This window comes from Magnolia sinica, chromosome 4, assembly GCF_029962835.1.
Source record: "Magnolia sinica isolate HGM2019 chromosome 4, MsV1, whole genome shotgun sequence".
In the NCBI taxonomy this organism is placed as follows: domain Eukaryota; kingdom Viridiplantae; phylum Streptophyta; class Magnoliopsida; order Magnoliales; family Magnoliaceae; genus Magnolia; species Magnolia sinica.
Window position 1 is genome coordinate 29,005,011 of NC_080576.1, and position 127,211 is coordinate 29,132,221.

The 127,211-nt window shown below is 40.6% G+C and overlaps 3 protein-coding genes and 1 non-coding gene across 4 annotated transcripts; 2 read left to right on the forward strand and 2 right to left on the reverse strand.

Annotated features, from left to right (window-relative positions):
* Nucleotides 1-25,396: 25,396 nt before the first annotated feature.
* LOC131242920 (pentatricopeptide repeat-containing protein At5g08305-like) lies at nucleotides 25,397-27,294 on the forward strand. Its single transcript, XM_058241899.1, has one exon. It carries the CDS (start codon nucleotides 25,610-25,612, stop codon nucleotides 27,227-27,229), a length of 1,620 nt encoding a protein of 539 aa, XP_058097882.1. The 5' UTR covers nucleotides 25,397-25,609; the 3' UTR covers nucleotides 27,230-27,294.
* Nucleotides 27,295-43,346: 16,052 nt separating this feature from the next.
* LOC131242921 (succinate--CoA ligase [ADP-forming] subunit alpha-2, mitochondrial) lies at nucleotides 43,347-80,946 on the forward strand. The gene is made up of 7 exons (XM_058241900.1): nucleotides 43,347-43,674; nucleotides 64,389-64,598; nucleotides 66,737-66,907; nucleotides 67,009-67,132; nucleotides 77,475-77,536; nucleotides 78,477-78,558; nucleotides 80,580-80,946. Exons 1-7 carry the CDS (start codon nucleotides 43,462-43,464, stop codon nucleotides 80,717-80,719), a joined length of 1,002 nt encoding a protein of 333 aa, XP_058097883.1. The 5' UTR covers nucleotides 43,347-43,461; the 3' UTR covers nucleotides 80,720-80,946.
* A 1,408-nt stretch (nucleotides 80,947-82,354) lies between these two features.
* LOC131242922 (thioredoxin-like protein YLS8) lies at nucleotides 82,355-94,536 on the reverse strand. Its single transcript, XM_058241901.1, has 2 exons — nucleotides 94,327-94,536; nucleotides 82,355-82,852 (listed from the first exon to the last, which is right to left on the reverse strand). Exons 1-2 carry the CDS (start codon nucleotides 94,534-94,536, stop codon nucleotides 82,544-82,546), a joined length of 519 nt encoding a protein of 172 aa, XP_058097884.1. The 3' UTR covers nucleotides 82,355-82,543.
* A 3,918-nt stretch (nucleotides 94,537-98,454) lies between these two features.
* On the reverse strand, nucleotides 98,455-98,561 carry LOC131244830 (small nucleolar RNA R71). The gene has a single exon (XR_009170603.1). It is a non-coding gene; the product is annotated as a small nucleolar RNA R71 (small nucleolar RNA).
* Between the last annotated feature and the right edge of the window lie 28,650 nt (nucleotides 98,562-127,211).

Genomic DNA, 127,211 nt, shown 5'->3' on the forward strand with positions numbered 1-127,211 from the left:
CCAACTCGCACTGTTGATAGACCATACACTGCACCCTAATGTACATAAAAAACTTACCCAAGTGATTTATTCCGGATGATCTTGATACCTCTATCATGCGAACCGCGTCGTCGTTACGATCGCAATGGTGAAAACCGCGCATCAATCCGACGCTGCGTTAGTGAGATATGACTTGTCGAATCGACGGTCTAAATTACGTATACTATAAAACAAGCAACCTTTATTGTATTAGGCCCATTTGACTTGAACCCATTGGGCCTAAAGCCTACTTTTAGAACATGAAAATTACCACAAGATAAGACAATCACTACATGACAAAATACGAAGCTAGTACATATAAGACAAGTATATAAGACAAATTTAGATTATATTCCAAAACCCATCATTAGCTCTCTTCCCATGCCTTAGAAACTAATCATGGCTCATATCCACCTCATCCTATACATGCATCCAATGCATGTTTTGATTTGTGCCACATCACTTCAAGCAACCAATTGTAACACTCCACTTTATCATCCACCATGCATCACCTATAACCCATAATCTTTATCATCCATTAGCCAATACATGTCTAGATTTCTTCCACTTTGGCCAATACATGCTTAGCACCATCCACCTCATCCATCCACTACCTATACCATACATCACCTTTCACCTTACTTTTAGCACCAATAAGATCCCATAAACTTGCCACATCATCTTGTCACCCCAACCATCAATTCTCTATATAAGAGTAAGAGTTCTCTTACACTTATTCTTTTCCTATACTTAGAAAAATTCTGAGATTTTAAGAGAGAGTGAGAGAGAGTAGAGCTAAGGTGTGACCCATCATCAAACCTAGAAGGAGTGGACCACACATCATCATCCAACCATCCATCCATTGAGGTGAGTCTACACCCCTCCTTCCACCTTCCTCATCCTCTTCTTTCTTCTTCCTTTTATTTTTTTGATATGTATGGGCCCCACTAGTGTGAAGTTCTTGTGTGCATGTATTTATGGCTGTGGTGGTCAACAAGATGTCCCACATGTAGTAAGGTCCACTATGATGAACAACATATCTACACCCTTCACATGTAATCCTATTTTTGTATCTAGATAGCAAGTACTAAAAATCATATAAAATCGACCATGCTAAGATCAGAGTTAAAACTTAGGAAAAATATTAACTTTAATATGAGCTAACTTTGAGACAAATTTCGTAGCCATCCAACGGTCTAATCATCTGTAGCATCAAGTTTACTTGGTTGCGGTCCAGCTGCACATGCAGGATTCCGATTTGCCTAAAACGAAATCATTTTTTAATTCCTTTAATGAATGTATTAAAAATATATGTTCCGTTGAATTTGTAGAAAATCGAACTAGCTTTCCAACGGTATATAATAAGCCTCAATCGGAGTTTGGACGGCCAAGATTTTTGCCTTATACGAAAGATGCAATTGGGGGGCTTGTTATGACCATTCTTGTATGGGCCATATCTGTGATTCTAACGGTCAGATGTAATTGATATTTTTTTTAACTCACTTAAGATAGTTATTGATAATATGTATGGTCCCTATGGTCAGATTCTTTTATGATAAAATTTAAAAAATTCTGGAGTGATAGATACTTCCGTAAGGATAAACCTTAAATTGTTTTGTATGGTCCAGATGGATCGAAGGCTCTATATTGTTGAAAACTTATAAACGGCCTGAATGATGTATTCCTAAACCATCCATTGGCTCTGATTTTTCAACATAGAATCTAATCATAGATATTTAATCAAGACATTTCATGCGCTACTTGTATGTTGTATGTATGTTGACCACAACATTCATCTTCTTATTATGGACTCACTTGGTAGTGAGACCACTTTTGATTTATGTACTTTATTAGTTCATTTAATCTGGATAGCCATGTGTATTGATGTGTGTCTCTTATCTATGCTTTGCTAGCGTGTGGGCCCCACTTGTCATTCTATCTATTTCCTTTCTTATGCATTTTCTGTTTGCTGGAATATTTTCAAGTACCTAATTATATTACATGTAGACCTCTTTGACACCATGTAGTGGGCCCCACACTCTATAGTTAAGGGTCCCACTTTGGGGGATGTGTAATTCTTATAGAAGTGAGCTGGGATGTCCCACCTTTTTGTCAGAAATGATCCCTAAGTATTTGGAAATTGGGCCCTAAGTTGTGACAGACCCCATTGCTGAAAACCATTTGATTATTTGTGTTTTGTACCAACTTTGGGCCTCTGTAGTGGACTACACGCTGGAGATATGAGTAGACCACCACTTGGAACCTTTAACCTACACCAATGAATAGATAAATGATATTTTAATTAGGCTAAATAAGACCTCACATGATCAAGGAGTGGATCCCAAAAAGAGGCCAGGTATGGTTGTGCAGAAAATTAAAGTGTCTATGTTTGGCCCTATACCAAATATTATGTGTGCACAACCAATTGGTCCTAGCTTACAATTTTTGAAGTACATATATAGTTCAACCAAGGGCACTTGACGGCACACTGAAATGTGGTCCCTTATGATTATGGGATATACTCAAAATTGGGCCAAAGCTAATTCTGCACTATATTTCCTGCACAGTTTCTCCAAGTACATTTGTTTAGGCAATCACCGTAAATTGTACTCACCCAGCCAATGAGGCTTGCCTTATAATTTGTAAAACTCATACATAGAGCTATCAGGTGGTTATTTTCTTTCACCATATGTAGGCCTCACGTGATTATGAATCTGACTCTAAAATGACCCAGAGCCAACCTTGTGCCAAAAGTCCGTTTGATATAGAATTTATGTGGGGCCACGTTAATGGGGTACCACCTTCCCAAAGCATTTAATGCAGCATATGAACTCTGAAAAATAACTCCCAGGTGTTGTTGGGCTGAAAACCTTAAGTGGGCCATCTAGTATGGGCTATCTTGTATGGGCCTTACCTTTCATGTAATGAGGACCACCTAGCGAGTTTTGTAAATGAGTGTTATATAACTTGTAATATATTTAGTGGAGAGATCTTGCTATCTAAATGTTCTCTTAAGATATAGGTGGCCTTGGGTCCATCTAAATGATGCAACCCTAAAGCCCAAGCGGGCCCGACACTAAGAGAAAACGTTGGGGAGTGAGAAGCCCGCAATTGTAACCTTCCTTGAGCCCGTTGGGCAGACCCATTGCCTACTGGGCAGCGTGCCTTGAATACTATCTCTAGTCAAGTGGACCACGCTTAGAGAGGCCTATTTTACAATGCATAAATTGGATAATTGGGCTTTTTGTTGGTTTGTAATGTATTTGGCTAGTGGTCCCAATATGATGTATGACATGAAAGATGTTAGCATGTTGTCCTTGTGTTTAAGATTGCACATTGTTTCTAGTTAATGGTGGAATGTGTGGGGCCCAGTTAGTTGTGGAATTAGATCCACACCATTGAAAGCGTTGTGGTGGGACATTTATGCCTTTGAGTTGGCTTCTTGATTCACCAAGTGGGACTCACACTTGACATACACGACCCCATGCATTGCATGTAGTTCAAGTTCAATGTGGAACTCACACTAGGTGGGACGCACCTATTGATGGATGAGATGATGATACATGTATGGTAACATAATAATGATGATTATGAGTTGTTGGTTGAAATAATAAATGTGAATTAATGAATAGTGAATTATGGCTATGCATTGATGATGGATGAGTAATTATGTGCAATACTTATGACATTTCTTATGTTAATCATGAAGTGGAAATGATCCTCATAGTAATGATGATGATATTATGTATGTATATGCATGATGACAAAACATGCTAGTTGACTACCATGCTTGATATCTAAGTGATAATAATGCACATATTGATTGTTGTGATGATAACGTCGATGAGCTAACCATGTTTTACTTGATGCATGGATGATGATAAATGAATGATGTTGGTGAACGTAAGGATAACCTCTTGCATGACAGACAACTAATGCCTAGGGCATGTATGATAGTGATGGATGATGGCCATGATATTGATGATGCATATGAATCCTTACATGTTGTGTACTCCATGCACATGCTTTCATGATGTAGGTTGTGACGATGAATTTGATGTTGAATGATGTTTATGATAACGATGATGCATGCGAGAACTTGTGTACCACCATAACCTATGCACCTTATGTATGTACATGCAGTGTTCGAGTTGTCGGTGTCGCTACAAGTTTCGCTGGCCGGAGATAAAGATATAATATCGTTATCGCCGATAACCGGAAATGCAGGAAAAAAGGGGAAAACATGGAGAAAATGGTGAAATTTTTCAATGAAACTTCAGGACATGCCTAAACACATATATTTACATATTTAGGAATAAAAACTTTACAAAAAGAATATATTAAATTAAAAGTTTTCATTTAATGGGGGTCAAAAAGCATGCGCTGACCCAATCAGCAAAATATCATTTTTGGAGCTTTCTATTTTTTGCCCAAAAATAGGAGTTGAGTAGAAATTTAAAGAAATTATCCCCATTCAACTGAACCAGGGCCTGCCTGGATGTTATTTTCTGTAGAATGATTTCTTTCTAGCAAAAGTGTCACAATTGTACAAAATCGCTTACGTGCCAAAGGTGGACCACACCATGATGATCAACTGGAATGAAAATCATAGCAATCCACTCTTTTGGCTGGCACACATGTACACTAAGTATTCCATGGGCTGCCCATTGATTTTGAAGTTGTGGCCCACCCAAAAATCGGTTCATCTTGATCATCATGGTGTGTCCCACCATTTTCATGGATCTGATATACTATCAAAGACATGTTTATAGTAAAAAAAGAGGCGAGATGTTCATTGGATGGCCCCAAAAAGTTTTATGGGCCCCAAAAAGTTTTAAATGGTCAATGTTCATTCAACACTGTTTCCTGTAATGTGGTCCACTTAAGATTGGGATATACCTCATTTTTGGTCTCATACCGTAAAATTATCTATAAAAATAGATGAACGGCATGGATGAAACATATACATCATTGTGGGACCCACAGTGCAATGGCTGGTGGCAGGGGAATAGCCAATCCGTTTCCAATCCGCACGGACGCGGCTTAGATACTAACAGGTTGAGTAGCGGTCGGCTACTGAGGTGACGTCACCATGTTCTGTAGGCCCCACTACGATGTATGTGTTGTATCCACACTGTCCATCGATTTTGAGATATCATTTTAGGCCATGAGCGAAAGGATGAGGTAGATAAAAATCTGCACTGGACCCCACCACAGAAAACAGTTCAAGAGTGATTCCTACAATTGAAACTATCCTAAGGCTGGCCATAACGTTATTTGAAATCCAACCCGTTCAAAAGTTAAAAATGACACGAAAGAAGGGAAAACATGAATATTAGCTTGATCCAAAACTTACGTGGCCCTCCAAATATTTTTCAACGGTAGACATTCAATTCAACTATTTCTTATGGTGTGGTCCATTTGAACATTGGATATGCCTCAAATTTTTTTATATAAAGGCCTGAAATTATCTTTTAACGTGTATGGGCGGAGTGGATAAAATAAATAAATCATGGTGGGCCTTACATGCGGTGGCCGGGTTGCCTTTATACACGCGCGGATTATTTTCCGCGTAATGCGTTGATATATGCTGACTGCGTTTGTACGTAACTGGTGCGAACTTTTTGGTGGGCCATCATACATGATGGTAGTATAAAATCTGAACGGTCCACGTGATGCAGAACCCCATGAAACCTGTACGGCCCAACTTTTACTTTGATCCAAAACTTTGGTGGGCCATGAAAGAAGAAAAATGTTTCATCTATTGATTTGCATTTCTCTTTTCTATAGCCTACCAGAGTTTTAGATCGGTATGAAATTTGCCCCTACAAGGTTTCATGTGATTCCGCATCACATGGACCGTCCGGATTACACTCCACTGACACGTGTACAAAGGTGCGCATGTGCGTAGGTGCGCATGCCTCATTAGGCTGGTAAGAAAAGAAAAGAAAAAAAAAACCCGATATCTATTACGGGTTCTTCTTTACGAAAAGAAAAAAAAAACCCCAAAATTTCGTCTCCGCCGAAGAAATGAGATATTAAACCCCAAAATCTCGTCTCCGCCGAAGAAATGAGATATTTGAAAGAGGGTTGATGCAGAAAGGGGATTTTCAAACCTGAAAATCCGAACGGAATGGCACCGGGTGCTGTTGATCGATGCGTTCTTCCGAGCTCCAACTTCCGATCCGATCAACAAGTAGGCAATCTTCTCGATTCCGATATTTTTTCCGAAAGAGGGGTTTTCTTATTTCCGATATTTTTTTCGATTTTTTCAAAGAGGGGTTTTCTCACGGATTTATGGGTTGTTGGCCACAGTTTTCCCGTGATAGGGATCGTGGTTGGTAGCGACAGTGCGAAAATCTCGATATTATCGGCGATAATCCAGGATTTTCGCCGATATCTCCGATTTTTCACCGATATCTGCGATATTTCGCCGATAATCCAAAGAGAAACGAAATAAGGGGGTTTCGGTATCGCAAGACTAGCGATACCGATATTATCGGCGATATTTCGATAATATCGCCGACAACTTGAACACTGTGTACATGCTATGTGAGCCCGGGTGGCCATTTGTTAAGTATTCATAAGAGATATAGGGCCTCAGTGTGCTATTGAAGACACTTAAATATATGGACCTTTGCGTCACATTGGTTATTCTTATGTTGGGCCTAGTGCCTTGGGCTTATGAAAGCCTACTTGCGCATAGAACTTGGGAAGTAAACTGGTTACAAGTAACCATTAGATGAGAGGCCAAGTGAGCCCACTTCCATGGTTAAGGGAATGATGTTTCGATTATTATTAGCTTGCTGGTCTATTTGGCCAATTGGCACTATTGTTAAGTGAAGCCCATGAGGGCATGAGATGATTAAGGTATGTGATGCGTTGTGATATGTGGGTGATGTGTGATGTGTACCTCACACAATGTTTATGGCATGTGTTATGTAGCCAATATGTGATGGACATGGCATGCATTGTGTAGCCTATACACGTGGTTGGGTCTTGTAAGACCGGATTATGAATTGCTGATTAAATCTTAGTTAGGCCCAAGTTAAGGCCCATTGCTTATGGGTACTAAGGCCGTGATCCGGCCCGTATTGAGAAGGGATTATGGGTGTAGATGAATATTCTCATAAACAATGGGCTATGACTTGAAGGTCTATTGTTGAGTTTCTATGTGTCATACCTTGGCAATTTAATTTATCCTGTCATAGTTATGTTGGTATCAACCTGATAGTTTGATACACATGGTTGAATTGTGAGCATTCATTTTATATGCATGCATGAACACATCATGAAATTGAAGCCCTTGTGTTATTCCATATGCTTGGACATGATCCAAAGGAGTTGATAGATTTTTTAATATTGTTTTGATTTGGGCCCTAGTGCTGGTCCGTATGAGAATGAGATGCATCAATGTACTATGCTTGAGCCCTCGTGTTGGTCCGCATGGTTATTTGGGGCCCTCGTTTGCTTCGTATGTTAGTATTTGGGTCCTCGTGTTAGTCCATGTGCCTAGATGGAAGTTTAGAGGAGTTGGGGCATGTACATGCCATTGTGATTATACACTTGATTTTGTGGGCTTTCATGGATGACATATTTCATGAGCGGATGTTTTATATGGTGGTCACATGACAACTTGTTGGTGAGATGATTGTGTTGAGGCCTTGTGATGGCTCAAGTATTGATATTGTTGGGAAGCTTTGAGAAGGGAGCACTATGGCCACCCCGGGCTTAGATCCCAATATTGGAGACGCCTATCCTCTAGTGAACCCATTAAGATTGGCCAATTGGGTCCTCTTTCGTCGTGTGTCGAGTGGGGGTGAGCATAGTATGATGGGTGCAAAAGTCCTTTCCACCGTCAGGATTGGGAAGGGAAGAGGTGTGACGAGCCTACCTACCATCGTGTGCCGGGTCGAGGTGGGTGGTATTCCGACTGTTGAGGCCGGTTAGGGCGAAACAAATCAGGGTTCCCCATTGTTAAGCCGATGGGTAGATGGGTAGGGGTTGACACGCCCAATACTTTGTTTTTTGAAAATGTTGTCCCACTCTTATGTATGGATGGTGGATTACCCATGTGTGGTACATTGGTAATTTCTGATGGAAATGTATTATGTGTTGTGGAGATGTACTAGCAGATGATGACAGATGTTGTCTCACTCTTATGTGAGGATGGTGGATTACCCATGCATGGTATGTTCGTGATTCCTAGTGGAGACGTATCATGTGTTGTGGAGATGTACTCGCGGAAATGAGGGATGTTCAGTATTTGACTCATGCATTCATTCATCCACTATTTACTCGGGCTGGTGGTGCGCAAATAAATCATTATGTGCACTTTCGCAATGGTCACGATTTCAGTTAGGAATGAGACTAACCTGAGATCAGGAGTTTACCACATTGAGTCTAGCTATCCAAAACAGTTATGAGACTGGTTTAGATAGAAGTTCCTTGTGATAAACCCCATGGTTTGCGATACAGCGTACTATCATCCCAACTCCACACGCCAGTTCTATCATTGCCTTTCCATTGTATGTCATATAGTAGAAAATGGAATTGGATTATCTTGTTCATGATGATTGGATATTCTAATGATTCATGGTCGCTTGTCGAGTGGCATGCCTATTATTGATGTCATGTTCATGATAACCTATGTAGTTATACGACATGCTTGATTGATAACCTACTCAACTATGATAATATGCTCGGTTAATAACATACCTATGGTTGTTTTGGATGTCTTTACGGGAGCACCCTAATAAATTGTGTTTTACTCCCGGCACGCAGTAGACTCACGAGTTGTGGTTTGCTCATACAGATGGCTTACACTTTTTTAGGATGCACGAAAGAGCTGTTAGAGTTTTCTATTGTTTCCTTCATTAGTGTTGAGTTGGTGCACCATATTATGTGTGATATGTCGAACAGGTTCGTCTCTTTGATATGCGTTGATACCATGTACAAAATGTATAAGTGCCTAAACAGATTAACCGTTTAAAAAAAATTCTTCCACCATGGGCTGGGTTTAGTGTACGAGATGTTAGCTAACCGTTCACCAAGTCTGGTGAGTGGCGAGGAAGTTGCTCTGACCCGAGTTCAGAACTTGGGAAGTAGTAGTTCCCGGGTTCTGAATTTAGGGCATGACAGTAGGTTAGGTCGGCCATAGACCTCGGCCTTGGCCATTTGCCTCAACTTTCTCAAGGTTCGACCACTTGATCTTATCTTCATCGGAGATCACGTGAAACGGTTGAGAGACGTCCGCTGAATGCACGCCTATAATTCAGGGAACATCTCCACCCACGTAATCAACTCCTACATTATAAATAAGGGATCCATCTACATAAAAAGGTACGCAAAATCTCACACCCAAAACCCATCAATACTACTAGACCCGGATTCCTAGCCTGACTTTGGCATCGGAGGGTCTCCTGCTCTAGCCAAGGTTTCCTTTGTCTTTTTCATATGTAGGTACTCGAAGGTCTAAAAAGGGTGGACCGGATTTTTGCATCAATAGTTTGACGCCGTTTATGGGAAGCGACATCAAAGTCGTTCCCAGTTCTCCATAGAAAACCAAAATGGCGAAAGGAAAAAAGAAAGCTCTTCCTGAATCATCTGTTGCAGCCATCCTAGCTCTTCCTAAATCATCTGCTGTAGTCATCTCAGCTCTTCTTGAATCATCATTCGAGCAGGGTGCCCAGCCCTACCAGCAGCTGGCGGTGCCCAACACTACCAGCAGCTGGCCAACTCTAATCCCACTGCACCCGCTCCTTGATCCCACACCTGGGGCGGTCGATTAGTCTCCTTAGAAAACTGGGTCGAAACCCTAAATAAAAACATGAATCGACTCATACAACTCTTAGAGAGACAGAATCCACCCCTCAGTCGTAATGCAGAGGAGGGTGTTATTGTTGAGGCACAAAAAACATTTCATTGCATGCCCATTGCATTGGTCAGAGAATTCCATGATGCAGATCCTTCCCAGGGTTGTGCACTCCTTATTTCGGTAGAAATTAGGGCGAAAGGGTATTTTGGTAAAAAGCAGTGACTGGGGATATTTTGGTGAAAAACAATGAATGAGTGTATTTTAGTAAAAAGCAGTGAATGGGGGTATTTTGGTAAAAAGAAGTGAAGATGGTATTTTGGTTAAAAGGGGTGCATGGGTGTCATTTTAATGAAGAAGTGGTTGTACACAACTATTTAAGGAAGAGGTTGGTGAACACTACTGTGTAAGGAAGGAGGGTGGAAGTTGTATGACGAAAGAAGTGGTGGTGATCACCAATATGTAAGAGAGGGATGCCTATAAATACCCCTCCCCATGCTACATTTGAGGGGTTGTTGTTGGTTGGAAGACAAGAAGGAAGGGGGACAAGAAGGAAGGAAGACAAGAAAGAGAGAGGAAAAAGAGGGTTTGCACAAATCCGTACAACTGAAATGGGTTGCGCAAACTCGCGTAACTGAAATAGGACGAAAAAATCCATGCGCCACTTCTCTCTCTACTTGTCCTGAAGACAAGCTTTTCTTATTCGGATAGAAGGCCTCTTTGCAGAAACACTCATGAAGAAATCCATTGCGCGGGGTCGCACAACCACTCCTGTAAAAAGCCCCATGCGCCACTCCATGTGGACCTTGTCCTACCACAAGGCTTTTATTGTCTTAACGGATAATCCATGCGCCACTTCATGTGAACTTTGTCCTAATGCCAAGCTTTTGTTGTCTTAATGGATACTCCATGCGCCACTTCTCTCTCCACTTTGTCCTAATGTCAGGCTTTCCTTGTCCTAACAAATGCTCCCTACATCACCTAATGTAAGAGAAGCTTGTGCGCTCCACATTTCAGGGTTTTTTTTATACACACGCACACACACCCCACACACTCACGCTAGTGGAATTTCACCACCTATGGGTACTCGAACCCTTGACCGGGAGTTAAAACTCATGAGAGTCTACCACCCGAGCAAGAGTAAGGACCCCTTGTGATGACATTTCAAGGGTTGAGCGCTCCATATTTCAAGGGGTTGTGCACTCCACATTTCAAGGGTTTGCGCTCCACATTTCAAAGGTTGTGCGCTCCACATTTCAAGGATTGTGTGCTCTACATTTCAAGGGTTTGTGCTCCACATTTCATGGGTTGTGCACTCCACATTTCAAGGGTTCTGCGCTCCACATTTCAAAGGTTGTGTGCTCAACATTTCAGGGGTTGTGCGCTCCATATTTCAAGGGTTCTGCTCCACATTTCAAGGGTTTGCGCTCCACATTTCAAGAGTTGTGTGCTCCACATTTCAAGGATTTTGCGCTCCACATTTCAAGGGTTGTGCGCTTCACATTTCATGGGTTGTGCGCTCTACATTTCAAAGGTTTTGCGCTCCACATTTCAAGGGTTGTGCGCTCCACATTTTAAGGGTTTGCGCTCCACATTTCAAGGGTTTACGCTCCACATTTCAAGGGAAATGAAGGAAATGTGAAGTACAAAAAGAGAATTATAGAAGGAAGAAGAATCTGTCCGTGCGACTGGAAGGATGAATGGAAAGATGATCAGAACCTATTGCACGATCAAATCGAGGGCTTCAAGTCCGCACAACCCATCCACCTTTGCGATAAACATCAAAAGCGTCGAAATACTGCCGAAATTGTTATCAGATTGTTTTATCTTTCATTCATTGTGTTACATTGATTGTACTCTGTTTTAAGAATAAAGGGAATCCAAGGATGTAAATGAACTCAGAATAAATAAATATTTTGTGATCATTGTTCTCTCATCGAATTCTTTGTTATCATTGAATAATTCTCCCAAATCAAATGCATTCGTTTCTTATCGAAATAAAAGGGTGACTCTGCTGGGGATTCTTTTCAATGATAACTTAGAAAATATTCAGAGAACATTTATCACTTTTTGGCGTCCGTATAGACGTCAAAATGGCAACTCTTAGTGGGAACATCCTCCCCTTCATCTCTAAAAATAAAGTACAATTTTGTTTAATCAAAATAACTAACACTTTGTTCCAAATGACAGATATACCGCAACGGCCTTTCTCCCGACTAACGTGGTTGTCTACTTCACATCCAACGGATTTCCACCAGAAAGTATCAGAGAAGATCAAATCAGTTGCGATTAAGGACAGACAATGCCAAGTAATGTTTGGAATAATTTCTGCTTCACCGGTAGCGTAGCAAGATGATAAAGGACGGATGATGGTAACATCCAAAAGACGAAGGGTTCAATCTTCTCTCACAAAGAATATCATCTTACCGAGTATGGATAACGGGTCGATCATGCACAATACTATGAGGCACAGTTTTACCTCAGTTCATCCTCTTCAATGGCGTTAGCAACGCATTTTTCACTTTCTCTTTTGATATCAGTACATTCAAAGTATGCAGAAAATAGAAAATTTGCCAGCAGATGTTAATCAGCCTTCACCAGATGAACATGTTACGAATCAATTAACGAATTCATCAGTCAATAGAGAACCCTGGGGGCATCGTCACGACTTGACAGTGTAGAAGAGTAAGTTAAATTTGCAATTTGAAAGGAGTTAAAGTGAAGCTACTCAACTCTCATATGAATCGGCTACTTCAAAGTCTTAAGAAAACAGTAGCAAATATTGCTGAAGAAAGAAAGCAAAACGAAGGATCGTCAAAAGTAAAGAATCAAATCATTCAATAAAGAAAACATGGGTGATTTTACAATTAAGAAATTAAAGAAAGGGCTCGGACAATTCAAGGACTACGGGAAACATACAGTCGAAGAAGAACGATATACTTCCTATGAGGGATCAATGGCTAGCTGCAGAGAAAATCAAAGGAAATAAAGCAAAGAAGAAAAATGTATTTTGTCGAAGATGATCGACGGTAGTAGAAATTGTCATAAAGAAGATATATGAAATAAGCGAGAAAGTAACGACATATGGCCTTGATTGAAGATATTCACTCTATAGAAGAACAATTAAGAAGAAAGCAAGATAAGTATATTTATCATGGGGGAAAACTTTCATCACTATACCTGCCAGTTCAGCAAAATATATCATCCCTAAATACTCAAAAGATTCACTGCGTTTTGACTTAGAAGATTTACAGCATAATTATTCAGGGGGCAGACAAAAGCGTATAAAATACGTTATCCTTGAAGATAATTATAGTTTTGATTTTGAAGATTATTAGCATAATACTTCCAAATCAAAAGGGGGCAAGATAAGCAGAATACCAAGAAGGCCAAAGTTTCAGATAACCAAAGTCTCAGAATTCAAAGTTTTAGATAACCAAAGTTTCAGATAACCAAAGTCTCAGAATCCAAAGTTTCAGATAACCAAAGTCTCATAAGGCCAAAGTTTTAGAATACAAAGTCTCAGAATACAAAGTCTCAGAATGCCAATGTCATACATGAATAAGAGGCAGATTCCCAAGCATATCAAGTTGAAGTATATTATTATTGTCGAGCATTGACGATGGTTGCCGGATTAGATTAGTAAAACTATCATTGTCATCGTCATATCGCTGACACGAAGATTATTCTATTATCAAAGTTTATCGGAATTGATATTATTACCAAGCTGAAGTTATCGCTGACGTGAAGATTATTCTATTATCAAAGTTTGTCAGAATTGATATTATTGCCAAGTTAAAGCTCCATTTGGACCAAATTTTATATTATCATCAACATCAGCAGGGGCGATATATCAATCATTGATCTGTTATCTTCAGTTATCGATTTGTTATCTTCAGGAAAGCCTGTACAATTAACTATCACGTCAACAAAAACAGTTTATCATTCAAGGCATCCTAGTCAAGTCCTATGCTGCCAGCTACACATAAGGCCTATCACCATCGTCATTCGAGTAGCAGTGAGAAGTCAATGGCCCTAAAAAGGTCGTGAAGGCTATCATATGCATCCCCATGCAGGCACCGGACGGAGCTAGCGACTAAAAGCTCTAAAAGGCCAAAAAGTCCACAACAGCCAGTCACGCGTAACACCAATGCTATCTGTATAGCTTTCCAACAGTGTCACGGGGAATGGATGAACTACCCTCCCATGAATGGGTTCGACCTTGCAGGCAAAGAAAACGCGAGCTACAGTGTGCGCTCTTTGGCGATGTCCATAGATATGCCAACCATGCATAAGACCCCCCAGATCTCTAACTTGATTTCAGTAGTAACTTATGAAAAAGGACCTAAACCTACTTATTGATGGACTGATGCCCTTGGATTTGGTACCTGAAAGGTAGCCTTGTGCGCCTTGTGAATTATAGAGAGTTACTGCAGCCAACCCCGTACGTAAATCCAACCAAGTTCACGACCCCGGTAGCTTCACTGAGCTCCTTTGATGGATCGCGGTTTGTGAACTCATAAGAGTTACAGAGACCGTCATGTGAGACCCGACTCCACTACTCAAGAGTCTAAAAAACTGCGTTGCTCCACCACTCAAGAGCTTAAATTGTGTGCTGCTCCACTACTTAAGAGTCTAAACTGTGTGTGTAAGTGTCAGTCCAGTAGTGTCAGTCTATTCCAGTCCAGTCCAGTCAAGTTCAATCTAGAATAGTCAAGTCAAGACATGTTCAGTCTTGTCCAGTTAAAGTATAGTCAGTCAAAAGTACATTAGCTCCACTGCTCAAAAAGCATAAACTAAGTGTAGCACCAAAATGCTATAAATATATATATTTCACTTTAGATATGCTCAAATATGCAATTGCTTGATGAAAATTTTAAATATCGAGTAAACAACATACAAAAATGCGTTTCTCTTGAATCAGGTTCAAATTACAGCAACAGCAAATGCCTTCAAAATATTGGCAATTATCTATTCAAAAGTTTAAATCTTCAAGATCTATTAATATATGGACAAGAGCCGTGAAGTCTTTTTGTCTCTCGCCTTCTTGATGATAGAGAAATATTATCACACAAGATTCTCAAAGGCAGCAGAGAATAAACTAGCGAAGAATCATCATTCTCTCCCGAACAATTTAAAGATTCAAATATATTCTTTCGATTCGTTAAAGGAGCAGCAAAGATTATCCATCCTTCAAGGGTATCAGCAGGCTTCACTTCGGAAGTATTATCTTCTGAAGAAATCTTTATGCAAAGTTGACATGGAAATGGGGAATGATCTACATCTTCAAAGCAATTCATGTCTTGGTCTTTTAAATAATCTCTTATGCGCGACGGAGGAATTCGTATGCTAAGAATTATGAAGCATGGTTCAGTGTGAAAGTTCAAGAGTTGTTTTTATATCAAGGCCCAGTTATATGGCCCAATGTCGTAACTTCTCATTACTCTAGTAATGATATCGCAAGACTCCGAGTATCAGATCTGATGGAGACAAAGAACAAACGAACTCATCATCAGTAACTTCTGTCCTTTGGAAAGCTATTAAATGAAAATTGAAAGAAGTCTTATCTATTTTTCAGAATCAGCAAAGATCCAAGGAAAATTCTATGAAGAAATGCCAAGGAGCACAAGCTAGAAAAGACTCAGCGGTTGAACCTTTGGAGCTGGAAATGACATCTCCAAAAGCACGAGTAAAGAATACAAAAAATACAATGCGAAGCACGATGACAAACATAAAGATGAAATAATTAAATCATTATCATATTGCGAATATCACAATCAGCCTTTAAAAAAAAGAAGAAACTTTCAATATATTTTAAAAAAATCAATACTTCATAAAGCTAAATTGAAAAATTATAATGTCTTGAGATACTAATTCCAATTAAATTGGCAGGAAAGACTATCATTCGAAAGCTTGGGTTATACAGATCATGAATAAAGAAGACAATCGAAAAAGTTATTGCAGTAGGAGCAACATTAAATAACAACTCCCTAGACACAGAGTTGAAGGAAAGAGTCTCCAGAGTTGATTAAAGAGACCGTTACAGCAGCAGCGGTGTTGAAAAATAGTTCTCTGGTCAAGTTATTCAAAGATAAAGTGGCCACAACTGTTACAATGGTAAGTTTCGATGAAAAGAGAATTTTATCCTTTCTAGTGAAGCATCCACTTGACGCTGCTAGCAGCGCGATCATTTAAGTCTTCCGTTTGAGCGCCATCATTTAAGTTTTCCATTCGAGCGCGATCATTCAAATCTTCCATTTAAGCGTGATCAGTCAAGTCTTTCGTTCGAGCGCGATCATTCAAATCTTCCGTTTGAGCGCGATCATTCAAGTCTTCCATTCAAACATGATCATTCAAGTCTTTCATCTGAACGCGATCATTCAAGTCTTTTGTTCGAGCGCGATCATTCGATCTTCTGGTCAAGTATGATCATTCAGTCTTCCATGCAAGCATGATCCTCCGGTCATCCTTCAGTTGCAAGTCATTGAGTTCTTCGGTCGGAGGAAGATCGATCCTCCATTTGATTTCAGGAATCAATTACTGAGGGTCAAATATTGCATATTAGACCCCAGTTATTACCTGATTTTATGAGCATAATACTGTTTAATGCCCTGTTTTAATCGTGTTTGTGATGCAAGGTGTATTTAGGAGCCTGGACTGAAAAAGGGTACTAAAAGCGTGGATTTGAGGCTCTGAAGTCACCAAGGCAAGGGAAGGACCCCAGGGGACCGAGATCGAAAAATTTACATGTCAAAGATCCGAGAAAATCACGCCACTCATGTTAAACGGGCCTGAAAACCGTCTAGAATGCAAGATCACAGAGTTCCCACCATCTGTTTGGCTCGAAACTTCATATATGACCTGAGGACCATAAATTAATCATGCACATCAAATTTTAGCCATTGGATCCTTGTGAAAGTGACCCAACAGATAGATCAACCCCTAAAATCCTGATTTGGGGCCTGCTTGATATCTGGATATATTTCAATTTTGGTATCAACTTCATAAATTGGATGAGAAGGTGGTTTGGCGGAGAAGATTTCGTATATATGTCACTAGTGGACCCCACTGGCAGTGCCAGTGCACAGTGTACAAGTGCACTCGGCATGCATTGGACAGGTACCACCAGTCAAAGGGCTCTGACCCACCCTCTCTAGCGGAAGAAGGCCAGCGACGGACGCTGGCTGATTGGGTTTCAATTGTGGGCCCTAAAATCGCACATTTTGATTATCCGAGCCGTCCATTGCATCCAGGTGATGGCTATGACCCTCGCCTAGGTGGCCTTTTATCCCTATACGCACGTACACACGTGGATCGCCGCAAAACGCAGGATGAACGGCGAGTTGATTTTATATAGTGGACCGCACCAAAACTCAACCAAAACTACTCCTTTCCGACTTATTTTTCGCCAGGAATCCGATGGACGAGGTGGAGTTCACTTTAAACATCACTGTGGGACCCACCAAGCATTCCAGCGCAGTTCTGTACGCACGGCCGTGCGTCCGACAGATCCGGCCACTATGGGCCATTCCATGATCATAATCATGGTCGGATTCATGATCCAGACAATTCAAATGATGGAGAAGGGGGTCTTGACCCTTCCTATGAGGTCGGATTTCCGAGCTGAGGCTTTCAGCATCCTAAAAATGTATCCAAACGCAAGACTCTCTCGCGGTTTGTGTTTTCTGGATGTGTAAGTGCTACGCACGTAAGCTCCCACCGACCCCCTGCTCTTATAAAATGGAGAGAGAGAGAGAGAGAGAGAGAGAGAGATGCAGCCATGATCAGATCCAGGTAGACGGGCAGCCGTGGAGGCATCTTTGGGGACGTGGAGCACAAGAGAAAGGCGAGATCGTGGCCGGCTTCAACGAGTTTTCTCCTTCATCTCTATTTTTCTTCTTTCCCTTCATATTTTTTTCCTGGTTTTAGCATGACCATGTCAAGCTAAACCTCTTAGCTAAGGTTAAGAGGCGAAGCTTGTAGTGTGATGGGTTGGTTTCTAAGACTTTGATTCATGTGTTGAACTCGCTTTGATTGTAGTTTGATTTTAAGATATACTTTCAGTTTTTAATGGTTTATTGTGACTCAAATTATAGTAGATTTGTAATAGCTTTGAGTATGTTCTTTTCATTATGAGAATGTGAATTTAGGAAGCCCTGTTGTTCACCATCGTCTCCTGGGCATGGTTGGATGATGGAACCCTTCCTAACGTTCATAATTACCTTAGATTGGTTGTGGATTAGTTATATTCTGTTGTTTGCCATTGTCTCATGGGCATGGCCTTGTGATAAAATCCATTCTAATTCACATCCTTCTCATCTCTTGAAAACTAAATCAAAGGAAGTTCAGATTTGATTTTTAATATTATATCTTCCAACTGATTCAAATGGGACTCTAAATCCAGTTGCGCTTATGAATCAAGTATAGATTTCCCTGATCTCTACAAGTGGATCCTTGGCACCCTAGTTTCTCACTTTTAGATTTTTCAAATTTTAGTTAATTAAATTCACAATTATTCCCTAAATTTTACCTGATTTAGATTACATCTTTGCCTAGTTCTAGTTCTAGCTACTTTCAGATTACGTACAAGGTTCAGTCCCTGTGGATTTGACATCGGTCTTATCGAGATTATTACTACATCACAACCCTATACTTGGGGTGTAAACATCAATCAAAGAAGGATCGAGGGGGCATCTGTTGAGGTACAAAAAATATTCTATTGCATGTTCATTGCATTGGTCAGAGAATTCCATGGTGCAGATCCTTCCTAGGGTTGTGCGCTCCTTATTATGGTAGAAATGAGTGAGAGAGGATATTTTGATAAAAAGCAGGGAATGAGGGTATTTTAGTAAAAAGCAGTGAATGGGGGTATTTTGGTAAAAAGAAGTGAAGAGGGTATTTTGGTAAAAAGGGGTACATGGGTGTCATTTTAATGAAGAAGTGGTTGTACACCACTATTTAAGGAAGAGGTTGGTGAACACTAGTATGTAAGGAAGGAGAGTGGAAGTTGTATGAAGAAAGAAGTGGTGGTGATTACTACTATGTAAGAGAGGGATGCCTATAAATACCCCTCCCTATACCACATTTGAGGGGTTGTTGTTGGTTGGAAGACAAGAAGGAAGGGGGACAAGAAGGAAAGAAGACGAGAGAGAGAGAGGAAAGAGAGGGTTTGCGCAAATCCGCACAATTGAAATGGGTTGTACGAACCCACGCAACTGAAATAGGAGGAAAAAAATCTATGCACCACTTCTCTCTGCGTGTCCTGAAGACAGGCTTTTCTTGTCCACATAGAAGGCCTCTTTGTAGAAACACTCATGAAGAAATCCTTTGTGCGGGGTCGCACAACCACTTTTGCAAAGGAATCCATTGCGTGGGGTTGCGTAACCACTTTTGCAAAAAAACCCATTGCGCGGGGTCACGCAACCACTCCTGCAAAAAGCCCCATGTGCCACTCCATGTGGACCTTGTCCTAACACAAGGCTTTTGGTGTCTTAACAGATAATCCATGCGCCACTTCATGTGGACTTTGTCCTAATGCAACACAAGGCTTTTGTTGTCTTAATAGATACTCCATGTGCTACTTCTCTCTCCACTTTGTCCTAATGCCAGACTTTCCTTGTCCTAATAAATGCTCCATACGTCACCTCATGTAAAAGAAGCTTATGCGTTCCACATTTCAGGGGTTGTATGCTCCACATTTCAAGGGGTTATGTGCTCCACATTTCAAGGGTTGTGTGTTCCATATTTCAAGGGTTTGCGCTCCACATTTCATGGGTTTGCGCTCCACATTTCAAGGGTTGTACACTCCACATTTCAAAGGTTTTGCGCTCCACATTTCAAGGGTTGTGCGCTCCACTTTTTATGAGTTGTGCACTCCACATTTCAAGGATTGTGCGCTCCACATTTCAAGGGTTTGCGCTCCACATTTCAAGAGTTGTGCACTCCACATTTCAAGGGTTTGCGCTCCACATTTCAAGGGAAATGAAGGAAATGTGAAGTATAGAAAGAAAATTACAGAAGGAAGAAGAATCTATCCGTGCGACTGAAAGGATGAATGGAAAGATGATCAAAACGTATTGCACGACCAAATCGAGGGCTTCAAGTCCGTACAACCCATCCGCCTTTGGGATGAACATCAAAAGCGTCAAAATGCTGCCGAAATTGCCATCAGACTGTTTTACCTTTCATTCATTGTGTTGCATTGATTGTACTCTGTTTTCAGAATCAAGGGAATCTAAGGATATAAATGAACTTAGAATAAATAAATATTTTATGATCAGTGTTCTATCATCGAATTCTTTATTATCATTGAATAATTCCCCCAAATCAATTGCATTCATTTCTTGTCGAAACAGTTATCACTGCATCACTTCAAGCACATGTTAACTCACAGAGAAACAAGCATCCTCCTGAGCTGTTAGCCCACGCTCTTTCCCATTCTTCAGGAGCAACCACGCTCGCAGACTCCGACCTGCAGCCCGCGTCAGAGAGGAAGAGCTGTGAAAAAGCCCCTGAAGTAGTGGCTGAGAACGAGAGCCCTTGTAAGGCAGAGCTCAGGAAAATTCGAGGATAGATCGACGACATCAAACAAGCCTACCATGTCTGAGTGCCGACCTCAGTAGAGGCCATGTTAGGAGAAACCGAACCACCATTCACCGATGACATTATGGCACCTCTGCTTCCACCCAAGTTCCGGATGCCGCAGATGACCCCTTATTCTGGAACCACCGATCCGGTTGAGCACCTCGAGTCCTTCAAAGCCTGGATGGAGCTTCATGGCACCTCGGGCCCCGTAATATGCTGAGCATTCTCCCTGACCTTATTAGGAGCTACTCGACGGTGGTTCAGGCAGATGAAGCTGAGGTCCATCAGTTCCTTCTTGCGGCTCAGCAAAGCCTTCCTCACACAGTTCATCGGTGAGAGAGACAGAAGAAAACTATCAGCTCATCTTCTCACAATCAAGAAGAGGGAGGACGAGCTATTAAGAGACTACCTCATCCATTTCAATGCTGAAGCTGTCCAGGTCGACAATTATTCTGACCAGATAGCTCTGACCACCAGGTAGCCGACCTCAAATAAGGAAAGTTCTTCTTCTTTATTGGTAAGAACCCCTAAACTACCATCGCTGACCTACTTAACCGAGCTAAAAAATATTCCAATGTCAAAGAACTCTTTAGTTCACGAAGAGCTACTCAAAGAGAAAATAACTCGACCGAGGATAGGAAGCAAAGGGAAAAAGGGGAGCCCTCTAACGTTAACGCCAAAAGACAAAAAGAAGACGACCAAGACCGAAACCATCGTACCAACCGACATCCGGAAAGTCGCTTTCATCAGTACACTCCTTTGAACACCAAGCCAAAACAGGTACTGAAAGTAGCCGAGCTAAGCAAGGAAACTTGACGACCGATCTGAACCAATTAACCAAGCTCGGTAATTAGACTCGTCGGCTAACTCCGACCTACTCGACTAAGAGCGACCTCCATTTTTAAAAAGGGAAAAGGCGCTCATGATTCTACTATTGTGTTTTCTACTATTCGACAATTTCTATGATTAAAGAACTTCTCCTAGTTAGAAGAATAGAATTTCTTTTAAATGTACTAATGATCCAAGTTACTAGGACTTCCCTTAATTAAAGGAAAGAAAGTCTCTCTTAATAAAACTATACGATCGACTGGGAGGACTTCCCTTAGTACAAGGGAAAAACAGTCCTCAACCAATCATCCGACCCTTAAAGAAGACTCGGATCGCACGATCTACAATGAGAATCTCCTAGTGCAAGAGAAAATAATCCTTCAAAAAAAACTATTCGACCCCTCATGAAGGGGTCATTGCAGCTAACCTATCTGTTCGACAAAAGTAATTAAAAAAAACCCTAATAAAAGGAAGAGCTCACCCCAATGCTCTTATTTGGCTAAAATGTCTAACCTCACCAAAACTAACTTCTCAAGCCCGCTGCGGGCTTACTGTTATGGGTAAAAATGGATTGGCTAAAGAGAATAGGTTAGCTCAGACATATCTGTGGGACATGAAGTCGGCCAACGCCGGTCACGACCAATGAGCTCCTCAATGGAAGAGAGGTTAGTCACCTACTACATATGAAGGCAAGTCGGCAAGTCGGCATACTCCTCAATGGCCAATGCTAAGGGAGGCTCAAAGCTGATCTGAGTACCCAGATCAGGTCGGCATACTACCCCCAGGTTAGGTCGCCCAAGACCACCTCAACAGGTCAGCCAAGACCACCTCGGCCTCGGTAGGTTGGCCATAGACCTCATCCTCGGCCATCTCCCTTAACTTTCTCAGGGTTTGACCACTTGATCTTATCTTCACCAGAGATCACATGAAACGGTTGAGAGACGTCCGCTGAATGCATGCCTATAATTCAAGGAACGTCTCCACCCATGTAATCAACTCCTATATTATAAATAAGGGGCCTATCTACATGAAAATGTATGCAAAATCTCTCACCCAAAATCCCTTAATACTATTAGACCCAGATTCCTAGCCTAACTTTGGCATCGAAGGGTCCCCTGCTCTAGCCAGGGTCTCCTTTGTCTTCTTCTAGTGCAGGTACTCGAAGGTCTAAAAAGGTTGGACCAGATTTTTGCATTAACACTATAGGTGGATTAATGTCTTCCCATCTGGCAGATTTTCAGAGCCTTCTCCCATCTTTTTGAGGGCGTAAGATTAATGATTCTTGCAATTGAAACGCGGCACATGTAAAGCCCCGCCCTAACCAAAGTAGACATTTCTTCAGAAGAGCCTACATATTCGTGGCACTATTAAATGCTATGAAGGTTCACGTTGAATACAGTTGCCTTTTTGAGCTGTTAGGGTCGGACATGGGGTGATGGGACTGTTGATTCTGCTTTCACCTATTTTTGGCTCCTAACATGGATTAATAAAAAGATGCCATGTGGAGATACTAGATGTTTGATATAATCATAATCGCACTTGCACACGGAGAAAATTTGTGTTTGATCTTTCTTCGATGTTATGCATTTTATCATTATTATGACGATATACACTCTTATCAAGCCCTCTGAGTGGATGAATCATCGCATACCACATGACCACGATTAACATGGCTATTAAATAAGAGATGTGCCTAGTAAGGCTATAAAAAACCCGTTGGACGAGCATATTTTATCTTACAACTAGATATAATTTCATCCACGAGGCTATCCCTTATAGTTATTTCAAAATGGAAGATTTTTCCAGAGACGTTCGGAGAATCATCAACAATCTAGAAGATTTCAAAAATCCACATATTGAACCAATCTCCAAATGAATCTAAAAACGGATTTGGCCACGATTGAGAGGAAGAGAAATATCATCTGGGTTGGATCCCTGACCATGACCTATTTGGGATCAAGAGAATGGGATGAATTGGAGAATATATTCAACCCAGTCTGATAACAGATCGAAATCGGGTGTCAAATCTCATCTTACTCCAGATCATCACCTCAGGGACAGTCAAGAATAAGTAGCAGTTTGATATGGACCATCTAACATCTTAAGGTTGATAAGGTGGGCCATTAGAAGAAATGTTGACTGGTCATGATCAGTCCAAACATCCCTGGGGGCATCGAACCAGATCTTTAATGGGCTATAAACATCTCCGCAAAGGATTAGCCATGGAAAAAAGAACCGAAAAGCCAATGAGTCCAAAATCCTTTCTTTCCAAGGCAAGTCTTGGTTTGCTAGGGAAGAAATTACGTGTCCAGAAAGCCCGCACGAAGAATCCAAAAGCCCAACGATGGTCTTTCACCACCTCGAGAAAGCTATAAAAGGAATACCTGAAGAAGAGCTCGAGGACCCACGCCAAACACATCTATCTACATGTATACTTTACATTAATGCCTATTTTACTTTTCCTAGTATAGTTTACTATTGCCCAGTGGCTCTCGTTGTAGTACGTTTATCTTAAGAGTATATTAAATATCTGCAATCTTAAGTTGTTTGATCCCAATGTCCATCTTAGTTCCAATTCAATTATTCATATCCCGATCATATCATGCTGACAATTTGCCTCGATCGTCTGTTCTGATAGGCACATCAAGCATTTATCTTACTTTTTGCTTCAATAAGAGTGTAAAGCACGACTGTTGTAACATGGCTAATACATTAATAAAGATCAATTATATTTATGCTAATCTTGTTATGTGCAAATCTTCTACTCTGATTGAGGACTACCACATTAAAGTGTTGGTGAAATAGAAAGTTCTTAAACCGGCCGATTCTATAATCATTAGTTCAAGGCAAAAAGAACTCATTTGTGATGGGCGAACACATTCCATTGTTCAAATCGCTTGAGTACGACATGCATTAAATCAATTAGTCATTGGTCTCAAGGACTCTGGGTCAAGGGTTGTCAATGAGCCAGGTTAGGATTTGGCCAAGGTCTGTCCAAGCCTAGCCTGCATTTTTCCTAATAAGCCCAAATTTGACTCGAGCCTGATACGAGCCAAAATAGTTCAACGCGAGCCTGAGCCTGAAATTTTATACCAAACCCAGTCTCAGATTGGCTCAAGCCCGAGCTGATTCCTGAAAAGGGATAGCGGGAGAGAAACCGAATTCTTAAAACCTGAAAAGGGAGAGCTCAAGTGGTAGACTGAGTGAAAGATACCTCATTTCAACTCTGAGGTCTTCGTATCGATTCCCTACTAAAGGTGGCTAAGTGTGAACTGACAGTGGGCACCCCACTTGGGGAGGGGGGAATATCATTGAAAATTTAAAAGTTATGAAAAACCCAAGTCGAAGTCCCGCCCATTTGATAAAGTGGACTATAGGTTCAAGCCTGAAACTAAGCCTCAGGCATGAAACTCTAGCCCAAGTCCAACCCAAGGTGGGCCAAGCCAAAACGTCCATCAAGCTAACTCAGCCCATTAACAGCCTTATCTAGAGCCAGATTCAATCTCCGATCTGTCAATCAATTGCCTCACAAGAGTACTCATCAATTCAGTTAATATCCTTAAGTTGAACCGGCTCTGGCATGCCCACACAATCATACACATGTACTTTCGATTCAGGCTCTCTGTCACATAAGTAGACCTTGACTAGCTGCATTAAGAGGAAATTTCAGTGGTACATTGAATTTAAATAAAAAACAACTAGTAGTTAGACTATTGACCATCCAGTTGCAAGTTTAATGCGGACAGCTGCTTCAACTATTCCTCTTGAAGAGACGGAGGCAGAGGCAGCTATTGGATAATGATCTATGGGCCATCCCATGATGTATGTGTTTTATCTACGCTGTTTATCTACTTTTTGTTTTTTATTTTTCATATCATTTTAGGCTACAGCCTAAAACTGAGACAGATCCAAATCTTGAGTTGTGATTTAATGTGCACCATTAAAAACTTCATAGGACCAACTGTAATGTTTATTTGCCATCCAACCTGTCGGTTAGGTGACACTGAAATTGGATCTACCTCATTTTTGAGCTCATTCTATGAAATTATTTGGAAATTTTGATGGATGGAGTGGATAAAATACATACATTATGGTGCGCCTACGGAGCCCTGTCCAGTAGCTACTGGCTACTGACAGCGTCAATAGGCAGCCCGCGTCCGTTTACAGGATGGTGATTCTCCTTGATTTATGGGGTATGGTCTATCCGATGGTCGACCACAATAACGGTTTTGATCACGACAATTTTATCACGTAGAGTGTCGCTCGCTTGCCAATGGTATAAAAGTGCAGTGATTGGCCGTTGGTGATGCGGGTAAAATTTTCAAAAGCCATGTGAAGCTCTCCTTCTCTTCCTACCATTGCTAAATGATAATTAGAAATCCCCATCGACGTCACTCTTTAATCTGCCTCCTCGATCGATGCAAGTCAATGCGAGAATTGAAACGAATCCACGCCCAAATCGTCGTCTCCGGCCTCTCTGACGAAAACTACTTGGCCTCAAAAATCCTATCCTTCTCCGCCATCTCAGAATCAGGCGACATTGACTATTCTGGTAGAGTTTTTAATCAGCTCCAGAACCCAAACATCTTCATTTGGAATACCATCATTAGAGGCCACTCAATAAGCAAGAATCCCAATCTTGCGATCTCGATTTTCACCCACATGCTGCGTGTCGGGATTTCTCCAGACTACCTGACATTTCCGTTTCTGGCGAAATCTTGCGCACGTTTGACATCATCGCGTCTTGGATCGGCTGTGCATTGCCACATTGCTAAGAGTGGGATTGAAATCGACATCTTTATTCAGAATTCTTTGGTTCACATGTATTCCTCTTGCAGCGATATTAAAGCCGCGCAGAAAGTGTTTGATGAAATTTCTCGACCGAGCTTGGTTTCGTGGAATGCCATAGTCGATGGGCATGCGAAGTGCGGCGACCTGATAGCTGCGCGCAGACTGTTTGAATTGATGCCTGAGAGGGATGTAGTATCTTGGAGCGCTTTGATTGCAGGGTATGTTAAGGGTGGGGACCACAGGGAGGCTTTGGCAACTTTTGAGAGGATGCAAGCTGTGGGGGCCAGGGCGAATGAGGTGACCATGGTGAGCGTGTTGTGTGCTTGCGCCCACCTGGGTGCACTCGAGCAAGGAAGGAGGATCCATGATTACATCAAAGACAATAGCTTGAAACTGACTTTGGTGTTGTCCACATCCCTAGTGGACATGTATGCCAAGTGCGGATCGATCAAGGAGGCTTGGCGAGTGTTCCACGCAGTCCCACTTGCCCAAACAGATGTGCTGATTTGGAATGCTATGATAGGTGGTCTCGCAACAAATGGGTTGAGCAAAGAAGCTCTCGATTTGTTCGATGAGATGCAGTCCACGGGCATTGCCCCAGATGAGATCACTTATCTAGGCTTGCTATGTGCTTGTGCCCATGGTGGACTAGTAGAGGATGCATGGCGCTTCTTCAAATCTCTAGATGCGAATGGCATGACACCTAAAACAGAGCATTATGCTTGTATGATCGACACCCTTGGCCGTGCGGGCTGCTTAGATGCGGCGTATGAGTTTGTAAACACAATGCCGGTTGAACCGACTGCTTCGATGCTAGGTGCTCTACTAAGTGGGTGTAGAACGCATGGGAGGGCAGATCTCGGTGAAGTCATTGGCAAGAAACTAATCGAATTGGAGCCCGATCATGACGGTCGGTACATTGGATTATCAAATGTGTATGCGGCCGCCTGCCGGTGGGACGACGCCAAGACGATGAGGGAAGCTATGGAGAAGAGGGGAGTCAAGAAGGTGCCAGGATTTAGCTCTCTAGAGGTGGATGGGACCCTTCATAGATTCATAGCTCATGATAGAGCACACCCTCAATCACTAGGGATATATTCCATGTTGAATGATTTGGGAAAACAAATGAAATTGGAGGGTGCTTGCCAAACGCAACCAGATAATCATTTGTATGATATAGGAGAGGATGGATGAGTTGCTTTTCTCCACTCTTCTCATTTGCATCAATTTTCTGAGCCCTGTATCAAATAGGATTATAGGACCATTCGTGCAGATCATTTAACCAAAAGCTCAAGTTGTTCAACTATCAGGTAGGCCAAACTTACAAGAGCAATGGATGGCCGATTGGGGTTTGTCTTGTGGAATATTAACACAAATAATCCAAAAATGATCAGTGGGCTCACCCTGAAGGAGTTGAGATTTCTGACCTGAAAATCACGCTCGTCTGCTCATTTGATTCAGTTCAAGGAAATTGCCGCCTTATTCAAATTTCCTTTGATTTTGTTATTAACTTAGCCAATATGCCAAAAGCTTTAGAACTGATAGACTGCGTCAAGTTAGGCTCTTTAAATCATTGGAATCATAAGGTTCCACCATGCTGTGCACCCAACATCTAGGACAGCCCACTTTGTGGTGCCACTCACTTTGGCCTTTTTTTCAGGTAGCCCTTTTCAAGGCAAGGTGTGTGTGCTCTGGTTATCCAAGTAGCCCTTTCCACTTTGCGGCTGTACTTTGGCTGCACTTGGTTACTCAGGCTTCTACTACCAATTATTAAGAACCTAACTAATTCACCAAAAGCCCCAGCACCGATGGAATACATTAGAGACAAAAGATGGATCATATGGAGGAATATGCATATCTATGCCCAAGCAAAAATCCACTGTCCATGTGCCATCTCTACCACATGCAAGGAACAAGGACATTTTTTTCTCATGCAATCAGTTTTATGAGATTCATGGTCTTTGAGATTAAACATGACATTAAAGTAGATTTTCAATATAAATTAGTGGCATTCCAGATTTACTTATAAATGGAAGTTTTGATTTAAGCAATTCCTGATGTTCAATCTGGTCATATGGCCATACGTGTTACGAGCGATCTGAATTCGGTCAAACATTTGTAATTAGAAATGGTGTTAGGCGTGCTAGAGATGTGCTCAACTCAAATCAATTGAATGCTTGTGACCTCGGGTGCCAAGCTAATTAGATTATGATTAAACATATGAAAGTTGATCTAACTATTCAACCACAAATGATCAAAACAGTGATTAGGCAATTTAAGAAGGGAGGGTTAATGTGACAGCTTCTTAGGTTTCTTAGTGAATTAATAATGGATGACCGCGATAAAAATAAAATTGATCGTTGATTCTTTATATGTGTGTGTGTGTGTGTGTATGTAAGAGTGGTACAATCAATGGAAAAGAAAAATAAACTAAGCAAAAAATAAAATAAACACCAACGATTGGTTATATTAGAAAAGCGATCATAGAAAATATTAGACGGTCGTGATGTGAAGTCAGTAGAATGTGACTAGTAATCTACTAAGGACTCGGTGATCGGGGATCCGATGAAAGTGGTTGTGAATATTTAACATACTCATAAGACATACTCCAACAATGACGTTGGGCATAAGCGGATTTAAACTAGAAGGTTCTGGACTTGAAGTAGAATATTTAAGCTAAGAAATTAAATTAAGGATACACAGTGTTGCATTGTAAAGGGATTGATTGTGTCATTATCCGCATAAGCATAGTTCACTATCTTTTATTATTCCAGCCATGTATATAAAGGTTCAATGGAGTCTTATATTATATATGCAGATATTGTTTTTGGTGAGACTCTAGCACTTAATGCTTACAAATAAATTTATTTTAATGAGATCTAGTATTTAGAGCCTGTTTGGTTTGATGTATTTCAGGAGAATTAAAGTGTATTTTACACTATTTAAGCATTAAAACCAGAAGAATTTGTGATGTAAAGGATGTTGTATCATTGTATGAGATTGACAACAATGAGTTTTAGGTATGAAAAAATGAGATACGCTCTATGGGTCCCATCATGTTGTATATGTTTTATCCACGCCGTCCATTCATTTGGCTAAATCATTCTAGGGCATGCCTCCAAAAATGAGACAGATGGAAGGCTCAAGTGGACTACACTATGGGAAGAACATTTAAATGATTCATCTTCAATCTCTAGTATTTTATGTGGTGTGGTCCATTTGATTTTTTAAACTGGCTCATTTTTAGGCCTATGACCTAAAATGATATATACTAATGAATGAATGGAGTGGATATAACACATATCATGGTGGGCCCACCCAACTTTGGCTTCAAATTATCATGAAATTTGAACTGGGCATTCTTCTTCACTTTCAGGACCTGTTTGATCTTTATCGTTTCACCTGGAAACGGTAAATACCCTGGAAATGGGTGATTATTACCGTTTCACCTGTTCAAATATTCATGGGAATTTCATTTCTTTGAAACCGGTTCAAAAATAGTAGTGGCCATTTTAGCACTCCATCTTGATGTATATGATATATTTATTTCGTCCATCCATTTTATCACAACATTTTGAGATATGAGAAGAAAAATGAGTTAGATCCAACACTTAACTAGCCCATACCAAAAGAAATAATGGCCCCATGATGTTTTTAACAGTAAGTATTTAATTCACATTTTTCTATTGTGTGGTCCACTTGAGCTTCGGATATGCCTCCTTTTTTAGCTTATATCATAAATTCATCTGATATAATGGATGAACGGTGTAGATATATGATATGCATCATGATGGGACCCCTAAATATTTAACAATATTTGCCATTTTTACACCTAAAAAGTAAGCCGTCAAATCAATTATGGGGAAGAGTGCGGCAATTAAGGAGGGAAATATTTATTACCATTCACGGAGCATTTCCCTGGGAATTGGAAAATCAAACACGCCCTCAAATGCATGGGCGTTGTTTGATGTATGCATTTAATGCTTATTTGAGAGAAATTATATGAAATACAAATAATTGTAGGATTTTAATGTTTCTACATGCCCATGTATGTAGCTCCTATTTAAATCTCATCCGCACCACATGTGGCATGATTAGCATGTGACTTCTTTCGAATCATTTAATTTGATCATGATATGTAAAGTGTGAACACCTACAATGTGAGGGGAACTTGTGTAAAATAATAATAATAATAATGTTGTTGGGCCTATCATAAATTTATAATGTCTATTCGATCCATCATTCTCACTAATTAACATTAGGGCATGACGGAAAAAGAAAAAGAAGTGACAGTTGTGATATAACAGTTGAGATAGAATTTCTGTTATTGAAACCTTTTTATGGCCGACTGTGATGTTTTACGTCATCTAGCCAGTTTATAAGGTGACTTTCACGTGGATAAAGAGTAACTCAAATATGACACTTTTTCTAAACTTCTGTCAGATCTAATAAGATATCAACGGTGGCCGTTTTGGAAAATAATAGAAATCTAATGAAAGGTCAGAGAAAAAATATAAAAAACCCCGAGATTTTATGATTTTTGTGTGTATGATATTCTCTTTTCAGCCCAGTTCTCTGTTGATGATGTTGGACGTAGGCTAGTGGGGCCCACTTGTGAGCAATCACTAGTGGGTACGTCCCATGTTTTCTCCGGTCTCTTCCTTTGAATTAAATTTTAAATTCAAATATGAATTTGATTTTTAATTGAAGATAAGCATTTGATCGGATTATTTGGCCTTATTCAATCCCACCCAAACTCTCCTTCCTCTGTTATGAAAAGGAATGCGCTTCTTTCGTGTAAGGCAATTGAGTCATACGATAAACCGAGAGTATACAGAGAGATATTGTATGCGCTATAGTCTGTCCATTTTAGCTTGTCCTTGGGACGATCTGATCCATAGATCGCAATCTGGGGCTACTATATACCGTAGGATCAGATGTGTGAATAGTTTCATCTGTTCCAGTAGTAGATAGACGGGCCGTTGGAGCGTCAATCTTCTGCTTTGTAAAGGTTCCAAACATTGTGTAGACCGTCAGATCTTGAGGGCTCACCTTCCGCGCTTCCCTACAGATAACTGACTATATATGGAAACTTCCCTGCTCCACATGAAATTAATGAACCCCCCGTTGGTATATCCAAGCTATTTATTTCATGTTTCTCGTCATTGCTCGGCCTCCAAGTTTTTAGGAAACGGATTGGCCACTTCCCCTGCCACTAGCCCGTGGCTGGTGGTCGATGCTCTATGGGCCCCACCATGATGTTTATGTTTCATCCATTATGTTCATCTGTTTTTACTTATCATTTTAGACCTTGATCCCAAAAATAAGAGGGATATAAATTTCAAGTGGACCACACCACAGGAAAACAATAGTGATTGGATATCCACCATTAAAATCCGCCTAAGGCCCAATGTACTGTTTATTTGACATCCAATTTGTTGATTAGGTCATACAGACCCAGATGAAGGGAAAAAACATAGATCAACTTAATCCAAAACTTTTATGGCCCCCAAAAAGGTTTTAATGGTCTCTGTTCATTCAACACTGTTTCTTGTAATGTGGTCCAGTTGAGATTGGGATATAACTCATTTTTGGTCTCATACTGTAAAATGATCTAGAAAAATGGATGAACGGAATGGATGAAACACATACATTATAATGGGGCCCACAGAGCACTAGCCATCGGCCATTGGCTGGTGGTAGGGGAGTAGCATGAAGTTCCAAGTTTTTAACTGAAACCGGACGCGGATTTCCAGCGAAAGGCTATGCATGAAGTTCCAGCGCTGGAAACCTAGGTTGGACCCCGTGAGAAATTCACTCCGTCTTTTCATTCTGTGAGATCATTTGAAGAATTTGAGACAAAAATGAACAGGAACTGATACTCAAGTAGGCGGAAAATGTGAGGATTGAACTTCTATAGTTAAAATATTCACGGGACACAAGTTTTGAATAAGGCTAATATTTATGTTCTCAGTTCATCGTAGTAGGAATGACGTTATCAACGGTGTGGATGACATGTAAACATCACTGTACACCCCAAGAGGTTTCAATGGTAGGAATTTCCCTACCCACCTTTTCCTTTAGTGCGGCCCACTCAAGTCTTTAATCCTGCTCACTTTTGAACTAAGTCCTAAAATAATCTCACAAAACGAATGAACGGGATGGATTTCTCACAAACATCATGTTTGATCAACCTATGTTTTCAGCACGCAGGAAGTTCCTGCCGGGAATCCGCGTCCGCATTTGAATGGTATGGCAAGTCCGGTTCACGTGGATTCCTGCTAAAGGCTTTCGTAGTAAGTTCCTGCCAAGGAATCTGGCCATCTGGGTGGGGCCACTGCAATGTTTGTTAGAAAGCCACTCCATCTATCCATTTTTAGAGTTCATTTTAGGACATGCGACTAAAAATAAGGTACATTCAAAACTTGAATGGGCCACACGAGAGGAAACAGTGGGGATTTAGTGACCACTGTTGAAATATTTATATGGCCAGAAGGTTTTGTATCAGTCTAATTTTTGGTATTTTCACTTCATCACAGTGAAAATGACCTTGTAAACGGTTTGGATGGAATATAAACATCACGGTGGAGTTTAGGAAGGTTTCAACGGTAAGCATTCCTTTCCCCATTGTTTCATCTGGTATGACCCACTTGAAGCTTGGATCCTCCTCATTTTTGGTTACACGTCCTAAAATGAGCTCGAAAAGTGGATAGACGGATTAGACTTCTCATAAATATCACAGTGGACCCCACCTTGCATCCCAATTCTGGAACTTCCTACAAAAGTCTTTGCAGGAAATCAGTGTCCTTCAAATACAATCCGTTTACCTAAAGGGACGCAGATTACGTCCTATTAGAGATGGGCATTGCTAACCTGATCCGGTGGATCTGACCCAATCCGAATAGAACCGAAGGCCTAAATCAGTGCGATTCGAGTAGGATCAAGTAGATCCGATCGTTCATTGAATCGAGTTCGGATTAATATCAATCCGGACTAATCTGATCCGAAATCCGATCCGATTGGATCCGATCCGGACCAGATTTAAATAAGTCTATATATATATATATATATAAACTATTTTACTTTTTACCCTACCCTCTTTACCTGCACCCGAACGCCCGCTGTGTCGAACCCTAAATCCCCAAACCCTCTTAGCCTCTCTACCCGAACACTCTTAAGGCCACTCACTCCCGATCCCAATCCTAATCCGGCCAGGCGGCCACTTCTGTAACACCTCGTACTTTTTAGTACTCAGGTGTTATAATGGAAGCCTAATCTAGTATAAACATCAATCAAGCTGTCTATCTTCAAGATAGATTATCGAGTCATCAGAGAAACCTGATTTAGGACTTTAATAACTTTGCTAGATAATTGAATTTCACGTTAGTTATCGTAGGCTTTAGACCACACGATCTACTAATTGTTCAACTTATACCATGATCATTAATAATCCAACCATACGATTATAAGATCAATCATAGGTTTAGATTATACACCTGTTCAACCGCAAGATCGACCATCCAATCATTCATTGTGGATCAAGGAACGTCTTGATCAGCCCACTGGCACTAAAGTCCACTTAGATGGGTCTCAAGGGTTCGAATCGTTGAGATCACCATTGACTTCCACACGAGCAGTCTCCAAGGCCACTAGTGTATGAAGTAGATCTGATTCGATCATTGGTCTCAGTTTTCGAAGCACTAGCTAGCTGACCCACTGATTTATCATGTTCCAAACAACCTAATGATATACCAGCTCCCGAACCATACTACATAGCGTAATCATGAACCTAAGTAGTGGTTCTAGTCCAAATTAAGGCAGTAGGAATAGCCTTCAGCTGTCTAACGAATTGTCTAGCCATCCATCAATGCCTGGAAGAATCATTAAAACAGACCGAACCATTCATTAACAACCTCGGTCCTTGGATCACCAACATCAAATCCACACCGCTATCAAGCCTACAACACTCAAACCCACAACCCCAAATAGGCAATCATCCTCAACCCATCTCCTAGTAGCAAGATGCACCGTTAGAAACCCACTTGAATAGTCCCTAGGACCTTTCTGACCGTTGGTGTTCAAGAACAGTGCGATCTGGCCATCAGATCAATGAATTCCACGGCCGAGAGCTAAAAACAGAGGAGAACAGCCCACTTGAGCTTTGGATCTACCTGATTCTTGGCCAAAGGGCTTGATGGGGACCTCCAAAGAAAATGGATGGGGTACATTTTGTCCAGCATTAATGTGGACCCCACTTCTAGTGTTGTGAGTGCACCGAGGGGCATGCACCGGCTATGCACTGTAAGTGAAATCGGGTCAAACTGAGTTTGACCCGATGATTTCCAAAGAAGGAAACATTCCTTCTTCCTTTTCCCGCTAACATCCGTTTCAAACGGACATGCGTTTTTTCTACGCTCGGTGGCCCATCGTCGTGCCCACGTGCATGATCTAAGCCGTCCATCGTGTCGGGGCGCCAAAACCAATCAGAACCATGTCATCCTTGCAACTCCATGCGTGCGTAGGATTTCATAGGGACGGATGTAAAGATGCAAGCGTGATGTGTTTCCTGCCATTCCAAAACCATATCATTGTGATCAAGGTGGGCCACCTTGAGAGGATCTAAACTGTTCATCACGTGTGCAATGTGGGTCTGACCGAAACCATGTCACTCGTGCTAGTTCATGTACATGTGCATGCGCATAAGCGTGGGCCCAAGCAAGGTTGTGTGCAGCCGTATTTTTGAAAATGTACTTGCTGCCAACTGTTGTGATCCACGTGCTCGCTCCCTTCTCCATCTCAGCCATCCCTTCAGCGATCATCCCCACCCCTCGATTGGTGCCGAAAAAGGAGGGACAACCGACTGCTAGACGAAAAGCATGCTGGGAGTTTTTCCTCTTTGGGTCGTGTAAAGCTGGCGCGATCCGGACTCTCGGTTGTGTCGAAAGACCAATTCGGTGTGTTGGATGTAGGGCAACGATGGTATTAGCTGTTAGGGTAGCAAGGTTTCTGAAAGGACTTTCCATCTCGCGAGAAGAAAGCTGCGACGTGATATCTCGCGAGTCACTGCACTCGGGTGAAATGGGATACGGAAAGTGGACCCCACGCTGATCAAGGGTCCCATCCGACGCATCCAAATGGTCCAGATCATCCTGATAAGTCGTCAATTAGAAATTACCATTGGTGGCGACATCATCTTCTCCATTAAAGCAGAAAACCTGCCAAGATGAGATGGGCCCCACTTCCTGATCTATAATGTCCGTTCGGTTGGCCATGTTAACGGGAGATACATCCCATAGACGGATTACTCCCATGCAAAGTGGGAAGTGGAGAAAAGAGTGAGCGAAGTAACTGCAAATCCTGGTAGTTTGCTATGACAGCTAAGGGTGGTCGTGAGCACGCCTTAGGCCTATAAAAGGGTCACATTTTCCTCGGGATTCCCATCGAAAAATCCTGAGGGAGGAAAAGAAAGAGCGGGTGAGGAATAGAAAGAAGATCGACCATTGGTTGCACTCGCTGCCTTACTACAACGAGTCTATCCAGCTGACTAGGGGTGTACACGAACCGAGCTAGCTCGGTTAGCTCGCTCGATTTGACTCGGTTCGAAGCTGAGTTCGAGCCGAGTCGAGCTAATTTTTTGAGCTCGAAAATGAGTTCAAGCCGAGTTCGAGCAAGCCCCAACTCAACTCGACTCAGATCAAATCCAGCTCGAATCGAACCAGTTTGGTGACTCAGCTACTTTGCCATTAATGTTGCTCACCAACTATTTGATAAAATGACTCAACGAAATGTGGATGACAGCAATGAAGGTTTGGCTGGTGGCAAGCAAGGTATGTACATTAAACAAATACCTTTTTTTTTTTTGGTTTTTATGTTACTTAAAAGGTGTTTGATAAAACAACTGTAAAGCCATTGCCTCTGTTTGTAAAACAGTGGGTTTTTGAAGTTGCAGTTCAAGTGTTTGTGGAAATGCCTCAATGGCGAACTCGGCTCAATCTTGGCTAGAACTCGGCCCGAGCTGGCCCAAGCTACTGACCGAACTGAGCCGAGCTGGCCAGTCAGGCTCGAGGACCGAGCCAAGCCGAGTTCGAGCTGAGGCCAGCTCGACTCGGATCGACTCGATGTACACCCCTACAGTCGACTCGAGTCGAGTTGGAGCATGACTAGGAGTCTAAGAGGGAGAGAAAGCGAGAAGAGAAAAAGAGGAGCAGGAAACGTTACCTCATTTCAGACAGAGTAGTAAGCTATCGGAAGAGCTGAGTTAAGCCTACTGAATTGGGTTGCAACAGACGTTATCTCCGCCAACTTCCGAGTTCGCCCTAATCAGTTGGGACCGAACTTCACCGAGTTGGATGACTCAAAACGTTCCCAGACACCCGCTCGGAACAGGTTAGTGACTCAGTGCAGATCGAGTGAGGACGTTGCCACTGCACTCGCAGTCCTGTTGCATCGATTCGACACAATTGACCTCAGGCTGACTCAGAGCGAGTGGGGGTCTTGTACTAGGAGCTGGAAGGAGGGAAAAAGAAGGAGAAAATGAAAGAGAAAAGAAAAACATAAGAAGGAGGAGAAGAAAATCGGAAGAGAGAGCGAGTAGTTGCGGGTTGCTCGGTTCAATACCGAGTTGACTCATCTCAGCTCGTTTGAGTCGCTGTCTCTTTCACTTCCTGCTTGTGTCGGCCATCACTGTGGGTCCAACAGGTTGCTAGCCGTGTTTGGACACTACACTTTAAAAGGAAGTAGGGAAGAAGAAATGGGGAAAGGGTAAGAAAGAATAAGAAGGAGAAAGGAGGGGGACGTTTGTGATAGCCAAGTTGCTGTCGAGTTGGCCTGCTGACTCAGTTGAGTCACTAACTTATTTAGAACTCAGTCAAGTGGGGTTGACCCGTTGGGCTGAGAATAGCCTAAGTTAGACATGGGCTTGGTCACATTCAGGCTGTGTATGGGCTAGAGAAGAAGAGAGGAGAGAAGGAAGAAGAGGCTAGGTGTGGTGGTCGCTTACCACACCAACACGACTCAATTGAGTTAATGAGCTGAGTCGGGACCAAGTCAGGGTTGGTTGGTCCAGCATGCTGCGGCAGTTCAGGCCTCTCCACTAGATCGGGTTGAGTCCTGCGAACCAGTCAACTTAGGTATGCCAACTTCCCATCTTTGTACATTTGAATTGTTAAAATTAAGTTATCTTTATTTTGTTATTCTTAGGAATTATTAATAGACATTATTAATTCTACTACCCGATTTTTAGTATTAGATATTAACATTATCACTATTAATGTTGTTCTTATGTTGTCATTAGTGGATTATTATTATAAGATTAGTGTTGATAATATTAACTAATAATTATTACTTATCATTACTTCGCTTCTATATTATTCTAAATTAATTATAGGAATTAGATTTCAAACTGTAAGGCGAAGCCTAAAATTAGATTAGTGGATAAAATTCAAAATCTAAGTAATCTAAACCATAAGTCATGATCCTAACCATAGATAGTGTATAAAACTTCAATCTGACCGTGCAAAATTTATAATTCATGGTAGGATTCGGTTCTAAGGGCGCGAGCACTTAGCAACACTAGAAGGTGATTTGGTTCATCAGGTGATGATTTTTTCCCCTTAAGCTTTTCATTTCTGAATTAGTTTCAAGTAATAGTCATTATTAGAATTACAGACGTTATCTCATAGCATACGATCTTTTATAAATTCTTAAAGCATAACTTATACTTGAATTATAGTTAGCAGTTACGAACTTTGATTTCGTACAATAACTACTTACATAATGGTTTCCATTTAAATTTCAATTGATGGTTCTTATCATGAATTATTGCAATTGTTATAAATCAACTTATGTCTGACATGCATAACTATATGTTTTCTCATGGATTGTTATGAGTCGCTTATAGATATCTATTCACTACACTTACTAGTGGGCAAGCACTCTTATGTATGTGAACCTATACTTAGGATGTAACAAGATAGAGTGTGGTAATGGACCCTCGATTTGGAGATTATATGGGATATGGAACATTAATGTGAGATTTACCATCCATAGGTCATATGACTTGAGTGGCTTAGAAATGACATGTTTAATCTCTCTGATTTAACCTTACCTGACTCCTTTGCCGTCTCGATTTAATGTTCTGAGCATCCTTTTACCGCTGTGATTTAATATTTGTCTCATGTTTTGAGAGTTGTCTTGCGTGGCTTGGATGGCCTACACCATGCGATGGAAATTCCTATTCATTGAATTTGATTGGCCACTGGTCGACGGACATCCATTAAACATCTTAAGATGGGATAATCTCATGAGTCAGAGATGGTGGAAATGAGACACTATGCCCGAGCTGTCGGCCTACTCTCGGTGACGAGCCCCCCGTAGTGACCATTGAGTTACTTGAACAGGCTGATTGTAATTGGAATAATAATGGTTTGGCTAATCATGCATTCATAGCATATTGGTGATGATGGGTAGCTAATTCTGGATGCTGTAGCAAGTGCCCTTGGGTTTAGTGGGGTATCGTTTCGCTAGCTCCCAAACCATCAACTATCGACCTACATGATGACTTGGTCACTATGGTATACGAGATATGCTACGCTAGTAACTGGTTACTATGTGATGACTTAGTCACTATGTTGTATGAGATATGCTACGCTAGTGATCGGTCTTATGCATGGGCGACGAGCCCAAGTTCGACTGGATGAGCATCCTCAGGTTGATGTGCATTCACGTATCCATGCATTTAAAAAGACTGCATCATATATTGTTTTGATTGTCTTATTGTTTTTAACTATGCTTAGCTAAGGCGACGATGTGTAATCTTGAGGGGAATTCACACTGAGCTGACCACTCATCCATCAAATATATAACCGTACAAGTAGAATAGGTGGCTTAGGTGATATGCATGTTCAGACTTGATGAGGAGCAAAGTACAAGTGTTAGGGATGCATGATTGTATTTGCCAAGAAGAGCTGCGCGATCTTGCGGCTCAAATTTATATACATTTTATTATTTCTCTTGTGTAAATTATATAATTCTTGTAATTGTTATTGTGGAGACATTGGTTTGTATAAGTCATTACGGGTAGCTTCTTGTACATTTTAAATGTAAATAAAATCTTCCTTTATGTTTGATTTGTCCAATTGTCACTAAACTTCTTATTCTGAAATATATATATATATATATATATATATATATATATATATATATCTCTCTCTCTCTCTCTCTCTCTCTCTCTCTCTCTCTCTCTCTGAATTTGACTATCTTTAACGGTTAACACTTGAGTCTTTGGAGAACGAGTCATATAATCGGGTTTTGAAAACACGTAGCGTTACAATTCCAGACTCTACTCCGCAACCCGTCATGCTCATCAGGCCACTCCCGATCCCGATCCGGCCGCTTGAGTCTCTCCATTCATCGGGTAGGACCCACTCGGCCACTCGATCAGTTTATTTTTTTATTTTTTATTTTTATTATTTTAGGCGTGCAATAGGCCAAAGGCTCGCTATGGTAGACGGTGGACCATTATGCAGTCATGGCTCGTCAGCCAGCCATGGGCCGTTGCCCGCTGGTGGTCCAATTGACAGCAGGTCCACTTAGTTTTGGAATGGCCAGATTTTTGAGTTTGAATGGCATATGAACGTATCATTTTAAGTCCCAGGAAGAATTTCAATGCAGATGTTCCTTTCTCCATTGTTTTGGCGTGGGCCACTTTGGGTATTTAATCTAGTTCACCTTTGGGTTCTCATCTAACATGAGTTGATGAAACTGATCATGGAAATGGTGAATTTTGCATCGACATGACCGCGGGCACCCATGGCTCTTCATGTTGCAGTCACCACCCCTAAGAGGTGTACGGACACCTGTTTTACCCACCTCGCCAAATGCAGGTGAATGAGGCTGACTGTATTTTTAAGTCTTGGGCGAGCGTGGGATACGAATCATAGGTTTATGTGTGGGCCACCACATTGTGTTACTAATAGTAGCTTTATGTGTGGCCATGACATGTTGTTACTAATAGTAGCTTTATGTGTGGGCCAACACATGTTGTTTCTTTCTTCAAACTCGATGGTTAGGTCTAAATCACCGCCATGAGAGAACATATAAATATCAGCATGATAAAAGAAAAAACTGTTAAGCCACACTCCGTGAACACAGTTTCGAAATTAATTTTATATCGTTCACAATAATATCCTTGTGATTTTATTTTTGTTTGGTCTTTTGTATGTATGGTTTAAATAATGATTTTCATTTGGGTGAATGGCATGCACAAAGTGTCAGACAGTCTTTTCTTCATGGTGTGCTTCCGTAGAAATGAGAAGTCAACTATTGACAACAACATTAGAAGAAGCAGTGGAAGTGTGTCCCATTTAAACTATTTAGCCTGCTTTAATCTCAATTGTGAGGCACATTGTGGATGGAGAATATCTCTAAAATCAGGCTGATCTTGAAATCCTGGCCATCCAATTGACAGCAATCAAATGGATGGTAAAAAGTAAAATAGTGAGAAAGAAGTCCAATTTTCATATGGAAACAGCCAAGGCTAATTAAATTGTAAGTGGCTTACCACATAAATTTATAGGTTTTTTAGTGGGTATAGTATAGCTAATGTTTATATTAGCTTGATCCTACAATGAGTGTGGTTTATTATTTGGAATCTTGTATTTGAAATGCATTGAAATCTAAATCACAATCATTTCTTAGGTGGGCCACATTAGAGCAAAATTGTATATCATACACTTTTATTAACAAAATGCTAATTTGACGACATTTTTGTAAATTTTTTATATGCAATCCTATTAAGATTATAGCATTAAAAAGCTATTAATGGTGATTTTTGTTTGCAAGATCTCAATCTATAATGGACCAAACGGAAGGCTCAGATTGAATCTCATTGCTCAAAATGGATAGCCATTCATCCCCTGGCCACCGTTCAAACATACATCTCCAGACCTTTGCCTGGAAACCCTCAGTTGCCTATTTAATCTGATTCTATGAACCAGGAAAAGAAATAAGTAAGAAGACATCTGCAAACCTTGAACTGTTAGTTCGATCAAAGAGTGATCTGATTGCAATGTTGGTTTACATCCATGATTGTATGCATATCTGACGGGTCCAATCAAAGCTCTCGTTCTCTTGAAATCTCAGTCTCAATGTAACCATTTTGTAAAGCCGGCTTCATCAACCTTTATTATTATCTTTTTCAACGATTATCTTAAATTTTTTTTTAAAAAAAATAAAAAATGGACCGATCCGAACCTTGCCTAATCTAATCCGACTCGGTTTTCCTAATTGAATTGGACTCGGCTTGGTTCAGGTTAGCAGTGGTTCGGATTGGTTTGAGTCAGATGACCCGGACTCAGTCTCAGATCGGATCGAGTTCGGGTCAGGCCATGTAGATTTCGGACCGAGTCGAGTTGGACTCAATCTGATCTGACTCGGTCCGATGCCCAGCTTTACGTCCTACCCCTGCCCAGATGGTAATCCGTCCGGGCAGAGCTCTGTGGCGCCCACTGTAATATAAGTATTTTATCCACACCATTCATCACTTTTCTCAAATCATTTTAAGGTATTATACAAAAAATGAAGCAGATACACAACTCCAGTGGACCACATCAAAGGAAGCCGCGGTGATAATGACACCCACTGTTGAAGCCTTTCTAAGGGCTACCATGATGTTTTTTTACCACCCAACCCATTAATAAGGTCATTCAGACTTGGATGAAGTGCAAACACAAATTTCATCTTCATCTGACACTTCTCCAACTCCCAGGAAGTTTTTAATGGTGGACGTTCAATCCCCACTTTGTGGTCCACTTAAGACCTGAAACTACCTCAAATTTTGGCTCATATATTAAAATAATCATATAAAAACGATTAACGCTGTGGATAAAATACTTACACCACGATGGGCCCCACAGAGCCCTGCCCGGATGGATTACCGTCCGGGCGAGGGTAGGACGCAATCCGCATCCTACCTAAAGGTAGGGGTGTACATCGAGTTGAACTGAGTCGAGCTGGCCTCAGCTCGAATAGTGGTTGACCTCAGCTCGAAGATTGGCTAGCTCAGTCCTTGAGTCTGATTGGCTAGCTCGGCTCGGTTCGATCAGCAGCTCGGGCCGAGTTCGAGCCAAGATCGAGCCGAGTTCACCATTGAGGCATTTTCACAAATACCTAAACTGCAACTTCAAAATACCACTGTTTTAAAGACAGAGGCAATGGTTTTATAGGTGTTTTATCAAACACTTTCTAAGTAACATTTAAATTTTTTTATTTTTTATTTTTTTAAAAAAAGGAAAAAAATATATTTGTTTAATGTACATACCTTGCTCGCCACCTGCCAAACCTTCCTTGCCACTGGCCACATTTCGTTGAGTCATTTTATCAAACAGTTGATGAGCAACATCAATGGCAAAGTAACCGAGTCACCAACCTAGTTCAATCCGAGTTGAAATGGAGTAATAGAGGCCAGAAGAAGGATTTTTTCCTTTTATGCTTTTACCACAGCAAGCAACAGTGAGAGAGATAGAGAGAGCATAGAAGAATGCATTGCGGCTCCAGTGAGTTTACAAAAGTCAGGTGCGGCCACTGCAGCATCTCTCTGCCACTATTTATTAGCTTATGGGGTTTTAGGTAATTTCACCAACAACAATACACCCTTCTCTTTCAAATTATTTACCATCAGGCCCTGCATACCTATAGCGACCTCTGAAGTGACTGCTCCACTACATCCGTCCGTGCTGTAAAAGATGTTTATGTCCCACTTCGAGCTGGTTTCGATCCGAGTTGAGTCGAGCAGGGGCTGCTCGAGCTCATTTTCGAGCTCAAAAAACCAGCCCGGCTGACTCAGCTTCGAACTGAGTTGAATAAGCTTTTCCGAGCCGAGTCGAGCCGAGACAAGAGAGCTAACCGAGCTAGCTCGGTTTAGGTACATCCGTACCTAAAGGGCCCAAATCATGGGTGGGCATGAGAGAGCTGCTCATCAGGTGAATCACACGAGTAAATCCGATGGCTCAAAATCAGCTTCGCTTGCTTATCAAGCGGAGCAGTGGGCCACACGTGCACCAATCTTATGACGATCTTTTCACTCATTTTTAAGCTTTCAGACTACTCCATGAGGATTGACCGAGCCGACGGATCTTTCACACGTGTTCTTAGATTCCACGTGAGAGCCAAGTGCACCTTCGAAGTGGCATCTCCACGAGAGAAGGAACGACTTTTTGAAAGCAGCCCTTCTGAATACGTCAAGTCCATTTTCTTTCCTTTCTCGCCATTTTATTTCAATTCAAACCCAACCACCCCCCCCGGGGCGCTCTCTCTCTCTCTCTCTCTCGCCATTCCCAGAGCCGAAGAAAAGAGTTCAAAAGCATCAAAGCAAGCACACACACACAGAGAGAGAGAGAGAGAGAGAGAGCTGAGAAAGGGTGCAACCTATGGCTCGGCAAGCAAGCAGACTGGTGGGTTCCATAGCTTCAAAGCTCTGCCCACAAGCCCACCTTTCTTCTCATTCTCGCCATTTTGCAGCGGCGACCGCTCCTCCTCCCGCCGTCTTCGTTGACAAGAACACGAGAGTCATCTGCCAAGGAATCACCGGCAAGAACGGCACCTTCCACACCGAGCAAGGCATCGAATATGGCACGAAAATGGTAAAGAAAACGTTAAACTTCTCCTCATCGATCTTCTTCTTCTTTTTCCCCCCTTTTGATATTTAATTGATGGGGTTTTATTCTATTCACGGATCTATTAAATGGGTCTTTTTTTGTTAGCTCGATTTTTTTTCTTAACGGTAAATGCACTTGAATGATGTGGTTCTTGAGTACTTTGATCTCCCTTTCTCGATCCATTCTCATGTTTTCCCTTTTTCTAGATGGGTTTATTCATGGATCTGGATGTGGGTTCTTTGTAATTTTTCACTACGACCATGGGATCGATGACCTTGGCGGAATCAAGTGTGGAAATGGATTTTCACCCCTTTTCCTGATTTACTATTTTAATTGATGGAATTGGGGTCTTTTTGCAAAAGTTGGCATTTTTGGTCTGTTTGATCTGTTGCAGATTGTTCATTTGGGTGTGTCACTGTCTGGAGAATTACCAAATCCTGATTGTCTATTCCTTTTCTGGGGTTGTGATATTTTGAATGATTTGATATGTTGTATCATACTTTAAGTATAATTTTTTGTTTAATAAAATTTTTGTTCTTACACGTGTTACTTGATTTTTTCTTCTTCATGATTTGATACTTATTTGCTCATATAGCTTGAATTCTGAGATTTTAATATTGGGAGGAGATCCAGTCCACCTGGGGGGACAGAAATTTCGTCCTTCCAGTTTTATACAATATACATGGCATATGTGTATGATGATCTCCAGGACAAGTGTTGGTCGGAAAGGATGTCTAAAATAGAGTTAGGCTTGATGTAATTAGTTGGGCATCTTGCCTTTTGGACTTTGGCTAAGATGATTAGCTTTTGCTATCTAGGCTGTAGTTATTTGTAATTCTTTGAGCTTTGGCTCCTTTTTGAATAAAATTTTGTACCTTTCAAGAAAAAAGTTTATCGGCTCCTTTTTGAATAAAATTTCATACCTTTCAAGAAAAAATTGTATGATGATCAGATTTGCCTCTTCCTCATAGGGTTCCATAAAAGGAAGGCAGATAAATAACAATGATCGGAGAATCCTAACCACATAGAAGATGTCACACAGAAACCACTGACCAAGTTTAATGATTTCTGTACACCATTCATGGTTGTCCTGAATGAATTTTATGGTTTGGATCATCATACACCTGCCACGTGCATGCCTCCCAGTAGGACCCGGTGTCCTCCACAGTGATGCAAGTAGATCGCAATGCCCATATACCCCACTTGATTGCGTGTGGGTCCCACATGGTCACACAACATGGGGTCCACGTGGAGCATGTGTTTATTTGATTTTTAGTTTCATGCCTTAAAATAAATCTAAAAAGTCTAGACTACCCTCATTTAAGGGCTGATTAGACTAATGATTAAATTAGGGGTATTTTTAATCATTGCTAGGTTATAAATAAATCTCTTATTCCCCATGTAACTTTTTTTAGAGCTTGTAATTGGGTACTGAGGGAAGTTGAGAAGTTTATTCTCTTTGCATTAATTGCAATGACAACATGTGTTGCCTCTTGAATCTTTGCATTTGTTGCTTATGTGGGTGGATCTGCCTACTAGGGTATTAAAAAAGGGTAATGGTAGGAACCATTACGCATTACACGGCCTTATTGGCCGTTACAGAAAAATGGCCATAACAGCCATTATGGCCTGTATTGTAATGGCAACGGTGGTGGCTGTCACAGCCACCACTACCATTATCAAGCACCTTGCCTCCCACACTCTTGATTTTGATGTTTCAATCTGGCAAGCAGACCTCTATTTTGGCACTCGGTTCTGTTCTTTGGATTTAAATGCATTTGGGGATATATGTCTTTTTAGTTCTAACATCTACATGCAATCATGTAAGCTATATGGGTGTGCTGTGCCTGGGATTTAACAGAATTATTATGGAAGTTTTAGGGTATGTTCAAGGTTACCTTTTTTGAGTCAAACATTACACATTATGCAAGCTACATGGTATAGAAGCACCAACCAATTTGTTGGTCATGTAAAGTAGTTATCACTTTTTACACTTCAAAAGTGGAGTGGTCTTCAAAGATAATGTGAATCAGTCTACATGTCATAGGAAAGGAATGATATTTGAATATCCATAAGTTGGAGAAACTATTCTTTAATTGTGGGCTGTCACAGGTGAATCCAAGCCATAGAATAGAATAGACATGTGTTTGTTTTTTTGTTTTTAACTTTCTATAGGAACAAAATGATTTTGGACAAGCATTCTAATGTTGTGGAGAGATCATTTCTTTGTATTGGGAACTTATTCATCGTAATTTCATGTATTTCCTCTTATGATTTAATGAATTCTTTTTCACCATCAATATCATCATCGCCATCATCATAGCCTTATCGTAGTTATTTGGGTTGGGTCTATGAATCCTATTTTACCAATGGATATTCCTAGCTAAGGCTCTATTCTTGGTAAGTTTAGAAACATTCAGATCCCTTCATGTCTTTAGCCTGAGTTTGCAGGGAGGTTCGCTGGTATTCGGGCCTTGCGGAGTGAGAGGAACAACCATTCGTTCGAGATCAGCATGGTTCAATAATGGAAGTATTTAGGAAAGCTAGTTTTGATGTGATGGGGGTGGGCTTCTTGTATTGATTCTTTGGCTGGTTGTAAGTTATTCTTTTAGCCTGTTTTTTGGCTCCTTTTAATAAAATTTTCATCACCTTTAGAAAAAGGAGCAATTCACATGTCATTGTTGGGTGGTGACGTGGCAAATAATGACCAACATATGCGAAATGGTCAAGGGATGGTTCAAGAGGTTTGGCCCGTCTGATTACCAGCTCATAAATCTGCCCGTGTTTTCTATAAGCTGTCCAACCCTTTGAAATAGACTCTGCTAAATCTACAAAATTCTGATTAACAATATATATGATCCATGGTTACTTGGATCATGTCTCGCATTGGTATGTGATAGGAAATGGGTATGCAGGACGCTATTTCCTATAATGCATGGTATGCTAGGGGTAGGATCATGTGCATCACTCCAATACATACAATGTGTACGCAATATAAATATTATTATTATTATTATGAGAGAGAACAAACATTAGGCGCTGACAAATTACAGGCTAAAAAGGGACAAGTAAAAAAATAATCCTTGAGCTTCTCTAAGCTTGAAGCCCAATCAACAGCAAAACCCAGTGCCCTAAAAAACATTCGCTCCATGCTATTGCTAGAATTTCTGAAACACCTCCCATTCCTTCTCACATAGACCAAAGAACCGCCAAATGATTGAGTCTCCAAATAGCCCTATCTTGCTTCATATGAGCCACACATGCCAAGCCAAGAGGAGGCCTCCAACTTACTTCGGCATAGCCCAAATCGCATTCTAGCTTTTAAAGAAACCGCACCAAACCTGATGCATGAACGGGCAGTGAACGAAGAGGTGATTGACAGATTCAACATTTGCCATACACATAAGGCAAATGTTGGGATCACCATAGTCTGCTTCTAAAGATTATCAATGGTTAGAACCCATCCTCTCCCTTACTAGCCACCCAAAAGTCATCGTCCTCTGGGAGCTCCATAGAACCACAGATATCGCGAATACTTTGATACGCCATTCCTACATTGCTTAAAGAGCTCATGATATAAAAATTTAATGGAAAAACACCCTGTTGCCTCCTTCCACCAAATCATCATATTTTGATCCCCACTCGTTCGATTACCTAACTTGATGTGATCAGGCAACTGCACGAACTCCGATATCTTTTCCTCGGTCAAGAAGATTTGGCATTGGAAGACCACACCACGGTATCCCAACAGATGGAGAAACATCACACCACTGAAATTTTATGTGTCATAGACAGATGATTTGTTCTCAGAAATAAGGATTGCAACCACACTTCACCTACCGATATGTCCTCCCCAAAGTGGATCCTTTCTCCATTCCTAAGAGCAAAACTAATCCCTTCGAAGAATTATGGAATCCCTATCCAAATTACCGAGACTATGCATAGAAGAGTCCTTGGTGCATTACCCTTAAAACATACATATTGTTAGCAATTATGTCCCTCCACATGGGATTCTCATCCGTCTTGAATCTCCATAACCACTTTACTAATAATGCACTATTCATCAAACCTAAGTCTCTAATTCTTGTTCATCCCTAGTCATAAGGTTTGCAGACCTCTTCCCAACTTAACAAATGGAATTTTTTCTTCTTATCTGAACCTTGCCATAAAAAGTCTCCTCTCAATCTTTCCAACCTATCTAACACTGCCTTTGAGCATCTGATAGGGACATAAAATATAACGAGAGATTTAACAAAGTTGCTTTAATGAGAGTTATTCGGCCTCCTAGTGAAAGGTATTGACTCCTCCATCTAGCTAAGTTCCTTTCGAGCCTTTCTATAACAACATCCCATAAGTGTTTAGCTGGCTTCCCTATGTAGAGAGGTAAGCCTAGATAGGTAGAGGGGAAAGAACCTGCCCTACACTAAAAAATGTTGGCCGAGTGCTCGGTTTCTTCTCTAGCCAATCAAACCCCTTAACATTACACATTTAGCTTCAACCTAGAAATGACTTCAAAGCAAATAATCACCATTCTCATCTTTTCCACCATGAATTCCTCCGCATTATAGAAGAGAAGTGTATCGTCTAGGAACTGAAGATGATAAATCGGAAGACTCGCCCTACCAATGGAAAAGTCCCAATTGATATGATCGTAAGCTTTCTCAATGTCCAATTTACACACAACACCCTTCTTACCATCTCGATATTTGGGATTGATACACTCATGAGCTATGAGGGCACCATCCAAAATGTGTTGAACTTCGATAAAAGCTTGTTGAAATTTAGATATCGCTCTAGATAGAGGCCTAAAATCTGGATGCCAACACTTAAGCTAGAATCTTATACGAGCTTTCAATATGACTAATGGGCCTATAGTCTTTCAAGCTCTACACTCCCATCACCTTTGGAATTATAGCTATAAATGATGCACCAATGTCCTTGGATATTTTGCCTCGCTAGAAAAACTCCTTCATGAAGCACATCACGTCTTCGTAAAGTACCTCTCAGAAAAACAGGAAGAACACCAAAGGGAAGGGAAGCAATTTGGTCTGGGAGCTTTACCCCTCCCTAACAAGTCCACCACTTTTTGGAATCCATCTTCTGAGAATGGCTTTTCAAGTAATTCCACTTCTTCTCGGGAAAGCCTAATAAAGAACAGGTTCTCTAATTTAGGTCTCCTCCATCCTTCATTGGAGAGCAGCTTTTTGTAGAATTGGACCACCACATTACACACAGTCTTTTCTTCAAATCTCTCACCCCCACCAATGATGTTAATAATCTTGTTGCATCTAGCCCGGGCACTTGTTACGTTGTTGAAAGAGCTTGTGTTTTTATCACCTTCCTTGAGCCATGTGGCCCATGACCGTTGTCTCCACTTGTTCTTCTCTTCCTTTAGGCACTCGAGTAATCTTGCCCTAACTTTTGGCAATTCAAATTTCTTCTTCCATTAATTCTCGCTCTTCCGCCAATGAGCCAAGCTCTTAATTCTCGCTCTTCCGCCAATAAGCCAAGCTCTTGAATCCTACCAAGGATATTTTCATATTCCAATTCCCTTTTCCTGAGCACCTCCCTTTTCCAAACTAAGATTTTAGCTTTCAACCGCTTTAATGTTTTTACTTCAAACCTATGAATCTCCCTACCTCAAAAGACCTCCACATTCTTTTATCAAATCTCCAAAACCTTCAACCTCTAGCCACAATAATTTGAATTTGAACGGCGTTGGACTTCAATTTTCCTCATCAACCTCTATTAATATGAAACAATGATTCAAAACAGGTTTTGGGAGCCCACATTAAGTAACCAAAGGAAATTTATCCAACCATTGCCGGAATTAGGAATCTGCCGATCCTGGTCACCACTGCCTTCGCCTGATCGTTAGACCACGTATATTTCTCACCCCCCATTAGGTGGTCAACCATCTCATGTAACTCTAGCCATTCGGAAAAGGCTTTCATGCTCCTCATAATTTTCCCACCGAAGGACTTTTTGTAAGAGAACCTGCTAATGTTAAAGTCACCTTCCAACAAACCAAGGATATCCACTCCAGCTTCTAGCCATACTTAACCCAAAAAGCCTCCCTGAAAGTGCCCTGGTTTGTCAATTAGCGTGTGTGTTGGGTCAGTCAGATTACAGAGCCTCATAGGAAGATCAATTCAAGCGTCTGCCTCAACCGGATGTGTGCAAGCTTGCCATAGGTAAATCTAAAGCCTCATATCCCATATCCCAAAACACCAGGTGAATAAAACCCTTAAAACAAGTTAGAACATTATAGGGTTTTCAAGTAGGAAAACTTTTTCGAAAATTAGAAAATCTCTAAGTTTTCTTGCTTTGTCGATTTTATCGATACACATCTCGATATGATCGACCTTCTCTATCGATGTCCTCGATGCCTAAAACGATATCATCGAAAAGAGGACAAAAGGTGTCCAGCAATCGCATACATCTCTGGACTGATTTATCGATGTATCGATCCACATATCGATATCATCGACATTTGAATCTCGAGTCCATCGAAGGTGACTCGATAATATCGATAGACAGATTTCCGGCGGCCCTGTTTTTCCTTAAGAATATCATATATGCATCGATATATCGAAGCCTCCTCGATACCATCGAAATTCAAATCTCGATAATATCGGAAGGCTCTCGATGAGATCGGTCTAGGGCGCCAAGTTCTTCCAGCAAAATTTTTCAGGATGGTTTATCTATGATCGGGGGTCTCTCAATAAAATCGATATTCAAATATCGATGATATCGGTACCAGGTTGATTGCATCGAACAAAGACATAAACTGTCCAGCAAGCTTAATGAGAAATCCTCTGGATTTATCAATGCCTCGACTCTGATATCGATATCATCGATATTCAAATTCCGATGATCTCGATGGTCCCTCGATCATTCTTGAAAACCTGAAATATTTCATGGCAAGTCTCTCTCGCTTTCAAGTATCAATGAATCAAACCTCTCATCGATAAAATCAGAGTTCGAAATCTGATGACATCGACAAGTGTTTCAATTCCATCGACTAGGTGACTAAAGGTTTCAAAAGCGTATGACATTGAGTTTGTGTCATCGAGCGGACCATCGATGCTATCGAGAGTATACGCTCGATGATATCGAACCCGCTCGATGATATCGAACTCCGTCATAAATGTGACCGTTTTATATCCGTTGGAACCTTTTGCCTATTTAAAGAGAGCTTGTCTATTGTTGCTGGTAGAGAAAGAAGAGAGTGCTTTTGTGTGTTTCAAGCCTTAGATCATTTACCTAAAGCTCTTTCTCTCAAGGGAGTTCATCCTCCAATCCACCCTCATCATTGATATTCAATAGAGTGGATTGGGGAATGAACTTCCTCATTCAAGGATCCTTCAGCAACTATCTTAATGGCAAATCATTGAGCTGGGATGCCTTGAATGTATAATCGGAACCACTCTATCTTCTTTATAGGAAAATATTTTATAGGGTAGGATTCCGTTCTAACCTTGACCCAACCCGAAGCCTCGTATTGATACATTATCTGTGTTGCGGATCAAGGAAGTCGAAGACTCTTCATCAACAAGGAGGAGATCTTCGTCAACGTGCTGAATGAGACTCATCCACTTATTTGTAAGTTATTAGAGTCCAGAGGACACTTGTGATCATTCCTTTTTAGGATTGGGTCCTAGGTGTTTCTCACTCCTTCAAGCCCTCGTAGGAGGCCTCTGGCAGGAGTGTACTTGGTGGGTGCGTTATGTGGACCCTTGCTCTGTGGAGAGCATAAACATCTGGTTGAAGGTTAATCTGTCTAAAACCTTAGGTTAGAGGTGAACCGAGTGAAACCTCAGGGTCTTGTGGAAGACCCTTGGACAGTGTGCCTAAAAGTGGGTGCGTTGTGTTGACCCTTGCTCGTGAGAGCATAAACAATCGATCTCAGTGTAGGTTGTAAAGGTTGAAGGTGAACCTGATTTAAAACCTTAGGTTTGAGGTGAACCGCTGTGAAACCTCATTAGTGAATTCCGGTACACTCAAGGGTTGAGTGCGGTTACCGGGAGTGGAGTAGACAAGTAGTCGAATCACTATAAAAATGACTGTGTTTGAGATTGCTATTCTTTTGTTTGTGTGACTTGCGTTAATATTTTCATATCTGAATATCTGTGATCACACCTCATACACTCAAGGTGTGCCAAAATGGTTACGTATCGGCCGTTACGGTCGATACGTAACTGTAACGGTGGGAACCGTTACGCGTTTCGGGGTCGTATCGGCCAATACCCGATTTTGTACCCGTAACGGCTAGCCCATAACGGTTATATAACGGTAACCTTTTTTTTTTTTTTTTCATTTAAAGCTCTATTTTTGCTATTTTTTTGAAACCTCTTGCTTCCAAACTATTTCTCACTCCTTCTACTACTAATTTCGACCAATCTTGGCTAGGTATTTGAGATAAAAACATATTATATTACAGATTTTTTTGAATCAAAGCTCGGTGGGCCATTTTTCAGAAATTCGTCAAAAATAGGTATTTATACTTTTTTTAATATGTTTTGCTGTTTTAATCATGTCATATGATGTGTTAATCATAGTAGAACATGTTAATGTGCATTTTACAGATTTGGGGTGCCATTTAATAAATTTTTTATATTTTTTTCTATTTACGCATGAATTTTGGCCCCTTTTTTTAAAATTCGAAAAATCAATTTTTTAATGGTTGTTTTGCTGTTTTAATCATGCCATTTGATGTGTTAATCATAGTAAAAGATATTAATGTGCATTTTATAGATTTGGGGTGCCATTTTATATTTTTTTAATATTTTTTTTTCTATTTACGCATTTATTTTGGCCATTTTTTTGAAAATTCGAAAAATCATTTTTTAATGATTCTTTTGCTGTTTTAATGATGTCATATGATGTGTTAATCATAGTAGAACATGTTAATGTGCATTTTACAGATTTGGGGTGCTATTATATATATTTTTTTTCTATTTACGCATTTATTTTCGCCCTTTTTTTGAAAATTCGAAAAATTATTTTTTAATGATTCTTTTGCTGTTTTAATGATGCCATATGATGTGTTAATCATAGTAGAACATGTTAATGTGCATTTTACAGATTTGGGGTGCCATTTTATATTTTTTTTATATTTTTTTCTATTTACGCATTTATTTCGGCCCCTTTTTTGAAAATTCGAAAAATCATTTTTTAATGATTCTTTTGCTGTTTTAATGATGTCATATGATATGTTAATCATAGTAGAACATGTTAATGTGCATTTTACATATTTAGGGTGTCATTTTATATTTTTTTTTATTTACGCATTTATTTCGGCCATTTTTTTGAAAATTCGAAAAATCATTTTTTAATGATTCTTTTGCTGTTTTAATGATGCCATATGATGTGTTAATCATAGTAGAACATGTTAATGTGCATTTTACATATTTGGGGTGCCATTTTATATTTTTTTAATATATTTTTTTTCTATTTACGCATGAATTTTGGCCCTCAAAAATAATTGCAAACGCCTAAATGTAAGATATTTTCATATTACATTCATTTTAATATATCTATCATTGATAGTAGATAGTTAGAAAATTAAATATATGAATTTTGTAGTCAAATTCAGGTTATCTGATTCATAAATTCATCAGACAGTCCGATACAACTTCTCACCAAAGAGTGGACCGTTATACCACCATAAGCATGTTCCAATTTATAAATGAATGCATATTTAGAATGCTTAGAATATTCCGGATTTAATCCATATTTTTTCATTTTTTTTGGCAAATTTTTTTTTTTACGCCGTTACGGGCCGTTACGCCCCCGTATCACCGTTACACCCCCGTATCCGTATCGGTTTTCGAGGTCACCGTTACGCCAACCGATACCGATACGGGATACCTTGATTGAAGTTGAGAATATGGCCAAAGGAGAGGGCTCATCGGTCACTAGACCTCCAGTATTTGATGGCTCAAATTATGCATATTGGAAGGCTAGGATGCACTACTTTCTGAGATCTTTGGATCACGATGTTTGGGATATAGTTGAAAGTGGATGTGTCACCAACTGAACAAATTGTACTTGACAGTGGCACAACTATCTCAAAACCTAAACCCAAAGAAAAGTGGACGACGTTCGATAAAGAAAGACAGACTGCTGAAGCTAAAGCTATGAACGCCATCTACTGTGCTGTGTTCCAGGATATATTTAATCAAATAAGTATGTGTGAGACATCCAAAGAAGCATGAGATCTATTGGAAACAACCCATGAAGGCACAAGCACTGTGAAGAGATCTAAACTTCAACTCTTGACTTCATAGTTCGAAAGTCTCAAAATGGAAGAGCATGAGACCTTTATGAAGTTTTTCACAAAGTTAAATATCATTTGTAACTTCATGGGTGGATTGGGAGAAAAAGTTCGGGTATCTAAAATCTGTAGGAAAATACTGAGATCACTACCGGAACGGTTTAATCCCAAGGTAACAACCATTGAAGAGTGTAGGAATATTGATGAAATGAAAGTGGAAGAACTGGTAGGTTCCCTACAAACTTTTGAACTACACTTCAAACAAATCCCTAAATCCAAAACAACTGTCCTAAAAACCTCAAAGAGAACAACAAATGAGGATAGTGGAAGTGAAAAAGATGATGAAGATGAGGAAGTGGCTTTACTAGCACCAAGATTCAGGAAATTCTTCCAAAAGAATCGTGGCCGACCTTCCAGAGGAAGATGGGTGGACAACAAACCTTCGACGGGTAAATTTGGTAAAACGACCAAAGAACCACAATGCTATGCCTGTCAGAAGTATGGACATCTGTCTACTGAATGCCCCAACAGAAAAACTAAGGGCAAAGCTATGGCTGCCACATGGGATGATACAGAAGAGTCAGACTCAGAATCTAGTGACTCAGAGAGTGATGGAGACCAAAAATCTTTGAAAATTCTTATGGTCTCCACTACTCCAATCATTCCTAGTGAATCTGAAATCGAAAAAGAATAGCAAGCCACTGAATTATTTTCGTCAGATAATGAGGAAATGGAAAAAGAAGAAGAAGAAGATTAAGACAAATTACAAGATGCTTACAATCAGCTTTATATTCATAGCATCAACATTCTTAAAAGACTTGGAATTTCTGAAAACAAGAAGGAACTGCTGCAAAAAGATCTGGATAAAACGTCGGAAATCAATTCACATCTAATTAATGATCTGCAGCAATATTATTCAGATAATGACAAGTTGGAAAGAATCAACCTATCCCTAAAAACTGACTCATCAAAGCTTATCAAACAAATTGAATTATTAGAAGATGAAAATAGGCACCTCCAGAATGAGAATCACACACTCCGGTTTGACTTAGAAAAATCCAGAAAATTTGCTGAAATAAACTATAAATTTTCTCAGAGTGGTGAAAAACTAGAAAAATTGTTAGGGATGGGAAGACAAGGAAAAGACAAGAGTGGCCTAGGGTACGAGAAAACTAAAAATAAAACTGGAAATAAAGCCCCAACATCTGAAAAACTTGTTGCTTCAGGTAGCAATATGAGAACTTCCCCACTCTATCATTTATGTGGTGATATGGGTCATTATAAGTTTGAATGCTTGACACCTAGAAGGACTTCACATAACACTGGTCAAAATCACACGAGCCAGAGAAATACGAAATGACAAAAGTCCATCTAGGAAATACACTCATCCATCACCACTTAAAGGGAAAGACAGAATGAAGGAGTCATTGGATCAAGTGGGTGGGATAAAGACTAAATCTACCACAGTAAAGAATTCTGTTCCAAAATGGATAGTGAAAGAAAAGCTGAACTCTATACCCTGAAATGTCAAGCATAGAAAAACAAGTCCAGGTCATGCATTTAGATCTGGATTTTTGTTGAAATGATGCAATTTTGGTGAGCTTCAATTGATATATCTAAGGATCCTTACCTCAATCTTTTTGTATATATAAACATCCAAATGTTTATAATTTTGATGTGCATAGTACACAATTCTGCTTGGTATACTATTGATTCATAGAAGTTCTATCAGTATACTTGAAGGATCGTCTGAATGCTAAAAATGAAAAATCATTCACCGGAGATACGACTGTCAATATATCAATCCCGATTAATCGATCAAGGGTCGATATCATCGATAACCCTTTGGAATGTGAAAAGCCATATGATCGAGAATGATATCAAAGACAGGCTCGATAAAATCGATCAAGAGTATACCGATATCATCGAAACGAGGATCAATGATATCGACAGATGCAACTCGATATAAGTCGATGGAGCGCGAAAAATGGATTTTATTCCAGGATTTCCGGTTCTCCTCCCTTTGTGCTCCTCTCAACTGGACGGTTTGGTACATTGTCAGACAACCCCAGAAGTTCCAAAAATACGGTAATACCTTTCTAATCATCAAGGGTTATTCTTTTTGGGTATTTCCATTGGACTTTGTCCTATTTCCCAAATTGCTCAAATCCTCTGTTTGTCCACAGGGAAAAAGACAAAGGAAAAGTATCCGGTCCGGGTGAGTCATCGAGATCCACTCGACAAAAAGTACTTGCTTCAAAAGGAGGCACAAGGGCCCCGGAACGTGGGACCCCCACCCGTCAAAGATCTTGACAAACTTCATGTGGTGGGTCCTAGTCTGAAACACCGGCACTGCCTCCGGCTGAAGTACCTTCACGACCACCAAAATACACGGGTAGGAAGCTCATACACAAGAGAAAGGTAGACAGGGATTGTCTAAAGCCATACAATCTCGAACCCCTGTTTGCTGCAATCAATTGGCTACCTGTTCTAGATTTCGGTGGGCCATGCCAACTCGAACGAACACGCAACTTCCTTGCCGCGTGTCACTCACCTATGTCGGACCCTCTGTCTATCATGATCTCTCTAGATGGAGATGATGTGATGTGCTGATCACGCCTGCTACAATGGCGAATATCCTTGGTCTGACAATGGCACCTGAGGGTCTCCTAGAAATGGATCTCAAGTTCGGTCCATGGTAACTAAGTACCTTTGTTATGGTAGGGACATCCCTTGGTATCAAGGGAATGCGTTGAAATCTAGGTACATGGAACCAAGATTTCGGGTTTTGCATGGTATCTTCACAACAAATATATATCCCAGAAGTACCAACTGGTCCGATCTCACGGGTTTCATGACCATGCTAGTGTACTCAATTGCCAAAGGGATAAAGATCTGTCTTCCAACTCTGCTTGTCTATCAGTTGGTAAACGCCATCCATACATCCAGGGATCTTCATTTGCCCTATCCCTGGATCAAAAACATGGTCTACAATGCCATCGGCTTTCCAATGACCACTAATCCGGTTCTTCCTCTCCAAAGCTTTAACAAAAATAATATTCGAAGAATGGATTTGAAGTTCCATAAATACCCTGAGGATCCATCTGAGGAAGAGCTTCAAGCAGAAGAAGTAGGAGATGCAGGTGACGCTCCCATGGAAGGAACTGAAATGGCCGGAGATGAACCCCCTAGACCTGATCAAGCACCGTCAACGTCAACGCCCGGGTATGCCAAATGGTTCAAACTAGACAGGATTGGGGCAATCCAGAAGGATATTCACTTAGTGCACAAGAGACTTACTGTTTTGGAACGGATGGTCCAAGGAGTGCAGCAGATAGTACAACAATTAGTCGAGCTGTTCACCTGTCGACGAGATGATACGGCTCCATCCTCCTTGGCTCCATAAGTACTGATCTCAGTGCGCTATCATACACACTTCACTCTCATTACTGCGTACGAACATTAATATCTTTTTGGATGTTTTGCGCACTCATAAGTGTATGTGATCGCCCACTAACCTGCACCGTCAAAACAGTTTTTTTTTTTTGTTTTTTTGTTTTTTTTTGTATATGTTACCCATGGATGGGTTAAGAACTGACGTTTAAATTTTGGGTGCCCATGAGTGGGCTTGTCAATTTGGTTAGGAATCTACTGCTGTCTGGGGCAGTTTATGTTTTGGACAATTTTGGAAATGGCTGATTATAATCCGCCCCTCTTTACTGCCATTCTGATATATGTGATCCCCTGGTTTATCTAGTATCTAATATGGAATGCATGTGATTTTTTTGACTATTTTATCTGCTATATCGCTGCTCTATTCTGTCTGATATGCATACATACTTGCTGCAAATGATGTCTGATTAAACTGACTCGATCATCTTATATCTATCTGTCATATGCATATTCCTTTGAATGTTGGTTCTCCCAAATAAATCACACTTTAGTCAATATCAACTGCTATATCTTTGTCAATAACTGACAAAAAGGGAGAGAACAGTTCAAACACCCCGAATGGAAAATTGTATATCTGCTTGAATGGTGTTGCAGGTATTAGGGGGAGCAGCCGCACTAAGCAAGGGAGAGTTTTGCAGTTAGGGGGAGCAGATACTAGGCTGTGTACATGGTTTCATTAGAAATTGTAAAATTGTGTAAAAAGCATGTACGCACAATTTAGTATGTGTTTGTCTAGATATTGTTCTAGGGTGTTTTGGTATTTTTTCACGTAATTGACAAAGGGGGAGATTGAAAGTGCCCTGGTTTGTCAATTAGCGTGTGTGTTGGGTTAGTCAGATTACAGAGCCTCATAGGAAGATCAATTCAAGCGTCTGCCTCAACCGGATGTGTGCAAGCTTGCCATAGGTAAATCTAAAGCCTCACATCCCATATCTTAAAACACCAGGTGAATAAAATCCTTAAAACAAGTTAGAACATTATAGGGTTTTCAAGTAGGAAAACTTTTTCGAAAATCAGAAAATCTCTAAGTTTTCTTGCTTCGTCGATTTTATCGATACACATCTCGATATGATCGACCTTCTCTGTCGATGCCTAAAACGATATCTTCGAAAAGAGGACAAAAGGTGTCTAGCAATCGCATACATCTTTGGACTGATTTATCGATGTATCGATCCACATCGATATCATCGACATTTGAATCTCGAGTCCATCGAAGGTGACTCGATAATATCGACAGATAGATTTCCGGCGCCCTTATTTTTCCTTAAGAATATCATATATGCATCGATATATCGAAGCCTCCTCGATACCGTCGAAATTCAAATCTCGATAATATCGGAAGGCTCTCGATGAGATCAGTCTAGGGCGCCAAGTTCTTCCAGCAAAATTTTTCAGGATGGTTTCTCTATGATCGGGGGTCTCTCAATAAAATCGATATTCAAATATCGATGATATCGGTACCAGGTCAATTGCATCGAACAAAGACATAAACTGTCCAGCAAGCTTAATGAGAAATCCACTGGATTTATCGATTCCTCCACTCTGATATCGATATCATCGATATTCAAATTCCAATGATCTCGATGGTCCCTCGATCATTCTTGAAAACCTGAAATATTTCATGGCAAGTCTCTCTCGCTTTCAAGTATCGATGAATCAAACCTTTCATCGATGAAATCGGAGTTCGATATCCGATGACATCAACAAGTGTTTCGATTCCATTTACCAGTTGGCTAAAGGTTTCAAAAGTATATGATATTGAGTTTGTGTCATCGAGCGGACCATCGATGCTATCGAGAGTATACGCTCGATGATATCGAACCCGCTTGATGATATCGAACTCCGTCATAAATGTGACCATTTTATATCCGTTGGAACCTTTTGCCTATTTAAAGAGAGCTTGTCTATTGTTGCTGGTAGAGAAAGAAGAGAGTGCTTTTGTGTGTTTCAAGCCTTAGATTATTTACCTAAAACTCTTTCTCTCAAGGGAGTTCATCCTCCAATCCACCCTCATCATTGATATTCAATAGAGTGGATTGGGGAATGAACTTCCGCATTCAAGGATCCTCCAGCACCTATCTTAATGGCAAATCATTGAGCTGGGATGCCTTGAATGCATAATCGGAACCACTCTATCTTCTTTATAGGAAAATATTTTATAGAGTAGGATTCCGTTCTAACCTTGACCCAACCCGAAGCCTCGTATTGGTACGTCATCTGTGTTGCGGATTAAGGAAGTCGAAGACTCTTCATCAACAAGGAGGAGATCTTCGTCAACGTGCTGAATGAAACTTATCCACTTATTTGTAAGTTATTAGAGTCCAGAGGACAATTGTGATCATTCCTTTTTAGGATTGGGTCCCAGGTGTTTCTCACCCCTTCAAGCCCTCGTAGGAGGCCTCCGGCGGGAGTGTACGTGGTGGGTGCATTGTGTGGACCCTTGCTCTGTGGAGAGCATAAACATCTGGTTGAAGGTTAACCTATCTAAAACCTTAGGTTAGAGGTGAACCGAGTGAAACCTCAGGGTCTTGTGGAAGATCCTTGGCCAGTGTGCTTAAAAGTGGGTGCGTTGTGTTGACCCTTGCTCGTGAGAGCATAAACAATCGACTTCAGTGTAGGTTGTAAAGGTTGAAGGTGAACCTGATTTAAAACCTTAGGTTTGAGGTGAACCGCTGTGATACCTCCTTAGTGAAATCCGGTACACTCAAGGGTTGAGTGCGATTACCGAGAGTGGAGTAGACAAGTAGTCGAACCACTATAAAAATGACTGTGTTTGAGATTGCTATTTTTTTGTTTGTGTGACTTGTGTTAATAATTTCATATCTGAATATCTGTGATCACACCTCACACACTTACATAGTTATATCCATCATAAACTAAGTTGAATATTGTTTACTTCTTAAATAGTTTGTGATTGGATCCTCTACTGGGCTTGGAAGCCAGTAGAGTTACTTTTGAGTAATCCTAATATGTGTTTGTTATTAGGATTAGGGTAATAGGGCTTTAAATAGATCATAAAACTTTAAAAAGTCCTATTCACCCCCCTCTAGGACATATTGACATATCCCTACTTCGACTAAAGCAGTCTTCACTGCTATTTCACTCCCTTCTAGCCAATGCATTCGAACCGTAAACCGTAGCAAACATCCATTGGAAAACAGTGAATAAATATTTAGCAACATTGTTATGGAAAATCTCCTCCCCCTCAACCAGAAACTCGCATCCCAGGCTACCGAAATACCACTGGCAAAGCCCACAACATCGATCGAAACCCGGTATTTGACACTAGGCTTCCACATAGAATCCAACAATTTTTTGTCGATTCCTTAAGATTTGGTTTCCTAAAAAGAGATAATTTGGACCTTAGCTCTACTGCAAACGTCCTGGATTTGAACCATCTTCTCCCTACATCCCAAACCCCTAACATTCCAACTTTAAATCCTCATTTGAACATTGATCTCACCCTGCGACCCTTCCTCAAATCCCTAGTCAAATCTCTATTGTTATAATTAATGTTGAAATTAAGACTTAATTGTTCCCTATTCCTTCTAGGAGAACTCTGAAGCCTTTAAGAGGCATAAATTTGTGCAGTTTCCTTCATTGAGCCTCCATGAAGCGAATGAGGTTGACATAATCTTTGTCTCTAACCCCAAAATGTCTCCTATTTGCCTCCCCACATGCATCAAGGCATCCCTAATCCATCGCTTGCCTTTAACCACTACAATGTGACCTTCTTCCTCTTTGCTAGCTTCATGACCCAGAAGATGCGTCCCCAACTTGTCACTGTCAGCATCAACCACTTGCAATGAGATGACTTCCACTACCTCCCTTTGGCCCACCTCACCACCAGTTAACTAGGAAAAGGCCACAAGCTAGCATGCATTTGCCTCCCCCTCATTGATAGTCTTCCCTAGAAGGAATTCCATCACCTGAGCATTTCCTTCCTTTGGAACTATTTATGAGTTGTTGACAGCAACCGAAGCTTGTGACATCTCCCCACAGTCCCCCCTAGCATTTCTTACCTTCCATGCACTTGTCCAAGCTAGAGCTTCTTCTGTCGCCTCCAATGAACCATTGAGAGAATCCAATTCCAGAAATAACATCTCCTCTCTCGAAAAAGACTTAAAACAGCTTGCACACAAGCAACGATTATAAGTGTTAAGTGCATGTGTTTCTAGGGGGGTTAAACTCACTCACTCGCTCAAAACATGTCATGTGCGAAGATAAATCATTCGTTTTAAAAAAAAATCAAGACTCTTGGACACATGTCGCTTTCCGCAAAAAGACGACCATCCAAACCTTCACAAAGCACCCAAATTTTAGCTTCAAGCGTCTGAACTACAGGTTCAAGGATTCGAGCATCTTCTCGTACACCATCGTTTGCACTAATGAGACAATGAGCCAGAACATGTGTTGCATCCTCCTCTCCCTACGTGGCAGCCAAGGTGACGTTCAGTGACAGCCTACCACACGTTGCTACCTCCGACGCTTCTTCGTTGCCTGATGTTTAATGCAGTCGAGACGAGTGCACACATCCTCCCTTTCTTCCAGAGCACTGCAGAAGCACCAAACACGAGGTACTCAAATTGAACCGGGAGTCAACACTCATGACTGACCGCTTCCATCTCCCTATATGCCAGTTTCCGAGTCTTCCTTCTATTTCCCCTAGGCTCCTCATCCACATGCAATCCTAGATTCACTTCATCTACCGCGACTGTGATCTTCTCTAGTAATGATCTTTTCTTCCTGATGCACATTCTCATCCAGCGAACCCCCACCCTCGACTCTGTTTTCATGTCCACCTCCACAACCTGTCCCAAGCACGAGCCGACGATCGTGAAGGCTTCCATGAACCACTGTTCTATTGACAATCCCCAAATCTTGACCCATATATCCTCGTACCCAAACTTTGATCGGTCTCTCCATTTATAGAGACTTTCTACTGGATCATCTTTGAACATCACCACTACTGTAAGGACTTGGTCTATCTCCACTCATGGGACAAGGAGATCTAGACTTCACTATCGGAGAGGGGTTTGAGGGAGCATTGGCACTCCACCCCCCACTGTTGACAAGCCAAGCCCGCACCTCCTCTACCAAAATCCCTTCTTTCTTTCTCGCAATCAAGCTCCATTGGAGCACCCACGATGCATTCTCCACCACCAAAGGGTGGACCCTTACGACCGGAACTCCACCTACCTCCTCCCTCCACAACCGTCTAACTCCCCTACACCCACTTGTAACTCACCTTTTTGCTCCTCATTTACGCTATTTACCCCCACACCCTCTTTCCCCATCCCGTTCCATACTACCTTGCTCATCCCACCCTCCTCTACACCCCTTTGATTATCCACCTCATCTCTATACAAGAAGCTCACCCTCGTTACCCCTTTCCTTGCCCCAGCTGTGGTTGCCTTTTTATCTATAGATTTCCCAAGCCAGCCCTGACCGTCCTGTTTCTCTATCTTATTTGCTATTTGATGATTGACAAACATTGGTCCATATCTTGCTCTCTAGATAGAGAGCTTCAATCTTTCAACTCTTCTTCCATTCGAGGTTTTTGCCACTGTCTACGCCTCCCCTACCTGCTCCAAGCGAACAAACGTGAACTCTCTTGATTTTCTGGAATCCCTCCTCGGAATCACTACTTTACTTTCTCAAGCCTCCTAAATACCCTGTTGAAGTTCGTTTCAGCCCATCCCTTCAGGAAGTTCTCCACGTAGAGGGTGGGAAGTTCGCGTAAGGGTCCCAGTTGCACCAAATCCATCTTTCCGACTGTCTTGCCCTTCTGCCCTACCTGCTTATCCTCATTTCTGCCATTCCCTAACGCCTCTACAATATAGTTTTACTTATGAACTCACATTTCAATTTATATATGATGTGATGAATGTTATTGATATAGACCCCCTCATAGTGAGTGTTATATTACTAAATAAATAAAAGTATAAATCTCTACATTGTAAATATAATTTTTTTCATTAAATCAATAGTAAGACAGAATACTCATTCGGGTCTCTAAAAATAGCAATCTGGATTGCAACCCATAATCTGGAATGCTCGATCCGGAACGTAAAACATGGGGGGTTTTGTGTTTTAGGTAACATTGAGGTGATCACACCAGCAATCTAAGATCCCATGAGAGTATATTAGCAAAAATAAACAAAGGAAATGCATATAATGACTAAATACCATTAATGAGGTGAGAAGGATAAGATATATATGATAAACGAGCTTAGAGCATAAAGAGGAGTACAAGTCTCAATTGAAGCAAGAAACCCTTCAAAGGGGTTTCGTTTCAAAAGAGAGTCAGAAGCTCCCTAGCAGCTATGCTGCCTCACGTCCCCATCTTTATTTGGTATTTGAGAATACAACCCTAATGAAGGGTTCAATTACTTAAACCCTTGTATAAAATACTCTTTGACATAGGGGATAGGATGGAAACAAAGGAAAAAAAAAAAAGGCCTACTCACAAACCTGATTGTGGTCTGGTTATCAGTCCAAAGGCCCTCTTTCTCGAATTTGCAATCAAGTCACCAACATCAAGGTATCTGGTACAATCCGATGGTCTGATTGATCCATTCTCTTCATGTGCGTGCAACTCTCGGCAGTAGAAGACATCCAAGGACTACCGACAAGGATATGGACTCATATTGCATCAGGTGGGTAGATGACATGTACCAAATGTGGGTAGCTAGCGGTGGGATTTAGGCTTTGTGTTTAATGAACTAGAGCCCTCACCTCTATATATCTCTTACCCAAGTGGCCAGAGAAGCAAATTGTGTAGCTCTGCGCTGCTAAAGTGGAATCTAGATGCTTTACCCTATGTTTTGTTTTTGATCCGTTGCTTGTTTATTTCCTAAACATGTTGCTTTTAATATGATATTTTTTTTTTTGCTTTTATATGAACGAGGTTGGCTTAATTCATTTGGAGATTTTCTTTCTTTCCTCTCTTATTTGTTTAAAATAGGTTGGTGGGGTGACACCGAAGAAAGGTGGAACAGAACATTTAGGACTTCCTGTTTTCAACACAGTTGCAGAAGCAAAGGCTGAAACAAAGGCAAATGCATCGGTTATTTATGTTCCCCCACCATTTGCTGCAGCTGCTATTTTGGAGGCAATGGAAGCTGAGTTGGACCTAGTTGTGTGCATCACTGAGGGAATCCCTCAGCGTGACATGGTAAACTGACTTAATTTTTTTAAGTTTTTTTTTTTTTTTCCTTCATCCTGAAAATGCTTATCTTTTGCTTATTATCACAGTGAGAATGTTAGTTTGCTAAGAAAATCAACTTTTCACTCTCGTGTTTAGATCACTCTTGTTATTTCATCATCGTTGTAGCCCTACCCAACCCAAGCCATTTTCACTGTGGTATAAGGTCTACCATGTTATTTATGTTGTTTAATGTCCACTTTTTTCACATCGTTCCTTGATTCAATTTTGAAGAAATCTGCAAAAAAAAAATGGATGTCCTTTCAAGCGCTATAACATCCAAGAGTTGTGTAGAATTGCAGAATTTGATAAGAAAAAAACTGCGATCCTTCAATTACATAGAATTGTTGAGCCATAACATACAAGAATGCTTGGTCTGAGCAAGTTTGTGCCATGTGAGATGGTTGACTGGTATGTGTGAGCATTTTGTAGCTACATTGAGTACTTTTGAGTGGACCTATGATTGACCATTAATCATCATCATCATTGTGTTGCCCCAGCTATTTTGTGTCAGATTTTTGAGTCCTGTTTCACCTATCCTTGGTAAGTGAACAAGCCCTGAATCCCCTCTCACCACCCCAAAAGTAGGATTCTATTGTGATTTTGTGTGTAACTTGCAAGTTGCAACCCACCGTAGCAAAACATCTTTAGAACTATTGAGGCCATGTCACAATCATCTTGCACTCTCTTTTCAGCCTTGTCACTTGTTATGTGGAACCCCAGATCTGACCTGCATCACTTTTTATTCATAAGGTATGTTATGAAGAGCATGATAAACTTTTTCCCTATAATTAAGGCACACCAATTCAAATTTTAGGTACAAATTACATGACAAAAGTAAGTGTTTATCCTTCAAAATTGTATCCATGCATTTGATACAAGCACAAATATGAGGGGCTCTGAGATTGGGTTTTGTAATTGGGTTAGCTCGTTTCTTAAGGAATTGACTCCTTACCTTGTTTCTAGGCTTGGTTGGGTGGGGCTGCGTCCCTTCTATTATAGCTTTTTAATTTTTCTTTTTTGGTTTTTTTGGTTCCTGTTATGCTCTGGTTTCTTTTTTGGCGTTTGCCTTTAGTAATATTGCATCATTTTTCCAAAAAAAAAAAAAAGGTAAACTGGTTCGATTGTTGATTATGCACTTTTTAAATATGATGTACATTTCTTCTGTGGTTTTTTCATAGATAAAAGAGGCAGCATGGTTTTTCCTGCATGTAAGACTCAGTTCTCGGACCCACTGTTGCGACTTGTCGAAATAGAGTTCTTCTTCCCAATTGCAGTGTGATTTGCACAGCTTGGTTTGATATGGTGATACAGTTGACTAGTTCATGGAACCAGTTTGCTTTCTTCCCCAATTGCAGTGTGGTTTACATAGCTTGATTTTCTGGTTTAATATGGTGATACAGTTGAGTAGTTCATGGAACCAGTTTGCCTTCTTCCCCCAGTTGCAGTGTGGTTTACGTAGCTTGATTTTCTGGTTTAATATGGTGATACAGTTGGACTAGTTCATCGAACCAGTTTGCTATATTATCACTTGACAAAAAATAATTATATAATTCATTGCACAAGAAATTTTTATTTTTTATTTTTACTTGAAGCATAACTATGTTTAGCTTTGCTGCTGAACAAGTAGCTTTTAAAGAATGATATTTCAGAAGTCAGAACAGTTTGAGTCTAACTTAATCATAGACCTGTAAGAACGATGTATTCAATGATGAACCACATAATTGAAAGTAGGAAAAGGAGAGTATGATAGATCTACAGACTTTAAAAAAGAACCAATGGAAAAAGAAACAAGAAGGAAAGAAAACAGAGTGGTTGTGAATGAAACTGAAAAGCATATCACCTTAGTGAGATGGTAATCCAAGAGATACGCATGCAAATTGATGCTGATTTTTGAATCTTGCTTTCTAGTTGCCAAAGGAGGGGTTGAGATCCCCTCTTTGTATTGGGGCTTAGTATGCACAAACACATGCATATGCTGCTTTCTTCGTATTAGCAGATGAGTGTATATTTTACTAATTTACACGCCATGTTCTGCTTTTTAACTGCGCATTCTGTTGGATGTCCTTTCCCGCGGGTAGCCTGTAATTCATCCTTCCAAATTTCAGGTTCGTGTGAAGGCTGCTCTTAACAGGCAAACCAAAACACGACTGATTGGGCCAAACTGCCCTGGTATTATCAAACCTGGAGAATGCAAAATCGGAATTATGCCTGGGTATATTCACAAGCCTGGGCGTGTAGGAATTGTTTCTCGGTCCGGCACCTTGACTTATGAAGCGGTATGATTTAATTTGAATTGAAGCCTTTGATTTTTCGGGAATTTATTTGGGGAATTTGATTGGATTTTTCTTCTTCTTCTTTTTTCTTTCATACAAGGCAGGTTTTCCAAACAACTGCTGTTGGCCTTGGACAATCTACCTGTGTGGGTATTGGTGGGGACCCTTTTAATGGTACAAACTTTGTTGATTGCGTGACCAAGTTCCTTAAGGATCCTCAGACTGAAGGTACATTTGCTTCAGAGCTCTTCAACACTTCTTAAAGAGTTTATTCATTTAGCCATGGCTTTACCGTGATGCAACTGCTGTTGTCATCACTTAAGAACAACCTTGTCTCCACATCTTTGTTTGGGGGTTAGAGCTTATTGTAACAAATTTTCATGAAGCGCAGATCTGTCTGTGCTGGATGCTCTAAGTCCAATTCAAATCCAATGTAGCATTTAAATGAGTGCCCAAACACGTGTTGGATGATCATCCTAGCTGTGCTAAGCCTATAGTTTGTGCAACAGCTCTATTCCATCCTCTCAACTAAGGGCCTGTTTGGATAGTGTAAAGTAGGAGAAAGCAAAGCCAAGCAAACACGTGACATAAGTGGGAGGTAAACTGACATCAGCACTAGGGGAATCACACTCATGCTTTTCCTTTGCATTCGAAACTGTTTGGATTGCCATCCCACGCAGGGAAACATTTTTTCCCTCCAAAATTGCCATTTAAAACATCACATCAGAGGGAAACTAAATGTTTCCCTAGTTTAAAACATCACATCAGAGGGAAACTCTTTTCCATCTATTTGACTTCTTGAAAAAAGAGGTTTTACTCCCTTATTGAGGTGGAAAATGCAAAGGCAAACCATTTCCTGCAGCAGCATCCTCCGCTTCCCAGGCAAGTGTAAATGTCTTGTCAACGTAGACTAAATGCATCCCTTAGTTTGCACTCTACCCAAACAGGCCCTAAGTTTTCGTTACTTATCTGAAGAGAGAAAAGAAAAAAGTCCTTCGGGTTAGAAGAAAAATATACCAATGGAAACAAAAGAAATGACAAGGAAATTTTATAAATACAAATACTTGTGATACTTTTTTGGATGATTATCTATTTATCATCATCATCATGACATCATCAAAGCATTAACCCAACTAATTAGTTCAGCTACACAATTCCTGTTCATGATTTGCAAATTGGTTTTTGCATATTGAATTGTTCACCACCAAAACAAGGTTGTATTGCCCCTATATTGGCCTGTTTTGAGTGATACATACGTATCGTTCATGGAGGACACCAGTACGTAGCACCTGATACGTACCAGCCGGACAAATGCCAAACATTGATCTTCGTCACGCCATTCCTCTCTATCATGGAGTCTTTCGTACTAGCTCCATCTTAGGTCCTTAGCCTATCTATAGCCCTCAACTTGAAACAACTCACTCCTAATGGTGCAGTCCTTGGTCTCTATTGCACATGGCCAAGCCATCTATGTCTACTTTCCCACATCTCATTACCTATTGGTGCTACTCTTAAAACTCCTCAAGTGCATCACTCATCCATTTCAAAATCCTCTTTTCCACTGCACTTATCCTATGAACATGTTGTTCCTTGACTACCCAACATTCTGTCCAATCAAGCATGGCTGGTCTTATAGCCCCTATAAAATTGCCCCTTTAGTTTCATTGGTTTGAAGGCAATCACATAAAACTCCTTTTGGATGATCATTAGTCCATAAATAATCTAGATTCTCTAATTTTTATCACTCTACGAACCCTCTTATGCAGAGCTTCTCACTTTGATGATCCTACAAGTAGGCAGCAAAAGTACCCGTGGACCCAAAAGAGATGGTATAGAAATGATATGAATATAAATACTTGTAAGGCTTTTTTTATGGTCACCGCTCTGTAATTGTCCAACTGTTATCACTCTAGGAACTCATCTATCCAAACTTCCCCCCTTCAATGATCCTTCAAGTGTTTCTATATTGTAACTTGCTTTCTTGGGTGGCTGAGAAAATACTCATTGCCATTTAGCTGTCTCTCTGTGAACCTTGTCCTTTGATGTCCTCATATGATGACTTCTAATAATTCCAGGTGTGGTTCAATTTTATTAATTGTTCATTTTAGTAGTGCTCCTTGATATTGTTTGGATGTGCACATATAACAGTGGGCTCCCCTCTATTTCTTGCATGGAACTACTTGAACATGTCCTTTCCAAATTTGGTTTGGTGGTGCCATGGTGGTACATGTGTGTTCCTCACTGCCAACTTGGTTGCCTGTGTATATTACGTGATACGAGTGAATTCCACGTATGTGTTTAGGGCTGTACATCGAGCCGAGTCGAGTCGAGGTGGGCCAAGCTCGGCTTGACTCGTCCATGCTATACTCGAGTTCGAGCTCGAGCTCGCCCTCGAGCTCAACATTGAAGCTTGGCTTGTTTGCCAAAGCTTTCGAGTCGAGCTGGTGGTTCGAGTCGAGTCGAGTTTATCTCGAGTCGAGTTGAGATTACCTCAGTAGGGTAAGGGAAAGAAAAAGAGGGAATGGGGACGGGTAGGGTCGGGTAGGGTTTTTTAGTAAAAACTTTTAAGTTTTAACTTTTTTTAAAAACTTAAATATGTATATTATATATATATATATATATATATATATATATATATTTAATATTAATATAATATATATAATATATATTATTAAAATATATTACTCGAGCCGAGTCGAGCTCGAGCTCGAGTCGAGTTAAAATACACCATGGTTGAACTTGGCTTGAACTCAACTTGAGCTTTAGTAAACAAGCTTGACTCGCCTTTAGTCGGCCTTTCAAGCCGAGTCAATCCGAGCTGAGTCGAGCCGAGTCGAGCGAGCTTTTCGAGCTAGCTTGACTCGTGTACAGCCCTATATGTGTTTCATTCTTAGCAGTATATTTGGTAACTGCCCCCTCCATGACCCTCTTTTGCCTACTTCCCCTTCGGGTTGTGCATGTATTAGATGGCGTAGGGATTAGTGCTTGGATGTGTGGAAAAAAACCATGTTGGCATGTGAGTTTGTCAATGTGAGTGTTTGTGTGTCCTGATGACCGGTTCTAGAGCCAAGGTAATATGTTGGCTGCGGATTGTATAACTTTTTCCTGTATTCCATTTAAAAGTCGCCTGAAATTTTGGAGAGAGGCTCGGAGAAATAGATGGGTTGTTCAATGGCCCATCTATTTAGGTTGTAATGGGTATTCTTGCATTTGTTACTGATAGCATTATTGGGGTGCTCTTTTATCAATCACGCCATATGGTATCAAAGTGAAATCGATTCGGGCTTTTATCTCTTCCATCAACTTCCTCATTCCCTCTCTTTTCCTTCTTCTATTTACTTAAGGTGAATTTTTAAAGTCATTGGGGCCTGATTTACATGAATTCCCTTCCAACCACCATATGGTGGGTCATGGAATTGTGTATCGTGAATGCGTGAGGCCCATTTTCCTATAACACTATTGTGGTGGACAAAAGCGGGCCATCATGCGTGCGTGGCTAGATCTGAGATCCAAGTGCGTGTGAAAGTTGCGTATGGCTAAGATTAGAGAACAAACGTGTGAAGTTTTTGGCTCAAGTAGTCTATCAAGGATTGTGTTCGTTGATATACAAGGTTTTATGGAATTCGTGTTGGGTAAGTTAAATTTTAAATGTTCTTCCTTTGTGCGTTTGATTTCACCTACATAAATGGATGCCAAGACTAGTCTCTTGTCTTCGTCTAAATCAATGAACTTTCAGATCACATTGATGAAACTCAATAGGGCAAATTACTTGCAATAGGCCACATTGGTAGAGGTTTTCCTTACAAGAAAAACGAAATTGAAATATTTGAGTTTTACCAAACCTGAAGAAAGTTCAATAGAATAAGAAGAATGGGTAGCACAGGATGCTTTAAATTAAAGTGTCGTTATGGAACATTATGGAGCCTTAGATTAATGCGAATGTTATCTTTTTCAAGACAATAAAGGAAGTATGGGATAATTTGAGGGTGATGTATTTAAGTGAAAAGAATTTAACTCAAATCTATGAGTTACTGCAGAATATCTTCGCTCTTCAACAATAATATAAGAGTGTTGGAGAGTATTATTTAGCCTTGCAAGGCATGTGGGAAGAACTAAATATATATTAGCCTCTGTCTATTGATTATGAGTCTATGAGATGGCAAAGAGAAATTTCGTGTTGTTGAATTCCTCTTTAGTCTTCGTCCTAAGTTCGAGCCTATTTGGGTTCAAATCCTTGGAGGCAATGAAATCTCATCCATCACTAAGACATTCGCTCGCATTTAACATGCGATTAGTGTACAGAGTTCGTCTTCATCAGATCGTTATACATTTGTTTATGCATCTGGTAGAGGAGATGGGGCAGCTGTGGTGGTTGTTTTGGTGGTAGAGATTCAAGGGGAAATCACTTTGGAGGTAGAAATAACTGGGGAGGCCATGGCATAGATTTCAATGACAGTCATGAGCGTGGTTGTAGTAATCGATAGCGCACTAATTGTGGTCTTAGTAACTACACAGTTGATGTGTTAGGACCTTATAGGTAACCCCGCTTAGGCAAATCAGGTTTGCTCTTTTGATGATGGCACCGAGAGTTATTGTCTCCAAGCCTGTCTCCTCTATTTTTTAGCCTAGTACTATAGGTGATACATTTGCATTGTCTAAGGAAGAGTATGCTAGGCTTCTGAAGGATTGTTCCACTCACGCATCACTATTTACAGCTACTTTTGCACAATCAGGTATTGTTTGTCTTGCATTGTTTGAGTATTCCTTGTGTCATCGACTCGGGAGCTTTTGATCATATGACCGGTAAGCATAGTATGTTGTCTCAGTTTAGTACAATCGCCATCCATTTCTTCTATCACATTGGCAGATGGTCCTTCAACCCATGTATTTGGTTAAGCACTACTTCCCCTACCCCATCATTTTTATTGTCATTAGTACTTTACATCCGCAAATTTTCTTTGACTTTATTTTCTGGGAGTAAGCTAAACAAATCCTTAAATTATTTTTATCCTTCTTATTGTGAATTCCAAAATCTAAAGGCTGGGTGGATGATTGATGGAGGGCATGAAGCGAATTGACTCTATTGCTTTGATAGTGGAATAAATGAAGCTGCATTGTTGACAAAATATCTCTCCATATCAATGGCATTCCATGCTCTATCATCCCTCTTTAAGTAGTTTCAAGAGTCTAGTTCCATCGTTGTCTATGTGTCTAGATTAGATTGTGAGTAGAGCTGGGCATCGGTTCGAGTCAGTTCGGATTGTGCCTAACTCGATCCGAACCGACTTCTCAATCTCCTGACCCGAACTCGATCCGATCCGGGACTGAGTCCGGGTCACCTGACTGGGACCGATCCGAAATTTGCATTGCCTGATCCAATCCGGATCTGACTCGGTCAGGAAAACCGAGTCGGATCGGATTGGGCACGGTTCGGATCGGTATTTGTATATCTCAATCTGGACCTAATTTTTGACCAGAAAATATCTGAATCTGGATCTTAGATAAGTCGGCGCACGTGTTTAGTTCAGCTCATATCCTTCCCACACGTGCTAGAATTACACATGGGTGAGAGATCTAATCCATCCATTCGGTTGGTAGATGTTTCCCAAAAATAAAAATGGGCCCACTTAAGGAGCTCAAAAACTTGAAAGAGGTTGACAGGTTAGAAAACTTCAATAGTCTTTCACAACCATATATTTATATTTTGCAAAATGGCCCATCTGAATAGGAGATCAAACTGATTCTTGGGCTAGGATATCAACAATGGTTCCTTCTGATGGATGGATTGGATCTTGAACTAAGGGGTCATGCTGCCACGTGTCATGTGTACATAAGCTGAAATGCTCACGCGCGTGTGCTTAGTAAAGCTCTTGAATCTGATAATTCAATGTAGAATAACCCAACTAGACGGACGCGGATTGCGTCCTACCCCCACTCGGACAATAATTCGTCCAAGCAGGGCTCTGTGTGTCCCACTGTGATAATTCAATGTAGAGGAGAGGAAGAAGAAGAAGAGGAGAGGAAAAATTACCTGTCAGATCGAGCGTTGAAGAAGAAGAGGAGAGGAAGAAGATCGGGCAGGCAGCGGCGTTCGTTCGGTAGGGTAAGAAAAGAGGGGAGAGGTAAAAAATTTAGGGTAAAAGAAAATAGTATTTATACTACCCGCTCCGGATCGGGTCGGGTCGGGTCGGATTGGTTCGGGTTTTCGGATCGGATCGGTTCGGGTTGGTTTGGTTTGGGTTTTCGGATCAGATCGGATTGGTCCGGATAGACTACTATCCGAACCCGGCCCGAAAAACAATCGGATCTCGATGGACGGACTCGATCCGCACCGATCCAGACCATCGGTTCGGTTTGGAACGGGTTGGATCGGGCCTGATCGGGTCGGATCCACCGGATTGGACCCGATATGCCCACCTCTAATTGTGAGGCGTATGAGTTGAGTAAGCGCCATAAAATGTCATTTCTTCCTCATGTGGGCAAGAGAAGTGAGAAACCTTTTTATTTAGTACATTCTAATGTTTGGGGTCTAGTTCATCTTATTGGTGTATCTACTTTCAAGTACTTTGTTATTTTGCGGATGATTATTCTTGTGTGACAAGGCTATATTTAATGAAAGATCGATAAAAAAATGTTTTCTTATTTAAAAAATTTTCATATGAAAGCAAAAACTCAATTTAATTATGAGGTTTGTGTTCTACATTCAAATAATTTTGGGGAATATTTATCTCATGACTTGAACTCGTATATTTCAACTCATAGCATTATTTGCCAAACTTCATGTGCACACACATCACAATAAATGTGATAGTTGAACGCATGATTCGTCATTCGCTTTGAGGTTTCAAGAGCTTGTTGTTCATATGAAGGTTCCGAAAATATTTAGAGTGATGTTCTCTATTCTATTCCTCCGAAGGGGTGTGTTTTGTACATTAGCTTGATCGTGTTCATGACAAGTTGGAACAAAAGCTATCAAGTGTATTTTTCTTAGGGACTCCCATACCCCACAGAGATGCAAATGTTCTCTATCTCCTGGAGGTGTTATGTGGTAGTTAATATTACATTCTTTGAACAAACTCCATATGTCTTTGAGGGAAAGTCTTTACAATTTGAAAAGATCTCCATGACTACTCTCGGGAGTTTCAACACGAAGTCTTGGGTTTGAGTACCCATAGGTGGTGAAATCCCACTACGACGGGGTTTTTTTTTTTTTCAGAAAAAAAAAAATAAAAAAATATTCTCATTGTGCCTGATGGTACTATTGGAGTTGGGGAGATGTTTGTGCAACGTATAGGTTGGCCTTTGCGGGTTTACTTTAGACGTTTCTAACGTGAAGTACGAGTGTGACTTGTATTAATTCCCCTGATCCGTCGAAAGATCATTATTATTTTGAGTCGTTACCTACACCATTAGAAGAAGGCAATTTACCTATTACTCTTTGCAAGGGTATTTGTTCATGTACGCAACTCCCTATTTCTAACTTTATTTCGTCCAGTGGTTTATCTTCTTCATTTCGAAAATTTGTTTTGTCTCCGTCAGTCGTGGCTATTCGTCATTCTTTCTAGGAGGCTCTTAGTTGTGATGGGTGAAAACGAGCTACGGAAGAAGAGATGGTTGCACTCTATCAGAATCGTTCTTCGACATTAGCTGAATTACTTGCTGGTAAGTGTGTAGTTTGGTGTATATAGTAAAATACAATCTTGATGACTTAATGGATTGTTTAAAAGCCCGATTAGTTGCCAAATGGTACTTATAGACTCTTGGAGTCAACTATTCATAGATCTTCTAACTTGTGGCAAAGCTTCACTTGGTACACGTGGTTGTTCTCATTGTTGCAAATTTGGATTGACCACTGTATCAGCTTGACGTGAAGAAACTTTTCTTCATGGAGATTTGGTTGAAGAAGTTTACATGGAGCAACCACCTGTGTTTGTTACTTAATAGGAGTCAAACAAGGTCTGCAATCTCAAAAAATCAATTTATGGGTTGAAAGTCTCTAAGAGCTTGGTTCAACAAGTTAAGTAAGGTGGTTCGAATTCAAGATGAAACGTAGCCAAGCCAACCACCCTATTTTATAAGGTGAAGTGAGACAGGCATTATCATCATTGCAACAGATAGTGACTGTATGTGTATTGACCGACAAATTGAAGAAATTCTTACAACAATATTTCTATACGAATGGGTCATCTTCGATATTTAATGAGCATTAAGGTGGCTAGATCCAAGCTGGCAATTACATCAACTTGTCATAATGAAAATATGTGAAAGATTTATTAAATGAGATAGGTCTTCTAGAAGCCTGCCGAAACTCCTATAGATACAAGTTAAAAAACTTAATATGGATAAGGATGAATTAATTGATGATCCAACTAGATATCATCGACTTGTTGGAAATTTGATTTATCTAAAAATTACCCAACCCAATATTACATATCCTATTAGTGTGCTTAGTCAATTTATGCAAGCTCCCCCACGTCCCTCATATAGAGTTCGTGCTTCATATCCTTGGGTCTTTAAATGGAACTCCTAGTTGTGGTATCCCCTGGAAGTGGAATAGCCATCTTTGAGTGAAAGGATATTCTGATGCAAGTTGGACTAGTGATCCATCTAACAGGAATTCTACTTATAGCTACTATACTTTTGTAAGCATCAACTGTGTTACTTAGAAGAGCAAGAAGCAAAGTGTTGTGGCCGATTCAAGTGTTGATGCAAAATATTGAGCATTGGCCTATATGCGACATGTGAACTCATTTGGCTAAAGACATTAACGTGCGAACTTGAGTTTATAGTTGAGGTTTCATGAGGTTGTATTGTGATAATCAAACAACATCTCATATTTCCAACAACCCTCTATCATGAGAGGACCAAGCAAATCGAGGTCAATTGCCACTTCATCCAAAAGAGTTGCTAGCAAGGAAATTTGCATGTCGTTCGTCAAGTCCCAAGATTAACCAGTAGATATATTCATTAAAGCTTTGGGTCTTGTTGTCAAATTGGGCATTCATGACATGTATACTTCAGCTTAACAAAGTATTATTAGATATGGATGGTTCTATGGTCCATGTATGTTTAGGATATAATGGGTTTTCTTGCTGTCATTACCAGTGGTATTATTCTAATTATCGAAAACTATTTTAATAAATGACAGAGGGAGGGGAGGGCATGTGAACCCTGATCTCTCGTTTTCTCTTTGTCAGTGTTTAAAATAGCGGTAGCATGATGCGTAGCGCTCAGCCCTCTATAGCGTGTAGTGTAAATACATAGCGTGTAGCGTAAGCTACACGATACTTCTATTTTTTAATTTAAAAATAGGACAAATATAATCAATAATGAAATATATATATATATATATATATATATATATATACACTTCAGCTCAAGAGAGTATTATTAGATATGGATGGTTCTATGGTCCATGTATGTTTAGGATATAATGGGTTTTCTTGCTGTCATTACCAGTGGTATTATTGTAATTATTGAAAACTATTTTAATAAATGAGAGGGAGGGGAGGGCATGTGAACCTTGATCTCTTGTTTTCTCGTCGTCAGTGTTTTAAATAGCGATAGTGTGATGCGTAGCGCTCAGCCCTCTATAGCGTGTAGCGTAAATACTTAGCATGTAGCGTAAGCTACACGATACTTCTATTTTTTTATTTTAAAAATAGGACAAATATAATCAATAATGAAAAAAAAGATATAAAAAAATATAAAAATGCCCAAAAGATGATTCATTTTATCAATTATAAGCATGTTCAAAAAAGTTATTAGTTATCATTTATCAAAAGCCAATCCACATATATAAGCCAAATCAAATAATTATCACATCAACAACTTTCTAAGCAAACCACTTTAATTAATAATGTCTAATTGAAACCACAAGTAACAATTATGAAAAGAAATAAAAATCCCATAGGTTAAAAGTACATTCCTCAACATTAGAAACAAAGAAAACGTGAAAAAATAATAAAAAACTAAAATAGTAAAAAAAATACATTGTAGCTTACGCTACGGACGCTACATGCTACGTAGTTGTATCGTATGCTATGACCCCTGTAGTGTACGCTATAGGGGATTTACGCTATCTAGGACGCCATGTAGCGCTACGGCCACGCTACGCTACGGGTGCCATTTGAAACACTGCTCTTCGTTCTTTTATTATTTCTCCCTTCTTCTTCTTCTCTCTTTTATCAATCATGGCACAGACATATTCAACAACAAAGATGACGATGGCAACAACAACAAAAAGAGGAAGAGGAAAACGAGGGAAGAAAAGATAAATGAAAGGGTTTACCCAAGAACAGGAATGACCATTTGTATCCTTGCATGCCCTTTTGGTATGGGGTTTGCAGTTGATGATTGTATACCCTGATTAAAAGACACTGATTGCATTTATAGTTTCCTGATTTTGATTTAAATCATTCACAAACATACATTATGAACTAAGGGTTAGATGTATCTGATGGTGCTAGTGCTATTGCTTTTTTATTTTATTTTATTTTTTTTATAAAAAAAAGAAAAAAGAAAAAAGAAGAAGATGTATCTGATGTTGCTAGTGCTATTTACATTTCAGGTATTATTCTTATTGGAGAGATTGGAGGGACCGCAGAAGAGGATGCTGCAGCCTTAATCAAGGTATTGAAGATCAGGATAGATTCAATTAAGTATAAGGCCAATCACTTCAATGATATGGATTTTTCATGATAATGAATGTTTGGCAAATAAAAAATAATAGAAATACATTTACCCAAGCTTTATTTTTAGTGCTTCTGCATCAAATGTTCATGATTAAGCAAGCATTAGTCCCCAAAAGGTTCCATAGTGCATCATTCCATGTTTTGCAGAGTGGTAAGCAAAACCCATGGATGGAAGTTTCTTTCTTTTTCTTTTTTTTTTTCCCATGTTAGATGAAAATATACAAGTTGAGTTGTTTAAGAATAAAGACAATCAGAGACATGATTAGACAAATTAGTGCTTATTTGAATGGGCACGCGTTTTTACATCTTTGTAAAGAATTGTTGTTTAGCTTTGATGGTATTATTAGAGTTATGCTGAGCTGACATGCACATTCACACACGGGCACATGTGACAACCTGGCATATGTGGGGCATCTCAGCTGTTTATCACTGTAGATGATTTGACCCACGAATAAGGACAATTAACTCATCAGGTGGGCCAAAAGAGTATTTTAAATGTGGTATGTTGGGGACTTCTTTGAGGTCGTCCATTTGTCATACTTGTAACCTACATGATCAGTTGGCCGGCTCATTCTGAATCAGGCCTTTATGAGGCGGGTTACGCCTGATTCATGCTTGGATGGCCCACACAGGTGCCTGGTTGCTTTGGTGAAGGTGCATATTGGCTTACCAAAGTCACATTTGTTATTCTGAAACATTGTTTGAGCTTGCACAGCATTTCTGCAATGATTTTTCTTCTTTGGGGATCTCATCATGATTTTAGTGCTCTCTAGTGTCTGCCTTCATATTGTTACTAGCCAACTTATTTTCTGCTATATTCATCTATTGATATATTTACGGTAAGAGACTGATTGGTATTTCTATTGCCAATCAAACAGGAAAGTGGAACTCAGAAGCCTATTGTTGCATTTATTGCTGGTCTTACTGCACCGCCTGGTCGCCGCATGGGTCATGCTGGAGGTATGTCCCACACAATTCAGCAAGAATTGTCTGACAATTACATTGGTTCTTTTCATTTTAGCTATGCATACAATTGTTGTGTTTGACTGTTCTATTAGTAGGAAATTTTTTTTTAAAAAAAACAGAAACAAAGAAAGAAAAAGAAAATAAAACGAAAGAAAAGATAAAGAAATAAGGAAAAAAAAACGTGCGTGCAGTTGCACACACATAAAATGAAAGAGGTTTCCTAGTATTCATAGTGAGGAAGTCCAACATTGAAGTAAAGATTGCAATTTGGGGCCTAAACCCTCGCACAGATGATAAAGAAATGACGAGTTGGTTACTTCCACTTAGTTAAGCTAATTATTGCAATTCCATTTGATGATGCATTGAAGCATGCTATGTGAGTCTACCAACCAACCTATTACGGCTTATTTGGATACCACCAAATAAGTTACTTTTTAACTTACGTTAAGTCATTTAGTTACTTTTAATTTAAGTTAGTTTGGTAAACATGATTGGAAAAGTTACTTGTGTGCTTAAAGCTACTTATCCTTTTTCAGCCTTTTAACTTCCAACTATTCTACTTCTCTCTCACCCACTCCTCTCTCTCTCTCTCTCTCTCTCTCTCTCTCACACACACACACACACACACACGGTCCATATCAAAGAAGGCCCCACATGATGGACTGTCCACATCAAAGGTGGGGCCCACACAATGGGCAGTTCACATCAAAGGCGGGCCCAACATGATGGATCACCCATATTAAATGGATGGCCCTCATTGAGGTGGCCCCACATGAATGATGGGCAACCCACATTGAAGGTGGGGATGGACAATCCACATCAAAGGTGGGCTCCACATGATGGGCAATTAATAATGGTGGGCCTCAAATAATGGACGGCCCATATCAGAGCTGGGGCCCACAAGATGGACAGTCCAATTCAAAGGTGGGCTCCACATATTGGGCGGTGGATATTGAAGGTGGGACCCACAAGATGGACATAACATTGATAGTGGACCCCCTATGATGGATGACCAACATCAAAGGTAGGCCCTACATAATGGAAATGCACATTAAAGGTCGGCACGTAATGATGAATGATCCACATCCAAGGTGGGCCCCTCATGATGGACAACCCACATCAAAGGTGGGGCCCATGCAATGAACGGTCCACATCAAATGTTCCCCACATGATGGTTGGTGGAACCATGGATGTGAGGGGTAGCAAACAGATTTGAGGGATAAATACTTAAATGTTGGAAACCAAACATGCTTTTCTACCTGTTAGCTAATAAGCATGTTGTTTGCCAAACATACTTATTTGCTGAGTAGAAAGCAAGATACTTATGGCATAATTAGCTTATCTAAAGTAACTTATGATCCAAACACCCCCTTAATGACTTATGCAGCGTGTTTGAATATCCCTCAAAATGCTGGATGGGAAGGATGTTTTCCACTAATATTAATAGCCAGTACGTTCTAAGTATGATGTGAAATGTGACTGGTATTGATTTGTTGTTGGAAAGGTGGGAAGACCATATCCTGCCTGATGTTCTTCTCATTTCCCAAACCTGCAAAATGCACAACAGAAGATAAACCATCCTCACACCAAAACTGTATTAGGAATAACTGTTGTGTTTTTCCACTGACCTTGTGACGGACGCAATTCCTTCTTTTAAGTAATGAGGGCAATTTTGTCTTTTCAAAGGTTTAGATCTGATTGATATCATTGGTAATTCACGAGGTGTTGACTGTAGTGTGAGCCATGAGCATCCATGTGTGCTTTGGTGAAGTTTGTGTACATGCATGCACCTCTGCTAAATATTGGTGTATTTTTTTGAGTTCTTTCACAACCCTTGTTGCGATGACGAGTTTAGGTTAAAGAGAAAGATAAAGGTTTTTCAGATCTTCCATGGGTGCACTAAATAGATAATTCCCGCTTTCTCCACGTTCATAGAAAGGATTGCTTGATGAGATCCTGTTGTTTTGATATTGAAGAGGATTTCATGCTCATACTTGCCCTATTCTATGGTGCAGCGATTGTGTCTGGGGGGAAAGGTACTGCTCAGGACAAAATTAAGACCCTCAGAGAAGCTGGTGTGACAGTCTCTGAATCACCTGCCAAGATTGGTGCTGCAATGCTGGATGTTTTCAAGGAACGTGGCCTTGTGAGCTAAGAAGGCTGTTACCATATATTCCCATTTATGCATTTTTCCTTCTTTCTTTATCTCTTCCAGAATTGTTGGATGGCGGCCTTTTCTTTATTTCATTTTTTTTCTCCAAATGAGTGTTTGGATACTTTGGATTACCCCTCACAAAAGCCAGGAAGTTTTTTTTTTTTTCCTTAACTGTGACCCATTTGATATTGAATAAATTATCAACACCAGCTGCGGTTTAGAGACAATCAGAGCAACTGATTTCCTCTCTCATCTTTGTATTGTTGAACTTGAATCAGGTCTGAACTTACCTGGAAAGATTTGAATTAGGTATAAACTTACCTGGAAATATTTGAATGAACATAATAGGAAATAAGATCAAAATTTGTATGATTACAGTCGGCAATACATCATATTTTCTCACATTAGATCAAGATGCCAGATGAGTGTTAACAGAATATGTTTGGACCTCCGGAAGAAGAAAGGATATAATACCATTGAACTTGCATTAAACAAAATGGTGTGATGTTTTTACAGTGAAATATAAATAAATAGATGAACCAGTACACACAAGCACCCGCCCACCCACATGCACTCACCCACTCTCTGTAAAGGGTTGCAGGTGCAAGCACTCAGGAAGTGGGATAAGCTTGAGTGTGTGGTATCTTCCTAGAAGGGGCAAAATACCTTCATCTGAAACTAATGGGCACGCATTGCACCAGATATCACCCATGAACGATTTTGGCCATCTGCCTCTTTGACTGTATCAGCCCAAAACAGGGGCCTTGAATGTATTAGCCCAAAACAGGGGCAATACGACTATATTGTATTGGCAGTTGACAATACATTACCATACGTCAAACTGATTTGCAAACCTCAGGAGAACAGGTGACCAAAAACAAAAGTAGAAGATTTGAAGTCGGCACCTGTCCTAAAAACGATGGCTTGATTCCGTATACATAATAAATTGCGACCAAGGCATTGGGCTTTAAGTTAACTCAAAACCGTTCATGGTGCACCTAAAATCACCCTTTGGTTGTTGTACAGCAAACTCAACTGCCACACCACACCAGCAGGCTACCCTTGCACAAGTAATACAAAATTACCCTTTGGCTAGTTAAATCAGCCAGTCATTCTTGGATGGGTAGTCCCATTGGCTAGTTCAATCAGCAGGTCACTCCTTGAATGAGAACTCCTTGATTGAGTTCATACAGAACAACCTGTAGATTTAATGGCAAAATGCATTTAGTTAAAAATTTTGGGCACATTGACATATACACGAGGTGGTCAAAATTTGTGGATGCATTTACCAATTACCTGAGTTGGCAGTCTGCACCATTAATTAAATACCTCATTGCCAATAAAACAGCTATTATACAGCAAGGAAGAATATTCTATTATAGAATTTTGGACAGGAGATTACTATACACAGTTGCCTCATCTGTAGGACACCTGAACCTCAATCCAAACCGACTATTCCATTGCCAACTTCCTTGGAAATCTGTCTTATACAAGACGAAATGATTGAGATTGATTGAGATTGGTCGGTTAACCATAAGAAGCTGAGCATTTGATCATTTCCATAGAAGGAAAATGCAAGAACGGAAAAAGCAAAACTCCAGGAAAATAGTATCAAGCGGTACCTAAGAGCTTGAATGACAAAAGCAACCTCTCACACCCAATTGGTAACAGAAGACCTGGTGTTGTTAAGTTCTAGCACTCTGCAAGTACACCATTTAATGTCCAACACAGATATAGAGTTACCTAGTTATCAATGTATATAGACAATTCATTGTTTGATCAAACCCATAGCTGAGACCAACACCAGATTGTCCCAGAAGAAACTCAATATCGGTACTTAGTTGAGTAATCCTTTGGTGCGATGACCAGACCTCGGCCTTTCCTTGCTCCCCTGTAGACAGTCTCGATGATGTCAATAAACTCCTGCTTGTCCTTGAGAGCCCAGTTGATCTTGTTGTTGTTTCCAGTGCCCAAGTCAATCATTATGTGCTTGTTGCGGAAGAAGAACATGACAGTCGAGGGGTCGTACAGCTCGTACATGGTGTTGAAGTCGGGCACCTCGGTGATATCTACCAGGTAAATGACAGCAAAGTTCTTTATAGTCTCCGCAACTGAAGCTAGCACCTCATCCATCTACATACAGCCCAAAAGTGAAATCAATCCCATCACAATCACAAAAAGAGTTATCCAATTGTTTTGCTAACACATTCAGGTACAAAAGCATTGTAAAAGACGCATTATCTGCTTTGCATTGTCAATGTATGCCCTCCACATTATGAAAAAAATACATTGCTTTGCATTGTCAATGTATGCCTCCACATTATGAAATTCATTTTTTTTTTCCTACAATACGGAAGGTGACGATTTTATTAAGTGAGGCCAAAGCAAAAGGAACTACAAATCTGACCAAGAAAGAGTGTAGGGGTGTGTGTGTGTGTGGGGGGGGGGAGACCTACCAACTAAAACCCTTGAGGCTAAGGCCCACCCCATTGCGTTCAATTTAGCCATGCTAAAAACCTCCAAAGCCCACCCACTACAACTAAAACAATGATTGTTCCTCTCCCCCCAAGTAAACCAAATGCCAGCCAACAAAGTCTCCAGACTGCCCTCTCTACCTTTCTCACTCCTCCCCTGTGCCAAGACAAAAGGCAAATTAATTGAACCCGCCAGCACCCACGTCACACTGAACAAGCAGTTGTCCCAAACTTCCCTAACGAAAGAGCAATGGACAACCGATTTGTCATTTTTCAAACACATATACACATTCAGGAGCAGCAGCATCATCCTCTTTCAAAGGTTGTCAATAGCGAGCACCTTGTCATCATCATTCTCTTTCAAATGTTATCAATAGTCAGCACCTTGTTCTGACCCACGAACAAAGCAAGAGCTGCAACCTTATTGCACCATATTGCCACATAAAAATGGCGTGCCACAACAGCGCTCCCGTCGAAGAGCTGGTGATTGTTCTATACAAGGAACTAATAGAACAAGCCAGACTTTTCTTTGTTCCACATCATAGCATCACTATTTCCCACCTCCCACCACGGGAATAATGTTGCACAACCACTCCGATAGCCTGACAAAATCTGTCAACTCGTCGTTTGTCAAACTCCTACCTACGACAAGGAGGAACTCAAATCAACTCATCTCCCGAAAAGGAGAGACATTGCACAATCAGGATATTTGCATCAAACGCGATTCTATCTAGCCTTGGAAAGTCTTCATACAACACTTTCTTGCCCAGCCAAACATCCTCCCAAAAAGAGATCATCTTACCGTCACCCAAAGAAAAACCCACCCCCTTAAAAACTTTAATGTCAACCCAACTATAGACTTCTTTAGAGACAAGGCCCTGTATAGAGATGAGCCCTTGCCACCATCCCCCTCCCTGAACCCCATACTTCCACACTATAACCTCTCCCCATAAATTGCCATCCTTAGACCTCCAAAGCCATTTTCCTAGCAAAGTGGAGTTCATTGCCTCCAATTTCCTAAGATCAAACTGCCTTCATCAAATGGTTTGTAGACCTCATCCTACTTTATCAAATGAAACTTATGCTTCTCTTCAGCTCCCTACCATAAGAAATCCCTCCTAAGCTTCTCAAATGGGACAAACTTTGGACATCTGAAAATACACGTAAAACAAATCGGACGATTAGACATTGTTGCCTCTATTAGTGTCAACCTTCCTCCCAAGGAAAGATGTCTGTCAAGGTATTCCTTAACGGTAATGATGACCATATTGGTGATTGCCATTACTGTTATATGATTGGGCCGCTACAACCATAATGGCTTTTTTTACTTCGAAAAAACCTATTTCGGCCCCTGTTACATGTCAAGTTATGGCCCCTTAACGAGTAATTGTTACAAATGTTACCATTACCAATACCATTTTGTGACCATTTTGGAATGCCTTGATGCTTACTCTTCCATCTTAACAAATTTCTTTCAAAACTCTCCATGACTGTCCCATAAATGCTTTTGGCTGGTTTCCCTATTCAAAGTGAGAGGCCAAGATAGGAAGAAGTGAGCCAACATGACAACCAAATACTTCTACAAAATTAACCACTTCCTCCATAGAAAGACGAATGCCCAACAACTCACTCTTAAGGACATTCACCTTTAATCACGAAACAGCTTCAAAGCATCTAATGATCTTCCTTAAATTATCCACTTTAGCCTCATCCGCATCATAAAATAAAATAGTATTATCTGGATGCTAAAGATGAGTGACTTAGAAATCTATCTTATCCACACTAAAACTGTCGATGTAACCCCACGCCTAACCTCTTATCTAGCATCTTGCCTAAAGGAATAAGTAGGGAGGGAAAGACCTAGAAATTTGGTGACTAAACACAAACTTAAATCCAGCTTCTCCATTTTTGCTTGCAACCCAGCCAACCCAACACGTAATCTAGAAACTTTCAATCAACATGATTGTACACCTTTTTTATATTGAGCTTGTAGACAACAACCTTTTCTTTCCCCTGTATCGTGAATCAATGCATTCATGAGCTGTTCATGCGCTATCTACAACTACCTCTCAGCCACATGCTCCTTGAAATTTAGAGATCACACTATCCAAAACCACACGAAATTTGAAGGCCACAATTTTAGCTAATATTTTACAAGGATCCTCGGAAGACTAATCAGACTAAATTCCCCCAAACATTCTACTCCTCCCTTTTTTGGTTTGATAGCAATAAAAGTTACCCAACTCTGTAGCAGGGTTCTCATTACCATGAAATTCATTGATGAAGCCCACCAAGTCACCTTTTACTACCTCACAAATACTTTTAAAAGAAAGCTAGGGGGAATCCATTCAAACCAAAGGCCTTGTCACTGCCTGGATACTCTTACCTTTTCCTTGAAATTAAATCAAAATGCAAAATTTCTAGTCACGACCTTACTCACCCTTTCCCAGTAAGGTCTTTGAAAAACTTAACAATGGCGCTACACATTTTTTATTTGTCCTCTAGCCTCTCCCAATCATTACGAAACATTTTTTTTAATCTTTGTTAGCTCTAGCCCGGGCACTAGCCATTGCATGAAAAAAAATTTGTATTTTTGTCCCATTCTTTGAGCCAAGTCACCCTAGACCAATGCTTCCATGTGATTTTCTCTTTCCTCAAAAGAGTATTATATGCCGCCCAATAAGTCTCTGGCAAAGCTTTTCCTTTCGAAAGAGCCATACCTTCTTCCTTTATATCAAGGGCTTGAATATTTTTGCATTAGAGAGTCCGTCTTAGCCTCCAGGTTCCAAAGAACCTCTTTCTTACATGTGTTAATCATACCTGTAGGGCCTATTTGTTTCACCAGTTGCCCCTGTAATTGAAAAGAAAAGTATCATCATTACAACTATACCACTGCCAAACCAAACATGGGAATCGTCAGTCAAATTTAGATGTATTCAGGAGACAGCTAAAGGAATTTGTAATCATTGTACTTTTTCATGGCACTACTGTGAAAATCTTTATTCCAAAGAGTGACATCAATGTATTTTCATAATGATTTGACATTTAAGTAATCTAAAAATGCCATCATTTCAATTTTGCCACCTATAAACCAAACACGAGAATCGAGAGTTAAATACAAATGTTGTCGGAGACTAAGTGATTTGTGATCATTGCACATTTCCTTTACATTATTATGGTAATAGGTGACAATAACATGCCCTTAAGTAATCTGAAGTTTTTGGAAAAACAAAAAACTCACAAAACCCTCAACCGCGAAGGATGAACACTGCTCTTCCACGGCTTTGAAAATCCATCAATTTCAGACCATGATAATTGAGACCTAAACAGCCATGGACCCTATCATCCTCATTCATTGCCAAACCAACCGGGCAACGGTCTGAAATCAGCCTTGGAAGTCCTCTTTGATGCACAAGAGGAAGCTTCTCCGCCCAAACTGTGGGAGAAAAAAAATAAAATCCAACTTTGATTTAACCACTCTAGATTGCCCATTTAACCTTCACACACACCCCTCAGTAGATCCACTATCTCATTTGGAAGAATCCAATTTGAAAATTCATCCATATTTTTAGAAATCCGATCCTTACATACAAAAATGCCCCCCGATGATCCCACTGCATCTAGCCTCACCCAATCTTTAATCAACCAAACCCAATTTGTAAAAAAAAAAAGAAAAAAAAAAAGAAGAGAAAAGAAAAAGAGCAAGAGTTTTTCTTTTTTTTCTTTTTTCTTTTGAAGAGCTTACATTCCAACTAATTATCTTCACCGACAATTAGAAATCACCCCCTCATTGGAGATTCCTAGGCAAAGAAGTTAGAGAAGAGAAATCGCAATCCATAAGAGGTGCCGAGAAAATACCTCACATACATCCCTTCCCGCAACAAGGAGATCCTTTGAATTGAATGAGGTTGCATTCGCTGAAAAATCGAGAAGCATCTCCCACACGTGTCGTCCGTTAAGTGATCATCCACACAGACCGCGAGAGAGTGCTCGGCCTGAGCGATTTCATACACAGGTAAAAAACAATTGGAAATTAGCACCTGCAAACTAGCCACCTGTGAGGCATCCATTCGTCACCCTAACACCTTCCACCAGCCCATTACACGTGGCCATCACCCTCCCCCCGTGTCAAGAATGGTAGCATCGCCATGTGTCACTAGCTCAGACAAAAACCCTCTACATACCCCTTGCAACAAGGTGGCACCTCTCTCCATCTCTTCACCTCTGCATACACCACTTGACAGGACGTGCGTCACTCCATCAAGCAACACTTCCCCACCTACCCCACTGGACCAATCAGACGCTTCCACATCCCCTCCACAACTTCTGATGGTCCACAAGAGCAATGGACCTGAACATCATCTTCCTTTGAAGCAACTTACAATACAAGCTCCCAATTTGCCCTATCCTTCATCGGGATGGAGTGCCTTGGCCAATGCTTTTGTTGTTGAATCTCGTAGCAACTAACTAATTCCATAATCATCCAAATCGTGATCCTTTAATCCCTTCACTGATGGAAATCTTCTTTGGCATAGGGGCAAGCTCATTCTATCTTATATAGATTCTGGCAAACCGAAGCATTTCACACCTTTCTGAACTTGGATCGATCACAACCACTCCACTGATGTAAGAACTCCATGAAAACTGTGGATCCGATACTCCATTGGGAGCTCCTAGATATTGTACCATGCTTCCTCCCATCCGAAAGTCGACTATTCCTCCCACCTATAGATAGCTCGAATTAAGCCATCCCTAGACACATTGCAAATGAGAATGAAGTTGTCGACATTTGCTTAAGGTCGAAGAGAAATCCATATCGTGAAATCAATCAAAAGCTTAAGACTCGTCTCCTTCTTCCATGCTACGATTCTATGATTGCCACTCTCAGATCTCATCCACAACTCTTGGTCTAATAGAGGCAACCAGGATCCATTGGAAAGAGCTCCATGCATGCTTGAGGACATTCAAATGCATAATCACTTCCGAACCCGCATGTTTCGAACCCATCGGTTTTGCAAGGGAAGGAGACATCTTTCTCAAGGCTTTGTCTGTCTTCCCCTTGTTGCTCAAGTTCCAACAATCATATCTTGAAACGATCAACCCCTCCCCCCTCCTTCACTTTCTCTTGTCTCCTTAAAGGAAGGTTGAACATCAAATTACCTCGCTCCCCTTCTGCAAATGTGCCAAGCTGAACATCAAAATTTTCAGTTCCCCTTCTGCAAATGTGCCCGGTTCACAACCTCTAGGCCGTACTTAGCCTAATTAACCAAAAGTTTCCTACCTCCAAAACGAGAGTCATTCAAATAGTTTATCGCTCCCTCATCTCATTTGTAAAAAAAAAGATCGCTAAAAATCCTATGATGTCCTCTTTCTCCTCCACCAAACACCCTTTGAGAATTTAGTTCAAACCATTCCTTTGTGAAATTTTCAATGTAAAGTGTTAAAAGCATGTCCAACACTCAAGTTCAGCTCCCCTAGTTCACACTTCCTTCAATTTCCTTTTCCAACCCACCAAAATCCATTGTCTTCCACGTCGACAATTCTAGTACCCTCCCTTAATGACCTTGCACCATAGTCGTCTCTCTCAACGCTAAGAACCACTTATCCCTCTTCTTGATCGACTTCTTTCCCTTTACCTTTACCTCCTGCATCCCATTCGTCTCTGGGAGAGTCCTTGCTTGCCATCATACATCGACAAATCAGTAAAAGAAAATAAAAAAAAAAACTCACATAGGCTCGCCAAAATTGGCATCCACACTGCCACTCCATTAGTTGTTAAGGATTTTTCCATCGGAGAGTTTTGGGCAACGATCTTCGTTGTTAGTTAGACCAAAACCAACTAATATTCTGAGTTGTTAAGCTATGGGCCCCACATGTCAAAATTGAAGGCTTGAGGCCAAGGATCCATATGATCCTCTTTTCTCTAATAACATTGTATTTTTGTCTTCTGATCACCTTCTTTTGCATTGGAGCCCTAGCATAGTGCAGATACATACAAAATTGCATTTATATGCATGTCTGTAAATATGTACAACGGTGATATGCAAAATAGTCATTACCCTATTTTTACTTGTTCTCAATTTCGTCTCTTAGCCCATAATTTCCCCAAAGCAACAAAAGTATAGAACATGTAATTTGAGGGGACTAGCTTTTCGGATATCTTTGCCCGTGTGTTAGAATTGGAAAACCTCCGTGTGTGGTGAATGGAGAACCTTACGTTGCATTTAAGGTGCATGCAGAACCTTACATTGCATCTAAGGTGACTAGCTTTTTGGATATCTTTGCCCTTGCAATTAGTTTCTGTAAGGCCAAGAACCTCGAATATTTTAGAGGGTATGGGAAGACATTCTAAAATGAAGTTGAAGCATTATGGAAACTTGAAAATGTGGTCGTTGTTCGACGAATGGTTCAAATTTCACCCACAAAAAGCCTTTACATGGCTTATAGATTTTACCAACAAAAAACAACCTAAAAGTATTTTTATAATTTCTACTCCTCTCATGCAAGTAACCCGTTCTTTCTTCTTTGCAGGTACCCTAACAATACTACTAGGGTGTTGTGAAACAAAGGCTATGTCAGGCTCACTATGTTGCCTTTATGAAATCCACTCCATACATCCATCGCACCGCCTCATGCTAAAATGTCAACCTGAAAACAAGGCAAATCTAAGAGTCAAGTGGGCTACAATATGGAAAACGTGGGGATAAGTCGCCTATTGCTGAAAACATTCCAATATAGTGCATAGCCGCACCCTTTCCATCTCTCCTTTTTCTCTCTCCCATATGCTCACGGTATTTTCTATTGTTCATATAATATTTCCTAGGTTTGAGAGATCCAATGGTTAGCAAACAGCCCTAGAGTCCCAAACAGCATTAGAAAAAAAATGTGACACTCCAAATATATAGTATATGTCACAATTTTTGAGTTGCAGAAGTGGGCTCTCAATTAAAGAGCAACAACAACTTGAAAATCAGTAAGCCTGTAACTTGCAATAGTAAATTGAGATATTAGCCATTAGACCTGCGAGAAAGGATAAAATCCAAAAAATGGTATTAGCTTCCTCAAAGAGATGATCTTGGAGAACTTATAGAAATTGCCCACCTTACTTGGAGATAACTAACATTAAATTGTTAATTTGGGGACCTCTCAAACTCCTGGAGAAACCAACATTGTGGCCTTTCATCTTGACAGTGAGGTCCTAGGTAGTGGACCCAACAATTCTGAAGTTCTACTTTGCTCTTTCCCTTCTGCGAACAAAGACCAATTTATTTAGGCGTTCACCTTTCTCTTCTTTTGCTTATCCTTCAACTGATTACTAAATTATCCCATTCACAACCAAAAGAAATGAATAGGAAGGTAAAAAAAACCTTAAGCATTAAGATCTAAGAACCCAAAAAGTTTGATTTCAGTGGTCACTTATATATGAAAAAAGCACAATCAAGGAGTGAGTTAACCATCCATTGATGCTTCAGAGTTTAGTGGTTAAAATGTGCAACATCCATCATAGCAATTTCACCTTCATCTCTTATCATTCTCCAACAATTACATGATCAAGAGCCCACCAGTCATCAACCTTCCTCTTTTACCCATTCTTGGAGCCGGCCACAACAAAAACTCACATTGACACCACTCACATGACATCACGTTACAATTGAGTATTGACCCCAGCCTAACTATTACGCACACGCCCAAAGGGCAAGTAACATAAGTCGGGTTATGAAGGGATGGTTTCCAAGCAAACCGCTGAGCACAAACATACCAACAACAATATGATGATGCTTGTTACCACCAATGGGGATTTTCTTTTCATCTCAAATCAAGGTCAATGGACACTAGCCAAGAAAAACGCTACGCATAAACATACTAACAATAATATGATAATGCACATCTTCACAAGAGATTTGCTTCTTTTATTCTTTTCCTTCCTTTTTCTTTTTCTTTTTTGATGGCACAAGAGATTTACCTTCTACCCACTCTTATAAAAAAGGAGCTTTTGCTTGATAAATTAATGAAGACTAAAATCCATATCACCTCTTTCCCGGCCTATGGATTTCCACAAGAGCAGACACATAATTGATCCACTTAAACAAGCTATCAAAGAGGAGTTACACAAACATAACCGCTCAATATAGTAAGAATTTGATGCATGTCATCTTGAAAACTATTTGTTAAGAGACGTATTTCAAAAAACACTCATCCAAAAGGTGTTATTGTGAATCTGAAAATGACATATATCGTGGACGAAGAAAACCACACACATAACCTCATGGCGCCTTTCTTTTTAGTAATTAACAAACATTGCGGGTATAACGCGTGCAATACATGTGGAGGAAGGGGGGATGAGACACCGTGGTAAAGGGTGTACCTACACTACACAGAGAGAAAGAGGAACACTTTTAATGTTGGGCAACCAATGCCCACTTTTTCCGGTGTTGTTACCTACTCGAGTTTCATATTTGCCCCATTTTCAAGCTGACTTTCTAGCATAAGGAGGCAGAATAGATGTACGGAAAAGATTTCTCGGTAGTTACAATGGTGGGTCGCACACAACCTTTATTGCACAGCTCCCTAATAATACCATCAAAGCAAGCTACACGTAAAGAAAAGGAGATCAGGCTACTCAAATGAAATCAATTACTTTTGCCTGGTAAAATATAAACTGCTTAAAGGTTTATTGTGGATGAAACTTGAACCATACGACGCATAGCAACCACATTTTTCAATTCTCAAAATATGTCCAACTTCGTCTAAAATGTCTTCTCATGCCCTTTCAACATTCAATGTATAAAAAAGATCTAATGACACCATGACTCCAGATAGGAGATAGAAGATTCTATCATGAATAGTGGTTTTGGCAATGGATGTGGCACTTATGGCGGCCTAGTGGTAGTTATGGTGGCAAAACAACAAGAATTATAGAAGCTGCAATAGCGGCAGTGGCTAGTGGAAACAAGATTTTGGCAACTAACACGTGGACTATGGTAATTGTACTCAACAAGTTGATGACCAACTGGAACACAATTGCAGAGATCACTAGCTGATTACTGTGCAAGAAGAGAACGAAGATGGGGAACAAGGGAGTCCCAATGATCAACGTGCCAAACGCAAATTATCCAACTTAAACATAGTCCATGTCTTTGACTATCTCCATAGTTAGGATTGGTTAATATTCACTCTGATAACAACAACAATATGCTGCACTTTGTAAGGAAAATACAACACGCTCGCTAGAATTTACTAAGACTGCATCTACTACTACAAATAGACTAAAAAATTTATTCAAAGAAAAAAGAAACTACAGCTAGAGAAAAAAATCAATATACTGCTACAAAAACAGCAGAAGAAAAAATCTCAAAACAACTACATTAAACTGATCCCTGCTTGCACTGGACTTGGCAAGAAAATCTGCAACAGACCATTCAGAATGCATCTTGTAGACAATGTCGAGGCATCTTACAGCTCCCTGTATGCTTAGTGCTACTTAGTGACCTCAAATTAGGCAATGTTAACTAAGTTACCTGGGTGGAACAAACTGCGGCCAAATTCCATCCTTTTCATAGAATCTGAAAGCTTCCCATTCTCCCAATTAATGGTTGGGTCCAAGTTTATGAACATCACTTAAGGTCTGGCTGACAGCACACATGTCACCTGTTCAGGACCACTACTATAACATTCAGGTGGGCCTTTTAGGTAGCAGGAGAAACTATAGTTTACTTATATGCAGGAATTTGGTACAATTGCAGCCCAAGTTTCAGTAATGCAAAAAATTGACCTGATGGGGCGCAATGTTCATTAAGGATCCTGCATGTATCTTCAACATTGAAAGATACCAATCCTTTGACAGAGTGGCCTACAAAGAGAGAGAAAACGCACCAATGGCTCTCATCTGAAAAAACCCATATATCAAAGGGATGGAATCTATAAACCAGAGAGATTTCCGGGGAATCCCCAATCACATTAAGATTATCATAAAAGAAATAAACAAGACAGCATATCATGAGAATTTAACATTTAGACAAAGGGAAAAAAAACAAATGGAGAAATACAAAGCAAGACCCAAACCTGGTTAGCCTCTGTGGGAATGGGTACCATAGGACCCGATCCATTGACAACACTAGCTTTTTTAATCCAACCCCCGTGGGTTGGTGAAGCACAACATGTATATGCTCTTTGGAAACCCAGGGAGTTCTAGCATTGGCAATATAGTTAGAGGCAATCAACCCAAAAATCAAGATTTCTTTTTGGGTCCTCGCAGGACCAGGCCCTTCTAATCAGATGCCATATCTAACTATTGCTAGGCTACTCCCAGATACTTACACTGGCTTATGGTTGAAGGGGACTCAAAATGTGTATTATCATGGTCAGCTGGATCCAATCAGTTTCTTTGGTAGCGTTACTTTTGTGTAATGACATTAAGGAGCTGAACCTTCGTTATATATCTTTTAGTTTAGTTCCCATATAGGCTAATTCCAATGTAGATACATTAGCTGAAGATGTGGTGAGATAGTACTTGCATGTTGGCAACACTAACACATTAGGAGTTCTTTTATTTTTACCTTCAATAAATTGTCATTATTAAAAAAAAAAAAAAAAATACACACAACACCGATGCCATTCTACTTACAATCTGACAAAAATATATAATTTTAACAGCTTGATTGCATCGATCCAAGAACCCGTAGGCGACCACCAACAACATAACACAAAAATTCACTGAAAAATCTACAAAACAGTAACAATCAACAGATGAGAATATGCTTCCTTCCTTCCGATACAAATTCACATCAGTTGATGAAAAAGGTCGATTTCACTGGACAACGAGATGGTCCAAGAAAACCCTAGCAATTTCAAACAGCTAAAAACTAGAATTCATCAAAGATCAGCAAATCATGGGGAGACATAAAAGAACAGATGAAGATCATCAAAACTGCGGTAAGAATCTATGGAACAGAACTTGAGGAATCTTAATCGTTTAGGGAAAGAACAGATGAAGATCATCAAAACTGCGGTAAGAATATGTGGAACAGAACTCGGGGATTCTTAATCGTCTAGGGTTTGCTGAGATCCGAATTGAATGAAAAAACCATTGTCGTGGAGGAATTCAAAGAGGAAAGGAGAAAAAGGATGACATACCTGCATGCATGTTTCATCCCAGTCGTGGCCGAAGCGTATGACTACCAGCCGTTCTTCTTCGGCCAGGATCGCCTGATCGACGGCCCAACCCGAATGCAGGTGGGGCAGAAGGTATGACATCTCTGCTCCTTTATCTTTCTGTCGTCTTCTCTCGAAATCAAACCCTAGAAAACAGAGCTCTGGCAGCGTGGGAAATAGAAAAGGAAGCATACGTAGAGGAATTTATAGCGACGCGGATTTCCTGCGAAAGCCTTCCGCAGGAAGTTCCTGCGCTGGGAACTTAGGTGGGGCCCACCGTGATGTTTGTCAGGAATCCACTCCGTCCATCCGTTTTGTGAGCTAATTTTAGGCTATTAGACATAACTTGAACAGAATCCAAGACTCAAGTGGGTCGTACTAAAGGAAAAGGTAGTTTGGGAAATTCTTACCGTTGAAACTTCCCTGGGTTTCGACAGTGATGTTTAAGTGTCATCCATACCGTTAATAAAGTCATTCCTACTAGGATGGACTGAAAACAAAAATATTAGCATGAACTTCTATGGCTCACGAATATTTCAACCGTGGACGTTCAATTATCACTTTTTCCGTCACTTGAGCATTATATACGGTTCATTTTTGGCCACATGTGTTGAGGGTCAAATATTGCATATCAGACCCAGTTGTGGCATAGATTTACAAGCATGATACCGCTTAATGGCCTGATTAATCGTGTTTGTAATGCAGTGTGTATGTACGAGCCTGGACCGAAAAGGGTGCTTAAAGCATGGACTTAACGCTCTGAAGTCACTAAGGCAAGCGACGGACTCCAGGGGACCAAGATCAACGGAATTACACGTCAGGGATCTGTGAAAATCGAGAAATTAAAGACTCAAGTGGCCTGAAAAGTGTCCAGAGTGCAATAACACAGGGTTCCCACCATCCGTTCAGCTCGAAAATTCATACATCGTCTGAGGACCATAAATTAACCGTACACGTCGAATTTCATCCGTTCAATCCCTGTGCAAGTGTCCCAACGGACAGATCAGCCCATAAACCCTTGATTTGGGGCCCACCTGAGCTCCGAATACGTTTCAATTTTGAACTCAACATCTTAAATTAGATGGGGGAAAGGATGGACGGTACGGATTTCTTGAGAACATCATAGTGGACCGCACCTGCACTTGAGTGTGCACAGTGCTTAGGTGCGCTGGATGATCACCGGACGGTCAGCCCGGTCAAAGACGGGCTGACTCGTCTCCTTCTCGTAAAATAACAGTGGACGGACGCTGTTCGTCCGTTTTTCAGTAATACGGCCCACTCATCATAGGGCTCGATGATCCGAACCGTTCACCAGTCTTAGGATACGGCCAAGACCAACCCCTAGCTGTCCGTCTGATCCCATGCATAAACATATGCGTAGATCGATGTTTAAACGCAGGATGGACGGTTGGGCTACAATCTCATGAGACACCACAGTTTGGATGAAAACCGAGCAATCTCAGACGGTTTTTCGTCCTGAAAACAATGGACGGAGTGGATTTTTCCACTTGACTTCAAGAAAGGTGCGAACGTGATTTCGCAGCAGCGACAGCGGCGACTCTGTTTCGCAGCAGGACTGACGGTTGATCGTTGTGGGCCACCATCAGGGCTCATCAGACGAATCAGGACCGTCCTTCAGGAACCCACGGGCCCTACCTCCCTCGCTTAGGTGGTGGAATTGCATAGGACAGCTTTAATTGAATTTCGACCGTCCAATCGGAAGACCGACGGTAAATTGAACTAATTCGTGGTTCACCTCGAAGCGGATCCAAAACCAATCAGGTTTCACTGGTTTTTCGAGGGGAAACTAATGGATGGGTCGGATTTCTCATCCAACATCAATCCTAGGCCCACCAGTCATCACAGATGCAAGGCCGTGTTGTTTTTTTGCGTAAACAGGGAGTCCGGCTCCGTTGCAAACGGACTGCGAAGGAGAAGTTCGTGTTCGACTCAGCCACCACTGCCGGAATCCTATAAAGGAGCTCATCTTTGGTTGGGAAGAGGATTGAAGGAAGGAAACGTGGAAGCAGGGAGCAAGAGTTGTTTTGGGAAATTGAAGCTGGGACGTGGGGCTTGAAAGTGGGTTTTGTTTCTGTTTTTTATTTATTTTATTTCATTTGTTTTGGATCCAGCCCATTCATGTTGGGCTGAACCTCTTGGCTAGGGCTAAGAGGTGAAGCTTGTGGCGTAATGGGGTTGATCATACGGCTTGGATACATGTGAGGAACTGACGTTGAATTTAGTTGATTACATGGAATGCTTTCAAGTTTTTTTTAATGATTTATTGTAACGTAAATTACAATATCTTTGCAAATGCTTTGAGTATGTCCATTCCCTTATTATGACTATGCAGTTAGGAAGCCCTGTTGTTCACCATTGCCCTTGGACATGGTTGGATGACGGAACTCTTCCTGACATTCATACATCACTCAGATTGGCTGTGAATTGGTTTGATTTTGTTGTTTGCTTTGTCTCATGGGCATGGTTTTGTGATGGAATCCACTCTAATTTACACCCATCTGATCTCGTGAAGATTAAATCAAGTAAGTTCAGTTTGATGATTCTTGATGTAGGCATAAGATCCCCCTGATCTCGACAAGTGGATCCTCTGAATCCCTAGTGTTCTTCCTCTGAATTCCTTAAGTTTTACATTCATCTCTCACAATTATTCATCAATTTATAATTGATTTACATTGCATCTTAGGCTAGTTCTATTTCTATCTAGTTTCAGGAAACGTACAAGTTTCAGTCCCTGTGGATTCGACCTCGGTCTTACCGAGTTTATTACTACATCACAACCCTGCACTTGGGGTGTGAACAAGTTTTTGGCGCCGTTGCCGGGGACTGACGGTTACGATTCTTTGAAATTAATTAGTTTTAGAATTAGTTTAAAATTAGGATTTTACTAACTTTAGTTTTAGATTTTTATTTCTATTTGATTTTTAGAACTAACTTGTTTGTTTTTTTGTAGGATCCTGACATAAACTTCTAAATTGGTAATCCTTTTCTAATTCCTCTACTTTTTCTATTTTTAGAATTAGGGTTTGAATTTTAGAAATTTTCTAATTCTAGTATCCTCCCATCTGTAGGAAATAGTTTATTCTTAGAAACTAGGTTATTTCTTTCCCTTTTTAGAAATTAACTTTCTACTTTTATTTTTGGTAACTTTCTAATTTTAGAATCTAATTTGTTTCTTAATTTATTTTTAGAATTTTTTTGAAACTAACTTTCCTATTGTGTAGGCCTTTAAGATAGAAATTTCTAATTCGGTAAGTTCTTTCTCTCTACTTTCTATTTTTCATATCTCTTTTTAATTTATTTTTTTAGGATTTTCTTCTTTTTAGAAACTAGTTTACTTCTATCCTCATTTTTAAGGATTTTCTAATTCTAGACATTCTCTTTAGAACTAACTTGTTTGTTTTCTTTTGCAGGTCCTTAACTTAGGGGCTTCAATTTGGTAATTTCTTTCCAACTCTCTCTCTCCTTCTTTTTAGATTTTCTTTTCTTTCTTAGGATTAGGCTTTGAATTTGATTGAGAGCTGCGAGTGTTTCATGCCTAAGTGGGCCCGTGACAACACTCGACGTCTCTTGACTGAAGGAGGATTGGTTGAGGGGTTGACTATCCATCGCAGGACTAGACACCACTCGAAATCCCCTGAGTTAACTGAAGTTATGGCTGAAGACCAACCTCCTCTACTCCCACCCAGGGTGGAGGATACCCAAGATGAGAATGAGGTGCATCAGGCACCCCCGTCTCGTACTTTACGAGATTATCTACAACCGGCGGGAGTGAGTATGCCCTCATGCATGATTTTTCCTGAAAACACAGGACAAATGGACATCAAGTCAGGAGTTATCCAACTCCTTCCCAAATTTCATGGACTTGAATCAGAAAGTCCATATTTACATTTGAAAGAGTTCGATGAGATTATGGCTACATTATGTTTTCCTAATGTATCTGAGGATACAGTCAGGCTGAAACTCTTTCCTTTTTCCTTAAAAGAGAAAGCTAAGACGTGGTTACATTTACTGCGTCCTAGATCCATTGGCACATGGAACGACATGCAGAGGGAATTCATAAAAAAATTCTTCCCACATCATAAAACGATTACCCTCAGAAAAGCAATCATGAACTTTGCCCAAAAGGAAGATGAAACATTCTTCCAATGTTCGAAAAGGTTCAAAGATTTGGTCAGTTCATGCCCACAACACGGATTTGAAACGTGGCGCATTACAAATTTTTTCTATGATGGACTGACATCTTCCATGCGCCAAATGGTCGAGACAATGTGTAATGGAGAGTTCATTAATAAAGATGTTGACGAGGTATGGGATTACCTCGATAGTCTCGCTGAAAAAACACAATCATGAGATTATTACCCAATGGCGAACACCACGTCTAGGCCGACTCAATTAAAGGAGAAATGTGGATTATATCTCTTGAAAGAAGAGGATGATCTCAAGTGTAAAGTGACTACGCTCATAAGGAAAGTTGAGGCCATGGAAGGAAAGAAGGATAAGGTTAATGAAATTGTTTGCGGCATCTGTGATTGCAACATTCATACAACTGAAAATTGTCCTACAATACCCGCCTTTCGAGGAGTATTGAATGAACAAGCTAATGCCGTAAACAACTATCAAAGACCTTTTACTGGACCTAACTCCAATACATACAATCCTGGTTGGAAAAATCATCCAAACTTTAGTTGGAGGAATGGACAAACGGCTACTCCTCCAGGTTTCTTCAATCAAAATCCAAATCAAGTGAAACCTCAAGAGGAACCGGTTCAAAATTCCATACAAGAGCTGGCTCAGGCTATGCGGGGAATTACAGATTTTATGCAAAAGATAGATTCTCGTATGACGGTTATAGAAAAGGGGATGCTTCCTGCACAACCTCTCCCCAATCCTAAACCGTAATACGAGATTAATGATCCCAGTTCTTCAAATCAGATGGGGCACGCTAAATCCATCACCACTCCTAGGAGTGGAAAGATCATTGATAAAACTCTTCCGGTTAGGCCCGAAAAGCCTCAAGAACCAGAAGAGGACAACAATGATGGAGCTAGTGATGCCCCACAAATATTAGAACCGGAACTTCTAGAGAAGCCAGTTGCTCCATTCCCCCAATGGTTGGTTTCACCAAAACCTCTCTCTAACTCTCAGGATATCCTAGAGGTGTTGAAATAAGTGAAAATTAACATTCCTCTACTTGATGTCGTGAAACAGATTCCTTCATATGCCAAATTTCTGAAAGACTTATGCACGACTAAAAGACGGAAAATTATTTAAAAGAAAATCTTCTTGACTGAGAAAGTGAGTGCCATCCTGAAGCAAGACGTGCCGCAAAAATTCAAGGATCCCGGTAGCCCAACCATATCATGTGTAATCGGGAACCATCGAATTGATCACGCACTTCTTGACTTAGGAGCGAGCGTAAATCTGATTCCCTACTCGGTATACAAATAGTTAGGTTTGGGTGAATTAAAACCCACCCTAACCACACTACAACTTGCTGATCGCTCTGTTCGTATACCAAGAGGGATAATTGAGGATGTATTGGTCCAAGTTGATAGATTTTACTACCCTGTAGATTTTATCATCCTGGACACCGAACCCATCAATAACATGAGCACTTAGATTCCTGTCATTCTTGGTCGCCCATTCCTTGCCACGTCAAATGCAATTATCAATTGCAGGAATGGTGTCATGACTATGTCTTTTGGAAATTTGACATTGGAGTCAAACATTTTTTTCAATAACGGCAGCAACGCAGAGGATGATGACGATTTCCACGACATTAACATGATTGACTCTTTCGTGGAAGATACGACACCTCTGACCTTATCCTCCGACCATCTAGAGACATGCCTGGCCCACTCCCATGATTTTGATGATGACATGCTTAGGGAGACGTGCGCCTTGCTTGATACTGCACCGGTACTTGAAGTTAACCGGTGGAGGCCACAATTTGAAGAATTACCACAAACCGATGTAGTGCCTCTACCGTCTAACCTCAAGCCGCCGAAGCTTGACCTAAAACCTTTGCCCTTTGATTTGAAATATGCCTATTTAGGTTAAGATGAGACATACCCGGTGGTGATCTCTGCCCACCTGGAGAAAGAACAGGAGAGTATGCTCATATCTACTCTCATTGAGCATAAAGGAGCCCTGGGATGGACGATAGCGGACCTCAAGGGAATCGATCCCTCGATTTGTACTCACCGCATATATCTTGAGGATAATGCAAAAACCGCTCGGCAACCACAACGTAGACTAAATCCAAACATGAAGGAAGTGGTTAAGGCCGAGGTTCTTAAACTATTGGACGTGGGTATTATATACCCTATATCTGATAGTCAATGGGTGAGTCCAACTCAAGTGGTCCCTAAGAAGTCTGGAATCACCATCGTATCCAATGCTAATAATGAACTTGTGCCAACTAGAGTCACTACTGGTTGGAGAATGTGCATTGACTACAGGAAGTTGAATACCGTCACGAGGAAATACCACTTTTCTTTACCATTCATTGATCAGATCCTGGAAAGGTTAGCTAGTCATTCCTATTACAGTTTTCTTGACGGGTATTCGGGCTACAACCAGATAGAGATAGCCCCTGAAGACCAGGAAAAGACCACATTTACATGTCCCTACGGCACCTTTGCTATCGAAGGATGTCATTCGGACTATGTAATGCCCCCGCCACCTTTCGATGTATGCTTAGTATCTTTTCTGATATGGTAGGGCAATATCTAGAGGTCTTCATGGACGATTTCTCTGTTTACGGTCCATCTTTCAGCAAGTGCTTGGAAAGTCTTAAATGTGTGCTGAAAAGATGTGAAGAAAAGAACTTGGTACTTAATTGGGAGAAGTGTCATTTCATGGTTCAGAAGGAAATTGTCCTTGGGCATATCATCTCGTCCAAAGGAATCGAGGTAGATAAGGCAAAAATCGATCTTATCTCTAACCTACCTCCACCCAAGAACATCAGAGACGTGCGATCCTTCTTAGGACACGCAGGATTTTACAGGCAATTCATAAAGGACTTTAGTTTTCTCTCTCGTCCTTTATGTAATCTTCTTCAAAAGGATGCTCCGTACGAGTGGACTGAACAATGCCAGGAAGCTTTCACCAAGCTTAAGGGCACGTTAAATACTGCACCTATCATGCAGCCACCCGACTGGAGCCTTCCTTTTGAGCTTATGTGCGACGCTTCTAATTATGCTCTTGGGGCGGTCCTAGGCCAGAGAAAAGATAAGAGGCCCTACGTCATTCATTACGCAAGTAGAACTTTAAATTCTGCCCAGGTGAACTACTCGACTACAAAAAAGGAACTCTTAGCTGTAGTGTTCGCCTTGGACAAATTTAGGACCTACTTGATCGGATCCAAAATCATTATCTACACAGATCATGCGGCACTTAAGTATCTTCTTTCTAAGAATGATTCTAAGCTCCGTTTGATACGATGGATCCTTCTACTCCAAGAATTTGATTTGGAAATTAAAGATAAAAAGGGAGTAGAGAACGTAGTGGCCGATCACCTTTCTCGCCTTAATACCTCTGAGTCTCTTGAGACGACTCATATCAATGACATGTTCCCTGATGAACAACTGTTCAGAGTCTCTTATTCACCTTGGTTTGCTGATATTGCTAATTATCTTGCTACAGGAGCCATACCGACACAGTGGACTGCACAAGATAAGAAGAATTTTTCACCGAGGTGCGCAACTTTTTCTAGGATGATCCTTATTTATTTAAATATTGCCCAGACCAAATTCTAAGGAGATGTGTACCAGACGATGAGCATCAGAGTGTCATCTCCTTCTGTCACTCAGAGGCCTGTGGTGGTCACTTTTCTGCTAAAAAGACCACGGCCAAGATTCTGCAGTGTAGCTTTTACTGGCCCATTATGTTTAGGGACACTCATGAGTTTTGCAAAGCTTGTGAGCGTTGCCAGAAATTGTGAGCATTGTCCCGTCGAAATATGATGCCTTTGAATCTCATCCTTATCATTGAAGCATTTGATTGCTGGGGCATCGATTTCATGGGACCATTCCCCCAATCATTTGGAAATATGTATATTTTGCTCGCCGTGGACTATGTCACTAAATGGGTTGAAGCGATTCCGTGTCGAACTAATGACCATCGCACGGTCATGAAATTCCTAAAAGAAAACATCCTTTCTTGATTCAGAACGCCTCGAGCCACATTAGTGATGTGGGCTCACACTTTTGTAATAGACCATTCGAGAGCTTAATGAAGAAATACGGTATCTCTCATAAGGTGAGCACCCCGTACCACCCACAGACAAGTGGGCAAGCCGAGATTTCTAATAGGGAAATTAAACACATCTTGGAGAAGACGGTCAACCTTGATCGTAAGGATTTGTCAATTCGATTGACCGATGCCTTATGGGCATACCGTACTGCATTTAAAACCCCTATTGGGATGTCTCCCTTTAGACTTGTCTATGGGAAAGCTTGCCACCTTGCCTGTGGAGTTGGAACATAAAGCGTACTTGGCGATCAAAAATCTTAATTTCAATCTGGACAACGAGCTGGCTCGCTACGCAAACTTCAATTAAATGAACTGGAGGAAATCCGGAATGATGCGTACGATAATTCGAGAGTTTACAAGGACAAGATGAAAGCATTTCATGACCAACACATTTTGCGAAAATCATTCACGCTTGGGCAACCCATGCTTTCTCTCTCCAAAGTCAACCCTTTCTCACCCTCTCTTTTACACACCCATGCTAGTCAAGTACACATCACCTCACCCATCACTCACATCCATCACTCTCTCTCTTTACATCCCATCTCTCCCTCTCGCTGTCTCAGTTCTCAACTCACCTCCAAGCAACCAAGGAGAGAGCTCACGTCCAAGCTTCTCCATGTGAGAAAAAAATGTGATTTGAGAAATTTGATTCCGAGGACATGTCCATACCTCGCCTTGATTTTCCTCGTTATACCAGGAGATTGATTACTCCTAGTCGATGGAGGTATAGGTAGGTTTATCTCTTTCATAGGACTAGGGTAGTTGCTTTATTTTTTTTGGGGAAAATTCGATTTCTTTTTTTTTTAAAAATTTAAATATAAAATTTTTTAAAAAACCTTGGGGCCCGACCCCCAAATTTGGGCCCCAAATTTTAAAGAAACCCTTAAAGGAACTATTTTTGGGTCACCCTTTTAAAAAATGGGGGCAAAAAATTTAAATTTTTGGGGGGGGCCCACCATAAGAAAATGGGGAAATTTTAAGTTTAGAAAAGATCCATCGGGCCAGACCGTGTTCATATTTAGTACTTGAGTGATAAACCTTTTTTTTTTTAATTTTTAAGGGTGTTTTTTGAATCTTGTATTCAAAATTTCAAGGAAATTTAAAGGGTTTGGGAACCCTTTTTTTAATTTATTTTTGGGGAATTTCCCCCTTCATTGCCGCCCGAGTTGCGGTAGTGCCACCGAGCACTTTTTTTTTGGGGGTTGAAAATCCATTAATCTCCTTCCAACCCATTTCCTTTTTTAAAATTTAAACGACCCCCTTTCCCCCTCCTCCCATTTTACCCTTTTTGGTGGGTTTCCCCTTTATAAACTTAATTTTTTTTTTTAAAATTTAAACTATAAAAAAAAATTTTATTTAAATTTCATTAAAATTTAAATTTTTAAAACTTTCTACTATTTAAGTATTTTCAAATTTTGGGGTAAACCTAAGTAAAGGGAGAGAAACATGGGGTTTTAAAGGGCCCTTTTGGGGAAAAGGAGCCAAATTTAAAATTTTTAAATTTATGGGTTTACCCCAAAATTTTAACCCATTTCCCTCTTATTTTTTTTCTTTTAAAATTATTTTATTTGGGGGAAAGGTTAATGGGTTTATTGAACGGCTACTATTAAAAACATGTGAAGAGCACCCAATGTTTTATAGATCAAGGTTTTTTTCTTTTTTTTTAAAAAATTATTATTGTTTTTTTTGGCTTTAAAATTGAAAAATTAATTTTTAAATTAAAAAATTGGGGAAAGGGAAGGGTTTTTTGAAAAGGGGGGAAAACATTGGGAAAATTAAAATGGGTAAAGGGCTTAAATTTTTTTTGAAATTACTAGGCAGATTGGCGTTTTGGTGCCTATACCCAAATTTACAAATTAAAAATTTGTGGGAAAACCTTTCAAAACGGGAAAATTAATTCCGGGTTTTTTCCAAAATTTTTGGACCAGAATTTTTTAACCAATGAATTAAAATGGCCCCAATTTAAAACCAAAAAAATTTTTCAAAAAAATTTAAAAAGGGGACAAAAACCCCCTTTGGGTTGAAAGGAAAACGGGTTGATTTTCCCCTAAACAAATTGTTTAATTTTTAAAATAAAACAAATTTTTTTTCCGGGAAAATTTTTGTTTTTTATAAAACCAAACCCCCCGGGTTTAAAAAAAAGTTTAAAGTTTTTAAATTTGGATTTTAAAAAAAAAGGGTTAGGGGGTTGCCCAAGGTAAAGGAGGATCCCCCTCCCAAAAGGGGTGGAACCCCCAAATTGGTTAAATCAAGGGGGAAAGTGTTTCCCAGAAAAGGGCCACCTCCCTTTTGAAATTTTGGGGCCAAACCTAACCTTTTTTTAACCCAAAAGGAAAGGGGGAAAAATTTAATGGGCCCACCCGTATAAACTTATTTGAATAAATTTTTTATTTTAAAAATTTTTTTAAAATTAGGGTTTAATTTTTTTGGGCCTTTTTGGGGCCCCTTGAATTTAAAGGGCCCTTTAATTTTTAAAATACAATTGGGGGGTTTTATTTTTGGCGGGAACCCTTTGGGCAATCCCCCCAGGATAGGAAAAACCCCAACCCCCCTAAACAAGGAGTGGAAACCCTTTAGGGCCATTTTAGGGGCCCCGGATCCCCTTTTTCCTTTTTCCCCAAAGGGGGGTTTTTGGGGGAAGTTTAATTTTGGGGGAAAAATTTTCGGCCATTGGGAGGTTCTTTGGCCAATCGGGCTTGGGAAATTCGGGCTTTAAACCCAAAGAAAACCCTATTTTGAATAAACCTTTAAATTACCCGGGAAAGGCCCAAAAAAATTTTTTATTTGGGGAAAAACCAATTTACGAGGATTTGAAAATTTGGAATGTTTCCATTTTTTATGTTAACTTTACAATGTGGGGGTAGGGCTTCCCAATAACATTTAGGCCCTTTTCATCCCTTGGAAATTTTGCTTTAGATTAAAAACTTGATTTTGGGGAAAGGTCCCTTTTTGGTTTGGAAGAATCCCTCAACCCTGAAGAAACGAGTGGATTTCATTACCCAAAATCCCCGAAACCAAAGGGTCCTCCCCCGTTTTCCGTTTGGAATTTTTCCTTATTTGTACCGTGTTGGGGTCAGCAAGGTGAGTCCTGCCCAACAGTCAGCCCTTGGAGACCCCAAGTTTGGGGGGGTCCACAACTACTGAGTCAGTTTGAGCAAATGATAGGTGCCCTTAGGAATGGTGGGTGTAAATTGACCCGGTGTTAAGAAGAACCTTATATGTTTTATTTTATGAGTAAAAATGGGTTTTTTTTCCCATCCCGTTATGGACATTTGGAACAACCTTTGGGTTTTCCATTTTTGGTTGGATAGTTTTTCTTTTCTCCATATATAAAGATTGGGAAATTTGGTGGGCAAATTTTTGGGGAACTTATTTTTTTTTCCCCGCCCAAACTAAAGGAATTGTACAAACTGGGGGCCCCCCACCAAACCCGGGGGACCACCCCAAGTTTTTGTAATTAGCACGATTTTGGGGGGTTTTGGGCACCAAATAGACCGAACCACAAATCGGTTTATTTTTCAATTTTGGGACACCCCAACTGATTTTTTTGATTTGTAAAAGTTTTAAATTAAAGGGAATGGGTGATTTTTTTTGAAATTTTTGTTTTTAGTTTTAATTACAAAAAAAAATTTATTATGAAAACCCTCCTTGTAGGATCCCAGGATCGGAACCTGGCATGAGAATGCCGGAATCCGAAAATGGGGCACTACGGAGGCTGTCGGCACCGGATTCGGCGATCGGGAATTTTGTGAGCCCGTTTTCCGAGTTTGGGGCGTGACAACTTGTCTATGGGAAAGCTTATCACTTGCCTGTGGAGCTGGAACATAAAGCGTACTGGGCGATCAAAAATCTTAATTTCAATCTGGACAACGCTGGCTCGCTACGCAAACTTCAATTAAATGAACTGGAGGAAATCCGGAATGATGCGTACGATAATTCGAGAATTTACAAGGACAAGATGAAAGCATTTCATGACCAACACATTTTACGAAAATTATTCACGCTTGGTCAGAAGGTCCTTTTGTATAATTCTCGATTACATCTCTTTCCGGGTAAGCTTCGATCTCGTTGGACCGGCCCTTACATTGTTGTTACTGTTTTTCCTCATGGGGCCGTTGAAATTAGAGATCCCGACAATGGCAAGGAGTTTAAAGTCAATGGACATCGATTGAAACCATTTGTCGAGAAATTTGATTCAGAGGACATGTCCATACCTCTGACCGATCCTGTTTACCAGGATTGATCTCCTAGTCTGATGGAGGTATAGGTAGGTTTATCGCTTTCATAGGACTAGGGTAGTTACTTTATTTGTCTGGCTGAAGACGGTAAACTTAGCGCTCCTGGGAGGCAACCCAGCTCTTTATTTCATTTTGTTTTTATCATTAGTTAGTTCAATGTTTGTGGGTAACATTGCTGCAAACCCTCACGAGACTACAACTCGTCCACTAGGGGCAACCTAGGGGTTTAAAGGCTTGTTGCATACGCTAAATGCAATCGAGAACACCTACGAAAGTGGTATAGGTAGGATTTTATTTTGTGTTATTTTTGTTGCCTTTTTTCTCGTGCTGACCGACGCCCATGCTGTGATCTCTTGGAAAGTGTCTCTCTATTCATCATCCAGGTACTATCTTTCCATCACTTCTTATTTACTCATTTTGTCCCATGTGCATTGCATGCTTATTTCTTTTACATTGAGGACAATGTAGATTTTAGGTTGGGGGTGGGAGATTAGGTTTCCTAATCAGTATCTTCTTAAGTCTTGAGCAGAAATTGTGAAAATTTTTAAATTTTTCTAGAATTTCGTATGAATTCGAAGCGATTTTGACGGCCATCTTGGATTTAGAATTACAAGATAAGTGATGTTGGAATTGATGACTCTTAGATTCAACTATTTGTTAGATCTCACAGTTAAGTTAGAACTATTAATCCATGATTAGAAGTTTTAAACATTGAGTGAATCATAATTTTACATGTCACATCTCGCTTACACATTAAGGTTTCATTCGATATTGAAGGATTAATTTGGTGATCACTAAGCTTGAAAGGAACCAACTTGAGAAATTGAAAAGATTGGGCGAATGGTTTTCACCATAGGTTTGCTCCCTACAGGTGAAGGTTTGATTCCCCAAGGTTGACATTCATAAACTTTTTGGCGACCGGTCTTTACCATAGGTTTGCTCCCTATAGGTGTAGATTCGATTCTCCTCCTTGGCTGTACTTTTAAACAAGTTGACATAGTGTGAAAATCATCAAAAGCTGGAAGAATGAATCAAGTTTTGGTCTAGGTGTTGGTTATCATGAATTCTCTTGTGGTTACCAATGATATCCTAAATTAGACAAGTGAATTTTAATAATGTTAAGCCGAGATTACACTATACACTCATGGAACTCAATATTTAAAATCGTTCAAATTAATGGATTAATATTTGAACTCGACTATGAAATTATCGTGTGCTCGAGTTCGGGAGATAGTAATGCTCAACATTCATGAATCATAGAATCCTAGGATCTGGATTGTTTTTCAAAATCATTCGATTTTATAGAAATTGTTCTGTAATTCTCAACTTATTTTTCGCATACTTTGCTCGGGACTAGCAAAATGCTGGTTGGGGGTTATGTTGAGGGTCAAATATTGCATATTAGACCTAGTTATTGCTTGGTTTTATGAACATGATACTGTTTAACGGCCTGTTTTCATCATGTTTATGTTGTAGGGTGGATTTATAAGTGTGGACCGAAAAGGGTGCTTAAAGCATGGACTTAACGCTCTGAAGTCACCAAGGCAAGCGATGGACTCCAGGGGACCAAGATCAACGGAATTACACGTCAGGGATCCGCGAAAATCGAGAAATTGAAGACTCAAGTGGCCTGAAAAGTGTCTAGAGTGCAAGAACACAGGGTTCCCACCATCAGTTCAGCTCAAAAATTCATACATCGCCTGAGGACCATAAATTAACCGTACACGTCGAATTTCATCCGTTCAATCCCTGTGCAAGTGTCCCAACGGACAGATCAGCCCATAAACCCTTGATTTGGGGCCCACCTGAGCTCCGGATACATTTCAATTTCGAACTCAACATCTTAAATTATATGGGGGAAAGGATGGACGGTACGGATTTCTTGAGAACATCATAGTGGACCGTACCTGCACTTGAGTGTGCACAGTGCTTAGGTGCGCTGGATGATCACCGGACGGTCAGCCCAGTCAAAGACGGGCTGACCCGTCTCCTTCTCGTAAAATAACAGCGGACGGACGCTGTTCGTCCATTTTTCAGTAATACGGCCCACTCATCATAGGGCTCGATGATCCGAACCGTTCACCGATCTTAGGATACGGCCAAGACCAACCCCTAGCTGTCCATCTGATCCCATGCACAAACATATGCGTAGATCGCTGTTTAAATGCAGGATGGATGGCTGGGCTACAATCTCATGAGACACCACAGTTTGGATCGAAAACCGACAATCTCAGACGGTTTTTTGTCCTGAAAACAATGGACGGAGTGGATTTTTTCACTTGACTTCAAGAAAGGTGCGAACGTGATTTCGCAGCAGCGACAGCGGCGACTCTGTTTCGCAGCAGGACTGACGGTTGATCGTTGTGGGCCACCATCAGGGCTCATCATACGAATCAGGACCGTCCTTCAGGAACCCATGGGCCCTACCTCCCTCGCTTAAGTGGTGGAATTGCATAGGACAGCTTTAATTGGATTTCGACCGTCCAATCGGAAGACCGACGGTGAATTGAACTAATTCGTGGTTCACCTCGAAGCGGATCCAAAACCAATCAGGTTTCACTGGTTTTTCGAGGGGAAACTAATGGATGGGTCGGATTTCTCATCCAACATCAATCCTAGGCCCACCAGCCATCACAGATGCAAGGCTGTGTTGTTTTTTTGCGTAAACAGGGAGTCCGACTCCGTTGCAAACGGATTTCGAAGGAGAAGTTCGTGTTTGACTCAGCCACCACTGCCGGAATCCTATAAAGGAGCTCGTCTTTGGTTGGAAAGAGGATTGAAGGAAGGAAACGTGGAAGCAGGGAGCAAGAGTTTTTTTTTGGAGATTGAAGCTGGGAAGTGGGGCTTGAAAGTAGGTTTTGTTTCTGTTTTATTTTATTTTATTTTATTTCATTTGTTTTGGATCCAGCCCATTCATGTTGGGCTGAACCTCTTAGATAGGGCTAATAGGTGAAGCTTGTGGCGTAATGGGGTTGATCATACGGCTTGGATACAAGTGAGGAACTGACTTTGAATTTAGTTGATTAAATGGAATGCTTTCAAGTTTTTTTTAATGATTTATTGTGACGTAAATTACAATATCTTTGTAAGGGCTTTGAGTATGTCCATTCCCTTATTATGACTATGCAGTTAGGAAGCCCTGTTGTTCACCATTGCCCTTGGACATGGTTGGATGACGGAACTCTTCCTGACATTCATACATCACTCAGATTGGCTGTGAATTGGTTTGATTTTGTTGTTTGCTTTGTCTCATGGGCATGGTTTTGTGATAGAATCCACTCTAATTTGCACCCGTCTGATCTCATGAAGATTAAATCAAGTAAGTTCAGTTTGATGATTCTTGATGTAGGCATAAGATCCCCCTGATCTCGACAAGTGGATCCTCTGAATCCCTAGTGTTCTTCCTCTGAATTCCTTAAGTTTTACATTCATCTCTTACCATTATTCATCAATTTATAATTGATTTACATTGCATCTTAGGCTAGTTCTATTTCTATCTAGTTTCAGGAAACGTACAAGTTTCAGTCCCTGTGGATTCGACCTCGGTTTTACCGAGTTTATTACTACATCACAACCCTGCGCTTGGGGTGTGAACAACATGTCCTAAAATGAACTCACAAAACTGATGGACGGTAAGGATTTCTCACAAACATCCCAGTATGCCCCACCTGCCTTCCCAGCGCAGGAACTTCCTGCGAAAGGCTTTCGCAGGAAATCCGCGTCCGGCGCATGATCGGGAAACGGATTGGCTACTCCCTTGACAATAGCTGGTGTATATTTGTTTCATCCATGACGTCCATCTATTTTTATAGATCATTTTATTTTATGAGATAAAAATCGAGTTATATAATAATCTCAAGTGGACCACGTTATAGGAAACAGTGTTGAATGAACAACAAACATTAAAGACGTTTTGGGGGCATAAAAGTTTTGGATCAAGCTGATATTTGTTTTTTCCTTTCATCTGGTCTGTATGACCTAATCAATAGATTGGATGTCAAATAAACAATACAGTGGGCGTTAGGAGGATTTTAATGGAGGATATCTAAATTATTGTTTTCTTGTGGTGTGGTCCACCTGAGATTTTTATCCCTTTTATCTTAAAGCTCAAGCTATAAAATGATGAATGAAATGGATGAAACACATACATCATGGTGGGCCCAAAGAGCACCGACCACCAGCAACGGGGCGCTGGCCGGGGAGTAGCCGATCCGACTCCGCAGAATCGTATGTTAAATTCGTACCGTTTAACAGTTCTAAATGGTGGTGGCTCATTATCCTCGCATCTTACACGGAAGTACGGATATCCAGACCATCCAAATTGTAGGTCAAGTTGTGGATGGACTACTTGTCAAAAATTATAATTATCAAAGGATCATAACCACCTAATCAGTGGATATTATATGGATGGTTAAAAGTAAAATAGTGAGTGGTTAAAATTCAAAGGAAAAATCGGATGCTGCTATTATATTCTCTGTGCAATTTTTGGGTTATACTCCATCGAGAGGTGGATTAGCGATTTCCACGGTCTGGATTTTCGTTTAACTATGACAGGTGTACGAATGAAGAGTCCAGCCTAAGAGTGTCGCGGTGGGATGCGGATTGCCCGACTCGAACGGTAGCGGATTGGCTGGCATACCTCACACTAGCTTGTGTATTAACGTCGGCAAGTTTTGCGGGTGTGATGATCATGAGGCATGTGTCATATCCAGACCGTACATGCATTTTGTTTTAATGCTTTAGGCTAAAAATAAGACAGATTTAACCACCGTCAAGAAAACCTCACTACAAAAGGCAGTGGGGGATTGAATGTATACCATTGAAACCCTTTTTGAAGTCACGGAAGCTTGGGATCAATATGGTATTTATTTTAACTCTTCATCCACCTTATGAACAAATTGGATGGAAAATAAACATTATGATGGGCCCTACAAATTATTTAAAGGTGAAAATCATTATCTCCACTACTATTTGTAGTGTGGTGCAGTTTTTATTTGTATATGATTCAGTTTTTGGATAATCTTCTAAAATGACCTCTAAAAATAGATAAACGTTGCATGTATGATAAAAACATCCTTTAGAGCCATGTAAGTATGATATCCTTTGAACTGTTCGTACAACTCTCAGCTTGAGGAGCGTCAATGCTGGTCTTCCACTACACGTACCTACAGCAGCTATATAGCTGCCGTGTGGTACAGCAGCCAATCCGCTTCAGACTCAAACGGGGATTTCAGTGGATACGAATTAGCCACTTGAGAAGTGGAACTCGCTACTGCTATGTGGCCCCACCATGATGTATGTTTTGTATCTATACCATTTATCTATTTGGAGAGATCATACTAAAGTACGGTCTGAATAATGAGTCAAATCCAAATCTAGAGTGGTTTCCAAAAAAGAAAACAATGAAGAGAGTGACGCACACCATAAAAAACTTCTAAGAGCAACAAAAGTTTTCGATAAGCATGTATTTATGTTTCCCTTCTTTTATGTGTGCGTTAATATATGAACAAGTTGGATCTCAAATAAACATCATGGTGGACGTTGGGAAAGTTTCAATGGTGGGCATCACTCTCCCCTCTGTTTTCTGTTGTGGGGTTCATTGCAGCTTTGGATCTGACTAATTCTTTGAATCATGCCATAAAATGATTTCTCCAAATGGATGGACGATGTGGATATAAAACATACATCATGGTGGGGCTCTCATAACACTTCAGTGGCGAGTCTCCCTACTCAACTTGTTAGTATCTAATCCGCGTCCGATTTCACTACCCGCGACGTCTCTATTGGGGTATTGGACTGTGAATGAGTTACTCAATATGCTTTTATTGCAAACTCTACCTCACTTTGAATGTATGTGGTTTATCTACGCCGTCCATCCATATTTCCATCTCATTTTAGTCGCAGAGACCAAAATTTAAGCATATAAAAAGCTCAAGTGAACCACACCACAGGAAAAGTGGGAATAATGACTACCAGCGTTGAAACCTTGCTAGGTCGACAATGGTATTTATTTTTCATCCAACTTGCTCATAAGATCACATAGACATAGATGAAGGGAAAACACAGATAACAGCTTGATCCAAAACTTCTTTGGGCCCCAAAAGTTCTTCAATGGTAGAATTTTAATTCACACGGTTTCACGTGGTGAGGTCCACTTGAGCTTTCGATATACTTCATTTTTGGGTTCAGGCCCTAAAATTATCTGTTAAAATGGATGAAATACATAAATCATGGTGGACGCCACAAAGTTTACTTAGTATGCTTGAGTTACTCAGTATGCAATCCGCTCCCCTCTACTGGACGGTGCTTCTTGGGTTCAACTACAATATGTGTTTTATCAATTTTGAATCATTATTTAGAACAAGGCTCAAAAAATGAATTGAATTAAAATCGCAGGTGAACCATATCATTCAAAACAGACTCCGGTGGCGGTGGGATTTCACCACGGTGGGTGGATACTCGTACACGTGACCTTGTGTTGAAACTCTTTTGAGTCAACCACCGAGGCATGAGTAACTATAACATTTATTAGTCATCCAATTGACTAGGTCACATAGAAATTAAAAGTAAAAAACACAAATACTAGCTTAATTTAAATTTTGTGGCTCCCAATAAGTTTTTAATGGTGTATTTCAATTGTTACTTTCAATGGTGTGGTCCACCTTAAGATTTGAATCATCCTGATTTTTTGGGTCATGCGTTAAAATGAGCTGGTAAAGTGGGTGGATGGTGTGAAAAAAAAACATACAGCATGGTGGGTCAATATGCAATGCGTGTTCGCTTGTACTGACCGTAGGTAGAGGACATAAATTAGGCATCTTACACTACTGGCGTGTTGGGCACTGTAGGGCCCACCATGATGTTTGTGTTTTGTTTGATTTGTTCATCTATTTTGCTGATTCATTTTATGGTGTGAACTAAAAAAAAAAAGAAAGAAGCAAATATAAAGCACAAGTAGGCCACTAAGGGTCTATGTTGGCATATGTTAATGGTGGTTCAAGATTATCGACCTATTTAGTAATGGTCGAGGTTATCATCTATTAAGAGTCGAGATTGTTATTTAGATAGGTTACCAACTTCGACCCTCAATGGATGATGACATTGACCCTTAATGGTGAAATTACATCAGTCGTCTAACACGGCACCACACTACATGGAAGCTCATAGAGTTATAATTATGGCCAAGTCCTAGAAGGGGGATATGATTACTTAAAAATATGCGCCAATTAAAAGTAATTTAACAACTTAGGCTTCCAAGCCAAGTGGCTTCAAGTACATAGACTACAATAGATATAACTAACTGAGTAACTAGTCTATGTGGTGATATATGAAATATTAATTGTGTGTTGTTACAAATTAAGTGTCTAACATATAATATATTAATGCATTCATAATGAACAATTCAAACAAAAACATAATAGAAATGCATTTACATAAACAATCACAAATACAACGATGTATAATGCTTCGGTTAAATACCTACTCCACTCCCAGTGGACTCACTCTTCGCGAGTGTACCAAAATTCACTATCTTGGAGGTTTTCAATAGGTTTACCTTTAACATTTACACACGTATACACTTGCCAGAAGCCTATACAAGGTCTTACACACATACACTCCCGTTGGATGTCTACATTGAAAGTACCCTAGTTTGTCAATTAGCGTGAGTGTTGAGTTAGTCAGACTGCAGAACCTCATAGGAAGATCAATTCAAAGCGTCTACCTCAACCGGATGTGTGCAAGCTCGCCACAGGTAAATCTAAGCCTCACATCCCGTGTCCTAAAACACTAGGCGAATAAAACCCTTAAAACAAGTTAGAACATTATAGGGTTTTTAAGTAAGAAAACTTTTTCAAAAATAGAAAATTTCTAAGTTTTTCTTGCTTTATCGATTTTATCGATATACATCTCGATATGATTGACCTGCTCTGTCGATATCCTCGATACTTAAACGATATCATCGAAATGAGGACAAAAGTGTCCAGCAACCACATATATCTCTGGACTGATTTATCGATGTATCGATCTACCTATCGATATCATCGATATTTGAATCTCGAGTCCATCGAAGATGACTCAATAATATCGACAGACAGATCTCCGGCGCCCCTATCTTTACTGAAGAAAATGACATGTGCATTGATATATCGAAGCCCTTATCGATACCATCGAAGTTCAAATATTGATGATATCGGAAGGCTCTCGATATTATCGGTCTTGGGCGCCTAGTCTTCTAGCAAAAATATTTCAGGATAGTATATCTATGATCGAGGATCACTCGATAGAATCGATATTCAAATATCGATAATATTGGTATGGTTTCGATGACATCGAACAGCGACAGAAACTGTCCAGCAAGCTTAGACGAAAATCCTTTGGATTTATCGGTGCATCGACACTATATCGATATCATCGATATTCAAATTATGATGATCTCAAAGGTTCCTCGATCATTCTTATAGACCTGAAATATTTCAAAGTAAGTCTCTCTTATTTTCAAATGTCGAGGAATCGAACCTTGCATCAATGGAATCGGAGTTCGAAATTCGATAACATTGATACGTGTTTCGATTTCCTTGACCAGTTGGCAAAAGGTTTCAAAAGCGTATGACTTTGAGTTTGTATCATCGAGCGGCAAGTCGATGCAATCGAGAGTATACGCTCGATAATATCGACCCTGCTCGATGATATCGAACTCAGTCATAAATGCGACCGTTTTATATCCGTTAGAACTTTTTGCCTATATATAGAGAGCTAGTCTATTGTTGCTAGGAGAGAAAGAAGAGAGTGCTTTTGAGTATTTTACCTTATATCATATACCCAAAGCCCTTTCTCTTAAGGAAGTTCATCCTCCAATCCACCCTCATCATTGATATTCAATAGAATGGATTGGAGAATGAACTTCCACATTTAATTCTAGCTACTACCTTAATGGCAAATCATTAAGCTGGGATGCCTTGAATGCATAATCGGAATTACTCTATCTTCCTTATAGGAAAATATTTTATAGAGTAGGATTCCGTCTTAACCTTGACCCAACCCGAAGCCTCGTATTGGTACATCATTTGTGTTGCGGATCAAGGAAGTCGAAGATTCTTCATCAACAAGGAGGAGATCTTCGTCAATGCGCTGAATGAGACTTATCCACTTATTTGTAAGTAACTAGAGTCCAGAAGACACTTGTGATCATTCCTTTGTAGGATTGGGTTTAAGGTGTTTCTCACCTTTGTAAGTCCTCTAGGAGGCCTCCGGCGGGAGTGTACTTGGTGGGTGTGTTGTGTACCCTTGTTCTATGGAGAGCATAAACATCTGGTTGAAGGTTAACCTGTTTAAAACCTTAGGTTAGAGGTGAACCGAGTGAAACCTCAGGGTCTTGTGGAAGATCCTTGGCCAGTGTGCCTAAAAGTGGGTGCGTCGTGTTGACCCTTGCTTGTGAGAGCATAAACAGTCAGCCTCGATGTAGGTTGTAAAGGTTGAAGATGAACCTGATTTAAAACCTTAGGTTTGAGGTGAACTGCTGTGAAACCCCCTTGGTGAAATCCGGTACACTCAAGGGTTGAGTGCGGTTACCGGGAGTGGAGTAGACAAGCAGTCGAACTACTATAAAAATGACTGTGTTTGAGATTGCTATTCTTTTGTTTGTGTGATTTGCTTTAATATTTTCAGATTTGAATATCTGTGATCACACCTCACACACTTACACAGTCATATCCATCATAAACTAGTTTGAATATTGTTTACATCTTAAATAATTTGTGATTGGATCCTCAACCTAGCTTGGAAGCCAGTAGAGTTACTTTTGAGTAATCCTAATATGTGTCTATTGTTAGGATTAGTGTAATAGGATTTTAAATAAACCATAAAACTTTAAAAAGTCCTATTCACCCCCCTCTAGGACATATTGACATATTCCTACTTCGACTAAAGTGGTCTTCACCGCTATTTTATACACAAGGACTTACACATATACACCACTGTCGAAGGCCTATGTAAGGACTTACACATGTACACACCCATGCTTAATGGCGGTACGATCTTACACAAGTATCTACGTAAGTTTGGGTTATAAACTCTATACTCAAACCTACATAAGGAAATAGTACGTGGACTCTAAAATAACAACCTTATTTATCGGATTGAACCTCGTTGATGCACCTTACTTGAGAGCTTCTTCAATCTTAAATCGACTTCTCAATTGCTCTCCCGATCTTTAAAGTTGATTTTCTTCTGCTTCCTAAAATCGTATACCTTTCACTCGATGCTCCAATAAGGCTACTAAGGTAATGGGAGGATGGTTGAATCTCCTGTAACTAATGAATAGTTAGTTTTTAGAGGGGATTCACCTAGATGAGTATTCTAGAGGATTCATACTAGGATTTAATTATAGGTTTGGTGTCTAATCTATAAAAAATAGGAGAGAACATGGACACCTTCATATGGAGCATGGAATGCTCATTGGAGTGATTAATCATAAGAAGGGTGTTATAAATCTCTTTGGTTTGGAGTTTAGGAAAGGGATAATGAGTGGAGAATCACCTAGACTCTAATTATACAAAAAAATCATTCATTTATCCAAGGTCCGAATGCCATTTTATAAAGAAAATGTTTGTAACGGATAGTTCGACAACTCTGTCAATTCAATCAATCGAGCCTTCAATAGGATCGAAGGCTCCCTCGATAGGATTGAACATGCATTAGATAGAATCGAAACAATCAAGGTTATATCACTTTGCTTGCTGGACTGCTTTTTGCCATCTTCAATCGTATAAAGTAGACCCTTCAAAAAGATCAAGTCCTATCGACGGCCTGACAACAATATCAATGTCTTATCAAGGACTACTGATTTGGGTTGTTCGATTATCGACAACTTTGTACCTTTAAAGCCTGACTAGCCATGATCAAATAAAGGCTCCTAAGGCTATGGGATAATCAAATACAGGTTTACCCATTGTAGAATGGATCATATAGAGTTTAAGGCTGTTTTGGACCTAAAAGGGTCTAAGGTTAGGGTCACTAAAGCACCTTAATTTACCCATTTCTTTACTATTTGATGCTCAAAGTATACATGTGTCTTTGGTCTTCACCTTCCAATGGCTCAACTAACTCACTGACACACTGGCACACATGATTGACAAAAAAATGCATTTACAATAACCTCAACTTTTACTGAACTTGATGACAATCTCGACCCGTAATGGATGATAACCTCGACCCTTGCAAGTATCACATTTATACCCTTAATGGATGATAACCTCAACCCTTGCACATATTGTTATTTACATTGCATGATAACCTAGACCCTTAATACATGCCAACTTGGACACTAAATACATCACAACCTAAACCTTAACACATGATAACCTCAACCGAAGATTTAAGGTTTTACCTTCAATAATGATTAAAATTTTAGCTCATTAGGATGATAGAGACATTGGAGAATGGAACAAAGATGATCACCTCGTCTGAAAATATAATGTATAATCGTGATGGTGGAAATAGTCGACGACAAAGCTTTAAAGAATATGAGTTTTCGGATGAACGCCAGAGAATACCGAATAATGGAACGCTGGAGAATGCTAGATAATAGAACGCTAAAGAGAAACACTGGAGAGACGTTGGAGAGAAACACCCAAGGGAGAATGACAGTGGGTCCCACGAGCATAACATTTCCAAGAAAGAAGAAGGGCCCTCTGCAACATCTGAAAAGGCAAGGTTAGCCCTATCTAATAAAGTTTGTACACCATTTGTGGGGCCCACTATCGCCTATGTGGAATCCACTCTATCAATTATCCTCGGAATTTTATGAAAGACCATGGTTGGAAAAATGACAAACATCTGCTAGTCATAAGGACCACATTACAAGAAATTAGTTATTTGTGAACGAACACTGCTATAGGTGTAGCGCCCTGAAATTCAAGGGCCGAGTAAGAACTCGGCTCTTGAATTCCTGAGTGCCATGTGTACCTTAACGGGCCTCTTATGCATGTAAATATGGATATCAAGAAGTTAAAGAAAGATTAAATCAACATAAGGTAACTAATCATCGAAAATTTAAATATAAACCATCCACAATCCAAGTGCTACTAATAAAGCTATGAACCAGCATAAAACCTCATAATCCCAAGAAACAAATATCCATTAGGGACCTAGTCCCATTGTCTCATCTCTCCTAAAGAAAGTTGGGCCCTTGCCTAGACCCGAGATCATCCATCGTGCTAGTAAGGTCTGCCAAATGTCTGGAAGTACGCTAACTACTCGTCGTCGTCCACACCAAAATCGTCCAATGCATCTCGCTCTAAGGTTTCTGCATCTATGCCAGAGTCTGGTTGGTGTTTTAGAACACCTTCCTAGAGTGGGAGTGAGTGATCAACTCAGTGGTACCATTACCAATAGATAGCACAAATAATCATGCATAGAATAGGTTTAACAAACATCATACATCACAGATTCCTAAATACTCTTGTTAATGAAATGCATGGTTCATGATATGATGCATGTCTTTTTCCACCAACACTCTCTCGAGCGACAACATCTAATGATCGCGAATGACCAACACTCCTTCAGTGCGACCTCGACTTTCTAATCGCCAAAGTAAGCAATGCAATGTTATGGATCATGTTAACTGAGTTGATTAATTCATCCAGCAGGTTGGGGAAACCGTAATACCCTTAGTCAAACGTTGCCCTAACCTGATCGCGCGGCTTAGGGCCGTGGCCGATTGGCTCTCGTGATCCTTAGCCCTCGTGGGTTCAAAAATCTCATAGCTCTTAAGCTCATACGAAGTCAATTAGGACTTTCAAGTCTATCTCGCGGTCACTATGGGGAGGTCGTCACCCCAGCATAAGTCGACAGCATGGGCACAGTGTCCCATACCACCATCCTCGGCTCACTAGTATTGGTGCTCATTGGTCACTACGGGGAGGCTCGTTACCCCGGTGTAGGCCGACAGCACTTGCATAGTGTCCCATACCACTATCCCCGGCTCATGAGTCTTGCGGGTCGAATATTATGATTAATAGTGGACGCAAAGGTTTCGGGGTATCTCGGGTTCCTACATATGCATGTGATCATGGTTAACACACAAAGATGGTCGATTATGAGTCAATATGCCCCCATAAGTCGCACCGTAAACCAAACGGTCTGAGAACGATGTCTCATGTAGTTCAACTACAACCGCCGATTCACAGCTTAACTAATCAGGCCAAATTTACTTGTGGATAAGCCCAACGGAAGGTCGCTCAAGTGATTCAATTAATCAGCCAATCCATAAGGGTCTATGCACTAGATAAACAACATGTATCATCAGATTCAGGGATAAGTCACATAAGGCAAGCATAATTAAGCAATTTAACTACATGGACAACTACAAACCAAATGCAGCTAAACCATACTGACCATATTCAATGTGTTTCAACATATATAGCCATAAGGACAGCCATGCACCAATACACAACAGTTCGGTCTTTCATGGGTCAACATAAATCATGTAATTCAGTTGTATGTAGAGGATTAAGTACAAGTAAATCAACAAATCAGCAAGTTGTCAACAATTCATGCCTTCTCTCCTAGCACATTTGATATGCAACAGTGATTCATCCAAAATCAGTAATATGTGGGGAAAATTAATTGTTTATACCCTACAAGAACATGCAATCAACAATTCATATATTGGGGTATTAGGGGCTCAAACCCCCTTTTCCATGAATTTGAGAAATCCCTAGTCTATAGTCTCATTCATGCACTCCCAAGGAAATTTCAGCAACATGCAATAGTAATGCCCCATACACATTTACTAGACCTACGCTAGGCACGATAATCAACCACCTAAAGGTAATGGTCCGCACCTATGGTTGATTGGAAGCCGCTGAAATCGTCCTAACGTCGCCGGGTCCGCAAGCTCGACGCACTGGGGCCCTGCATTGCAAGAAAATGGTGGTAAGATCCATGCATGTGGTTGGAAATTAGGGAGAAATGGGCTGAAGTTCGGTTCTCACCTTAGATTGGGCATAACTCGGTTCTACGGCAGTAGGATCGAGATCCGTGGGGTTGCAAGGGCGTGGGTGCGGGGGAAATGCGGTCCCCAAGCACCAAAGCACTCCCTTAATCTCTCTCTCTCTCTCTCTCTCTCTCTCTCTTCTCTCTTTCCCTTTCTCTCTATTCTCTCTCTCTGTCAGATATTTAGTTGCTGGAAAATCAGCAAATGAGAGAGGCTTGGGCCATATATACCCTGAAATTAGATCCTTTAACCCTGAGTTGATAATATGCCTCCAATGGCCCTGTTGGGCCCATTTTTGGTTATTGGGGCCACCCTGATGGGCCCATGGCGCATCCAATTCATGGATAAGGTGTCTCATGGTCTGATGAAGGGCTGGGTAAAATTTGACGGCAAACGGATGCAGGGTTTTGCCGCAGCGGTCTGATTTGCGATCAACGGTTACCGGCCTTTGATCAACTGTCAGAATTTGTGGGCGAGGGCAGTGGAATATTTCTAGCCTTCGGTGTAAATTTAGAAGAGATCTGACAACTAGAATACCTGGATTATCTAATCCAAGAAACAGGGCCAATTGATTTAAATTTTTAGGTTTTCCTTCTTTAGGCCTGGTGATTCGCGATTTTCAAGTGCCGGTTGGATGGCATGGTTTATCCATCTCTGGGCATCATCTGAGCCTGTAGTCCCCAAGGGGCCACAAGCCCAGTGAGGCATATAACTTCCCAGAGTTTTAGAATTTTTAGTCCTTCCTTAGGCGGTATATGACTCGTACGGACAGTCGCTAAGTGAGACTTGGTTGTCTGACCCTACGGCCTGTGTTCGGCCTGAATATAATTTGATCAAGTCACATTAGTGGCTTAATCATGATTAATTTACGGGTAATAAGCCCACACATGTGACCGAATTGTACAGTCCTGCGTTAATTCGTACATGAGCGCCTCAGGACACTGCTCCAGTTTTGGGCCGGGTGTTACAATCTACCCCCTTTATAAATAAATTTTGTCATCGAAATTTGTACCTGTTCGTATTGCTTGAGCAGGTTCGGGTAGTGCTTGCGGATTTCAGCTTCAATCTCTCTCAAGTAGCTTCTTCTTCTCCGTGGTGTGTCCATAGTACTTTGACCAATGAGATTACTTTGTTCCGCAACACTCATTCTTTCTTGTCTAAGATTTGCGTGGGCTTAAGAATGTACGTAGTGTTGTCCTTGAGTTCCACGTGTTCCCATCGAATGACGTGTGAGGGGTCGGGAACATACTTTTTGAGCATGGAGACATGGAACACATTGTGTACTCCGGTAAGTGGAGTGGGCAATGCCAAGCGATATGCAACCGGCCCTATGCGGTCGTGAATTTGAAAAGGCCTAATATATCGTGGGGCAAGCTTCCCTTTCTTGCCAAAATGTAGGACTCCTTTCATTGGTGAAATCCTTAGGAACATATGGTCTCCTTCTTCAAATTCTAGGTCCCTTCGCCTTGTGTCTGCGTAGCTTTTCTGTCTGCTCTGGGCCGTTTGGAGACGTTGCCTAATGCTTTCGATCTTCTCGGTGGTTGTCCGCACCAAATCAGGCCCCGATAAACTTTTCTCGCCAATCTCGGCCTAGCAGTGAGGCGCTTGACATGGGCGCCCATATAAGGCTTCGTAAGGCGTCATGCCGATACTAGCTTGAAAACTATTATTGTAGGCGAATTCGGCATAAGGGAGACATTCGTCCCAACTGTCCAAGAAGTCTAGTATACACGCTCTTAACATGTCCTCTAATATCCGATTTACTCGTTCTATCTGCCCATCTGTTGGTGGGTGGAAGGCGGTACTATACTTCAACTTCATTCCCATCGCTTGTTGTATTCGGGTCCAAAATATTGAAGTGAATTGAGTATCTCGATCCTATACGATTTCCAAGGGAATACCATGGAGCCGAACTATTTCTTTAATGTATAATCTAGCTAGATCGTCGATAGAATAAGAAGTTCGAATCGGGAGAAAATGAGCCAATTTTATCAATCGGTCTACAATCACCCAAATTGAATAGTGTCCCTTCCTCGTCTTGGGCAAACCTGAGATGAAGTCTATGGAGATAAAGTCTCATTTCCACTCAACAAGAGGCATAGGTTGTAAGAGGCTTGGTGGTCGGTGATGTTCAGCCTTGACTTGTTAACATGTGAGACAATGAGAGAAGTAATCAACTATCTCTCTTTTCATGTTGTCCCACCAATAGTTTCGCTTAAGGTCCCGATACATTTTGGTGCTCTAAGGATGCATTGCTAGCTTCGAGTTATGGGCCTCGGTTAGAAGTTCTTCTTTCAATTTGGGACGATTCGGGACGTAAAGGTGGCCTTGGAATCATAGGCCTCCATCGGATCCGATTCTCCATTCGAAGTTGCTCTGGACTTCCGCCAGTTCCCTCATTTTTCTCAACAATTCGTTGCCGCTCTGGGCCTCGATGATTTGACTGTCAATCATCGGTTGGACGTGGACATATGCAACAACTTTATATGGTTCTTCTATCATCAATTTCAACTCGAAGTCCTGTACAAATTCCACCATACCCCATTCTTCTACCATCAATGGGGCGGCAAATTCTGGCGTCTTCTTTTGGCTCATAGCGTCTGCCACTAGATTGGCCTTATCAGGATGGTATGAGACATTAAATTTGAAGTTTTTTAGTGTCTCCATCCAGCGGCATCGTCTCATATTTAAGTCCCTTTGGGTGAAGATGTATTTGAGACTCTTGTGATTGCAAAAGAGCTCAAATTCTTCCCCGTAAAGGTAATGTCTCCATAGCTTCAAGGCGAAGATGACTGCCACCAATTCGAGGTCGTGAGTAGGATAATTCTCTTCATGTTTCCTTAATTGTCACGAGGCATAGGCGATGACTTTGTCCTTCTACATAAGGACGCAACCCAATCCGACACAGGATGCATCCTTGTAGATCGTGTATTTGACTCCTTGCTCAGGAAGAATGAGCACTGGAGTCGAGGTCAATCTCTCCTTTAGTTCTTGGAAGGCCGCTTTCGCCTTTTCATTTCTAGCGAACTTGAGGTTCTTCCTGGTGAGCTGGGATAGGGGTCAAGCTATCTTTGAGAAGTCCTTGATAAATTGGCAGTAATATCTCGCCAATCCCAAGAAGCTCTTGACTTCCGTAACCGAACTCGGCTGCTTCCAAACTTGTATCACCGCTACCTTAGCTAGGTCCATGGAGATGCCTTCCTTGGATACTACGTGGCCCAAGAACTTAACTTCCTCTTTGCAGAAGTTGTACTTTTGAAATTTAACAAAAAAATTATTTCGCTCGAGCGTCTCCAAAACCGCTCGCAAGTGTCTTTCATGTTCTCTGTGACTTTTGGAGTATATTAGGATGTCATCAATGAACACGATGACAAATCGATATAGAAAGGGCCTGAAAACTCTGTTCATCATATCCATGAACACAGATGGTGCATTTGTGAGTCCGAAGGGCATGACCAAGAACTTATAATGCCCAAAGCTGGTTCTAAATGTCATTTTCGGTATGTCCTCTTCTTTAACCCGAAGCTGATGGTACCCGGATTGCAAATTGATCTTCGAGAAGTATTGAGCACCTCTCAGTTGATCGAACATGTCATCAATCCTAGGCAGTGGGTATTTATTCTTCATGGTGACTTGATTCAACCGTCAATAATTGATGCATAGCCGTAAGGAGCCATCCTTCTTTCTTACAAACACGACAGGGGCTCCCCAAGGTGATACACTGGGTCGAATGAAATCCGAGTCCAGCAAATCATCTATCTGAACCTGAAGTTCTTCCATTTCATATGGAGGCATTCGGTAGATCGGAACAGATATGAGAGCAATACCCGACACTATTTCTATGGTGAAATCGATCTCCTGCTGAGGAGGGAGTCCCGGTAGTTACTTGAATACATCAACGTAGTCCTTGACTACGGGTGTGCGAGTTAATGAAAGTTCTTCGTCACCTTTTTCTAACGACACATAATAAAGGACTCGTTGTGGATAGCTAACCTGAACTGGAAATATGAAAGGAGAGTTATCCTCTTTGTAGATCGTCATTGTCCGATCCTCACAATCGATCTCGGCTGTCATTGCGGAGAGTCAATTCATACCCAGGATCACGTCATAGTGGAAGACCCTTGAGACTATAAGGTCCACGTGTATTCTCTTGTTTCCTAGATCAATGGGACAACCTCGGCAGACGGATGTAGCTTCAGTGAAGGTTCTGACTGCTGTTATGATTCTTACTCCCGACATGGGAGTAGTCGGCAACCTCAAGTTCTTGGCAGTTGTATGCGATATGATTGATGTTGTGGACCCAGTGTCCATGAGATGAAAGATAGGGATACCTTGAATATGGGTCGTGACCTCAAATGCAGAGGGTGTGGTCATGGTTGCATCCACACCTTCGACGATCAGGGCGTGTACGCGGGCTTGTTGCGGCCTATTGGGCTGATGTGTAGGTCGAGGCGGCGACCTAATTTGAGGCGCTGGTGACTTACGGAATTGCTGAGATAGGCCCGCGGCTCTTTGGGGAGGAGTTGGCAATGCTTGTTGGGGCGGTCGGCTTGCACGTTGAGGGGGCGTGTAACACCCTGGTTCTCAAAACCCGAGGATAGTCGCTCCTCATTGAGAACCCGAGTATTACGCTATGAAGCGGACTAACATACATCTAAGTAGCGGCAAATTTCATAACATGGAGTAAGGCAATATTGTATAAACTAAAGATATCAAGAGTAACAACAAGGGGAGTTTAATGCATGTAAATGGGAGCAAAATGAAATCCCACAACAAGGGAAATATTTTTACAACTCAAACAAAACACATAGTCTGAAATATGAAAGTAAGTAAACCCTAAAGTATCAGTTGAGCTCCAATTGCTCAACGACATTCACATAGAGTTCTTCCTCGCCAAACTCCACCTCAGCCGTCCCTGAAATCCCGTCATAGGGGTCTCCACCTGTTCATCATACCTGTATCTATTTAGTGCAACCGCACGATTGGGTGAGTAAAAACTTAGTGGGAATTTCCCTCATAGATTCAACCATAACACATCATTCCAAAATAGGTTAACATATCATATTTGATTCATAGGACAATACAACTATATATGCATTTTCATGAATGTATGGATGTATGTTCAAGTCACAGATCTGGGTTTGCACATCCAGCTGTCAAAATAAAAGACCGCTCGCGGTAGATAATCTACCTGAAAAAGGCCATGAAGAAAGAAAAGACCGCCCGCGGTAGGTAGACTACCTGGAAAAGGTCATGAAGGTGAGTGTACCCAAGGATGACCTCCTGGAAAAGCCTCATGAATGGGAAGAGCGCCCAAAGTAACACAACTGCACTTGCTCTGACCGTTGAACCGAGTGTGGCGTAAATTGAGTACTCGGAAAAACTCATATGTCATGCGTGGATGTTATGCACCATGATACTCAAGTAAAAACCATAGGATTGACAAGATTGTTCTCACAAACATGATTAACGTTTGTGATCTTTTAATAGGATATCGATCGACCACACATGAGTGCCATATAAATCCATCTACTTAGATCAAAGATCAACTGAGGCCCATGAATGTAGTATATCACATCAAGATCTCACAACATCCCACCAACAGTGGCATTCCACACTTAGGCCTCATTATACAACCTTGAGAATAGATGGAAATATCATGTCATATGTCGTTACTTGGTAGAATATAACTGCAAGTTAGACCATTACTAACATGACTTAGAGAGTGCTATACCAAGTCCCAATCACATGTTTGTCACATATAGAAATCGCGTAAATAGACATTTGCATATTAGCTCATTCTCAGCACAACCAGTTAGAAATGAAAGAAGTAGCGTACTATTCTAAGACTTCATACAAATTCAATTCAAATAAACATGGTTCTAGCATATGAAATGAATTATGGAGTGACTTTCCAGTTAAATGGAAGCAAGATTCACTACTTCTTAACTTACTTAATGGAATGTACATACAACTAGGCAGTTCTAGATATGGAACCAAGAGTATGATGTGAATTCCTACAAGATATCTTAATACAATGAGATATGAACATTGTCACGTGATTAGTAAAATTAATTCATAGGAATCAAGACTAACACATGTACCATTAATATCTATACAATTCCAGGCTTAACACTATTTTAGGATTTAATGTAATGAAGAAGCCATGGGGGATATCCCTCACCTAAAGTGGATGGAGTGGATGATCTTCTTAACTTGTACCTCAACTTGCAAGGTGACTCTGATTCGAGATTGACTGCTAGGGAGTATTTCCTAAGGATGTCAGTTTGCAAATGGCACCTGGATGATACATTTCAATGTACTAGTGAGTTAGAACCAAGTTGACCCGGTTGAGG

Coding starts and splice junctions, on each gene's coding strand:
- LOC131242921 (XM_058241900.1), top strand. CDS start 43,462: ATGGCTCGGCAAGCAAGCAGACTGGTGGGTTCCATAGCTTCAAAGCTC. Junction 66,908..67,008: donor GCACCTTGACTTATGAAGCG/GTATGATTTAAT, acceptor CATACAAGGCAG/GTTTTCCAAACAACTGCTGT. Junction 77,537..78,476: donor ATGCTGCAGCCTTAATCAAG/GTATTGAAGATC, acceptor CCAATCAAACAG/GAAAGTGGAACTCAGAAGCC.
- LOC131242920 (XM_058241899.1), top strand. CDS start 25,610: ATGATAATTAGAAATCCCCATCGACGTCACTCTTTAATCTGCCTCCTC.
- LOC131242922 (XM_058241901.1), bottom strand. CDS start 94,536: ATGCTTCCTTTTCTATTTCCCACGCTGCCAGAGCTCTGTTTTCTAGGG. Junction 82,853..94,326: donor GGGATGAAACATGCATGCAG/GTATGTCATCCT, acceptor GGCTGTATGTAG/ATGGATGAGGTGCTAGCTTC.